The following is a 131832-nucleotide window of genomic DNA, read 5'->3' as shown; positions in this document are numbered from 1 at the left end:
AAAGGTTGTTAAGTATATCCATATAGGGTAAGAAATACCCTAAATAAAAGTCCCAAGAGTACTGCAAACAAGCTATTTGCTATTATTTGCGGACAAACCAAATTTAAGGAGGCAGCCTGGTCATAAGTAATCTTGTACTCCTAAAAGGTAGAGAATGTTCATATTTGCCTGCCTTATTGTAGATGTTTTTTTTGACTCCAAGGGTGGCTGAGCCTATGGCGTAGTCCAGGTTCTTTGTCAGGTTTTTATCCATTTTGAGTCTTGGATGTGACTGAGTGATTGTTGACAGATGGGCAGAACATTTGTCATGGGTGGTGTTGACAGATGGACAGACTATTTGTGATGATGTCACTACTTGTGGTGATGTCACTTGTGATGATGTGGTGTCAACTGTGATGATGCATGAAGTGAATGATATGAATTTATGATAATGAGGGCCTCCTGTGAGGTTCTCAGATTACAGATTACTAGAAATTAACTTTTTGATTGTGATCTCAACCCTTTGTTGATCTACTCAACAAGCTGCAGCCAAGGGATCTGATCAATCCCTATCTCAGCTTGTCATTCTTTTGCATCCTTTCATCCTTGCTTTTTCGACTGTTTGGATTGTTCCCTGCAAAAGGAAAGTTCTCTCTATATTGAAGAACACAAAACAACAATGGAGGTCACAGTTGAGGAAAACAATGAACTACAAACATTATAAGGGTACATTGTACTCTTGGATCTTTTTGTGGTGGCTGTGAGGCGTTGAGTGTGTGGCGGAAGCGACTTGGCTTTCAGCAGTAGGCGATTGAACTTTGGGGGAAACGGTGTCCTTACCAGGAGTGAGATCAACACTCTATGTGATATCACGAGGTAACCTGTTCCTAAAGAAGCACCAATGCCCGTACCGCTTGACAGTGATCTCCACCGAGCAAGTAGGTTGGAAATCGGCAAAAACAGTATCGTATAAAACGATCGCATCATCAGGATGCCCAAAAAATACTACGCGGTGGCGGCGGGACGTCGGACAGGAATCTTGGATTCTTGGGTAGAATGTCAAGCACAGGTGCGTGCTTCTGGTCCTCCGCGCCACGAATACTACTCACCACTTCCTCCCACGCGTTGATTCACACTACGTGTCGTCCTTTCTTGTCTATATCGAAAAGACTAACGGGTTCAGCGGGGCGAAGTTTAAAAGTTTTCACGACAAGCAGCAAGCGGAAGACTACTTGCGCGCACACGGCCAGACTTCGGCTTCGCCGCCGTCGAACGCCGACGTTCGTATTATAACAGCGTTTAGGTCGGGACCTCGCTCCCCGGTAGCATCGCCAGCAACAGTCAGTTGCGAAAAAGCCATTGAGCATATCCGCAGTGCGCATGCAGCGAGGCCAAATCCCGATGTTCGCATCGTCACCGCTTTCACTTCCCGTCCGTGTAAACGAGACTCTCCCGAGTTTGTTTCCGCAGCCCGTCCGCGAAAATACGCCAAGACGGGGTATTCAGTCGGGAGTGAGTTAGACAATTCCGAGAATGCAAAGGCGGAGACGCGGCATCGATCTTTGTGCCCTGTAGGGAGCAGGCGGCTCAAGATTCACATCAATTTTGACGGCGGCTCACGGGGCAATCCAGGGGTCGCCGGTGCCGGTGTTGCCGTCGTACTGACCGACCTAGATTGGCGGATAGGTGATGGTCTGTGCGAACGACTTAACGTGCACCTCAGATTTTTCGTAGGTACAGGTGCCACCAATAATGAGGCCGAGTACAGTGGCGCGTTGTGGGCTTTAACGGTGGCTCGGGAGGAAACACGTCGTTTCGAGTCATTTTACGATTGTGAAGCTCATGTACAGCTTGTTGTGCAAGGCGATTCCAAGTTGATCATTCAGCAACTAAAAGGGAATTACACCTGCAAAAGCCCCAAGCTGAAGCCATACTACGAGAAAGCAATTCAGCTTTTAGATGACTTCCAAAGCTTTGCACAATTTCGACTGTCACTGGAGCATGTCTACCGAGAAAGCAACAAACAGGCAGACGGTGCGTTTACTCGACTGACTTTTAGAGCTATGGTGATGCTTTTGCTTTCGCATCTCACTGTAATGGTGCACGTTTATGCTCTGTGTGTTTTGTTCCTTGCTAATGTAACTCAGGACTTGCAAACGAAGCAATGGATGCACAGCGAAGCTGGTTGACAACATCGCTGGATGGGCATGAAATGCAGCATGCTCTTAGCGATCGTTATCGTGTGTGCTCTCACTGAAAATAGACAGCAAGAGGCTCGTTCTTGGTTCTGCCGTTTTACTACGACAAGATGTAGCGTACAAAGCATTCGGTTACAGGCTTTTGGGATACATCATATGATAGGTGAGAAGACAAATGTCATGTATTCCGGCTGGCTAGATGCCAAAGTAAAGGATGGGGAAATTTGAGATGTATAGAGTATTTTACGTGTTGCATGGTGAAACAAATTATGAAGAACCGCTACGAGAAAGTCCATTGGGAGTCTTGCGATGACGTTCCTTGCACGGAAAGGTGAGGTCGATGTGTGAGAACGTATTCCGCGTTGCGCATAGGAACTTGGATCACAAAAGAAGAGGAGTTACGGGTAAACTTAGCGAAGGTGAAAGTGTCGTATATTGGGACAATAGACGGGAAATGTTGACCAAGCCGACAGTATTCGAGTATGAGATTTGGAATAGGTGTATACCCCGTAGCTGAAAACAGCAGGAATCCAGTGGGATTTTCATAGTCAGTACTCGCTTTCTAATCTTCTACGACGATTTGGAAAGGAAGAGCAAAAGATTTGCTGCTCCGCTGTCCTCGTCTAAAGAGATTTGCGTCGGATCGTCGTGATTTACGCCGGATCCGTAGCTACTTATGCTTTCCGTCGAGCCCTGATTGGAGGAGGAGTCTCTGCTTTGTTGGAGGTCGCCACCGACGGCCATGGACGTGCAGTGAATTTCACGCGGCACGGGTGGCTTGACGGATTTCGTGACTTGCTTAACCACTTTCAGCGCCGACTCAGTAGTGGCAGCGTTGACAATGATAGCCGGTGTTCTTTCGAGTCCGCGCAGAATTTCGGCTTGTACTTGTTCTCGGCTACCGCGGAGGGCCATGGACCGAATTTGTTCCACTTGTAGGGTGCGGGCGCTGACTCCGAGATCTTCTTCGACGGTATGAATCGCCAGTTCTTTGCGTTCCCTCCGGCTTTCGGCTGTTTTGGCCGCATCACACGGCTCGACGCGTTTCAGCCGCAAAACGGAGGAAATGTCGTCCGATCCATTTTCGGCCAAGTGTTGGTTGACCCAGAGCGCAGTCGTGGCCGATCCGGCAGTAGTAAAGGAGCGAACGTGTACAAAACCGTAGTAGTTTAATTGACGTCTAAAGGTCTTGAAGTTTCGCGTGTTGAAGTACTGGGGAAGAATTTGTTTGGCAAAGGAGTTGGTCGAGTGTAAAACGAGAAGCCCTTTGCGCCACTCGACGACACCCGAAGCTTGTTCTTGCTTGAGCATATCGTGCAGGCGGCGCACAAATTTATTGAGCCGACTACCTGTGGCAATCGTTGGTAATTTTCTGGTATTGGTGGTATCTAGAGTGATTGGTTAGGACGGTACCAAAATTCGACATATGGAAAGAAAGGAATGAAGTGAGCGCCAGGAAAACAGACAGTGACGCCTGCGAAAGAGATATTCCAAGCGCTGGCAGTCTCCGGTACGTCCCGCAAGCGCGCCAGGGTGTTTTCGATGGAAGGGTACATACCTTGATGGAGCAACTGACATTCTGATCCCAAACTCTCCTTGGTGATCCGCAAGGCTTCCTTGGCAATGTCCGGGATGTCATCAAGGTTGGGAATTTCGTTGTGTCTCAGAGTCAAGTCTCTCGGTGAGGTTTCGGGAGAAATGGCGTAAGGAGCCGCATCCGATGCTGGAATGGTGACCGATGCGACAGCTGTGGATGAGTGTGGACTCGGAACGGGGTTCGGATATCGTATGGTTGTGGGTCCACAACCGTCACTCTGATTCAGTTGCGGTACGTTCCAAGTCTGCAACGAAGAGACTTGTAGTGTTGAATACGCGTTCATGAGAGTGTGGTGGAAGAGTCGTTACGGTTGGTTGGGTTGGTAATGCGAAATGCCGTTGCACGAGCGTAGAGGTGAGTGACACAACTCCGTGGGAGGTGAGACCACGAAAAAGATACCTTCTCGAGGAGAAAAAAAGAGTCGTGGTCTTTGGATCAATGACGGATCGAAGCGGGAATAAACGAATACGGAAAGAAGGTATAGGATCAAGACGTTGGGAGTATAGATAGGTATTGTTGGACTAGAGGAATGAGCAGTGCTTTGGGCAACAGATGAGTGGGGGGAGAGCGAGGACACGAACCGTCGACTCGAAAGAGGAAGTTTTGTGCGCGAACGGGTGATCGGTGTTCCCCTTTGGGAGGCTGAGACTTTTGCGCCGATGTGGAACGATATCTTCTCCTTTTTCCGTCGGGGGGCGCAGCCTGCGCGCCGTGAGGAATACACGGAGTGAGAAACAAACACTCGAAACGGGAAGACTTTGTCGTCGGACTATAAACAGAGGTGTCAACGTTGCCGTCTGGATCTTTCCAACTTGACCGGTAAGTCGCGACCAGCCATCTGTTGAACCTCGAAGGATTTCGAATAGAAACGGGATAAGTCGACGTCAAGTCCGTGTCAAGGTGTCGGAAGGTATTTGTATCGAGAAGCCGAGCGGATGCTACCTGTCGGAAAGGACTCCCAATTCGTGTACGGTTGCTCTGTTCGAAACAACCGAGTAGGAACGCGTGGCCGTGGGATAGAACATATGCCTGACAACTGATGTTGAATCATTCCTCATATAAATGAACAGGTTGATTCCATTCGTTCATTTCTTTTCCTAAAATTTCCACGTCAGTCTTTGAACAATTGCTCCTATGTACGAGCTTGCATATGCGATTGGCATTCGCTTCGAACCATCCAACCATCTGCGCTTGGAAAATCGTCTGCTCGCTTCCGATACCGCCAAAATGGAATGTAGCTTTTGGAATTTATGTAGTAAATCAAATGGAAATCAGAAGCTTGGGATGATACCGGTTTGTCTGTCGCTCGCTCCTCTGGATGGCATTCCAGAACATCCCCTCTTGTTCACCGTCCCAGTCACACCTTGCTTTGTATAGAACACGCAAGTCACGTCAACATGGCCGAGTGAGGGGTAGTGAGAGATGGTAGGGCAAGGGTATACTTACTGACTGTGACAGTCAAGTCACTGTGAAGTCCCCGAGTCGGCAAAAAAGCAACGAAACTGATTCCACAGTCCGCTGATCGTAAGACTGCGGTCGGCAGTGCAAATCGTGTTGCACTTCGTTCGGTCGTGACGCCGACTGCGTTTCAGACCATTGCAATCTCGTTGGCGTAGTCACAGACATCTAGTGCGCTTCGTTGGTGTCACCGTAAGAATTACTTTTGCTCGTTTCACACGTCTGTTGTTTTTCTACTTCCATGACAACCGCATCGTCGTCCGTGCCGCACTTACTGAGCGGCATGGAAGCCACTCTCGGAACGAACATGCTGACCAAGATTCAAAGCAGTAAAATCTTGCTCGTGGGTGCCGGTGGGATTGGCTGCGAATTGCTCAAGAATCTCGCACTTACCGGCTTTCGACACGTCCAAGTCATTGATCTCGACACCATCGACGTGTCCAATCTCAATCGCCAGCTCTTGTTTCGATCCCAGCATGTGGGCATGCCCAAATGTACCGTGGCTTGTCAAGTTGCCACGCAAATGGTACAAGACCCTTCTCTGGTTTCGTATACAGCCCATCACGGGAACGTCTGTGACAACGACACATTCAACGTGCAGTTCGTCCAACAGTTTGATCTCACCTTGAACGCGCTGGACAACGTCGTCGCCCGGCGTAGGGTCAACCGACTTTGCTTGGCCGCCGGAGTACCATTGATTGAAGCGGGTACCACGGGATACCTTGGTCAAGTCAACGTCATTGACAAGGAAAGTGACGTTGCCTGTTACGAATGTCAGACTCAGGAAACACAAAAGGTGTACCCCATTTGTACCATCCGATCCACGCCGTCCATGCCAGTCCACACCATTGTTTGGGCGAAGGAGCTGTACAAACTATTGTTCGGCGACAAAGTGGAAGAATCAATGTTGTTTGAGGATACGACGGCACCGGATGCCGAGCCATCGACCTACATGTCGGCGGTGTTGAGTTTTCGTCGGGCGCGGGCTGCACGGGACAGCGACGTCGTGCGTACCGCGGCCGGGGAAGTTGTCACCAAACTGTTCGTGGACGAGATTCAGAAGCAACTCGACATGGGCCGATACAAGACGGCGCGCAAGACACCAGCCGTCTTGCCGACGAGTGTCATTGTGGACGCCACCACTACGGTACCACCGACGGCCAAGCCGTCCTACCGGACGACGGATCTGTGGACGCCGACTGAGTGCGTGGCCGAGTTCATCGCGTGCTTGGAGAATGCGGCCACCGCAGCCACCGTCTTACCGTCTTTCGACAAGGATGATACGCTAGCAATGAGGCTGGTGACAGCGTCTTCGAATTTGCGCAGTTTTGTCTTTGAGATTGAACCTTTACAAAGCTTTTACTCGGCCAAGGGGATTGCCGGCAACAGTACGTGCACGGCCATGCGAAACATAGGTATTTGATGTCTACGCCTGCTCACACACGCCAATTTCTTTTTCCGTTTTTTCCCTGGCGTGCGTTTACAGTCATTCCGGCGATTGCCACAACGAATGCGATTGCGGCCGGGTTGCAGATCCTACAGGCCTTTCAAGTCCTCCGCGCCCAACTCGAAACCGGCACCAAGTCGGCCGGCAAGCTGGGTGAGTACTGCTCCTACATTAACTGCCTGCGCAACTCGACGCGGAACGGTCTCTTCTTGACAGCGTCGAATTTGGAAAAGCCCAATCCACGGTGCTTTGTCTGTCGCAACGCTACCGTACCACTCGCGCTGAACGTGAACAACTGGACTTTGCAAGACTTACTCCAGAAGCTAATCAAGAAAGATTTGGGCTTTGAAGAGCCGACGATTACGCTGGATGGGGACATTGTTTGGGAAGAAGGGTCAGACGCGGACTCGGAGGCGTTTGCCGTGAATTTACCCAAATTACTGCCACAACTCCCTTGTGGTGGTATTCAGCACGGAACGGTTTTGCGCATTGAAGACTTTTCGCAAGATTTGACCGTGGACGTGGCGGTGACACACCAAACGGTATGGGAACGGGGCGACGAGGAGGATGACGACGATGATACGTACCAGTACGTGCTGAAGGGATCCAAGCCGACCGCTTCGGCGCTGCACGTTCCCTCCAACGGTGCGCTCAACAACGGGGTGGGTACGAAGGTGGAGGAAGCGGAGGATGACGATGATATTGTGGTGGTGATGGCAGCGGACGCGAAAGGCAAACGCAACCGGGAGACGAACGGGGACGGCCCCGTGAACAAACGGCAAAAGATGTCCATTCTTGAAGCCGACGTCATTGAGATTAGCTAGAGGGCACAGCCATTCCCTGTACGTATAACGTGTCGTACGTATAGATGGTTGAGGGTGTAAGGGTGTAGACCGAATTTCGTCTCCCAAAAAGCAATGGCATTCGGCAACCTTGTTTTGCAAAATCACTAGTTCCTAAAATAAGCTAACACGAATGTAGTCGTATTGTCCTCAGCAGCAAATGATAACGGATGGTGTTCTGATTATGATGATTAATCAATCAGGGATTTAAAGAATGTACGAATCCATTCTCGAACTCCCCAAACCTACTATTCTAGAGATACTTGTAGACGGGAGAAACAGACAAGGCCAAATCCCCCCGGCGCAGGGGAGAGGACGAAACTATCCTCTAGCAGAGTGCCAGGACGCCGTCTTTTACACCAAGAAACCGAGAGTGTCTCCATTCACCTTGGCCTTCTTGATGAGTTTGGTTCGTAGGTGGTAGGCGCCGGCCCATTCACAGAATTCGCCAATGTATTGACTGTGGAGGGAAATGGCCTTGCCGCGAATTTTGTTGAGTTTGTCCTGTCCCAACACGACTTTGGCGGCGTACACGGCGGGCGAGAAGACGCCGAACTTGGCTTGCGATCCCATGCGCATGTTGGAGACTCCGGCGGCCGCACGAGTCGTGCTGGACTGGGGAGCCACCGCGATGCTGGTTCGTCGGGAAAGCACAAAGGAAGAACCCCCGGTGGCTCCGCCCGCCACGCGAAACGCGGCAGCGGTAGCGATCAGAAGCGCGAACGTTACGAGAATGGATTGGAACGACTTCATTGTCGTAGTGGTGATTCCTTGTATGGAAAGAAGAGGATTGTATAGAAACAGGAATCGGTAGACAGTTCGTGTTGGTGTCTGGCGTTTGTGAGAGCTACGAATCGAGTCGATCGACACAAGGTACGCCACGCCGCGTTGCTTTACGGTGCATCAAGGCACGACTTGCCGTACGGTAGACCGTGCGCGGAACGCCGACGACAAACTCCAAACAACGCTAACCGCAAATTCTCGCTATTGCGTCGTCGTGGGACGAATGAATGACGTGGTTGGAGAAAACATACCGCACGCATAATTTGGAGTCCAGGCGCCGTTTATAGTTATTTGCAAATATTGGACTGGGGTGTCGACATTATCTCCGGGTTTTGATGCGATACCTATGGGCACACCTGTATTCATTCCATGACTGGCTCACTGTCATTCACCCACATTCACAATATCTGTGGTGGTTCTCGTGAGTATTCTTCTACGGCAACTCGCAAGCAGTTCCGACCTATCCCAAGTTATAGATAATTGTTACACAACAAGCAAACCACGGGATGCTTCTTCGCGTTGGACTATCGTTGGTAGTGCTGCTGGGTTCCACCCACGCGTTGGCGCCGTCGTCGTCGTTGTCACGATCGAAAACCGCGTTGGCGCTCGGGATTCCGAAATTTCTCTTGCCCGACGACTCTGAGCGGGACGGCACCGCGTCCGCTGATGCGGTGTCAAAGGCCGAAGACCGGTCGGAAAAGAAGATTGGTCTCGCCGGTATTTTGCAATTGATGACGGCGGGTGCGGGAGCTCCCTTTTTGGGGGACTTTGAAGGCGTCGACAAGGAAACGGGAAAGTTCATGTTCAGTCTGGAAGCCAACAATTTGGTGGACGAAGAGGGACAATCCAAGCAAACCAAAATGCCGTACTTTGAAAACGGATGGGTCGATCCGGAAGACGAGAAACGAGCCAAGGAAGCCTTTAAATTCCCCTGGCAAAAGTAGAAGAGGCTTGGCAAGCTTGCTAGCCCTGGGATGGAGCAGCAACCCTCTGTCAAGCCCACGGCGACCACAATCACGGTTGGGTACGTTCAACAACAACAACAACATAAACAAGACACGTCATCGGTGTCCCACAAACAAACGTACTAGAATCCAAAGGTATAAGAGGCAGTAAAAGCACCAATGTTCGTCATTTCCTACCACTCATTTAACAAGTAAAATCATCTACTACTTACATTTTATTGTTTAGGTTGCGAAATTACATAGTATAGAGCGATCGTTAGTTGGAAATCCGTAGGAGCGCCCAACCACGGGACCCTTTCTCCCTTTCCGCGGTTCGCCAATTCCCCGGACGGATCAAAACAACAACAAACACAGGATCACGAACGAACCGAGTAACAATAGAATTCTGGACAAGAATTCGGTGGCGTTGGGATCTTGTTCCGAAATGCTGTTCATGACGGCGGCACTGCCGTGTCCTTCTCTGCGATGGAGTGGGGGAATGCTCTGATCGGGCTGTGCCGCAGCAGTCGTTGGAAGAGATTGTCGAAAGGCGTGCTGGAGCGACAAGGCGAGTCCGTTGCTGAGAGAAGCCCGGTTGGTAGCAGGATTGAGAGGGGTCAACCATGCGGGGTTGCGGGGGAGGGATGCCGCGCCGACGTTAGATTCGGAAAGACTGCGATGGCGAACCGGGGAGTTGGCGGCTGGACGGGCTGGGACCACGTGATAGTCTTCGGCGGAGGGGATTTCACTGTCGCGACTGCGAAACCGCAACCGTTGCCGGAGTCCAGTGTTTGTGAAGGAGGAATCGGGTGCGGATGAGGCAGTCACGTTGACCACGGATGGTGGCAGTGGACTTGTAGGTCCATCGAGGTCCGCATGTTCCGTCACGGACGTTTCCCAGGAATTGGCTGCACGCACAATATCAGTGTGGTGCGCCGCCACGTGGGCCTGTTCTCCGTACGAGGCCTCTCGTTGATGATCGTACTCGACATCGTCGTCGTCAGTGTCGTCCAAGGAATCCGCCAAGCTCGATGTTCGTTTGTTGGGACTAGTGGGTTCGTTGCGCACGTAAATGGGAACAATGGTGGGAACGGAACAGGGCGCTTTGCACACCGGACACACACGTCGCGTTTCGTCGATGGGTCCGTACCGGACCATTCCCGTGAGTGCTTGTCGTTCTCCCGGAACCATTCCTGGCTCGAGCCATCGGTACAGACAACTCCAACAGTACAAATGTCCGCACTGTGTCACGACGGGTGCCGTGACGGCTTCTAAACAAATATTGCAACTGAATCGTGAATCGTGTTGTAAACCGCTCTGCGTCGACGCCGCGTCCGTCGCCATCGTCGAGGACGTTACGGCTTTTCCCGTCTCTGCAGATTGCGTTGTCGTGGCGTTCTCCGTGACGGCTCCGTGGGGAGTCACCGCTAGCGTGCTATTCATGAGTGTGGACAGTGAAAGGAATGATCGACAATTGGTAACAGGTAAGAGGGCACCGTGTGAGCGTCAACGAGAGGAAAGGGTGAATCGCAAGCGTCCTTGGTGGCCTCGGTAGGTTATATATTCTGGCAATACAGCGAATAGGCCTACAGTTGGTAGGTCGGAACAGAGGTGGGACCTACCGGTATTGTAGTGGTAAATACGTTTCGTGTCGTGTGTGTGTGTGCGTATATGTGCGTCTACGTGTACGTGGGTCCGGGTGCTGGCTTACGGAAGACGTGCGAACGGTACGTGCCGAACGGCTACCGGACCGGACTAGACCGTGTGTTTCCTGGCGCAGTCTTGTACTCTAGAGAGACCGGTCCTACCTACCTATTCCTCGTGTCGGTTTGGTGTTTCTCGCTCACCGTCCAGTGTTGTACGACAGACAATTCTCTCGAAATGAGACACTCCCATTTCAGCAAGCCAGTCCGACCGAGTATTCACATAAGCAGTATGTTGAGTGTCTTTTTGTTGACAATCCGCAGTGGGACCGTTTTACATTTCATTTTTATCCACGTAATATATGTATATACACGAAACGTATGGCTCATTTTAGGCAACATTCGGCAGCGGCATTGACCGATATTGGGCTAACCTGGCGTTTTCTCTCAACAAATAGTAACTAATGTAACTCCTATTAAAGTATGATTGTTACAGTCCTCTCTTCATTTTTCCATTGCATTTGTTTACTGACTTCAACTCATTTGATCACTCACGGTTCAATACTAGGTGCTTTCCTACACTTCTCATCACAACACACATTTTCTTCATTTTCACATCAATGTAAACAAATCTCCTACTTCATTTGCTTGTTCACTCGGGTTCGCATTCTCTTGTTTCTGTCCATGTACATTACAATATTCCTTTTCATGTTCAGTCTCTCTCTGTTGGGCCCTTTGACTGGAGCAGAGGTCTTGGCACTGGATGGCGTGGAGGTTGGAGGAACCACAGGCATTGCAGAGGTGGGTGAGCCAGTCATGGGTGGCACGGTAGGCATCACCGCTCCGGGAGAGGGTGCCACGGAGGGGATTGCGCTAGGTGGGGCAGTGGAGGGGATCTTTGATGGTGCGGTGCTCAAAGAGGGTGCTACGGAGGGGACTGCGGAGGGCACCACGGAGGGTGTCATGGAGGGATCCCAGGAAGGGACCACGGAGGGTGTCATGGAGGGATCCCAGGAAGGGACCACGGAGGGTGTCATGGAGGGATCCAAGGAAGGGACCATGGATGGTGTCATAGAGGGATCCAAGGAAGGGACCAGGGAGGGGACCGTGGAGGGTTCGGCGGAGGGAGGAGGAGGAGGGGACATGATTACAGTGACAGCCTGCAAAGAGCTCAAGTGAAATGGACCAGCCAAGTGCACATGACCTTTGCTGATGACTGTTTGATGATCCACATCGCCTCTGAATTTGACTAAGTTACCAGCCACAACAGGGACATTTTCGTTACCATATACAAATGTTGCAGACGGGTGTGTTGAGAAAAATAAAGGACACTTCATCCTTGACTTTGCCATGTAGAATGGGGGAACGGCAGATGTTTGCCCCAATGGAAGACAAAATTCCGTCATCAATGTCAACCTCAGCGCTGGGGTCGTGACTGTCGCTGTGGAGGTGACTTGAGCTAAGCAAGATTTTTGTGCGAATAGACATTGCGCCATCACCAGCAGAGTTGCAAGACTCCAACTTGGAGCCCTGTGTCTCCACGTTTCGCGGAAGTCTGGCGATGATTTCACGGCTTAGAAACGCTTTACCATGAAAGACGCCCCCACCGACGCCTGCACCATTTACATCCGCTTGGGATAGACGGGCGACTTCCAGTGGAGAGAGAAAGTTTTCGTGTACTTCGATAGAGTCCGAGATCGAGCAGATAGGTTCGGGCTGGACTCCTACCTCAGTAAAAGCAGCCGAAACGCCAAGGCTACCAAAAAGATCGACAAGGCACATGTTGAGTGCCACCACTAGGGTGCCCATTTGTAAACGCATGATGCTGTTCTTGGAGATTCTGAGCAAGGAAATCAGAGTGAGAATGGTAGAACAATCAGACATTCTATTTCCCATTGCTGATCGACACTTTGCAACATGAAGGATTTACGTACCTTGATCTGGGCCCTGATTGTGTGATAAGGAAGAAAATTGTAAAGATTGCGGAAAGCACAAGCTTTGGCGATATTCGTGGGAGGCGATCGTCCGTCGCTGCACCAAGAAACGAGAAGTCGGGTTCTCATTCCAAAAAGTTGCCTTATGTAATGATAATGAGCGATCCAAGTCTAGGTGATATGGAAGGTTTCCTACAATCATCCTTTATGGATACTTAGTAAATTGGAAACGGTTCTGTAACTGTAAATTGGCTATTCTCCGAACGAACTTACTGTTAGATAACAAAGCACACCACGAAAGGAAGTTGGCACGATTTCGTTTGCGAGCCGAGTTCCCGAGATCGTTTGAAAGTGAATTAAATGCGCGTCGCCAAAGTTGCCAGCCCGTAGACAGAGAGATTTTGTCGAGAGCACCGAATATTTTTCATACATGGTGCTGGCAATTATGAAAGAGCTTTGGCATCCAGCAGCGCGACCGGACTTTATGTGGCTCCCCGCGCGAAAAGAAAAAGCCTATTCTGCACGGGAAAGAACAAGAACGCAAGATAGCCGTGCGCACACCGGGTCTCGACGAGAGCTTCCGTCCGTGCGGCTCCAAGCGTAGACTACCTCTGTCCGCTGGACTCCTTACCGCATGTTCACAAGAGTTGCGGGAGTTCGATAAAGTTTGACGCAACACCGATACCGACAAGGACCCTCGAATGGACGGTTCTCTGCGATACGGGGTTACCGATTTACGCTCGCGTTCGGTGGCGAAGAAAGCGCAAATTGAGTACGTTGGGTGCCGATCCAATTATCCTCAATACTTCTTCCAGTGGCCTGCCCTCCACACTTGTGTTTTGCACTGCTACTAGTACGTCCCCGACTTGAACACCGGCCATGGCGCCGGTACCGTTCGGATCGGTCTCGGCAGCTACGACAATCATTGCGTCCTTCGTATCGTCCCCTTGGTCTTGTTCCAAAACTAGCCCGAGCGGTTTTTGCACGCTCACTAAAATCTGATGCTCATCTTGAAAGGAAAAGCCGGAACCAATCATGCGCAGAGCAGTGACGGTGGTTTGGTCCTCTAAATGGCGTGACTGTCGTGCAACGGGGCGGCGCCGAGAGATTGAAAACGCAGAGCAACCTATTGATATCAAGAGCAACCCCAAAATGATCCGCAGACGCTTACAGGTCATCCTTGTGTGACACTGCTTTGAAAACACGAAAGGCGATAAACTGCCCACGTTGCGTTAGTTCGTTGCGGGGGAAGCCCGGAAAGTTAGTGTGCCATTTTGCCCCATCGGCGTGTTCACAGTCGTACACTCCAGAAACAATTTGATTTTGTCCATAGTGACATTTAGTTGATAGTAAATCGCTCAGGAAGTGTCTGACTTGTCGAATAGGATTTTTGATAGGATTGTCGTCGAGACAATAGTCTATGAAAGCAATGTGCGACCATCGTGTTGGACAAGATACCAGCGGTAAGAGCCATGCGCCGTGAGCACTGCGCTGGTCGTCCACCCTTTACTTTCCTTTGCCGATTGTGCACCCTGATTGAACGCTGACAACCTTGACATCGAAAAAAATCAATTACCTGCTACTGACAGTGTGAGAAACAGATTGACTGTGAACAGAGTTTTTGTAATTCCGACCGATTTCAAAAAGGCAGCACCAAACGCCCGTCTTTCGACATTACTTCAGTTTCGTCGAACGACTTTGCGCGAGTATGAAGTCCTTTTTGTTGAAGCAGCAGTTTCCGGACCACGATAAGGCACTACGGCACGCGGAGGATTCCTTGGAAGCCTTCGAATCCAAGAGCAATCACGGCGTTCCGGACACTCTCGTTCGACAAGCTTGCGCTTGTCCCCATCTGCGGGAAGTGCTCCCTGATGCGCTACAGCTCGATTACGTGGAAACATCCACGGGCAATTTTGTACTGGCGAATCCGGTACACAGTTTGCATCTAACAGCGCATCTGGATGCCGCCTGGCTCAAGGCTCTGAAAGAGGAGCCCATCATGTACGGGGAAGAACAAGAACGGATGATGGCTGTGCGCACACCCGGACTCGCCGAGACCTTTCATCCGTGGCTCAAATCGCAGACACTGATTCCGTTTCAGCGGACCAGAGTGGAAAGCGAAACGGACTCGGTCAAAGCATCAGCATCAGTGGAACCCCCTCCTCACTCATCCAATAAGGACGACCTGGAAAAGGCAAAGGTTCCCATAGCAGCGGGAGTTCCTGTTCAGAAGTCTCTAGATGCACAGTCTACCGAAACGACCGCTACCCTTGCAGATGTCACTTCCTCCGGTGGCGATAGTATTTCCCGTACGATGCTCCCTCCAGACTCCCTTACAAAAGAACTCTTGAAGAAGAGTGCGAGTGGTGCAGTGGAAGCGAAGGAGCTGTCTTTGTCGAATCCTGAAACAAGTCTTTCCAACGAAAAAAGTAAACTCCCTTTGGCAAGCGCTCCCTTGGTCAGTGAGACAGCCCAAGTCGCTATTCCTGCGTCCATCCCCTCGTCCGCAGGCAAATTACAGCCGCCGGTAACCCAGGACTCAATCGCTTCGCCCTCGATGACACATACTTCAAATACCGCGACATCAATACCCAAGCCTATTTCGGTCAAGACGGATCAGGGTCTCCCCTCGTTAGCGTCGCCGGCTCAGGACGCCAATCATTTAAGCGATACTCGGTTTTGGTCCCTCCAAGCACAAGAGGATCAAATCCGCATTCTGCACCGCGCTCTGTTGTCGAAACGCACAGCCGCACTCGCCAAGAGCAAAACATCCGCTTCCATTTCCACTGCGGGCAGCCCGGCAACGAAAAAACGCAAGGCCGAAAGCAAAGCCGTCAGTATTTCGAGTCTATCCGCTTGGAAGCACTACGAAAACAACGTACCAACGGCGGTCCTGACGCCAGACGAGGAAGACGATTATCACGACCAGATGACGGCAGCTACTCGAAAGGTGGAGAAGTGGATGGAACACTACCGACTCGCTCGAGAAAGTTATTGGCAAATGCGAAAGCAGTCGGGTATGGGTATCGAAACGTCACAGACCAGGCCGTTTGGGGCAATGGATGATGATTCTGAAGCGGGAGTTGATACGGGAGGTCTCCTCTGTCGACAGTGCTTTTCGAACGAACCATCTTGGATGCCATCTCTTTCCGGAAAGCCCAAAATTCGGCAAATCTGTCGTGGTGACCAATTGATGCGCTGTTTGGAATGCACATTTGTCGGGTGTGGACCTTCTTCTACCGCACCCAGCTCAGAGCAGCATATTCTTCGGCATTTTTTACTTTCAAATCACAAGCTTGGTAAGTTGTGTACCACTGCTCTCCATGCAATTCCAGGTCTGCTTTTTCTGATTCCAATTTGTTGAAACCAGGAGTCACGTGTGGTCGGGAGGCCCGCGTTTACTGTTTGCAATGCGGAGACTTTGTATACCATGAGATTTTTGACCACGAAAGGGATCGTGTTGATCTGGCAACGAAATTGCCGTGGCAAGCGTGGAAGCCACATCCTGTCCAGCGGTCCTTCGACGCTCTCCAGTTTATGCGAATCCAGGACCAGGGTATTTTCTGGCGAGGAATGATTGCCGCCTTCCCACCTCTGGTCCCGATCGAACATGTTCGTGCCGCTCAATTTTGTCGTCTTCGGCAAGTGTTGTTTAGCGGCGAATGGGATCTGTTACCGCTGATGACGAGTAGCACAGCGAAGAGTTTTGCTCGCGCGCAATGGGAGAAGCGTACGTCTTTCCTCCTGACTTTTCCTTTGATGCAACGCTCCGTTGCTCACATTGTCCATTCCCTATGTATATAGCTATTTTCCAACGAGGGCGGATACTGGCTCCTGTTGGTATGTACAACCTTGGAAACACTTGCTATCAAAGTGCTGTGTTGCAATGCCTCGTGAATTGTGCACCAGTTCAAAAGTATTTCCTGGAACAAGTAGGCCACCATCATAGTTCGTGCCAAATGTACCGGAAGACGGCAGGACGATCTATGTCGTCAGCTTCTTCATCCAAGTCGAAGGCCCACAGCGTCTGTCTTGCGTGTGAAATTGATAAAATTTTGCTTGATTACGTTGGTAGTAGTATGGGGATTGATGTACGGCAAGCATTGTTAGACGTTTGCCTGCCGGAACGGCGAATCTTTTTGCAAGCGTCGACGAAGAAAGCGAGTTCTACTTTCAACACTCCCATAAAGCAAGGCGAGCCACTGGCCCCGACCGAGATGTTGGCAGCAACTTGGGTGTGTAAAGGGATGGAGCATTTGGCGGGGTACGAGCAACGTGATGCACATGAGTTTCTACACGGCTTTCTCGAAGCTCTCGGCAAGCACACGCAATTGTATCGAGAAAAGATGTACAAAATGATCAGCACAGTTCAGCCGTCTAACGCCCTCATGCCTTTGGAAAATCCTATTGAGCACGGTGCGTTGCCCTAAATTTCTTTTTGTGTTAGTCTTTCAATTCTGACTTATTTCGCTTCACAGACTTTGTGAAGAAGACCTTTGAAGGCAAACTTCGGTCTGTCCTCATATGTCAGGAATGTGGATCGAAGCGTACTCAGCTAGAGTCTTTTCTGAGCATTTCCTTGCCTCTGTCTTCTGAGGTTCAGAGGGTTACTACAGCTTTACCTGGCGATTCAGACCCGTACATTGCAAATGGTAAGCTTTCGGTGGAGCGTTGCCTACGGCATTTCACTCTTCCAGAGTTGCTATCAGCTCCGATTGATTGCCCATCATGTAAAAAGAAAACCCAGACGAAGAAGCAGCACGTTGTGTCGAAGCTACCCAACGTTCTCTGCCTACATTTAAAGAGATTCGATGCTGCGCAAAATAAAAAAATTGAAGACTTTGTCGCATTTCCGGCTCGAAACTTGAACATGGGTCCCTATCTTCCACATTGGTACGTTGCCTAGGAACTACTCCACTGCTTTAGAAATTCACTTACATCTGGACCGCGTACACAGGTGCGAGGTCACCAGTGCTCCCGAGATAGGCGGCAACTCTCTTCAAAGTGCACAGGTAATGTACAGTCTTTTCGCAACGGTCAATCATTTCGGGAATTTACAAAGCGGTCACTGTAAGTCAACAAGTATCGCAGGAACGGCATTCCCCGCTTGACCATGTTTCTCAACAGCTGTTACATTTACCTTCAAGATGTTGCTAATGTTAAGGTCAATGAAAAATGGTTTCATTGCAACGATGCTCACGTAGCACAAGCTGGCATCGGAATCGGTGAGAGAGAAGTGCTTCAAAGCAACGCATATTTGCTGTTCTATATTCGTTCGAAATAATATATCAACTCTTCGAATATCTATTCCAATGTTACAATCGCTCAAAATCCCACCTTGTATACGAAGGCTTCTGCTTGCAATCTGAGTCTTTCTTTTTCCCACCACATACTTGCTTTACAAGTACTTTCATTCGTCTCCAGCTACTGGCAGTATCTGATCTACACAGATCGATTGTCTCGTCCACAAACTGCTCTTTTGCTTTTTCGGACGTGCCCTCAAAGTACCGCCCCGACAAAAGCTCACCTCGTTGAACAACGCCGCACATTGTCGATCGTTCTGACAAACGGATTTCCATAGAGGAGCGCAAAACTGCTCCAAACAATTCAGGATTTCGTCCCGTTGCTGTAAAGAAAGCGCTATAGACTTCGGGGATAGATTCCACCGCCCATGGAGGTAGAGCTCCTTGCATGGCTCGAAAAAGCGCTGCCCCTATAATGACCGATCCATGCAAAGACGCGTCGCAGAATGGAAGGGAGGGAAAATCGAATGAAATATTCAGTCTCAGCTGTTCAGAAAGGGCTTGAAAGCCGAAGCCCGAAGACAAGAATGCGGACAAGAATTCCATAGCTGCGAGAGTATGCGGACCGTCCAGACTCAAGCATGGATCTTTCCCTCGGTCCTCCTGCGTCGTCGCCACTGTTTTAGAAAAGAGAAGACTAAGCAGCACCACGCACGTCTCGCTCAGAAGCGTTTCAACAAATGGCTCCACCGTGGAATGTTTACTCGACACTATTTTGCTCATGCAAAGCAGCCAAGCCTCCAGTAATGTGCAGCGTGGATCAACAAAATCACCACCCGTAATTTCAGGATCTCCACATTCAAGGAGAATTGAGTTTAGGACGACGTCCTTTTCAAGCCATAAAACCTGAGCACAAATGTGCGAATACGAATGGGATTCTCCAATAACGTCCCCAAGCACTTTTACAAAAAGACCTGCAGGTACCGTTTCTGGCGAAACTACTTCGTCATTGAAAAGGCTACTGGAGCACAGAGGCATCATAGTGCATTGCGTTGCGATGGCGTCACATTCAGCCGAAATAAGAATTTGTATCATATTGATCGAGCGCTCTGGTAAGTCAGGGTGGGCAGCTGCCTTAAGTAGAGAAAAGATAGCAGCACGATACCGGTTCCACTTCGGGAATGCACAAGCGTGAGGGTGAAATGGAATACAACGCAGCCCATATACACTGAGTACATACCTGGTATATCTCCGGTGACGGTGGATCAGGACCAATCATTCTATATCCTTTAACGCAAGCATCGGCCAGCATTTCCAAACACCGAGAATTCTTGGAGACGTCATCATCCGGCTCGAACAGGGACCTGATCAGAGTAGAAGAAAAGGCGGCAATATCGAGCGTAGCCTCACAAAGAAAATAAAACTTCGTCTCGCCTGAAGAAACATGACCGTTCATATTGACGATTGTTTCAATCGTTCTGTCGAAGATATCCAGGAGCATTGTTGATGCTCCACCCTGCCCTCTTGACAAAGTCTCAAGATGACATAAAACGCTAAGGAGAATTCTCCTCGATTTTGGAGCCACACCACGTCCATGATGCACTCCACGTTCTCTATTTGATTCAATCGATTTGAGGTGTTGGTACAAGTCACAAAGCTGAGAAAGGTAAGGGCGAGCGACGTCGATTACAACTTTGGAAAGTGCCTCGCTCTCGTCTACGAAGCGCATCAGGACCAGGCAACCAACATGGTCTTCGCCACCGGGACCCCTCATTGTCCCTCGAATGTCATACTGCGCATGATGCAGCTCAGAGGCCGACGCTAGTTCTGGGAGCTCTGCTACTGAGACGATAGAGCCCCGAATACAAACATCTAGCGTTTCACGGACAGCACCGAGAACCAGTCGATTGTCGCAATAATTTTGAACAAGTGATGAAAGCATTGGAGTCACGGAAGCCATGGCAATGCTCGCAGTACGACATATTGGCAACAGCTGCAGAATAGGCTTTTTATCTTCAAAAGCTTTCAAAAGTGCCCCCGTAACAGAGATGAGGAATTTCATTGCAAGTATACAAAGTTCACACGAAGAATTTGATGCGTTAGCTTTTGCAACATGATTGAGCGGCTTCGCCAAGGCTGAAAAGGCGTGAACTATTGCTTCTGACGGAAGTAGCCGCTGTGATAGAGCTGTATTTACAGCATCCACACAAGCGTGTAGCATTTTCGACAATATTTTGAGTGACGTCTCGAGTGGCCTATGAAGTGTGATGACTTCTGACGTCGACCCACCCTCTTCAGAGCATGCGATGGCCCGCACTACGTCACGGACGTCGTTTCGTTCTACTTCTATTTCTTCGTCGCTACTTGCAGCAAGATTGACGAAATAGGAGTCTGGATATCCACACCGTACGGCTAAATTCATGGAGCAGTGATAGAAGTGATCAACCATCAGTGATTCCAAAGAAGGATCCGTGAACTTTTCTTCTCGCACCAAATTCAACATGGTTGCATGTAAAGTGAACAGCGACTCGAATACGAGTCCTCGAACGGCCTTGTTATCACTTGCACATACATTTTGCACGACACCACTAATTTGTGCAAACAATTCTTGCGCATTAGGCTGCGCTGGGTGCCGCAGTAAATGTGGCAGACATGCGTTTGCACAAGTTGCTATGCATCCTATTGGTCCTTCTCCTTCAACTTGAATCCTTTCGTTCTTAGCTTGCGTCAATGCACGTTCCGCAGAGTCCCGCAAAACGTTCCACACTTGCATAGCTACCAAACAAGCGCTTTGTCCGCGTTGTTGCACTTCATTCTCCGCATGCACTACAGCTGTATCCGTGGTCCGGCTGTCGACTAGCTCCTTTTGTCTTTTCTTGGACCTACTGGATTGGCGTTTTCTGCCCGATTGGTTCGTTCTTTTTTCATCCGTCAGTCCCATGCTAGTCGCCAACACTTGGTCCACAGTCCACGATCCACTCTCAAAGATTGCAATGAGATACTCAAAGGCATCTTTGCCGTGTGGCCCATCCATTATGGCGTACTCCCGCACAAGCGGAACCGTCGCGGTTACTAAGTCATGATCGAGCGGAACAAATTTGGCCCAACGTTCCATGGTCCGTAGGGTCCAGTGGGAATGGATTACTTCGTGCCTTTTAAGACTCTCCCAGAGTGTCCGTAGACCAGTAATCAGTTCGTGAGTTGCTGCTTGAATGCAACGAGGATCCATTGACAGACGTCCCCGAGCTCCACCCGGGCTTCCCAACAAGGCGTCTGGAATGGCACCGAAAGCGATATTTAGTGTGACGCACATGACTTCGTGGTTCTGTGGTAGGGAGACGGAAGGAGCCGTGTTCCAAGCTGCACTCAGCGCCTGCTCAATAAGGGTAACAATTGGTGGCGACGACGGACCTTGCGGAGCATCAACGGAAGAAGGAGTATATCTTATTCGCAAGGCCACCACGGCCATTGAGTGCCCAATTGTTGAGAGCAAAGGCATCATTTGGTCGTTTGCCTGAGGGTCGCTAGCTATCAAAAATGCAATTGCTCCCAAAGTCAACAAAGTCAACTCAGCCTTAGTGCGTTCCTCGTCTTCCACAGAGGATACATTCGCTAGGTAGGGCGAAAGAACCATCGCAACAAACGGGTTCATTCTCTCCATGAGATTTTTGTATGCGGATAATAAATTGACCGCGTGATCCATGGATTCATAAAAATATAGAGCCTGAGATTCCTCAAGGTCGTGGTCAAGTTCGACATCCAGGTCAATCGCTTCAACGATCTTAATTCGGCGTAGACGATGCAGCAAGGTTTGGGCCGCAAATAATCGCTCCGTAGGGGTTGCGGCTAGACAAGGCCGCCCCGAACCATCCAATTGACATAGCAGTATCAGACAAGGCAGCCAAGATGAACCCATTCTCACAGTTGTCTCATCTTCTCGAGGTAGCGCAATCGTTTGCTGCTGATTGGTCGTTGACGTTGGTTGTTGTTTCATCGCTTGGTCTCGATGTCTTTGCTGAAGGGAATGAATCTTTCGTCGCACGTTCCGTGATTGAATGTGCTGCAAAAATTCGTGCGCCTGGCTTTGATCAGCATATTGTGTAACATCTTGCGGCAGGGGCAGTGAATAGAGCGTTGCGATCGCGATCTGTAGATCGGGGAGCAACCGGGCTGAGGCAAAGCCCATTTTGTTTCGAATCCTTGGATATTTCGAAGCAGGTAAGACGCGATTTAGAAGAGTGCTTCAAGCAACGCAATTCCTACGCAGATAGTGTCCAGAAGCGACGACTCTCTCCGCCGCAAAGAGAATAAGATTCGAGCAAGATAGAAATCCGTTGGTACCTGATTTCCATGGTCGACCGCCAACCATCAAGAAATCAGTAGCGCAAGTCGAGCCCCGTCCAGTCATGGTGGGCTACTGCTATGGACAGAGACTGGACATTGTGGACCATTCATTATAAGGCCCGGAAACAAGATTAGGTATATAGGGACAGCATCCGACGGATATGTCGCTCTTGTGTCGTTTTCTAGAATATGTTTTGTCGGGCAGTGAATGATATTCTCATATAGTATGTATCTCTCTCAGAAAGAAACCTTCCCTCCGTACCATCCATCTGTCCGATACGACGCAGAACAAAGGCAAGCCGAAACAAAAAGCCGCCATGAGCGAAAACTAGCAAACGACTTTCAACATCTGAATAGCCAACTACTCGTTCCACACAAGCACCTGCAACAGTATGACCAAGAGAAGCGAGAGTATAGAGAACTTGTTCCGGAAGCTGACTGTATCTAAGCAAGAGCCGTCGCCGTCGGAGTCCACGACAACACCACGTGAACATCCACCGTACCTCTTCCTCCTCCAACATTCGAATGCAGCTCATCTTCGACACGCCGCAGCTCAAGGCACGTTGGAAGATACACTGTATCACCGAGCTGGACTGCGAACACCAGCCGAAAATGCTACTCGTGATTGTCAGGCCGGGACGCTCTGGATGCGTCACGTCGGAACGACATTACAAAAAACTGTCCCGCGTCTTATATGGGTACAGACGACCAGTATCAGTGGTAGCCAAGACAAGAGAAACGAGCGTGCTTCTAGGATCACTCCAAATCAAACTACTGTCATTGATCTTTCGGTCGATCCATGGGGTTGGAACGATTCCGACGCTCTCAATTTAAATTGTTTAGAGACACTACTGCGTGTTTTGAAAGAAAAAGTAGCCGCGCAGAAAGACACAAACTCCTCTGTGTTAGGAACAATCGATGATTACAGCAATTATTGCGTTCCTATCATGTTCGATTCAATTTCTCCTCTTCTTGTACGGCACGGCTTTGATCGCATATTGAACTTTCTCACGTTGGTGTCGCGGATCCCAACCGTGTGCCCATTGGTGGTACCGATTCGGACGGATAGCTTGACATCAGCGCAACACTGTCGGTTGGAAGATGCCTCGCATGCAGTTTTGTGGCTGACTGGTGGTGAGGCTGTGCTTCTCCGTCAAGGGGTGCGGGAACGGGGGAACGTACTACGTGAGGCCTTGTCCTACCAAATTGTAACTGATCGCCGTAACGGCCTGCAAACCATCCGTGTTCTGGAGCACGAAGAAGCGAGCTTACCACGGACGGATGGTGACGATGACGTCGAAAATAATGTCAATGCGGGTCGTGGGCCAGTGAAGGGATCGTCGCGGTCAAGTGAGCGGCCAAAGATAAAGCTTCAATTGGAAGACGACGACGCAATTAGTGCGAAAGAAACGCCATCGATTACCAATACAACATCTCAACGAGCACGTGCCCCTCAAATTATCGTGCAAGACGATGACCCCGAATTTGACGATTACGACGAAGAAGATCCCGACGACGATTTAGACATATAGCATAAGCGTAGAGTTTGGATTTAAGAGCCTTCTTGGTCTAAGGAATCTTGTCGCCCGTGCGGGCCGGAGAGGTGAGTTATGTCAGGTTTACGGAGAAGAGATGCGTTCTATTTCGTAGCAATTGGCACATTTTACAACTCTAAGGACTCAGCGTATTTCGGGCCAAGAAACATTGTAAATCCGGGTTTTTGTTCCATACATCCGTTTTTTCGATCCGATTTCATTTTTCATATCAGGCTGTTGCATGCTAATGGTTCACAATTCACAGTCAGATGCATTCTCGCGTTGGCTAGTTCACACAGAACGGGACAGTTGTTGTCGGGGACAATGGAGAAATCTCAAGTTGGGAAAATCTCCTTTCGGTTGGCTTTAAGTCGCCAAGTTTCCTCTTCTTGTCAAGCTGGTCGAAAGCGGAAGACCCCCACGTCGGTCAACGAAACCAACGCCGAAGCGAAGACTCTCCAAGCCGCGCACGATACCAATTCTGTAGCGATTGTCGGCTGGATTTTTACACCCTTGAATTCCTCGCAAGAATACTTACTTTCTGTTTCGATGACCTTGGCTAAGAAAACGTGCGATGCGGCTCGATTTCAACAAACCGTGCGCTTGGATCGTTACGTTCAATTTTTCCTTGAGGCTCAACCTGCATCGGCGGAGCATCCTGACCCAATGAACGTGGTTCTGCTGGAAGTTCCAGATGATGCCCTCAGCATTGTTGACCCGGGGAGTCCATGCAACACATTTTTCGATTCTGCAATCGATGTTTGGACGTTGCAACAGACGCGGCGTTTGGAAGTTATGAATCGGCAAGAAAACGTAGCGTCGAGTCGCACTGATGCGTACACTATTCGAGCAAAGGTGCACGCAGTTTCACCCATCATTGCGATGGACACCTCGAATCCATTCGTTTTGATGGAACTTTTTGATTATCATGACGATGAAAGCATCCTCTCGTGTGTCGCTGTGATTCGACACGACGCCTTGCTTTGTGTCGAGGCATTATACCCAGGGGATGACTTAGTACTCCATAAAGTACTACGACAGCAGTGGCGCATTCCAGACATGCTTGAAGCCAAAGGCTATCGTTGGGGCCAGAAAATACGGGTTAACTCCTACGTTTATGTTGTTGATAAGGAGTGCCAAATTATATGGTGTCAATCCAATCCCGACCATGTACACATGAATCGGCTTCCGACAACCGAATTGAGAAATATTCAGGGATGTATTCAGTCCGTTCACTATACAAAAACTGGGAGCCAAATTCACATTCAATTTTTGACTCTCACAAATATCATGGATGTTGCCTCAAATCCCAGCACTTCAAAATGTTTAGTCTTGCTCTTGACGTACTTTCCAATGTCATCAGCGCTCCAGCTCAGTTTGCGCGAGGGAGCTAGTGTGGAAGTTTACAACGTGCATGCTATTGACAACGACCAAACATATGCGGCTTGTCTACGATCCAAAATATGTCTCCGGCGGCTGGCGATTGACGGGCCAGCGCCTGGAGCGAAAATTCCCCCCACAATGAAGAAAGAGAACTGTCGAGGCAAGGGTTTGCCTCTCCCTATTCCATACTCATTCTTGAAGATACGCCGATCATATCACGAGTGGGTACTACGAATACGCCTGGAAAATTGGCTCAGCCAAGCTCGTTGGCGTGTTCCAATTGGCTGCCGAATGCCTTTTCTGGACGAGCTCATTTCCTTCTGGTTTCCCGAGAGCTTCCCACAAAAAAGGCCCGCACGCAACCCATATGCTGAGTTCTTTGATCACGCTTTTTTGGAATATCCCTGTGAGAAAAGAACAAAACCACAGCCCATATACGGCTGTCACCTGTCTACAAACACAAAACCGTTTTCAATGCCTTCGTTTCTTGATTTGGCGGCGATACAAACACATGCTTTCAATGCTCTTTCTTCCAAGTTGGATCGCCTTTTTGAAATAGGGACAGACCTACAGGTAGGATGGCATGCTGCCTTTGTTCTTGAACCGTGGGATCTGTCCAGCAACTCGCAACCCTTTTCGAAAGGCGAACACGTGTACACATCAGGATTTGGCCATGGCAAACACCACAACAACTTCACCAGTCTCTCATTGACGACTGGTGGAGTAATTCTGCCAGTATCGGGCCTTTGCATAAACGCGGATGTCCGGACCCTTGCAGCAGCCACGGAATTTTTTATTGGTAGGCTTCGATCCATTGTGGTCTCTTGTCTCTGTGTTGGCTTTTCGTCAAATGATTCGCGTTCGGACCGCCACTGCCGTAAAGTACTACTTCCTCCGCCCGAGAGTGAGCAAAATAACGCGACCGGATGCTGTGCAATACTAGAAATCCAAGGTTTACTGTTGATTGCGTCCTTTTGCTTGGATTGCGACGAGATGCGTACGATCAATAGTGGCTGCTCCGTTTTCGATGCCAACGACGAACCTATAGGTACTGAGCATTCCGTTCGAGACTTACTTGACCCACTTTCTGCGAAAAGCCAGGTACCAGGATCCGCTGTTGGCCTTTTGGTACGCAAGTCGATGAAATTGGCTAAAATCCGGAATTGCGAGTTCAACGGATTGATGCTGACTTTATCGCAAGCACCACTAATCTCCTCAATCGACGAGTTTTCATGTATACAGTCAATCGAGATTAAGCCACCTGTGCGAGTTAATGAATCATGGCGAATACAAATACGTCGCTGGATCACCTCAGGGCTAGGCGCGACAGTTACCGAGGATCAGCTATCTCTTATTCTCGTGTGGTGGACACTTGCCAGCTCGGCGAGCACTTGTGCATTACTCTCGGGAGGGTGGGATGAATTTCAAGGTATTTCCGCTCCCTCGATCGCTTCCACTTGTGGTGTGCTTGTACGATTTCCGTCCGCATCGGCACAGCAAGATGCTAAACGAGGGTATGTTCGCTTACGTTGTGCAGTAGATGATCTATCCGCGTCTTTCTTTTTCCCTATTTCAAATGCTGCACCAACCGACGCAAACCTATCGGAGGATGCGTTTCATTTTTCTGGGGGAGAAAGGTTCTTGACCGGTATGTTGAATCGTCGAGTCACTCGAACACGATCTCATCTAGCCTCCTCCGAGGATGAAACACGGTTGTTGCCAATCTTGGGCGACCTGTTATTGCCACCCACCGCCAGTGAAATTCCCTCTTGTACCTTGGCCGACTTGCACTTGGCCATCTGTCGAGATCTTCGCCAGCCCGGAAGCGCACATCTCGCCCCGTCGTTGGTCCGTGAGATTCGCAATGCGACATTTCTAAGCGTCTCGTATTGTAGCGCCCAAGCCCAATGCTCCAAGTGTTTCCAGACACTAGTGAATCCTTCCGCCAATGGCGACGGACAGAAAGAGAAAAAAGGAGACGAAGGCAACGGCTTGGTGCGGACTCTGAGTAGGAATCTTGACCGCGAGGGCGTGATCGGCCCAAGCTACTGGGATCGGCCCCTACCGAACGAACCGATGGTTTGTCCTGCCATACCGCCGACAAGTCCGCCCATATCAGCGCCACGGCCTCAAGTTAACAGTCGTGAAGGAACTCATCTCCGTTGTCCTAATAATTGTAACGTGAACTACCACGGAAGCATCAAATGGGAGTGTAGTGGTGTACTGGACGATGGTACGGGTCAAGCGAAATTGTACGCCGAACGGGAGGCGGCGCTGTCGTTGCTCGGAATGAGCGCGATTGCTATGCAAGCTGTCGAGGCCGGAGCTTGGGTGTCGGACCGGGGCATCGTATTTGTCAAGACGGCGCCACCAGCCCCGCACATTCGGAGTGCCGTAGTCATGGCGCGGTCGTTGGCGCGGGAAGCCTTGCGGTTGCGTTCCGGAGGACGGCACCACCGGGTGGTTTTGCAGGAATCGGACGTGCTGCCGTATTTGACACCGAGCACACAGGCGGCGTACTGTTTGGAGCGACACGGTCGGAGCTCGGTGTTGCCCTTGCGGGAGGTATCGTATCTGGTCCGATGCAAACCGTTGTCGGATCACGTATCGCATTTGAATCATACAGAAGTCGATTTAGCCGTGCCTGGTCCCGACGGGTCTAGAGCCTCCCGACCGACCCCTTCGTACGCACTGCCTCCGCTTAAACTGACCTTGGTCGACACTGTGTGTCGTTCCCGCGTGGACGAAAGGCACCGGAACGACCGTGTGAATGAATCCGGGTAACGAGGGATTCGATGACGGAACTACGTTACTTTTGGTCAATAGTGTTGTCAATAGGTGTTGGTAGTTCAATTTTTGTTTGTTTGTTCTGTGGATGAGTGTTATGAATGGGCACTATCGGTACAGTGTGATACGGTAGGATGCTTACGCCCCTACATCAATTTGGGCGTGTCGGCACGCACACTGAGACCAATTCGGAAGCTTCTACTTGGGTTGCACAAACTCTTTGAGATATTTTGTGGGTCGGAAGCGCACGCGTTCTTTGGCGTCAACGTGGATGGCTGCTCCCGTGCGGGGATTGCGGCCGGTCCGTTCCTTGGTACGCACGGTGGTGAAGATACCAAACTTGGTTACCGATACGGACTTGCCCTCGGCCAATGTCTGCAACAAGAAGACCGGATAAGCGAAAGACAAAAGATATGTATGGGTTCGAATGAGTAGATTAGTGAGTGACACAAAGAGTCAACGAGTATGTACGTCTTCGTTCCTCCGTTTGACGTTGTCGCGGTGTTGGTCCGGCAATTCCATATCGTACCTCGTGAATGGTATCAAAGACGGTCTTGAAGATCCGTCGCGAATCGGCGATGGACAAATTGTGCGACGTCGCTATTTTCTGAATTAGCTCAGGTGTGTGGACCTTGGGCTTGACTTTGGTTTTGACGGGCTCCTCTTGGCCGCGCAGCGGGGTAGACCAAAAGGTCTTGGGGTTCGTTGGCGCGCAGTGAGACACCGCCGGCACTGTCGAACGCCGCGCCCCGTTGCGAGAGACGTGGGAGCGAACGGCGGAAGCAACAAACGACATTCTTGGGTAGCGTGGGGATATAGGTAGATGCGCAGTGGATAGAGGTTCCAAGGTATGGAGCACCAAGAAAGGTACACCAAGATTAAGGTAGCGTAGTTACGATGGATTGCGAATTCACTTTTCCAGTGCGACTTCTAACGGCTTTGCCAGCAGTATTCTTGCATCAAAGCAAACGTCCCTGGAACCGTAACTACCGGTTCCGGCCGGCGGCCCGGACCAGGACTTTGCAATAAACGCCTTTGGTCACGAAAGAATTTGTGCATAAATCAATACTCTGTCCGAACAATATTGATAGAGCCTAGTGTCCGTTCATAAAACGTATACGACACTATATTCTGTCTCTTTGCCATCTTTTCATTAACTGTAAATATAGAATAGACAAACACGCTGGCAAACACTCACATTTTCTCGGAAGCATTCGACTGTGAGTAGCGAATATACCACCACACCCTACCCCAGTCCCAAACATTCGCACCTCTCGCTTCCAAATGATGGCGGTCCGTGACGGTCGAAACCGCTCACTCCATGTTCAAATCAGTCGTGAACAAGGCAACCGATTGCAAACCTCCCTTGTTTCGCATCCTCGTTTGGGTGTGACGCCGCCACGAGACGAGAGACGACACGACTGCCATGAGCATCGTACTTTGAAATACGCGTCCTCGTCGTTGACACCTCTCTCCACAACATTTCTGATAATGCACCATGAGAAAATTTTTCACCTATTGGTGGTTCGGTGCTCTTGGCCTGAACTGTTTGCGTTCCGTCAGGGCTTCTCAAACAAACACTTACGACAAGCATTCAAACTCCCAGACCCGCAAAGATATCCACCCTACCAAAAACACAAGAATAGCACGGGATCCTCACGATGCCGATAGTACGACTGGACTATGGCCCGAGCATCCTAAGTCCAGTAAAGGACAGTATCAGCACGCGATTGGACCTGAAATGGTCTCTATCCAGCCTTCCCCACAGTGTTGGAGCTCGGCTTTGACCAGCACGGGCTCCTTGCCGACTCGTTCCTCGCGGAACGATATTGACGCCGAGATTTTCTGTGCCAATCTGCCGGAAACGCAACAAAAAAGACTAGCTCTGGAAATTACACGCTGTCATTTGCAAGACCTACAACAACCCTTGGAAGAGGATCCGGCAAATTCACAGTCGCATGTACAACTCCATTGTCAACCACTACAGACTGACGCTGCCAGTCGTACCGGCACCACTGCGCCGGAAGTCGCACTCTACGATTGTCTCGGTCACTTGACACCCTTGGCAGGGACGATATATACCCAGTTTTTTGCCTATGTCCAAGTCTGGTGCGTCCGCTTGACGCAACAAGCCCTGCTGCAGGCCCAACAGGAATCCTCTCGACAACTTTCTGCTCAGTACGAGGATATTGCCCACGCTTCGCTTCAACAACTTGACGCCCTTGTTGGCGTTTCGGCCCAACACGTACTCCAAATGCAACAACTCACCAATCTTCCCGACCAGGTCCAGAACCGTGTCACCCTTGCTTTGGAAACACATGTGTTGCCCACCCTGCAACAGGAAGTGTCCCGGCACTTGTCACACGAGCTGCGCGCGCAACTGCAACTCCACCTTGGTCCGATTCTGGAACGACATGTGGCCGAGCACACGGCCTTTCTAAAACGTGTTCTTGATAGGGCCGAGGTCCGGGATGCCGAACAAGAAGCAACCTTTCAATCCTGGACAACGTACCAAACGACCGTCTGGCAACAACAAGTCCGGGAAATGGAACGATATCGCACGGCTGTCGCCTTTCAACAGGAACAGATTGCTAACTTGGCCGATACGGTACAGGCTACTACGACACGTCTACAGCCTCTGGCAGGTCTAGATTCTTTGATTCAAACGGCAACTGCGGGATATACCTACGTGACCTTTCTGCTGCACGTACTGGGTACGCTCAACGTGCTTTGGCTGTTGACGTTGCCGCGACGGTGTCGAACGTTTCGATCCTACTTGGTGGCGATCGTCATGACCGAAGCTGCTTTGGAATTGCTGTTGACGGCGGCAGTGTCTACGCCGCAACCGTATTTGAACATTGACGATGGAGAACGAATTCGTTTGATTACAGAATTGCGCAAGTACGCGCTGTTTTTAGAATGTGTGGGATACGTGGCTGGAATAGTGTCGTCGCTTTTTCCTACCTATCGGAATGTACCAGCGGAAGAAGAATATCAGAACTGTCTTTCTTACCACAACCGACTTCGGTCAGCAAAAGAAGATAGTCGACCACGGCTAAGAGAAACTTCGCCGTTGCGTCAGTCATTCAGTTCTGCGGGTGGAGAGAGGGGTGTGAACTTTCCAACCAGCTCTGAAAACTATTCGCCAAGGTACGGCCCGCTTCCGCCTATTCGTTGCGAAACGCACACCAAGACTACCCGTGCGGAACATGAGGGAGACGTGAGGGATCCAGAGTACAGACAGATCTACAGGCCAACATTAGCGAGGGTGGGGTTTCATCAACCAACACAGAGATCGGTGGCTCCTTCGAACATCAGTTTATATCACGCGAAGAGGCCAACAACTGACACCGCGAGTTTCTATGACTTTGGTCCTGTTGTCAGCACCGACTCTCGACATTCGCTACACAAAGGAGGTTCCGCCGCGCTGGGTTGTCCAAACGAAGTTTGTGTTGCCCGTACGGCTCAGTCACTCCACACACGGCCTTTTGAAAACCCAGACATGGCTGCACGGGAATCGATTGACAGTGAGTCAGGAATTGCAGCCCAAGAAAGTGGCCTGTCAGCGCAGACCCTACAGATCGAGGGATCAGATTCACAACCATTGACGGAACAGTTTTGTATGGACAATGATGAGAATGGCTTGACGAATTTCTCGCCTTCTTTGGAGCAAGACCAAGCCTACCGGAGGATGGATTGTTTGCCATCGACGTACACGGCATCGAATGAAAGTCGGAAACGGAAGCGTCCGAAGGATCAAGCCAAAGAGTGGAGCACTTCGATCAAGAGGGCCCATACTCACTTGGCGTGACCAGAATCTGGTGTTTCCAAGTCTCGTTTTGTCAAAGGATAGATAGTATAGTATACGCTTCGGCCATGTCTTTGTATAGACTTATCTTTTTTTATGGGAATACGAAAGTTATTCGGTCTACAGATCGTAGGACTAATTTGTGGCACGCACGCTTTCGACATATTTGATAAAAAAGACATCTCGTTTTTTATATAATAAAGAGGACAGGCGAGAGTGCCATAACGGCCGTTCTGACCATAAAAGAATATGTCACGACAGTATCCGTAGGATCGTAGTGATGCGCAGTTGGGATCAGTTCGCGTACAGCACTTACGACCATCATTCCTGCAACGAAGGAAAACATGACACCATAAACGGAATGCGAGAAGTGATCAGCCAAACTGGCCCAACCCAGGAGGGCAGCAAAAGGTTCAGCCATTCCGGAAAGCAAGGCCCACGAGAAGGCCTTCCAGCGATGCCCCGTGGCGTGGTAGACTGGCATGGCGACACACAATCCTTCAGGGATGTTGTGGAGAGCAATGGCAATCGCCAGGACGGCCCCAACGCTTGGATCGCTCAATGTGGCAACAAACGTGGCGAGTCCCTCGGGAAAGTTGTGAATGCCAATGGCCAAGACCGTGTTGAGGCTAAATTTACAGAACGGGGAGCACATTAGTTGGGTTATCCGAGGTAGCCTTGTGCACACACGTATCGTCATGCTTGTCTTACCACCATAATCAAAACACCAGCGAAAAAGGAAAGGGTCGTGTACAGATAGGCTTTGGCGGTGGAGAATCGAGCTTCATTGAAATGAGCTTCGGCTTCACCGAAGATTTCGACGAGCGAAACATACATCATCACACCCGCCGCCAGCCCCAAAGCGGAAGCCTACGTACGGTGCGAAGCAAACTTGACCAAGGAAGGAAAGAAGACGAGGGATGCGCCCAGGCAAAGGTAAGGGCAAAGGTGACGCCCACATGGTCTTTGTCGTCGTCAACTTTTGTCATGATTTGATTTTCATTGATCGGATCTTGCTTTATAAGACCAAAGCACAGTTTGAAAAAGCTTCGCTCACCTTTAGGATATGCGATTGATAAGCGACTTCGCAATTTCTAAGGCGTATGGCAAGCTCGTGTTGCTTCTCGTATGAGAGACTAAGATTACCAGATTACCGATTGATGCTTTCCAGCGGACAAAGAGAGGACCCCTTCTGATGGGAGACAATGCGAGGACCGGGTTTCTACGAGGGTGTACGTGCTATAAGGAACTACCAACCTGTTTCCTCGAATCAGCCGACACGTGCTCAGCGCCAGTTCCAGAGAATGGTGGAGGGATTAGCCATACGGTTCGGATTGACGTGAATGAGTCGAGATTCGCTTTTTCACCCTGATCAATCTTTTGTCATAGTTTCGTATGAGGATGAATGACATATCTAGCATTTATGGGATGGTTTGAGGAGTCGAAAAGCCCGCCTCCCCAAGATCACAAGCTGGCCAGTCGTTTCGGAGCAGCTGCTGTGGTTAGCCAACGAAAACCCTGGGATTTTTCGACAAAAAAACCTGTGCAAAAATCGTTGCACTTACATTTAGTGTATCTGTACCGTCATTTGCTAATGGAGAGCAGTCCGAAACCAGGACAAAAGCTGGTACATGCAACCGTAGGAGACAACTAAGCCCTCGCTCAGCAATCCGAGAGTACAGCTCGGGCTGCTTGGGATATCGGTAGGCAACGAACGGTCCTGCCGCAAAGTGTACAGGAGGAGAGGCTCTATATTAAACAAATAGTACGCGAGAGAAAGATGTCGAGAAGCGACTACCATGGTCGCGTGGCGGCGCGTGCCACTTGACTGTGAATAGACCCGTTCAAAGCATCTACCTACTTGTTCCACTGTGCTGACTTTGGCAGAAATTGGGTTCACACCAAGTGGTTAAAATTTAATATCAATTTACTGTTAGTATGGATTTCAAACGTGGTTCAATTTGTATCGCCCCACGAATGTGTCACATGAGCTTGAGTGTAAATGTCGGACACATCACAGACTGCAACGTCAGTGGACAGGAGGGTTTCGCAAGAAGAGGGTTTTCCTTGAGGTTCTTTCTATTTGGGCTTTCTCATCCGTTCTGACTTTCGTTGTTATGAGGTGATTGCTAACCGGTGCCCTCGTCAGGATCTTATTATATTCCATGATCTCATTGAGTACCATGGTAAAGTCGCTCAAGAACAGCAACGCAACGACTAAACGCCTTAGCCGCAGTTTATTTCGACCTCCCTTGGCAGCTGCTTTGCTAGCCTTTTCTTCCCAGTCTTCGTCCGCGTTTTCCAGCACGACACATCGCTCCTCTAGCGTCAGAGCTTCGCCTTCTTCACTGGTCTTCCCGTCGTTCCTTTCCGGTTCCACTGGAGTCTCGTATCGGCACTCGGAAGCAACGCCCTCGCTGACTAACGGTCTTGGCTTGACCAGACAAGGATTGGCCTTTCGAGGAGGAGGCGGAGCAGCAGCTTCTTCGCTCGTGCGTTCAATGAGCACCACGGAAGTGGAACCTTCGATTGCCGCTTCGAAAAGTAGTGATACCATGACACCGGCAGCTAAACTGGAGGCGCTTCGGGCACGCATGAAAGATTTGGACCTCGATGTGTATCTGGTGCCTTCGGACGATCCGCATTTGTCAGGTAGGCTAAAGGCGTCGCGTTGTCGCGCTCATTTTCTTTTGCTGCTTGCCGCTTCTTATACTGTTTTGATCGTTTCTTTTTCGTAGAATACGTCCCCACGGCCTACGAACGTCGTGCCTTTTTGACAGGCTTCAAGGGTAGTGCTGGAACGGCCGTGATTACACAGGATGCTGCCTGTCTCTGGACCGATTCTCGCTACTGGAACGAAGCGGGTCTGCAATTGGACCCTGATTGCTGGACTTTGCAAAAGGCCGGACTTGCCGATACCCTCACCATTCCCAAATGGCTAGCCGCGGCAGCGGTGAAAAAGTACGGCCAGAGTGATCCTCAAACACCGCTCAAAGTCGGTATGGATCCATTCGTGCACGCGGCCTCGTTTGCCAAGGAGCTCGAAACGGCCTTTGCGGAAGCCGCCGCCGACGAACTGAATATTGCGGACGGGGAGGCAACGAAAATTGGAGTTCTGGATACTTCCAACGAAAATTTGGTTGATCCTATCTGGACGGACCGACCGGAAGTTCCAACTTCACCATTCCGCGTCCATCCGATGGAATACGCTGGCGTGAGCTTAGAGGACAAGATTACCGCAGTACGCAAGGAAATGAAGGAGAAAAAGGCTACCATGACGGTGCTTTGCACCCTAGATGATGTGGCCTACTTTCTAAATATGCGTGCCATGGGAGACATCGACACTTGTCCGGTTGGTATTGCCTATGTGACGGTGGAGGCTGATCAAATTTCCTTATACTGTGATCCCCGTAAAGTGGAATCCTCGGCCGTTCAATCTCATTTAAATGATGCTGGTGTCACAATCAAGCCTTACGATAGCGTTGTGGCAGAAGTGGATGCTCACTGCCAGACAGCGGGTAACAAGGTTTGGATTGATCTGTCTCGAGCCAACTACGCTCTAAGCGCCGTCATTCCAGAAAAGAGTTTGATCAATTCGCAAAACGCGGTGACTCCCATGAAGGCTTGCAAAAACGACGCCGAACTGGAAGGGATACGCAAGGCCCATATTGTGGACGGAGTAGCCATGGCCAAATTTATGGCTTGGCTGACGGAAGAGATTGTCGGCAAAGGTAGATCCGTCTCCGAAGTGGAGATCGACGAAGTGTTGACGTCCTGTCGCGCTGAACAGCCTGGGTTCAAAGAAGTTTCGTTCCCCACTATTGCCGGCGTTGGTCCTAACGGAGCGATTGTGCACTACCGAGCCAGCACCGACAGCGATCTGATGCGTCATCTCGACACTGTGAACCCCATTTTGATTGATTCAGGCGGTCAGTACGAATATGGCACCACAGATGTGACGCGTACATGGCACTTTGGCAAGCCTACGGACGAGTTTGTCGATTACTACACGCGCGTCCTGAAGGGAAATATTGGCGTTGACGTGATGCAGTTTCCAGAAAACACTCCTGGATTCGTTTTGGACGTGCTTGCGCGGCAGAATCTTTGGGCGATTGGAAAAGATTACGGCCACGGAACCGGCCATGGAGTCGGCGCTGCTTTGAACGTGCACGAAGGACCCATGGGAATTAGCCCTCGTTGGACCAACAAGGAAGTTTTGAAGAATGGCATGGTGCTTTCGAATGAACCAGGCTACTATGAGGACGGCAAGTTCGGGATTCGTATTGAAAACTTGATGGAGATTCAATACGTAAACCCGGGACACAACAATGCGGAGGAAGAAAGCAGTAGCGAGAAGAAGTTCTTTAAGTTTTCAAAACTTACCATGATTCCAATTCAGACGAATCTGATCAATGTGGACCTACTGTCAGCCGACGAAATGAATTGGCTGGATTCTTATCATGAAGAGGTGCTCGAAAAAGTTAGCCCACATTTGGACGAAGGCAGTCCGGCACTGCAGTGGCTCCAGCAGTCATGCAAGCCTATTGACCGTAAAGGCCGCTGAGATTTGATAAGCCTTTAGGGAATTAATAACTCGTATGTCTCACGGGCGTAGATTTATTTATAAACAGTCAATAATCTAATTGCGTTGCCCCATTGCTTCTGCCCAAACTATGGAAGCCTTGACGGGTCTACCGATCTCCTCTTTCAGAAGGCTTTTAACAATTTCGTCATGCTTTCCCTCGAAGAAAAAGCAACCATCGCAGCGACTCGCCCCGGGAGGGTGTCCATCGCTTCCGAACGTAAAAGCTTTCCGAGAGGCCTCAGTCGATACTGCCAAGGCACCAGCCAAAACTCCAAAACGATACCCTAGCGCAGCGAGCTGTGCTATCCGTAAAGCGTTGTAACATCGTCGACCGCCAAAAACTTCTGCTTCCTTCGCAACTTCGTGGGTATGCATGACTTCTAATGAGCCAAAGTTGTCCGTTAGCAGGATTGGCGATTCATCAAATCTATACAACGTGTTGGCATGTTCGTCTGAGGTCAACTCTAGAATCCCATCTTCAAGTTCTTGCAAAGAAGCGGCCTGCTTCGAGATGTAGTCCTGGTCCTTCCATCGTTTGCTGGGGTCCAACAGCATCTGCGTTTCCACCCACCAAATTATTCCGGGACTTTTCAGATTGGTCCCGTCACTACAAGAATCATCGAACTCCGCAGGATCTCTTACCAGACGTTTTCGTTTCGCTTCCAATAACTGTACAAGGCTGAGGTCACTTTTCAAACCGCCTTTCAACGCGAATTGAGGAACCCAAAATACATTGCCTCGAAAGCGACTATAAGCTTGCGCAGCTTGGTGTGCAAAAGTGATCGCATCGGGTGACAGGGTAAGCCCCCTTTCCAATTCCAATCCACTAATATACCAGCGTGTTGGAGCAGCATCAATTGCCATGTTAAGCAAAGTCTTTCGACTGATGTGATCTTCCTCCTGCTGTAGTATAACGGCGACGAGTGCATTGTCCAAACCGAAGGACATTTCTGAGTTGGGACCGAAGCGCTCGCGTATCAAAGACAGGGAATTCTCTGTTATACCTGCCACGTGAATTACAAGAACAATCGGTTGACCTTGCCATCGCTCCAAGTTTTCCACCACCGCTTCCAAAATATCTGCCAACGCATGTATTGCTTTCGCTTGTGCTGCCGTGACTTGTAGCGTCATGGTCAAAGTGACATCATTTTCTATACGAACGGATTTCCAGCCCGGCGCACTGGATAAAATTTTAACGCGCGCTTCGTCCCACCAGGACACCGTCAAGTCGCACACGGCCCTGGATGGATATTTTTTCGGCACTGAAGCGAGACAGTACTCGCTGCGAGGTAGCTGACTACGGTCGCTTTTGATATCTGCTTTCCAATCCAAAGGTCTCAGGCCAAGGGGGGACGCCAGACGATGGGACGATTGAGCCATTATTTGGGTGTAGAGAGGAATCGAGCCTTCTTTGGTCAAGATAAAGGTGGACACTTCTGACGATAAGTGTTGCGTTGCCAACTGCCCCACGCGGTAGTAGCGTTTCCATTCTTGAAAATGAAAGAAAGGTGCAGTTGATACTTTAGATTCCAGGTGTTCCGTTTCGTAAGGCTGTTTGAATAACTGGCCATTTATCCAGTACACTGTATCTGAACTTGACACCGCCGATTCTTGCAAACAAAGCTCTGACTGGTAAGTTCCTCTAACCCAGTACATACAATTGACATCTTTCATATTGGGCAAATCTAATGATTCTCTCTCTCCCGTAGAGCGCTGCAGTGGTCGCTGCCGATCAGCATAGACGTAGTCGTGGCTTTCAAACCAGCCCGCGCCTAGTTCCCCCAATACTTTACCTTGTGCTGCTGACTGGGCCTTGTAAATAACATGGCGAAACGAGGATGCGCTCCGAGCAAGATAGACACCATGAGTATAGACGGTATCTTTGGCCTGAGTATCTGTCCAAGCCTTGACTGCGTACTTGACACGAATATCGTAGTGTTGCAAAAGCGCCACAGAGTAGCAGCCTTCGGCCGATTCAAACTTGAACTTTTTCTTTTCCGATAAAATTTTTGCAAAACGTTGGTCCATACGGGAAAGATACTCACATTTTCGCCAGAGTGTGTTTACTCTTGGTGTGTTGCGATGAAAAGTGAATTGACCCCGTGCGTACAAGCGGTGTTGATCGCCAAAACCGTATGTGACTACATCAAATTCGGTCAGTTCATCAGGTGTAATCCATCTGGAAAGGTCCCCGAACAGCATGTCGAGATCGGAATAACCCCAGTGTGAATACGATTCTAAATACTCTTGAAAAATGTATCCCAATGCGGGTTTGAATTCGACGAGTGCGTATGGAAATTGTTCCAAGTGCTTGGCGAGTAGAAGGATCATATTGTCTCTCGAAAAGGCCAGGTCTGCATCGTCTATCTCATCCATAGTCTTGATCAGCAATCGCGCAAAGCTCTCCGTCGACTGCAAATCGATCCAAATAACGTTGGAAGGGCAGTCGGCTTTGCGAGCCCAGTTCGTTAAGACACCGTTGTGAATAAGAAGAAAATCAACGGTGTCCATGGAACCGGCGGCTCCCATACAAAAAAGTTCCAGGTATGGCGGTATCAGTTCCGGTCCAGCCGCGATGAAAGGCAGCACGATTGCGATTCTATGAGCGGCGAACGGCCCACGAAACGCTCTGGGTTTATCCGAATAAGACCAAGAAAGCGTCGTAGAAGAGGACGAGAGCAACGGAAGCGCCGGTGATACGTGAAGGTAAAGGTAAACAAACGCAGCAAGCAAGAGAAAGACAGCCAAGGCGGCCCAACGAGCCGCCTTGGGATGCATGGCAGGAATAAATGCCAACGGTGTGAATGTCTTTATAGGTGTCTCAAGGAATTCCTTCCCTCTATCTTATTCCCCCGAGACACAAGAAGTCAATCGCGTACAACTTGCCATGGTCGTGTTGGTCTTTTTCAAGTTTTTTTAGCGATATCGTTTACTCGCAGTCTATGGAATCACTGTTGAGGACTTTATCATGTCGTTTGTGCCTAATTAGACTTGCAGCTAATGCAAATGTCCTATTAATGTTGATTTAGCCGTTTTTTTGTCTTAGGATTCTGCATCTAATAATGAGACATCCAGATGACATACGGGTTCTGTCGGATATCAGACGTGAATAAGGAGCCACGGGATACTTTTTAAGAAGAGTAACACAATAGATCCGGAGTCAAGCACGCCAGAATTACCAGAAAGAGTAGCTGCCGCAACTGTCAAAATCATGCGCTTACTAATTTACTGTTAATAAATGCGACGACTTTTCATGTATTGGACAACGTGGCGTACTTGCAAGAAACCCGCAAAAATAAGGACCGCCATACGGAACATGGGCCAGTAGCGAATGGCTGTACTCAAGCTCAAGGACTTGCCGTGAAATCCGACTTCCATTTCACGGGCGTACCCGGCATTGGCCATGATATTTTTCAACTTTTCCTGGCTCCGTTTCAGGTCCACTGTGATTTTGCTCATGTGCACGTTCAACTGCTCCGCAATATCGGCGTATTGGAGGGGTATCACAGGTGGCTCCTCGCTCGCTTTGCTGGTTACATTGAGGGCGACTCTAACCGGAAGTTGCCGTGAGGCGGAATAGGACTGCACACAAACTTCCACTGGCCCGTCGACCTCGCCGGTGCGGAATTCCACGGAACCAGCGCGTTGATCGATCTGTTGACGAATTTTCCCCGAGCCCGTGGGGTTCGCTTTTCCCCTCCGATGGAATGTACTGCCTTCCTCCCGCTGGTACATGAGAATGTTTGTGTCGTGACCTTTTCGACCGTGACGCTGCCAACCACCGGCATATAAACGTTGCGGTAAGGTAGAGAAGAAAAAGCATAAGCACAATCATTCGCAATTAGTGTTACAGGACGTACCGCCTTTTTTAAAAGTTCCATTCTTCGCTTCTGGTAGTCATTAAATCGAGAATCGAGACCTTCCTCTGTCCTTGGTTCCGTTTCGGAAACGCTATTGACGGCATCGGTTTCCAATTTTAGTTCCTCCTCGTCTTCCACCATCAGGTCTACCAGCAAATAAATCAGTGAGGGCTGCCTTCAAGATCAAACGGAAAGTATGCAGTGAAGAAGCTGTAGGAGGGTCACTTACCAGGTACAAAATAGTCGACCCGCAGTGTGGTGTGACGCGGAGCATCAACCGACACGCACTTGGAGCCTCCGGATGAGAGCAACATGTACGGAACGCTACCGCTTCTTTGCGGAGCGCCTACCGCAAGGAGAAGGAACAGGAAGCCCTTACTCTTACCACCAACTTGCCAAGGCATAATTGGGGTGTAACGGGAGCTACCCTAGATGACTACAAGCAACCCGACTCTTCCCAAAAGGTATGGCGTGCGGTCCCATAATGGCAGATCAATTTTTCATCGGGAAGCGTGAACAGTCGAAGGGGGCATCCATCGTTGCTTACATTAGGGTAGGGTATCAACCATCTGTCTGTCTATCTGTCTGGACGACAGAGATTGATGTTTTTCAAGGTCACACAGTCACAATCGGACGAAACGTCGGGATTGGCACACGCGAAAATCTTTGGCGACTACATCCCTGTCACTACTTTCGTTGTCTTCATCGTTCCTTTCCAATGACGGAAAATGACGTTGGCAGCTGATCACGAGGCAGCCACAGATACTCCCTACTATTTGATACCACCGACGCCCGATCTGATTCCTGTCGCACGGGTGCGAGAAGCCATCGTTCTTCGCAACGAGTGGGATACTCACATTTTGGCCCAAGCGCCAACCTGTCAAGTGCGACTCCGCCTGACATCGCCGTACTGGACTTTCGAAGCCTTGAATGAACACGGTCACAGAAAGACGTGTGGAGGCGATGAGTTTTACGTCTGCTGTAAGTGGTTTAACGTTGTTTCGGTTCAGACTGTTTGTCGCATCGTTCCCTGTCAGAAAGCTTCGATTGATTCGCTCTGGATGCCGCCTCGCCAAAGTACAGTTGTATGCTCTTTCTCTTCGTCAAATCGTCCCTGACCGCATCAAAAATATTTCGTAATCTTTTCATCAGACCACACACATTCGCAGTCAATTGCGGGTAACCGCCCCATGGCGGTCGCCATCATTGCGGACCACGAGGACGGAACGTACACTTTGGATTTTTGCCAGTCGCCGTTAAATCCACTCTCGAATAAAAGGGGTCACCTTTCCGTCCACTTTCAGTACACCAGTGCGATTGGGTGTGCACCGCCGCCGAGCAAGGATCACTGGCAACACGGAGGGTACACGCATACGGTATACCTACACCGCAATCTGCCGCACGCACCTCCTATCCTTCGGCCGTTCCTTCCCCCAATACCGAGTCGGCTGTTGTCGACCTTTGATCGAGTTTTCGCCTTTGGGGATTCCATCCTCGAGCAGTTGGTGCAAGGCGGCTCGGAAGGCTGCCAATTAATCACCTATGGAACCAAAGTGGCAACGCCACTTCGGACCGAAACTCTTCCGCGCGTACTGGACCTTCTAGAAGCTTCGTTGGGACCCGCATTGGCGGCAGAGGAACCGAACCAGTCAACGGCACTAATTCTGAACAGTGCACTGTGGGAGATTCTCTCGGACCAGGGCGTCCCGGGTGCTGACTTTGCGGACCACTTGACTACTTGTCGAACATATGTCACCACCGTCCAGCGTCGGTACCCGCACGTTTCCGTGTTCTGGTTGTCCCCGTCAGCTGTACACATTCATCGGGTGTATCTGTTCAACGAACTCGCCCAAAAGGGCATACAGCACAAGATAGACCGCGTGCGGTACATGAGTGCCTCGCGAACGCGACGGCTATACGATTTGCAAAAGTCCACAATGGAGGAAGCACTAGCGATACACTTTTTGGATCTGTACGATGCCACATACTTGTCGGCGGATTGGACATTGCCCGGTGACGGACGCCACTTTCGCCCCGCACTGAATCGGCAACTAATGGAATGGTTTTACAATGGTGGCGATAAAAAAGAGACACCAACATGATCCTTATTACGATAGGCAGTTGTATTATTATGTTCCGAACCTGCTATCGCTTCAGCTACCTATAGCACCTCTAGCTGCCTTGCGATATTCCCCTCATAGTGGCTCTAATACTACCCCACCTTTTTCTTGAAAGCAAGGGACGGAGCAAGCCAAAGCAAGGGTCCCAGAAAAGTTATTGTCAAGGCAATCATCCGCGTCGATTCGTATTCCACCAACTCGTGTTCGAGCAAGGGTAGTTGGAACGTGTACAGCACGCCGTGAAAGACCCCAATCATGAGTAGCAGCGTCTACGGCAAGTACGTACATAGATCCAGATCCAAACGGCAGGAATGGAGAAGCGAGGAAGTGTGTGAGGCAAAAATTGAGAAGGCGCATCGACGAGCACACCGTGACCGACCGCCGACTGCTTCCGGTGCAGCCACAAACCTACCCGTTGTTGTTGTTCAGAAAAGTAGCACCAGGCGTGTGCGCAGATGAGCGTCGTTGTGAGTTTGTCCAATCCCAGAAATGTCGTGACGACTTGTGCGGCACCGTGCGAGGCGGGAAGCCGGACGATGCTTTGAATCGCGTCCAGTTTGGTCGGTTGCCGCAGCAACGGCCACAACCAATCGTACGCCTGTTTCGCGTGAAGGATGGTCAGTGTCGCGAAGGCGAGAGATTGCAGGGTTTTGTACCGAGGTCGGGATGCGTCGCGATGGATGAAGGGTATTTCTTGCGTGGATGCAGGCACGGCGAGCGCCAGAAGTACGAGACACATGAGCGAGTGGTGCCAGATTTGACCCGCAGCGATCCATTCGGCCCAGTACTGCAAGGCGATGACGGTGGGAAGCAGAGGCGACAACATGAGCAGTCCGTTGAGTTTTGCAAGTAGTGCTTCGTTGTTCCAACTCTGTAAGGTCACCCAGACCAGAAGCATGACAAGCTGAATGCCCAACAGATACTTGTAACGCAACAAGGCTTGGACGGTTTCGTCTCGGCAGGCCGCTTCTCCCAAATATTCGACGCATGCTTGGGCGGGTTTCGTGGATTCGGCGTCGACAAAATTGGTACTGCGAATCGAAACGGCTGCTCCTACTTGCAAGACGCGCGCGATACCAATGCACACGATGATGACGGACGAGAGCTGCGCTCGCGTCAAAATGTTGGCGGACAGAACTGGATTGTGCTTCAGATCAGTCGTCGCTTGGTCCTCCACGGTGGAGTGCTGCGCTTCTTTCTCGGCTTTCTTGGTCGACCCCTTTTTCTTGTGAGGCGCCATGGTTCGAAACTCCTGATGGTGTCGCTTTAACGAAGGACGGGAGGGACTGTGACAAAGAAAACGTATCTGCCGATCTATGTGTCGAAAACAGGAAACGAGGTTCTCGTTGTGTCTTTTTTTTCAAATTCGAGTGAAAAGCGTATGCTCGTAACGGCTCTCATAACGGTCCGGCCTGTCGATCATCCGAAACACCGTTCATCGAAAGGTGGCTATACTACAAACCGAGGAATGAACATTCTAGCGTAATTCGGCGTGTGTACTCACAGTCAAGGATTCAGGGGACGCCAAGACGAACAGTAAAAGTGAAGTGTGCTTCCTCAGATCACTCGGTCATGCCAACCCCAGCCGACACGTGACAAAACCCGCACACGCCAGACGGGGTAGAAAACGCACAGAGCGCAACGCTACGGTGAACGGGGCACCGTGTACGGTCGATCCCAATCCTTGCTTGGCACCATGGGGACCGGCAGAGTTTTGCAGTGCACAAAGTACCAAATCGGCATCTCCTTGCCCCGTTGTTGCCTTTGACGCTGTCTTTCGGTATCCGCAGTTGTAAGACTCTCCACCTTGTTCAGTGTATCTGTCAGGATTCGAACGCAACTGGAATAATGGAATGGGACGATGGCCATCAGTTGCAACCCATGCAGGACGATCAGCCGATGGCGTACAACGACGGAGGCGAAGCCTTACCGGAAGAGGAAGGAGATGAAGTTATGGACATTGACGAAATTCCCGTCACGCAAGAAGACGCCTGGGCAGTGATTAGGTACGTGCTGGGACCGAGACGATGATGGGAGGTCGACACATTCCATACGGAAAGCACGGTAGGATCCGGAGCAGCCTGCGTCCAAACGCCTTTCCTCGCGTGTCCAGAAAACGGATGATTCGTCGTTGCAACATGACACTAGTTTCTCACCCAAGCACTGCCCACAGTGCCTACTTTGAAGAAAAAGGCTTAGTCCGCCAGCAACTCGATTCTTTTGACGAGTTCATCCAAAATACCATGCAGGAACTCGTGGACGATTCCGGAGATATTCGCGTCTCGCCGGAAATTCAGCACATGGTGGGCTACGACGACGAAGCCTACGACAGAGAACAGGAAAAGGAAACAAAGTTTGTCTTTGAGATTCACTTTGGCCAAGTTTACCTTTCCAAACCCACCACGGTCGAGAAGGACGGAACCATCACCAACATGTTCCCACACGAAGCCCGACTCCGAAATATGACCTATTCCGCACCGCTTTACGTTGATGTGGACTTGAATCAGTATCAAGTGGGACGAGAGGTCAATGTTAACGACCCCTCGGAGGATTTGGGAGAACCTGTCGCCACCGAACACGCCAAGAAGGAATTTCTCGGTTACGTGCCTATCATGTTGCGTTCCCTCTTTTGTGTACTTTCGGACAAGGACGACGCCGATTTGAGTGACCTGGGGGAGTGTGTTTACGATCAGGGTGGTTATTTCGTCATTAATGGATCGGAAAAAGTCATTATTGCGCAAGAGCGATTGTCCAACAATCACGTTTACGCCTTTAAAAAGAAGCAGCCCAGTAAGTTTTCCTGGGTCATTGAAACCCGCAGTCAAGTGGAAAACTCCACTCGGCCTGTGTCAACCCTCTACATCCAAATGTACCACAAAGGTGGGCGCGGGGCCATTGAAGGCAATCAGATTCGTTCCACGTTGCCCTACATTCGCACCGATATCCCCGTCGTTATCATATTTCGAGCACTGGGATACGTAGCGGACCGGGACATTATCGAGCACGTCGTGTACGATCTGACGGATGGGGAAATGATGGACTTGTTCCGACCTTCGCTTGAAGAGGCTTTCGTCATTCAGCGACAGGATGTGGCGTTGGATTTTATCGGTCGGCGTGGATCGGCACGGGACGTGACCAAGGAAGACCGGATGCGGTACGCACAAGCCATTCTACAAAAGGAAGTTTTGCCGCACGTCGGAACAGAAGAGCACTGCGAAACCAAAAAAGGTTTCTTTATCGGTTACGCCGTACACAAGTTACTCATGTGTCGCTTGGGACGGGCCGAAGAAGACGACCGTGATCACTTTGGTAAAAAGCGCTTGGATTTGGCCGGACCCTTGTTGGGCGGGCTATTTCGCGTCTTGTTCCGGAAACTGACTAAGGATGTGCGCAAACATTTACAACGATGCTTGGATGAAGGCAAACACTTCAATATTGGAGCCGCTATCAAGAGCAACCATATCACCGACGGACTCAAATACTCGTTAGCAACGGGAAACTGGGGTGACAAGGGAATGGCTACCAAAGCGGGTGTCTCACAAGTGTTGAATCGTCTGACCTACGCTTCGTCGCTCTCCCACCTCCGTCGATGTAACACGCCCCTGGCCCGCACCGGAAAACAGGCCAAGCCGCGTCAGTTGCATAATACGCACTGGGGTATGGTATGCCCAGCCGAGACTCCCGAAGGGCAAGCCGTTGGTCTCGTCAAGAATCTGGCCCTCATGGCGTACATTACGACCGGTACCGCACAAGTTCCCGTCTTGGAGTTCCTGGAAGAGTTTAGCACCGAAAACTTGACGGACATTTTGCCCTCGGTAATTGCCGAACCGAATACTTGCAAAATTTTTGTTAACGGAAATTGGGTAGGTATTCATCGTGATCCGAAAGCACTCGAAGAGACATTCCGATCATTGCGTCGAATGGTGGACATTGATGCCGAGGTTTCGATTGTTCGAGACATTGCCGATAAAGAAGTTCGCATTTACACAGATGCCGGACGCATCTGCCGCCCATTGTTTGTCGTTCAGGAACAAAAACTGGCAATCAAGAAGCACCACATCATGCAGTTACAGGGCATGGATCCGAATGAAAAGAAGTTGACCTGGACGGATCTTCTCATGGAGGGTTTGGTCGAATATATTGATACAGAAGAGGAGGAGACCACCATGGTTGCCATGGAACCGAACGATTTGGATTCCGACGATTCGTATTCCTCAACGTATACACACTGCGAGATTCACCCGTCTATGATTCTTGGTGTATGTGCCTCGATCATCCCCTTTCCTGATCACAACCAATCTCCTCGTAACACTTATCAGAGTGCCATGGGAAAGCAAGCTATGGGTATTTATGCGTCAAACTACCAAGTACGCATGGACACGATGGCGCACGTATTGCATTACCCGCAGAAACCATTATGTACTACACGAGCGATGGAGTTTTTACATTTCCGAGAACTCCCAAGCGGTGTAAATTGCATTGTCGGCATTCTCGTTTATACTGGGTACAATCAGGAAGATTCCTTGATTTTGAATCAGTCAGCGATTGACCGTGGGCTCTTCCGGTCCTCCTATTATCGCTGTTACATTGACCAGGAGAAAGCCAGCACTGTCGGCACGATTGGATCCTTGACGTCGGAACTGTTCGAAAAACCTAGTATGGACAGTACGCGCGGAATGAAACACGGGGAGTACGGAAAACTCGACGATGATGGTCTGGTAGCTCCCGGTACTCGCGTGTCGGGAGACGATGTTTTGATTGGCAAGACGGCACCAATTGACGCTACGGCCGGTATGCCTTCACGTTACTCCAAACGCGATTGCAGCACGTCCATGAAGGCCAACGAGCATGGCATTGTTGACAACGTGCTGATCAGTACGACAAAAGAAGGATATCGGTTTACGAAGGTTCGCATTCGGAACGTCCGGACGCCGCAGATTGGTGACAAGTTTGCCTCACGTCACGGACAAAAGGGAACGATCGGAATGACTTACCGTCAAGAAGACATGCCTTTCACCGTAGAGGGCATCGTGCCGGACATTATTGTGAATCCCCACGCTATTCCTTCTCGAATGACTATCGCACAGTTAATTGAGTGTCTTTTAGGAAAGGTTGTTGTCTTTCAGGGATGCGAAGGAGATGCTACTCCTTTTACGGACGTGACCGTCGAAGATATCAGTACCCGCTTACACGCCATGGGATACCAAAGACACGGAAACGAAGCTTTATATCAGGGACATACAGGACGCCCATTGAATGCTCGTGTTTTTATCGGTCCAACCTTTTACCAGCGTTTGAAGCATTTGGTCGACGATAAGGTCCACTCTCGTGCTCGCGGTCCGGTTGCCATGCTTACGCGGCAACCGTTGGAAGGTCGATCTCGGGATGGTGGTTTGCGCATGGGAGAGATGGAACGCGATTGCCTGATTACGCATGGCTGTGCCAACTTTATGCGCGATCGCTTCTTTGTCAATTCGGACCAGTACCGTATCCACATTTGCGAACGTTGCGGTTTGACGGCACAGGCCAATCTCAAGAAGATGACGTACGAATGCCGCAGCCCGATGTGTGTGGGTCGTCCGACGCAAATTTGCCAGGTCGAGATCCCGTACGCGGCCAAGCTACTGCTACAGGAACTCAACTCCATGTGCATTCAAACCAGAATTTATACCAAGAACGTGACGACAAGGGATAATTCGTATTAAGTGAAAAAATCTGCTCACACCTTTCATACGAGCAAGCGTTAGTTGTTAACGTTGGTTCGATCCCAAACGACTAATGAAATTCACTGTCAGTCGTCCAACTGGAGCGTCCAATCGTGTGGCTTGTACCGTTGCAAGAACGCCTCGATCAACCGGAGTTCCTGTTCGACGGACGGTTCGGAAGAGCGGCGGCGCATGCGTATCGGAACTTGCTGCATCATGCCGGCAATCGTATCCACTCCCAAATCTTTCGGAAAGGATTGCGTTTCGATCATTAATGCGTACCCTTGATGGTGAGGTCCGTACTCTAGATAAAAATAGGCAAAATTCTGCGGGATTGTGCGCCGCAAACCCTTCTCCGCCGTCTTGAGGAGTTTTTGGTGCGTGCCCCAGTCCTGGGCTTGTTCCGTTAGTGCTGATTTGAAATAGAGTGGTGCGTCGAGTCCGACATTTCTAGGAACCACGATTGCCTCCAACTTGGTTTGCCAGAAGGACGTAGTGTGTTGGGGTAAGACGGTTTCGCAAAAGAGCACGTGTTCGCCTTCGGCGGCAAATGTCTGTCGGAGGCTGGTTTGGAAGCGGATGAGTTCGTCCCAGACGTCATTGTCACAGGTAGTGAGTGATTCGGCGTGTGGAATGGGGACCAAGTAAAAGTGTTTGCCCGGTGTGAGGGACAATGCTGGTGGTGCGGCGACCAGCGCTACAAAGTCGCCGAGGGCAATCAGGCGGTGGCGGGGAAAACGCGATGATTCCATCCACCACCAACACTTGGCGGTTATCTTGGACTGCTGATCGTGGACCGCCAATTGCCGCGTGTGCGATCGTTGCGAAGCCTTTTTGCTGTCGGCTCCGTGTGATTGGTTGAGGTAGGATAGCTGTCGTTGTTCTTCTTCGTCACTATCCGCATTGTGCTTGAGTTTGCGTTTTTTGCCGATACGCATAACGTTACGGGAAGCAATTTCGTTGGTGGATAAATTGCAGCCTCGTTCGGCCACCGCCAATTCTTCCACCGTCATATTGGCTTCATCGGACTTGGTGCCGACAGTGATACTCGCCCTGGTGGGAAGGAGAATGAGGGAATGGGAATCCTCGTGGGTATTCTGCGACGGCGATGATTTCTTTCCAGATTCCCACGTCGATTGTATCCGACCCCGGCGTTCCAAATCTGGTAGTCGCCGCTGCTGCTGCTGCTGCTGCTGCTGCTGTTGTAATTGTTGCGGTGCTTGCGTATCGGAGGATTGCGGTGGCGTTTCCCGTTCCCCCTTGTACTTCGTCGCGCCGGATTGAGTGTCGGTCAGGAACGTCCCGGAAGCCAGACTTTGTCGCAACAAGTCGGCTACGGATGTGTTCGTGTCGACGGCTTGGTCGGTCACCGCTACGCCCGTCGCAGCGTCACAACGATGCGCCGTCGAAACGTGCAATGCCGCCGATGGTGTTGCCGTCCAAGACGGCTGTGCCTCGGACGTTTTCTTCTTCTTCTTGCCCACTTTAATTCCGGACAGCATGGGAACACCTGTTTCTTCAAGAAAAACCCCTTTGGTGGGAGAAGGATGGGAAGAAGAGAGGGGCGAGTAGCAACAGTCGTTTACAATTAGGATGGTGGAATACGTATGGATTGTGACACTTGATAGTGAAATGGACTTGTGAAAAAAGTCAGATGGGGCAAATGGGGCGTGCAAATGGATCGTAGAGTATCACGTGAAACGTATCGCGGTTTGTCCGACCGCGGTATCAATCTCACAGTCAGTAAAAATACTGCCAACGGCCATTCGGAAATCGTTTGGAAACCCGGATTTGGTCAGAGTAGGTTGCGGTCTTCCGTACAAGCAGAGAAAAAGTGAACTACGAATTCTGTGCAATCTACCGAGATGTAACATATTAACCGTAACGAACGGTCTCCGTGACCGGCGCCCGCCCCACTTTGTGAAAGGCCTTGACTCTTGAGAGAGAGCACCCGCATCCGTCTCGCCCATTCACGGTCCGACAAGATCAAGGCAGTAGGATTAACGGCTAGAGATTGTTCAAAATCATCCCTTGTTCGTGCGGATTCTTCCGTCCATCCAAAACGGCAGGGGTTTCCTGGGATCACTCGGAGATGGGGAGCACGTCCGTGCAAACGGACATTCTGGACAGAAACTTGGAATCAGCATTCTGGTCAAAGATGGGGGACGCTGTGGGGGGCACGCAGGTTTTGCTAGATCCGAGGATGCTGGGAGTATATATAGAAATACAGGCTCGGACTACAAATGAGTTGCAGTTGATACAGAACAACATGCACGATGACGTTCAGGAAATGGTTGCAACCATTAAGGAGCTACACACAATTGTGGAAGGACAAAACGAAAAAATTAAGGAGTTAACAACAATGCTACGGATGGCTATGGGACGTACGGATACCAACACTAACATTGCAGAAGACAGCGCAAAGCAAGAAGGGCTAGCCATCAATGCCATTGACGTCGAAACAGGACCAGCTGCAGACCAGCAGGCATTCCCAACGTACTCTCTTCCAGAAAGGCTAAAAGACATGGACATCAAGGATTCATTCCAGCAATGGCATTTCCAGCAGTGGCATACACAAATACGCCGGGGTCGGACAAAACAGAGGGGCATTTTGAGCCAACTTCGCTTTGGGATCGAGTATTTCTCACTTTTTCTTCCAGAGCAAGTACCTCCATTACCTCCATCAATAGGGCACCCAATGGAACTTTCTGCAGAATCTTGGAGGCGACAAATCCGCTTTCTCGCAAACAAAGCGTTTGATGCCGTGACGGAATTTTCTTGGTCAAGGGTTTAAAGGTACCCAAATCCTTAACATCTTTCAAAAAAGCAATGTTTGCCATTGATGCCAGCGAGTGGCCAAAAGGGCCACAGGAACCATCTCCTTTCCCTATTTGCAGTAAGCAAGGAGGGAAAGTATCTCTACGCAATTACAATAGTCTCCACCAGTCGCAGGAAAAAGAAAAGTTAAAGTTCCAGATCCGACTCCGGAAGAAAGCCACTGCAAATAGAGAAAGCAAGGAAGAGTGAAATTGTATGGCGGAAATCCATATTTATAAATTTTTAAAAAGGTTGCAAAGTTGCATATTTTTCATGTCGGTGGTGGAGATAAACGTGTGCTAGTAGTTCGTTTTACTGTAAGTGCTTGCAAGGATGAAACAATGCAAGCCACATTCACAGTCAATCCAAAAATTAAAAGCTGGTGGGCAGAGGGATAAGAGAACCAAATCCTGTAGGAAACTACAAGCATCGTTGTTGAATCCGGCTGTGAACACTGTAGAATGCTTTCACCGTCAATGTAGAAAAGGCGTGTCGCGACAAGCCACCATCATGAACAGACATACTGTGCCATGCCCGTCAATAACTGCCATAATATTGCCATCGTCACTGTCAGCGACCTTGTTGCTAGGACCGTTCCAAATTCTTTAAACACTTTTGTGCTTGTCTACATTTTGCAATTACAGTTGGGTGCAACCTTTGCAAGCCGATTTGATGTTGCAAGTTTGTGAGTAAGAAGAACAACAGCTTGTTGATCGTCATGCTACACGATTTCGTTCAATATATCCATTCACTGTCAGCCAAGTCGTCGGCATCTGGACCAGTAGACAAGTAAAAAGAGAGACCAAACACTATCGATAACAATGAGGAGACCTTCGGGGACCTTATAAGTCAGTGTTGGGTCACTTCAACGACACCCCTTTAATGTATGTGTTGACGATCAAAAGATGGGACTGTTTTCGGTCGTAGACTGAGGAACTAATTGCAAGGCTCGAAATTTTTTTAAGACGCTTACGCGCTGGATCGAAGCTCTCGCCGCGGAACCGATGCTTCCTGAGAAGAGAAACGGGGGCGTCAGGGATGCATAGCCGGACAGCTCCTTGTTGTTCCTCTTTGGCCCACCGGTCGAATCCTTGACAGAAAAGCAAGGTAAACAATGAAATTGCTATCTCCGGTATCCAGAGCAATAGAGGCTGACTGTGATTTGCGGAGTTCGCCTCCTCTCTAAAAGATAGTTCGATTGGGAAGGTTGTCTCCAGGACGAATCAGGAAAAAAGAAGCGACCGTTTTCTTCACAGTCGATTTTGGGGGCGTGTCGCAGTAAGATCAACATGCCAGTGTTTTTTGGCCAATCACAACGCTCCACTGCAGTTTTGGGGCACTGTCAAGTGTCGGACAGTCGGCAAAAAGGGTATAATTCCAAGCGTGATAACCAGAAGCAGAAATTGAAATACCTGATTTGATACATCATTAGAAGCAATGGTTGGCAAAGATAAAGCCTCACGTACCAGTCATTGCCCCAAGGAGATGGAGAATTGTCTTTACTAGCCGAAAAGGAATGACGGATCGCGTTTCGAGAGGAAAAGACGTTGCTAGACCGTTCGCGATAACATATTCGGTGCCAACGTTTTCCCCACGGCATTTGCGATGTTCCCGCGGCGACCCCTGGTACATTCCTGCAGCCATGCGAGGATGACGTCGACTCTAGTTCTTGTGCTAGTTTCGGTATACCTCGTCACGGTGCAAGCCTTCTCCGGAAACCCGACTCCGTCCACGGTTCCGCCTCCAAGAGAGTGGCAGTTTCACGTGGCCCCCATGCAATGCTACACGCACGCTCCACTGCGACAGTTGTACCGTACTCTGTCCGCCAATGCGACGCTCTGGACGGAAATGGAAAAGGTGGAGGATTTGCTAGCAACGGGATCAAAGGGGCTCGAGCGACGCTTTGGCCGCTACTGGACCAACCGTAACACGCACGCATCATCGTCCCAACCGGAGAACCTTGTCTTACAAATAGGAGGCAACCAACCAGACAAGCTCCGAGAATGCTTGTTGCGTCTATCCGCACAGAGTCAGGACCAAGACGCCTTTCCCTTTACGCAAGTCAATCTCAACTGCGGCTGTCCCGGGATCGAAGCGGGAGGAGCAACCACGTACGGGGCCTCGCTCATGAAACAGCCCGATTACACGGGGACGCTCTTGCAGACGATGAGGGACGTCCTGCCCTCGACTACAAAAGTTTCACTTAAATGCCGCATCGGGGTTGTCGATACACCGGCCGACTTGTCTTTAAGGACTGAGGCCACACGTTCCGGTGGTGATGCGGTGCACGACACTACCACCGTGGCCTCATACCAAGCCTTGCATCGATACGTTAGTATCGCGCGCGACGCTGGTGTGTCCCACGTTATTCTGCACGCGCGAGTGGCCGTATTAACCGGTCTCAGTCCCAGCAAGAATCGCATCGTGCCATCGTTGGATTACCGCATGGTCGAGCGCATCGCCACCGACTTTCCCGATCTCCGTGTGACCTTGAACGGTGGTATCCGAAACCTTGGTGATCTCCAGCGTTTGCGGCGGTTCACTTCATCGCCAACGACTAAGACCACGTGCACGCCCCCCGTTCTCCCGGAGAACAGTCTCGTTGCGTCGCACATGGCCGGACGGTGGATGTTGCGACGTCCACTGGATCTGGCGGCTGTGCAAGACTATTTCGACGCGGAAGCGTCGGACGAAGGGGATGGAAAGCCCGGGAAGCATATTGGTGCGGTCGCGGCCCAGGCCTTGGAACGATATGTGGATTACGTCACGAAAGAAACACGCGATGCTTCGTCCGCACAGCCGTTAGCCGACCTTTGCCTGCCGCTCTATCTCGTCACCGAGCAATTGCGGGAAGAGTATGATGCACTCGTGTACGGAGAAACCGACGGCATGCCAAACCAATGGGACCCGCAGGCGTCGTCGCCAGCTGTGCCGTTCTGGTCGGAGGACGAAATGGTAACCATGTACAATGTCCTGGTTGGCGCGATGGACGAGATGAAAGCGCACACCGGAAAGAAACGCTCCCAACGATCGTCGTCGACCAGTTCAACTTTTGTGAATTTTAAAAGGCTGTCGTCGTCTTTCAAAGGACTAGTGGGCACCAAGGTTGTCAACAAATGGAAGCGCAACCGTGCCGAACTGTAATTGTTCGTCTAACTCTTACGCAAGAGAAGTACAGACAAACGATAGCGACGATGTTTATGTAAATCATAAAAAGTGTAGTAAGGATTCCTTTATAGTCGTGTATCGTGTGTACCGGTCGGTGAACAAGAGCTTCTGGCTTGCGTTTTGTCTCTATGGAATGTCCCTAGTGTTCCGAGGCTTCCTGTCGTTCCACGTTTTTCGTGGCGACCAGTATCGTGTGTTCCCAATTTTTGTGCAAACGTTACGGGAAACTTAGAGGAGGTGTTCCAAGATTCCCTTGCCGTCCACGAGTTCCTGCGCCATGAATCCAGCGGCAGCAAGCATGGCCAAGCGTCCGTTCTGGAGTTCCTTGGTCTGTAGAACCCTGAGTTCTTCCGCATCCGTTGGCTTGAGTCCGAGAGGATCAAAGCCAATGTCACCCGGGGTGTAGTCCTCGTTCAAGAGACCGGGCTTGTCGAAGGGTACGTCGGAAGGATCCCGCCAGCCGATGACGGCACGGGTCTGTTCCGCGGCCCCGATGAAAATGGTCAAGAGAACCCAGAACGGAGTCGGCACTTGGGCGAGATGAGAAATAGCAGGTCCTTTGATAGAAGCATCAAAGAGGAAGGAAGATCCTTCCACGGCTTCACCGACCAAGAAGCCAACGGTAGCGAGCATGGCCACCCGTCCGTGGGTGAGCTCGGCTTCGCGGTATCGCTTCAGGGTGGACTCGTCGGCCTTGGCGGCGAAACCGAGGGGATCAAAGATACCAACGGGAGCGAGCGCACCGGGGATCGTTTCGATCGAGAATACCTGCCGGGACAAAGCGGAACGAGTGTGGTTCGTGAGGAATGCAATCGCGGACGACACTAACTGTAACACACCGACACTGCGGTACCTGGAAAATGCCAAGGTTCGCGTAGACGTACCGGCTTTTTGGGCGCAGCCTTCTTGGCGGCACCGAATGCGTTAAAGGCGGACGCCGTAGTGGCGAGAAGAGCGATAGCGGCGATGCACTTCATGGTGTAATGATTGTGTTTGGTACTGGTGGTGGTACGTGGGTTGCAAGTGCGATCGCAAGTGTACTGTTTAGGATATTGTGTGAATTGTGCAGAGTTATCATTTTGGAGCGTAGTGTGTAGGGAGATGATTTCCACAACCAAGAATGAGTGTACGAGACAGTTCGTCAGCAGAACTCTGCGTACCCTCTGGATCCGTCAGAAGGCATTTGACTATGAATCAGTCTTTTTCGAAAGTACCCCAAAAGTGATGGCAAGGATCGGATACGGAGAGGTAGGGCCGTGTCGTGTCTGGTTCCTGTCCGTAACAGGATGGATGGGAATCGAAGACAACCGTGGGCGACGAGTACTATATACTATATACATACCGTGATACCTCTAGAGTATTCGCAGAGGAATCGACACCAGATGGGGTTACTCTGCTGGTCGGATTGAATCAGCCAGTATATAGGTAGTCGTTTACATGTATCTTTCTACTTGGTTCGGCCCGATCGAAGCTTGGAACTCATAGTCACTATCAATGCAAATTGGCGTTCCAAGTCATTGTCAGCCAGTCATCGGACTCTGTTGACAGTATACGCTGTTAGTCAGCACTAATTGTAAAATTAACGCTATGTTGTGTTGCCGTGGTGGTTTCGTCGCGTGGTTGTACTTCGTCAGTCCCTCTCTCTGTGTGGTCGTCGATCAGTCGGATTCTAGCGAAAGAATCTGTTTGGCGCGTACAAACACGTGTGGTAATAAATAGACATGGTCGAATAAGTGTACAGATTGTCTGATCAAACAACAATTCTATGACTCGCTCGTGTCACTACCTACCTACCATACTCTGGGTTCGGATCGAAATAGCCGTAAGGATTACAATGTCATGTGTCCTTGAAACCAATCCATGATCTTGACATTTCTGGGATGTTTTGATCGTAGCAGTGCATGATACAACCACGCCACGGGACCGCCACCTGACTGCTCCATTCCCTTCACTTTCTAATACCTCTCTCGTCAACAATATTGGTCTCCCCCACGATAATGTGATTCTCGCAATGCCCCCCGTGGACAACGACCGCCACAATAACAGCAACAACAACATCATCATCCACGATCGACACGACCATCGCGCAAGCAACAGCGTTGTCCTCGATATTCCGGAACGCGACACTGTCACGCGTCCAGTGATGTCAGAGGCGTCGGACATCAACCTTCTACACCGTTCGGTGGCGGATGCGGGGCGATGGGCGTTCGGGATGATTCTCGTGGAAGTGTGGGTGATGAGCCCGGACAAAACGGCGCTGTATCGATCGGATTCGGGTGTAAGTAAAGGGTAGCATCGCGTGTGCCTAAATTGGAGATTCTAGCATTTTCGAAACCTCACCATTACCGTTGCGTGGCTATCTTGCGTTTAACGGTATCTCCGTTTACAATCTAGTGGTGGATTGACCCGGTCTATCATCGAAATTGCAGTGCGGACTGTAAAATTTGTCGATTGACCGAACCCTCACGCACGGACTATTTGGCGCCACACCCACTCGCTCCCGGTGAAGGACTTCAGGGAGCACTCTGGTCGGAAACCGGTTATCACTTACGCGGCGGCAACGGAAATTCGAATTCGTCATCATTCCATAATCAGTTCTTGTCCCGTGATCATCACAACAAGAAAATGCTGGACGGAGTCTTTGGACCCACGTCTCCAATCAAACAGGTCGTGTGGCGGGAAGTACAGGCGTTGGCCGACGATCCCGATCAACCGTGGAATCCTCGATTGCAGCTGCTTGCCGAGGTGGGTCTCGGCTGGGCGGCAGCAGTGCCATTCCGTTACCACGGCCAGCAAGGCATTGTCGTTTATCTCGCCCGCCAAGGTGTCGACCAAGCTAAATTACAATCAGTCACGAACGAAACGTAACTGGTGGCAGCGTCGGACTTGATCGGAGCCGCTTTTTGTTTGCAGGGGCCTCGAGCAATTGTGGTGGAAGAACGGCGGCACGAACTTAGCGATGCATTGCGGCGAGTCAAGCGAAAAATTGTGCACGCTCGGCAGATGTCGGTCGATTTGGGTACGCTGGTGCAGGACGAGGCACAAAGGAAGCATATTGATGCTCAGCAAGCACTAGCCTGGCACGAAACAAAATTTGGAGAGATTTACCGCGCCTAGATAGCAAAACTTCTGTCTATAATGAAAAAGACCAAGGGTGCAGGAGTTCTTCCACCACCCCGATTTACCATTCGCCAGTCGTGCCACACATTTGTCGCTACGTTTGCAACGCTACTTGTGCTGACACGCCTGCAAGTATATTTCCTGAACAAATACGGCACAAATCAATCGTTTGAACTTGGGTGAGTCTCATTGACTGTGATGCATGAATAGATGCTAACTGACGTGCTGACTTGTTGTTTATGTTGTTGTTGTTGTCGTCGTCGTTCTTGTTCTTTCAAAGGCCATTCGGAGCCTTTGTAACTCTCCTTTATGGGCTGACAGCCGCTCCCGCATCGCAGCCTTGGAACGCTTTGCTCGGTCAGACACTTTCTATTTCTATTGCACTAGTGATATCCTATGCTGACAGCGTCGAAATTTGGATACGGCAATCGCTGGCAACGGCTATTGCAGTAGCTTCCATGGTCGGATTAGGCATTACGCATCCACCAGCAGGAGCAGCAGCTCTGATTTTCTCGTCGGGTAGCTTGGGATGGGGTAACGTGGCATTTACGCTGGTCGGTAACGCCATCGCAATTGGAATGGCTACATTCCTGAATAACGTCTCGAGCAAAAGACAGTATCCAACGTTTTGGGGGCTGCAGTATCGGGTCGTCCTTGAGAAAGGGTGTGTAGTTTCCCAATTCTCATTGAATGCTACGAAGCCGTTTCTTTCGTACTATGGCCGTACAACGCGAACAGCAGTATAGTGATAAACTGAGGTCATCATTCTTAGTCAATGTACGTTCTTATTGGTTTCGTGATAATAGACGGCTATCCGCGTTGGGGTCCGAGGTTTCGCCCGACTAATTTGTGTTCACAACGTTTTATATGAATCAAACAGTTCAATTTCGCGTAGCCAAACTAAACGAGTAATCGTCTTACACGTCATTGACTACATTTAAGTGAACAATTTTCAGACTAAAGTGTGGTGATCCGCAATGGTCGGGTGCTGGTAAGGAGATGTGAGTCCGGACAGTGTCAGCGTGCCACATTCTTCACCGATCAAGATACCTATCGTATTTTGTTCGCCAGCTTGCTGAAACTGATCTTCCCACCATCGATTGACTAATTTTCGATCATGTTGATTCATAGACTTGAGACTTACAGTAGCGCCACTATCTTGGAAGAGACCTTCCTTACAGTCGTCCACACTATCGGGGAGAAGGCTTCCTTCCGGACCTAGCTGGGCCGGTGGGAAGGGCTGCTCCGGACGAGCCCGCGGATTCGCTCGTAAGGCTGGCTGAAGATAAGCTTTTCGAAAGGGGTCATGGCGCCCCACAAACATTCCTTGATTCTCATCGTCTGTTTCATCTGTGGACGGACTTCCCCGCATGTTCGAAACAGATCTGTCTTGTCGCTGCCGTACAGCCTCTTCTTCTGCTTGAAGATTAATATCCATCACCGTTGCCACCTCCAATGGGAGCGTCGAGCTGGTGGGATCATAACGGGCACGTGTTGATCGTAAAAAAATATAGGTAAAAAACATCAGTGCAATGGTAGCATACGCTTCATGCCGAGCATCTTTGAGAATAAACTGTCCCGTAATAGTCATTTGCGCAATGATCAGTCCAAACACGAATCGCCGAAAGATTTTAGGCCAGAATTGACCTCCACTTTCAAACACGGCTTCGTACACGTACAAGTGGTGATGCGTCCACATAATACGCGAAAACAGACAAAAAATTGCGCAAGGCAAGAGCACAAGGGGGGCGACGACCGCAAAAACAACACTGATCACCACTACCAGCATATCCTGAGCAAGAATTTTGTGAAAAGGGAACCAACCTGGGTCGTCGATGGATCGTAGCGCGGCAATAACGGTTCGCTTTGTCCGCAAAGTAGCGTTAGGAAAGAGTATATATCGAAGCATGGCTTGAATTAGCGAGACACACCGAACGAGCTCTAAACCCAGAGCCAGGAACGTCTTGACCGTCACGAACGTGATGAAGAACGATGACATTCGCGGCAATGAATTTCCTAGCATTTCAAAGGCTGACTCAGGATTTTCAATAATAATTGCAACGGTATCGAAGATCGATCCAGCAATGGTCGTCACCAAAAAGACATTCAAAACTTGAAACAAAAAGTAGCGCGAGAAGGCTTGCATTTGTGCATCACTAAACGCAATTCTTCCTTCCGCTCTTCCGATCACCATGAATAGAGGCGGTAAGAGCTGCTGTAATCCCACGATACACAACGGTTGAACCAAAGTGATCGCTGCCGAAAAGAACGTCGACGCCTGATCCAACTGGGCCAGCCTTGGCGAATTAGAAATCAAAGCATTTTCACTGACCAACAAAGAGATAAGTGCAACCGGAATCGCATAGAACGAAATTAATAGCAGCACCAGAAACTCTCCCATATACGATCGAGTTCGCTGTGCCCCTTTCGACATATATATGTTGTACCACAAAATGTCTCTCGGTTCCGGGGCTGTCACGACATGCATCGCTCCGGGCTTGGATGAATGCATGGACTGAATGGCAATTGTTGCTGCTGTGTATGTTCGCATCACCACGAAAGCTTTGTCCGTCACTTCGTTAATGTGATCCTCAATGTGACCTTCACTCTGTACCTCGACGGCTGTACGAATCGGGCGACCCAAGAAAGAAACATCCCGATTGAGGCGTGCATACCGGCGAATGGCATGTCTCGCCCGTGCCAGCGGTTTGCCACGTTTACGATTCAATTTGGATTTATCTGCACAGGCGTCACTGACTCCTGCAGGATCGACAGGAGCTACTGCGCTGGGACTCCGCGACCGCAATTGTGCGCTCCCTGGGTGCGGAAACGTTGAAGTTTCCACCGATTCACCACCCGTACTCGGTTCTGAGTCGCCACGCCATTCATTTCCTTCCGGAATTGGTGGCGGATGTGCGGATCCTTTATCCAATCCCGGTGGCATGTATGTTTCGTTGCGTGAATCGGGACTGTCGAGACCGAGCGTTCGTCGCTGTTGGCGGTTCGGTCGGTCCGATACAAAGGGGGAAGCCAAGACATAGTCAATATCGCGAGAGCCTTCCCCCGACTCCATTCGATCCAACATTTTCATTATCCGACGTCTCCGGCGTTGCTCCTTTTCAATTTCTTCGTTCAGGGTTTCGAGTTGTGAGTAGTAGTCGGCCAGGCGTTCCTGTGTGCCGTCTTCGGCACTGCAATACCTCAAACGAAACGTTAGAATGGAGCGACGGAGATACGACTGTTCGTACAGTTTCTTTTTCTCCGTACGACACAGCACGAGCAACTCGGTTTCGATATTGGACAATAGCGTGGTCCGCGCTTGTACCATTTTTTCCAGTTGAATCAAATTTTGGCACAAAAAGACGGACTTGACGGCGTCCGGGTAGACGTGTCGGAAATAGGAAGTTATCTTGCTGGCGGATCGCAGATGGCGTGGAATGTTGGTGACCAAAACGGTTCGTAAATGCGGTTCACTCGATAAAAGATAACGGTGCCGAATCAGGGCAAAATGCTCGTATTCAATGAGTAGTTCACGAACCACAATTCCCGTCAACAAATAGGCGGCAAAGCAGTGGACCCAAAGTCTTGGAGAACCAGACTGTACGTTGGCCATGGTAAAGCGCAGAAAGTCTGTAAAAAAGAGGGACCCCACATACTCCTTCAAATCTTGGGCGTTGGCGTGCCCACCGCCGGTAAAGTTCAATGGTAAAAGGACAATGAAGGAAAAGACCGACATTTTGACAATGCAGCGCAAGGCCAAGCGGTGAAAACGCAAAAAGACGAGGGCATCGTAGCCGATGCGGTTGATGATTTCTTCGTCGGATAGGTAAAAGCAAACTTTGACCCAATGAAAGTACTGTGGCGTAAGGAAGCAAGGGAGTTAGAAGGATCAGCAACCATCCTCGTGAAAGAACGAGTGAATGAGTACAATGTCAAAAGTCCAACGACCAAAAGGGACAACCCTCTCTTCCAAGTGTACAAAAAATGGGTGGACACCAGTAGCAAAGACTGGGGATTAGTCTCCACAAAGCCGCGACACTCAGCAAGGTGACCAACATCTCCAACGAGTTACTCACCCCTTCCACCGGTAGCGGGGGCGGAACCAGTTTCGGCAAGCGATGCCTACGCGGAGATATAAACAAGGGCGAAGTCTTTTGATTATGGTAGAAGCAGGACAAGAAGATTAAAAAGACGAAGCTGAGTGATCCAAAAAGAAAGAAGAGCGTTGCGAAACTCATGGATGTTTCCTTGAAGGCCTTGACATTGGCCACATAGTTCGGCAAAAATCCCAGACGACGATGAGATTCGCTCTGAACAAGCTCGCCAGACGCCAACGGGTCCACAACAAGCGCTGCTCTGTAGTAAGAGTTGTGCACATAGTTATACGGTGCGTTGTCGCTTTCGTCAACGGGTCCCAACAGGGCGACAATAATCGGTTCCACTGTTTGTAAAAAGAGCGTTTTTCGGACTTGAGCCAATCGATGCATCCACAAAGGGACTTGCCATTCCATGGATTCGTCCATGACTCAGTCCGTAATGGAAGCGACGAATGGGTCGGTAGTGCCTTCCGCCAAAGTTCCCCTCCTCACCGGCGCTTTGTTCTTTCCGTAGTGCTGCTTGTTTGCTACGGCGACATCGTTTCTGTTTGTACCGGACAGGCCAATACGCAATTCCTTTCCTTTTTGTATAGGCCGGCGCGCACCAACCGTCCCCGGAAACTTTCATTCTTCCATTCCCGCGCAACCGGGAATTAAAAGAAACGGGAGTCCAGAAAAATCTTTCGTGACGTCATTGCGGATATATCCGACGGTTTCCTGTGGGTCTGTATCATCCTGCCATAATTCCTCATTTTCACGTTTTCCTCTCTTTTTTCACAAACGTTTTCGAGAGCGTTGGCGTTTTGTGCCCTAAGCGATTCAACATCCGCCGCCGGGCCAATGAGCCTACCACCATCCAAGGCCGTACCTCACACGAAATGTCGTCCGTTGACTAGCACAGGCGAGCTCACATTTAAAAGGGCTCGTCGGTCCTCGGAAGTGGACGAAACTCTGGCCGTTTGCCAGTGTTGGAGGATTCTTCGTTCGCTTCTCGTGGCGACTACCGATCGGCCTCGGCCTCGGCTTCCGGATTCGCTGCAACAAACAAAAATCAAGAATAATTTGGATGCGTTGCGCACAGTGCTCGACGAAAACGGCTTTCGCACGTCGACTGTCATGTCGCCTCGACCAGGTTTGTCGTTGTACAAGGATTCGTTCCGGCTCAAGTGCGAGAAGGGAAGCCAAGGCCCACCAAAGAATAGCATATACGACAACCAAAGAAATCTGGCGAGAGAATTCTTGATTGTAATGTTTGGCCTGTATCCACACCAGGAGACGCTGGAACGCCTCTACACTTCGTCGTTCAAGATGGTGTTCAGCCTCTTGCTCTTTTGCGACCGTCTACGGGAGGCCTGTCCTGACGCCCTACAGGACACCGAAGTGCAAAAACTCGTCGACCAAGCTGAAACAGAATGTCGATTGCTAGGAACGTCGTCTTTGGATTCAATATCCGAGCAAATATACGCAGCTAGTCGCAAGGTGCCGGAAAAGATTGCCGGGTTGATTCAAACTGCGGTACAAAGCGACCCCAGGCTTCGTGTTGAGCAGCTTCAACACGAGCACGAGAGGATTCTCTGTTGCTATTCCACCGTCTCCAACGTTCACATGCAGCTCTTTACACAATATTATGATCTCGTCATCAAAGACGTGTACTTCAAAGATTCGCACATAGAAAAGTATCAGCGAATCACTATATATTTGTACGAGCCGGACGTAGATTTGCTTGCGCCTCCCAAGTTTACCTTCTTACCGTCTTTGTACACGGCTTTGACTCGCGGGGCTGAGGCAGTTTCCGAGTTGATGGTCGACACTTTTTGGACTCAGCTTCTCCGACAAGGCTACTTTTGTGCGACCGAGATCCAGACATTGTTGGCACCCAGCCTGAACCATTACTTCCTGTCAGGCGTGACCCGGGACTCGACTGTTCCCATACAGCTCAACGCTCACTTTACCCCCACCTTTCCGCTCTGCTTTTATTTGCATGGCAAAGCTGGGGTGGGCAAATCGAGTCTGGCTCACGCCTTTGCCCCTGCACTTAATGCGACGGTGGAGCAGTATGCCGATCCCGAAATTGTGGTGCGCTTTGTAAAGCAAAATCTCAACAAGCCCATGGATACGTTGCGGTTAGAGCTCGAACTACGACCCAACAACAACGATCTTTCCGTCATGAGTATTATTCGAGGCCGACGCATGACCATGAGACAGAGCAAACCGGGCTTGGTAGTCGTAAATTTGGAAGAAATGTCTCGAGACGATGCGAATGCTGATCCCAATCAATTAGCCACCGCTCAGCTCATTAGTCAGCGGTTTTCCGGACGAACCGGTGACTGTCAGGGAGATGCCGGCATCCCACGTAACTCGTCAAGGCGTGGTATCAGTGAAGAAGCCACAATCATTCCGTTGTTCACATCGAACTATGTCTTGGGCGTGTCGTCCTATCAAGCATTGAGCAAACTGCACATGTTTCAAAATTTGGTCTGTGTCGAAATGATAGCGGTATCCGGTGAAGACCGAGTCCGCTTCGCCAATTCATATTTTCTGCAATGCCTGCAAGATCGTCTTCCACAGTTCATTCTGGGCAACTGCACTCTTTGTTTGGACATTCCTTTGGGAATTGGAGATACTCGACCTCTTGTGCGGCACTTGCGCATGCTTGCTTTCTATACATGTTCTACGCTCGCAATAACAAGCCAGCTATTGCATATACACGTGTCTATCGTCAAAAAGAGCGACAGCTATAAGATTTCGGCGAATGGCATCCAGTCAATGGAATTGAAAATCGGTAGTATGGGCAACATTATCCCATCCAAACAGCGAACCTTTGATCCGCGTACCATGCTAGCAATTGAAAAGCTTCGTTCACGGCAACTTGGCGCCGTCGGTGCAAGCGTTCCTCTCAATCTGGAAGAGCTCTCGATCATTTTCGACTTCTGGCTAGCCAAAACATTGGCACCTGCGGTCATCCTGTCGAAAGATCGGTCTCTAATTAAGAGCATTTTCGCTTCCACGAAAAAGATAGTGGATGTCCGTTGCATCGAACATGTCAACTCTAGTGAATACAAAATGATGAAGAGCCTGTACGATCCTAGCGATACGCCTAATCTGCGTGACGATATACTTCAGTTCGGACCTGAGTCGTTGGTATGTGTTGAACTGCATTGCGAAACAGTTGACGCTCAGTTGTGTATCCGAGAAATTATTGAGGACACGCCTTCCATGACGGCTTTCTCAACCGAAAAGTCGGCTTTGCACAAGTCTGGGCTTTTATTTCTTGTTTACATTCACGAAGAAATTACACCGGAACTAAGATCGCGGGCTTCTCTGATTGTCTAAAGAATGAGGGCTCTGTTCCGTGGTGCATGACAAATCGCACTGTTCCATACGATCGATTACGACGAGTCGCATGTGTACAAAATATGTTTCCCTTCGAGACTAAAATTCCAATTTTTATTTCTACAAAATTACCTATTCTAATGGAAATAACGTTTACAGAAAATCTACCGACCAATAAGGCTGTCCCAGAGCCCACCAGATCGCGAAGCGGCAGAGGGTTTCACAAGTGTATCGCTCTTGCTGTCTCCGGCAGTCCCGGCGACCGACTTATTGGTGGTTAAAAAGTCCTCTTTCAATGTCTCATTGAAACTTCCTATCCTTTCTTCGTCGAAATCGTCAAGAATTCCAAGGCTGTGGACTGCTAAGAAAGATTTCGTACCATCTTTTCCGGCCAATTCGTGTATCGAATCGGGTCCAGCTGGATGCTCGTCAGCAAACTCGGTCAGATCGTAAACGACGCCTGCAATGGCAACCCAGCAATCTTCGGGAGTACTATGTTGCTGGAGCTCAGCTAGCGAAACCGACCGAAGGTCCTTCGTTGCTGATGGTGCATCATCTTCTCTCTTGTAAATCTCGCTCATCAGGGAAGCACTTTTCTTGATCGGGACCGTTTGCCCCACAACGGTACCAAATACCGTGCATTCCAGTAAAGAATTCCCAGCTAGCCGATTGACTCCGTGGACGCCTCCTGTTACTTCTCCAGCCGCAAAAAGTCCTGGAATTTCTTCGCCATTTTCAGCCACTACCTTCCCGTTTGCGTTTATGGTAATGCCACCCATGCAATAATGCAAGACAGGCGTTACTTTTCCAGCGTAAAATACTTCATTTTGCAAGTCTTCCAAGGGTGTCCCACGGAATTCCTTCTTTCCAAACTCGTCTTCCCCTACGTCACCAGCAGAGCGATATTTTTGCAGGGTCTCAGACAACTTGTCGACTGGCACCTCCATCCATTCAGCGAGCTCCGACAACCCTTCCAGTCGTTTTAGCAATCCCTTGTGTGAGTACAAGTCGACATGTTTCATACCATCTTCAGCAGCCGATGAAGCCAATACCAACGAGAAAATTGGGATTGTCGCATTGACGTTCCACTGCCTAGTTCTCGAGTAGCCTTCATCGTGTGAAAGCATTCGATCCGTCACGTACGCACGTGTCCCGAGCTCGTCACAAAAGCGATTGCCATCGTCGTTGATCAGTAAACCTCCGACACCTCGCATAAGCTCAGCAGCAAGTATTTTGCTGGGATTGTCTGGGTCTAATGGGTCCACCCAACCTGTCGGATGTACCTGGACCTTGTCCATATCCACAATCCCAGCACCGAGAGCCGTTGCCAATGCCACACCATCTCCGGTAGAAAACGCGCCCGCCGTTGTAGGCAGCTTGAGGAGTTCCGGACGGTAGTGTTCCAAAAATGAGCCTTTCGATCGATCCGACGCAAATCCTCCCGTCGCCAGGACAACGTTGGCCGCATGAATTTTGTAAGGCTCGGTGGTGTTGTCCTTCTTAGAGCTCGCGTATTCAACTCCCACCACACGTCCACCTTCTGTCACGAGTCGCGTCACTTTGCTGTCGATCAGTATCGTGACTTCTCCGGTCTTTTCATATTGTTTGACGGCTTTCTGCATGCCAAAAATGACTTCCGCACCGACCATGCCACTCCTCGGCCTGTGCGTTCGTTTAGCAGAGTGTCCCCCCAACTGCGCAACAAGCGACAGGTCGACTCCAGTGCGTGACTGCAACCATTCCACAGCCGAGGCGCTCTTGGAGACGAGGACGTCGACTAAATCCAAGCGCGCCGAAGAACCAGCCGATCGAATGGTATCATTTCGAAAGACTTCAAGTGCATCTGCACCATTGTCGTCCCGATACGCATTGATCCCGGAGCTAGCCTTGTTGGAGTTGCCACCCAGCAAATGTTCCTTTTCAATCATTACCACACGTCCGCCGCGATCGAGAATATTCAGCGCTGCCGCCATGCCAGCGAGTCCGCTCCCAACAATAATCGCGTCGGGTTCTGAGTTGGCTGAGGCAACGGCGTGCCCATTTCCCAGAGCAGTCGATAGCTGGTAAAATCGAGGTACGTCCGTACCGTAATGTTTAGCGAGAATCAGCAAATCGAGATTCCGCGAAAGAGCCAAGTGGACGAGTTCTTCTTCGCGTTGCAGATCAATCATCTTTTGACGTCCGAGCTCGGCCACCACACCAACGGCCTGATCGACTAACTCCGACGAATCTAGCGACATGCTCGAAAAAAACCGAGGCGATGGTTCACTGGAAGAAGCAGCGGAACTCAAGGTCGCAGACAATGTATTTTCCGTGTTTTGCTGCTGTTGTTGTTGTTGTTGTTGTTGTTGTTGTTGTTGTTGCTGTTCAGTCCAGTACATGTGCGTCAGAGTTCGCACATCTTTGATGGACGTGGAAAACTTTGCAATAGTATTGACGAGGGCGACAACTTCGTTGCGCTCGAGGGACGGTGAGGAGGTCAACAAGATTTTCAGTGCCGCTCCGTATCCCATCATGGCCATTTTCCCGTGCAGTTTGCAGCGTTGACACTGGACGCAATCCAGAATGGCGCTAACGTTGTGAAAGACGCCTTTGAAATTCTCTTGCAGTATGTGGACGTCGGCAATGCTGGTTGTCGCCGCGTCGGCACTGCTGCCTTGGATTGTCGTCACCGACGGATCCGGCGATGCGGTAAAGAGGACGGACTCGTCAAATGCGGCAAAGACTCCGGAACATGATTTGAGAATGGATGTATCCAGTAGGCGTTTGAGCAGAACGGTGGCTGTTTCGTCTTCCACGACGTTGCCGGTCCGAATGTCGAGTTTGTACAATTCCGGTGCGTACTTGTGCAGGGCCCGCAACAAGACGAGGTAGGAGAAATGCAAATTTCGAATGTGGGAATCGTTGGTATCCTTGTGTACGTCGTTTTCGGAATAGAATTTTTGCATAAAGTAGGAAGGGTTGGCTTGCCAGGAATCTCGTCCTTTGCGTTTGGATGGTGCGTAGTAGTGTCTGGCAATGGAAACGGTGGTTGACGTGTGCAAACCGGATAAGAGTCGATAGAGGACACGTTCTTCGAGACACGTTTCGTCGGGTTGTCCATCCACGACGACGCAATTTTCGTCGTAAATGGCTTTCCAAATGTGTGTCCCGTTGTAGCCGGTGTTGTGTTCGGGATTCTTGACCAGGTTGATGGTGTTCGAGTCGGGACCTTGTCCGATGCGATCGCACAAATCCATCCAAAAGCCATCGTTGGCACAGTCTTCCTGTTGCTCCCGTGTGGGATCTTCCACAACGACCATATCTACGTGACTTTTCCAGGCAAAGGTGTTTTTCTGTTCCGTGGATTGGAAACCTTGTTTTTGAATCGTGGAGAGGACGTTGGATTCGAGCATGCCGTTGGTAGGATCGGTGGTAGTAGCAGTGGTATCCGTACGGGTGCTACTCGCCAGCGACCAGGGAATGTGTGCGGGATTGTCTGGACTATCGGGATCCGCGTCGTCGTCGTCCGGAGCCAGGTGACACAGAGGGGCTTCGTCTTCTTCGGGTTCTTGATAACCGAATGTTGTCAGGTCATCACCGAATCCCAGAGGCGAGGAGGGAATTCCGGCACATTTGAACTCCTCCGGTTCCGCGTGTTCGTCGTCACCCGCTGCGGCAGTCCAGGCACGGAGGGGGCAATTGTGATTAAGATCCACGACGTAATTCCGAAAGAAGTGTGTCTGTACGAGTTCGTGTAGAATGGTGTACAGTTGGGAATCGTTGGCGGCTTCCAAGTCTTCCACGTTGCAGAGAACGTCGTCGATGGGACCGCTGGTTCCAGGCGGAGGAGTGTGTGTGGCGTGTCGTGCCGCCGGAGTGTTGACGAATCGATACTCGTTCGTCGGAGCCTGGAGGATGGGCGACGACCCGTGTGTTTCTTCCACGGCGAGGACGACCGACGGGGAGATCCCCACGATGCCACACAGGCATACGACGGTGACTATCCGTCCGGGAAGGGTGTTTCGAGACCACGGGAACCAAGGCTCGGTCGTGGACTCGTGGCGTACACTACGACGCTCGGCACGAATCCGCCGCATCGTGTCTCCAAATGCCGTCGATGGTGGGATTGTGTCAAGCAAGTTTCCCAAACGGACGGCAACGGGATTGTGAGGAACGGTGCCAGTGTAGAATGGCGTCGAATGGAATGGCACGCCATAATACCGTATTAGAGAGGACTGTTGTGTGTGACCCAAACGGGGTCACGCACGGGGATCGACTCGATTCGATTCGTTTTGGTCCCGTGCGTGAGTGGACGGACGTACGGTAGGTAGGTGAAAAGAATGGAACGCAACACGAACAGTCACGGCAGGCTACTTACAGGTTTCTTACCAAACCTGTACCAGTCAGTATAGGTATTACGCCACACGGTTGAGGAACCCTCCGCGTTGTTCTGCCACGTGGAGGTTTCGTTCCAAGCCGTGCGATTCAAACTAGGGTAGGTGTATAGGTATATGGTCGGTTTTCCAATCCGTCTCGTGTCGACAGCCCATTGCTCCCTCTCGTAACACTATATTGATTGGTCTCGCTCCCTCACGAACGGTCTACACTGTCATTACCGTAACTATTCACCACGGATCCACAACCCGTACCTGTTGTTCCCCACCCATACTACACACACACGTCGAGTGTGTTACTGCGTGCACCAGAGACAATGGACGTTACGCAAAGTCAACTAGCCGACGAGGCCATCCAGCGTGCCAAGGCCATTGCGGCGCGCCTCACGGGACAACCCGTCCCCGTTACGCACGACGGCACCGCCGACGCCAATTCCACAACCTCATCCACGGGGAAACGCAAACGCTGGGGTCTCACACCCGACGATACCGACGACGATCCAAACAACAACAACAACAACAACAACAACAACAACAACAACAACAACAACAACAACAACAACAACAACAGTACTCAGAAACTATCCGCAGTGCAAGTGGAACTCGTCAGTAAACGATTCTGGATCGCCACGAGCGAAGCCAAACCGCCGTCACACTTTCTTTCCTATCTCACACCCCGCTTTGAGGACTGCGTCGAGTCCTTACGCAACAACAACATCAACAAAGCGTCAGCCTTGTCGATTGTCTTTCACGGACGAGGTTCGTCCAGTCAACCCCCGCCTCCGGGAATGCCGCAAGAGCCACTCCACGTGATTGTTCAAGGAACCGCAGCGCTCGTAGCGCAAGCCCAGGATAAGGTACACCAGCTATTGTTGGATGCCGAAGAAGCTCCCCTCGAAGGCGTCGTCACAGACGCCGACAACACGCAGGCATTGACCACTATTGCCGCCAATCGCGACAACGACACGCACTCACACGCTCTCTCGTCCTACCGACCCGCATCGGTCGCACAAATGATTGGACAGGCAAATCTACCACCCGAAACACACGGTGGACCCATGCTGGACGACGAAATATTGGTACCCACTGGCGTACGTATCCATTTTGTACCGTGATGCACTCGACTTTCTCACAACTCACAACTCCCGTTCCATTGTCACAGGTTGTGGGATTCATCATTGGCCGGGGTGGCGAAAACATTACCGCCATGCAAGCCCAAACAGGGGTCAAGGTGCAGATTCAAAAGGAACACGAACTCGTACCGGGACAGACTACCCGCACCATTCTACTCCAAGGCGCCACCCAGGAATCCATTGACGCTTGTAAACGCATCATTGAAGCCAAAGTACAGGAACGCGTACGTTCCTACAACGCCAACCAATCCTCGTTGCAAGGAGCCACCGGATTAGGAGGATCCGGTAAGGATCCCAAGGTCGAAATGGCCCTCGCGGCCGGACATCAACTCGTCGAAGTACAGGTTCCCGACGCGGACGTGGGCTTGATTATTGGCAAAATGGGCGCCACCATTAAGCACATTCAAGCCACCACCGGAGCCGCCGTGCAAGTCCCCCACGCCGTACCTGGAGAAGCTACGCGGCTCCTCCAGATTACTCACCCGTCGCGGGAAGGCGCGGAACAAGCCAAACGCATGGTCCAAGAACTACTCGACTCCAAAATTCATCACCAACAAAACGAAGCCCCCTCGCAAACATCCGTGGAAGTAAACGTACGTACACACAAAGCTATCCTGTGACGCATAGCCGTCTTTCTTTTGCTACTCGTGCCTTTGTTCCCTCACACTCATCGCCTGTGCGTTTCGATCGTATTGCCACAGATTCCGGATCGCGATGTCGGGTTGTGCATTGGTCGACAAGGTTGTGTCATTCGACACATGCAAAGTGTCACGAATACGCGTATCCAGATTCCGTCTCAGCCCATGCCGGGACACACGTATCGCGTCGCCACCGTCACGGGCACACCGGAAGGCTGTGCCGAAGCCAAGGCCATGATGGAACGCATCAGTCACGAGCAGTCCTCGGCCGGGGTCTTATCCGGCGCACCACCGAGTAACGGGTACGGATCTCAAAGTGCCTACTACGGCCAACAGCAGCAACAGCAGCAGTCACACGATGCTAACGGAGTGTATTCGGCCGAATGGGCAGCGTATCACGCCGCACAAGCGGCGGTGGCCGCGGCCGCCGCAGCCCAGCAACCAACGGTACAATCCGCTCCGGCGGCCGCAGTGTACTCTACTCCAGCCGCTGCGCCGACTACCACAACATCCGCTACCGCCTCACAGCCTGCGGCGGACGCGTACTACGAACAATACTTTCGATACGCGTACTACTACGGCGATGACGCGGCGCGTCAATATTATGGTGCGTGGTCTCCTCCACCAGGAACTCCCAATCCGTACGGCGTAAATCCCAACGGCATCACTGCGGCTCCGGCAGCGGCTCCCGTGGCCGCAAGCACCTCAACCACCCCCGCACCAACTCCGGCATCCACCGTGCCCGACGCCACGGATTCGGCAGTCCGGGACACTGGGAGGCGCAAGGTCTCCAACTTGCCAGCGTGGATGACGAACCAGAATTAGACCGTTACGATCGGTTGGCCACGGAAGCCGAATCCCTTTGAAATTGCTCGTCAATCGACAAGCGAACGTTACTGGAGCTTTTGTCATGCTTGTTCAAACTGCCATGTTTTTTTGGATTTGCTCGCCCGTTTCTCAACACGTTAAATTTTAGAAAATTCTCTCTTGCGTGATTTTGTGTTGATGCGCCTGACAATTGTATCGTTTCTTCTTCGTCAAATTTCGTTGTGCATTGTTCTCACCACTAAACATTGCCTCTGTATTCATGTTTGACTCGGGTCGCGCGCCTCGGCTGTTCCTGCTCGCCGCGGGACATCGAAAATGTGGACCGCCACATAGATTGGATAGTGGCATACCAAAACAAGCAACAATTTACCAGAGCGATATTACGAAGGAAAGCTAAACTGCGCACGTCTATGGCGAGTCGGAGAATGGGATTATACCAGTCTTGCACCGTTTGAAAGCCAGGTGGATCTGTTTTAGACTAGTGGGTCAAGCTCTTTTTACTCGGAGGTCAGCCGAGTCTTTCACAAAAGATATAAAGTTTCGACTTACTGTATACGCGTGCGGTTGTACGGAGACAGCAGGCACAATCGGATATTTTAGAGGATGACATCTGATATCATTGAAGGTCTGCGTGTCAAGGAAACATGGTGAGTCGATATTGAGGTCGGGAAAATAGTTCTTGGCGTTTGCCAGCTATATTTGGATTTTGTACCGCAGTAAAACCGAGTGGTGTTGCCGGGATTGCACTGTCCATAGGTAGGCTGCCAATTTCTCTGACGAACAGCGCGGGTCGAGTCAATATGGGAACATGTGATGCGATTGGACACATCATTAGATACAACTTAAGTAGTAGGTGTGTAGACAATGGTGATTTCACGGACCAAGAAGATGTGCTCACAGATGCGACAAAAGTTAGTTTTGACTATGATGTCAATGCTAACCCATGACGTCATCTGGAGGACCTACTTACACACGGGACTACTGAATCATCCATTTCGAGAAGAATTGTCAGATGGAACACTGGAAACCATTGATTACAGACTGCTTTGTTCCCATCCGAAATAGAGAATGAGTCGCCATCGTAACGAAATATGGAGAACCAAACGCTTGAGAAGGAGGCAGTCTCCACTCTTATCACCAAGTGCGCTACTGGGACTCAGTTTGCTGCTAACTCCATCCGTTGCCGAAGGATGGAAACACGCGCTCTTGTCTCCGGAGGCGAAGTCAAGTGTTTCCGCTGAGCCGTGGAACGTTTGGCGAGGAGGTTCTTTGGAGAGCGAAGGCAATGGGAGCGACGAGAATAGTGAGCCGGCTACAAGTGGTATGAAAATGGAGGCGAGCTGTGAACCACCTGGACCGTTGGCTCCGTCGCCTCCATTGGCCGCTTTGGGAACAAAGAGTTGTGCTACAACCAAAGCATCCAGGCAAACGTCAGAATTTTTAGAAGATCTCATACGCCGATCAGGCGTAGACGAAAGGACCGAATCTTGCAATCTACGACATTTGATCTCGAATCGAAAAATGACTTACCTGGAAAAACTTTACGCGGAAGATTCCGACAGCACCCAAACCCCCCACACGCCCAATAGAGCCATACTGCAGTATCTGGCACCCAAAATTCCAGCCATCAAGCATTCACCCGAAATTTCCTTACGGATTCAGTCGGCTCGATCGGACGTGGATGCTGGAGTCGCGGCGGCTTTGATCGGAACATTGGCGCATGCACAGGAATTGTACGAACGCCACCTTGGCAGTCGCCGAGTCGCCAGCGAGAAAGAGGAGCCATACGGACCTGCTGGGAGAAGTCCGAAGCGAGTAGATACGTTTCATGGCGAAAAATTAGAGCTAATCAAAGATCGTCGTTTCGAACAGCTCGTCGAATGCATTCTCTGTGGAGTCGACGTCAAGATGCGAATGGCAGAACACGCAAGATTGAACAATGATCGCAAAACTGGAATTCACGATATTGAAGAAGTTCTCGATCGCGCCGACTCGACTCCAGCCTACACAGAAGGACTAACAATTCGAGATTCATGTCGAGCGGCATGGGGACTTGCCGTTCTCGGAGTGCATTGTCTGGGTACTATTGGGGGCGAAAGGGTGTTGCACATTTTGACAGCGCTGTCCTTGCGGATACGAGAACTGCTACTGGCACGGCTACAACTTTTGCGACAAGATGACTTGTACTCGGATTTTGGACGCGAAATGTCGAATCTGTCGCTGAAAGAGCGGCTAATGCAACGATCAGAGGAGATCGCTGAGGATGCCGCTACTGTAATGTGGACGTTTGCCTGTGTCCGAGTTTGTACGGGACTACGAACCGTTCCACTGTTCGAAGCATGCTGCTTAGTTCTATGTCAAGACCCTTTTGCCTTGCGGCGGCGTGCACAAGACGTAGAACTGATGTCGGAAAAGAGCAACGTAGGAATTAACGATGTCGTGGAACTCTTGGAGAAGTCGGAGACGCATGGTACAGAGGACGAATCGGAATCAGAGTCTTCTCAAAGCGAGGCAAGGGGCACTCTAGTAAACTGGTTGTCTCCGAAAGAAGTCATTGACATTCTTTGGGCCCTGGCGCTGCATGATAGCAAAGAAAAGGATGAGGCTGCACTTTCGGTAACAGCTGCAGGCCTATGTGAAATTGCCTTCGACAAAATGGTACAGCTTCTCGAATCGGAGCTGCTTTCATTGCGAGTCTGCAGCTACGAGAAGCTTACGGTTGAAGTCGCGGACGCCTCCAGCATTCTTGCATCGGAATCTTCTGCCAGTTCGTTAGAGAGTATAACAATTACGAGCCCAGAGAAAACAGAATCTATCCGAGACGTCGATGTTATGGACGCTACCGCAATTCTCAGCTCTGTCGAACACCATGACGAAGAGGTCGCGAGAGGACTTTTAACCACAATAGAGACAGAGACTATGGCTGTCGAGTCACTGAATGGGCATGGTGGTACGGAAGAACTTCACGTCGTAAATGCGGCTACTCTTCTGGCAACGTCGCCTCGGTCGGAAAGAGAAGGCCTGGAAAACGCGTCCTCGGATGAGAGTCTACCACTACGGGCCTCATCACAATCGGACATACCATTCGATCAGGAGGAAAACCCTCAAAAGCCGAATGTGGGTTTACCCGATTTTGGAGACAGGGACACATCGTCGACTGACATCCTGCTAGCATCACACGAACATCCAAGCAGGCTCGCTAGACTCCAGACATTCACGCCTCACGACTTGTGCTCTTTAGCATGGGCGGCAACGGAGCTCCGCGATTCTTTGAGGCCCTACGTGACAAAGATGGTAATGGAAATCTTCATGAGTCTCGGATCCAATTCCGTGATGCAGTTGGATGGAAGCGACCTGACAAATTTGGTGTGGGCAGTAGCAAAAGGACACGTCTCAGATGAAGACGAGACTGTTCTGATAGAGTTTGCTGACCAAGTTGCGCAGCGATCCCTCAAGCTTATCCATGAAAGCGAGACTCAGACCGAAAACTGGGGTCACTATGGAGCTTCCGCTTTGATTCACTTCCATCCTCCAGAACTTAGTCGTTTGCTATGGTCTATAACGTCCATTTATGCATCCTCCCGTCATTGCGGAGATCGATTGGAAAGCTTCGAACGACTCGCCACCATCTCCCTCGTAGTAGCCAGTTCGCAGATTGAAGCATTCGGAACTGAGGACTTGGTACGTCAACAGGTATCTGATCAGGTCTACTGTTCAAAAAGGAGTGTGCTCTAACGATTTTTTCCAGGCTAGGATTGCTTGGTCATTTCTAGAGTTGAGCGATGTAAAGGTATCACTTGGCTGTCCTCGGATTGCTCATGCTCTCGGACTAATCTTGTCCACCGTTGAGGCATCACTCATTTTCTGGGAAAGCGGAACGACGACTTCACTTCGAAACCCTGAGTCTGAGAACGCAACCGTGAAGGAGTCTATTCGCTTCGCTTCTGTCTTTGGAAGAACGCGCTTTCATTTCCCGTTACTTGATCACAAAATGGACGAGGGCTTGGAAAATCATGTAGATTCAGCAACACATACACTTTCTGAAAAGTCTAAATTACCTCTTCTTCGTGAAATACCCACGGACCCTTCTACTTTGACGAAGCTCGCCTGTAGCTTCACCAAACTGTCGGTGGAACGACCAAGCGTCGATGCAATGGTGACATTGAATAGAGTTGCGCTACGACTCCTCTCATCAAGAGGAGGCAGGTTAATCAGAGATTGTCCGAGCGAGGATATTATTCGGTTATGCGAGGCAATTGCGATTTCCAAGGACTCCGCTAGCAATAGAGAAGTTGTGAGCTCATTTGTAAGGCGTCTGCTAAAGTTACTGAACGACGAAGGATTTGATGGCAAGAGCAGTTTGTTTTCGGATGGAAGACCTAGAGACGTTGCAAGACTAGTTTGGTCATTAGGTGAGCTTGGAGTCAAGCATGCACCCAATGCGGACGACCCTTCGACAGCTTACAGACGGCTACAGCTCACTGCAGACAGACCATTTGTCCTGGGCGATCGAGTACAGGAGCTTTTCAATTCCGATTTAGTGAAACTCGTAAGTTTATTTTCAGATGGCTTGTGTTCACAATCTCAGCTACCGCTTGACTCTAACAACTTTTTGCCATTGACTGCAGATCAACGGCCTATCGCTTCTAAACGTTGCTTCAACGAACACCGAATACTTCACTCGAGTTCTTTATCAGATGAGGGAAAGAATATCTTCCATTGACGACGTAGAAGATATCTGTATGCTCGCCGAATCCATTGGCTCGATTGAATCCTATCTACACACAATCCACGTCAGGGACGACGATGATAGTCCTTCCAAAATGACGCCGACAGGCTCTGATTACAAAAGGATCGATGGCTGCAACGACATGGTCAAGAACAATGCGGAAAGCGAAGATATTGTCGAGAAGGAGACCGCCAAAGATGTGACGTCCGCTGCAGCCCAAAACAAGGCTGTCGACGCATCAGGTGTGTCAGGTTTGCTCGAGGCATGCGACGACCTCTTCACTGCACTGGCAAACAAGTGCTCATTGCTTGCGGGTATCATGAAACCGAAAGAAGTTCGTAGGATATTAGTAGTATGCAGTATGACCCCGATACGCGCTGATGGCCTAATCGATATAATTGCTTCTGAAATTCAAAATCGAAAAGAAAAGCTACAATGTGCGCAGGAAATCCAGAACGGAAAAAATCTTCTCTCAGAAGCTGTCGCCAATGCGAAGTCAGCGCAAAGTTTATTGTGTGGCTCTAACAAAGAAGATAGTACGTTTAAGGCAATCCGCAAAGGGCTACGATCTTTTTTTCGCTCATCAGAAGACGCTGACGAAATACCAAACACGGAGACAATCGACATGGACGTTCTGGAAATCGACGAAACTGAAAAGCTTCAAATAGCGCTCGAGGCTGCTCTGAGATCCATCATTGACCTTGGGGATTACGCTGACCATGTTGAATCTTCGTGTTGTGTTACGATACTAGATATCCAGCACCAACTGGAGGAAGGAACGCTTTTCGACCTAGGTCGCTGCGAAGAACTAATCAACCTGTACCGACGGATCGACTTTCACGAAAGCATACGATTGAGTCGTTTCGACGACGACCGCCGCACGGAGATGGCGAAAGGAGTTTTGACGAGATTGCTTCCGTAGAGCATTATTGGAATGTAAGACATAAACAAGCCCATGTAAGCCAAATTCCTGCTGTTGCAGCTTATACTACTACGGCACACACTGCCACCTGCAATAGAATCCGTTTGCGCTTGGTTGGTCGAGATGGGACGTCGACTAACTTTCTGCCTGCCAAAAATTTACAACATAAGGCAGTACTTCCTTTTGTTTCGATTCCTACCCGAAGAGGGTGTTTTTACGGACGCCTTGCCTTCCTTCTATAATTTCAAAATACTGACCAAAGGATCGTGTTTGCTCCTTCGAACGGCAAGGTCGTCCGACGTATGGTCGGATCTTTTCCCGATAAGAAATGGAGCAAGTCCTCGTGAGTGCTTACGGGTTTATCGATACCGGGTCTTCTTCGATGCGGAAACAGTCGAAAGAAGACACAGCATGGAACAATCACCAAAGGCACTTGTCTCTGAATTGCTACGTCAACGATTGCGTCCGTAGCTTTGTCAGGATGCAGCGCTACAATAGCCGTACAGTTCGACAACAAATAGTGGTCTCCTTCACAAACTGGCAAGGATGCTTGTTCGTCGTGTCGAAACTCCACAGGTTTACCAAACCAGGCTCGATACGAGCTGTACTGGACCGGCTGACAATACATAGTTGAACCGTCATCTACTAACTCGAGGTTTGGTTGCAATGAGTGCATTCGTCGCTTGTGCATCGCTCGATTCCAAATTTTTCGATCTCTACCTGGAAGTTTTCCCACAGTCTCTCTAATAAAAAGTGCACGCGATGGATGAGGATCAGTACTTGGTCTGGAGGTGCAAGAAAGTGCGACAAAAACATTGAATGTACGACGCATACCTTGGATCGACGATTGTGGACTGTACACCAGCCAATCCAAGTGCCATGGAGACATGTCCGGATCCACCAGCGGCATCGACGACGCCAGTACCGCCATTGAGAGCATCAATAGCTTGCTGACGGAGAACTAGTAAATGAGGGAACTTGAGTTTGGTCATACTTCCGTCTAGGGTAGCCCATTCTGATGAATCTGGAAATGCATGCGTAATCGGATGCTTACGATCGAATATCTGCTGCATTGTCATATTAACGAGAAAGTTGGTCACGTACTCGCCCTGTCTCCGTTTCCCGAGTCCACCGGCGTGGCAATTCCTTCCACCCAGTTGAGGAGTGCTAAGGATAGTATCGGAGGAGGATAAAGCGGAATTTAGCCCCGTAATCTTTCCTTGTAATGGGTTGACGTCGAGATATTCTTGTTGCCAATTTTGACAGCGTTTCATATTCCAACATCGTGGTGTAGTCAATCGCAGAATCCTTGTAGCGTCTTTCAATGAATGCAGGTCGACGACCATCCGCGGTGCTTGCCATTGTGTGTCTACCTTCGTATCAGCAATTGACTTCCAAGTTCCTCCGCGAATTGTCATGAAATCTCCCAACTTGCAAAATCGGCGACAATGGGACCTGAGTTCTTTATTGTCCTTCATAAACTGCAATCGTACCAAAACGTGATCCATATTTTCATCGTCATTATAATCGCCACTATCCTGAATGGGACAAGCCAAGTGAAGCGAGGCAAATGAGGAACGGACCGACTTGCCAAATACGACGCCGCGTATCGCCGCCTCGTTATCAGAGCTAACAACTGTCTCATGGTCGTCGTCGACAGAAAACTCCGAGTCTTCTTTTATCGCCTCCATTCAAGCGAAGGGTTTAAGACGCAGGACAAGGTACAAACGTGCACCCGGCCAAAGTCTGGTAGGTCATGAGAGATATCAGACGAAGTTTTGCATCCAAGAGTCCGTCTGATAGGCAAAGGCCGTTTCGTTCGCGGCAGCCAATGAGCTCGGGGTGCGAGAAGAAAATGTGAGCACTTCAAAACTCCTATCCCGTGTCCCATGTGCTGATAGATCACCAATCATTTCGATGGAGTGATACCCACCACTTATTACTCTCAATTTTCACGGACATGGCATCTGGAGTCCTAACTATGAACCCTATTCTTGGGTCTAGAGCAGTTTCGCATTCATGTGTCAATATGACAAAAAAATGCTCTCTGCTTTGGTCACCCACACAAGATACATTGCAAAGTGAATACACCACCGCGTTCACAGCCCTTAGCCGAACGAATCTGTGGTTCATAGCAAGCGCTATGGTGAAATCCAAGATCCTCAAGCAGCTACGCAAGCAGCTGGACAAAGCAGAAAAGATAGAAAACCCGGTCCAGTACGTGGAAGAAACGAAGCGACCCAAATTTCAGCTGGACGAGCAAAGTCGAGAGCGGAATGGTTCGCCGGTGGCAACTCAGTCGCTGTCTTACGTCCCCTCAGAAGATCTCTCCGAGGAAGATTTGGATTCCTGCCTGAATTTGTTTCGAGCGAACATGGGCCAGATGTATCTCGACAGTTCGTGGGGTCTCGATATGACCAAAAAAGCGGCCGAATTTCAACATCGCAAAGCTAGGTTTGTGCTGATTCACCAGATTAATTCCAACGCGGAGGACAATCATGACATAGGCATTAGCGATAGGCCCGTGACGGCATCCACGCTTGCTGCATTTGTGCACTTTCGGTTCGAATACGATGACAATGACGATCCTTCCACGATCGTCTTGTACATTTACGAAATCCAAGTGGCCGAGGCGTACCGAAGAAAAGGTCTCGGACAAAAGCTCATGGCGCTCATGGAACAAATCGGCTGCGCAGTACAGATGAGCAAAATACTGCTGACGGTTTTTAAAAAGAATACGCAGGCCATGCAATTCTACACTGAAAAGCTTTGCTACGGCGTGGACGAAAGCAGTCCCAGCAAGTTTGGGAAATTTGCCGATTACGAGATTCTGAGCAAACCGCTATAGTCCCAGTTGTTGATGTTTTGCAGATGAGCTACGCGCGACACTATTGGTATCTCTAGAGCTGTGCTATCGTTCATTGGATTTCCATTCCTGGAACACTTCCCAGGAGAAGGGCCAAACGGTAATGCCATGTAAAATTAAACATCATACCTGTTAGCAAGCATCACGTCCAGTAGACAAATTGACACTTGCATTGTACCGAGGTTAATATTATAAAAGCCACCTATGGTTCTACGCCAGTCGGTCTCTTGCCACTTGTAGTGGACACAGATACTAGGACTCGAACGCTGCTTCGAATTTTCGCTCGTCAGTTGTACCATTCGTACTCTACCCAAAGACAATCTCGGTGCAACAGAGAAGGGTTGTCTCGTACACTATGTTTTATAGAGAATCTTATAGTCCCTATGTATCGGTATTCGCGGTAAAGCTTGTTTGCCAATCACCACCCCACAGTCACGGCGGCGAAGACAGGAATATGCCAAACGGATTTGACTTAATCCTTGCGGCTCTTGACGTCCTTCTCGTAGCCGTCAATGTTCTGATCCTTCCACGGGACCTTCTTGGGTCCTTCTTGCTTGCCACCGACATCCGCTTCGTATCCATCGATGTTCTGTCCTTTCCAGGGCGTGGCAGCGGGTTTGTCCCGGGGAGCGACGGTACGGGGAGACTTTTCACCGCTCCAACTGGTGGGGGTATCGTCGCCCTTGTTGTAGGGTGCGGATTCCTTGCGTCCGGGTTCGCCTTTCTTGAGACCCACATCGATTTCGTAGCCGTCCACGCTCTGATCCTTCCACGGGACCTTCTTGGGGCCTTCCTTGGGCCCACCGACGTCCGCTTCGTAGCCGTCAATGTTCTGGTCCTTCCAGGGGTTCGCCTTGGCGAAGAACGCGGTAGACTTGGTACCAGTCGACAGTGTAGGCATAAAAGACTGCGCTTGCACCAGCAGGAGGGCGGCAGCGATAACGGAAGAAGAAAGCTTCATGATGACTGTGGATTCCAGCAAGGGTAACGTTGGATAGATGGATAAATAGACAGGTGTGTACGTGTGAATGCGTACGCGTTATGTGTAGGAGTGGGTGTCAAGGTTTGCACACAAGAGTCGAAGCAGAGCAAGACGCGATGGGTGAATGGCAGAAGGCAGGGGAGAATGTGGTTAGCGGTAGTGATGTGGACCTTGCTGGCAACCACCAATCCGAAGCTCTTCGGAGAAACACTTACCGGTATCTGACAACCCCAACGAAACAACTTGAAGATAGGAAAGATGCGGAGAATACTTTGTACACTCCCGTCCTTTGACTGGCAGAGTGTTACAGTTCGTGCTTCCACGTTGGATCTTGCGCTTCGCATCGTCTCGACGTCACGCGCAGATGTCACGATGATGCGGATTTTCGTGAGCCGCCGAAACCGGTATCCATTTCTCGTGTGATCCTCGCAGGGCCGCGTGTCGGAACGCAACCGAATCCGAACCGCCGTTCGGTAGATCTTAAACGTAGTTCTACACTGTACGGTAACCGTTTGGCTGGTAGGCGTTTCGGAAACGTGTGGCGAGGTCTCGATGCTTGTAGACCATAAGTTAGCACGCTCTTTTTCCGTAGGAACAAAAAGGGGTATCGATTTTGCTAGCTGTTTATACCTGTTATTTCGAAAACGACACTCCATATATACAATTCGTAGATGAAAGTCGTGTTTCCATAAGGTGGCGTGTGAACTATTTTCTTGAGTCTGGCGAATGACCGAAGATATGAATTTCCTCCAATCGCATCTTTCGAATCGTCCCCGGATCGATCCAGTTTGCCTTGACAATGTTGCCAAAACTATCGGCTTCGATTTCATTCGTCAGGGCAATCCACATAAGGCCGTATCCTCACAGCGTTCGCCGACATTGCCCATACCATGATGCTCGCTGGCCTATCCCCACACACGTTCCGCCATATCTTTTCCCGCACCGCTCAAATCGCCGCGAATTACAACTCGAGGTAAGAACAGAGCTAAAAGACTTCCTCTGTTGCCGTTTACTCGCCTTCGTAAAGCTTCCACCGTTGATAACATGTCGGCTGAACAGAACGAGCCCGATTCGAAAAAGCCCAAGTGAGTATGTTTGACGTACATCTTGTATTGACTGTGAATCTGCTGCGCTCGTCCTGCGCATCCACAATGGCATCGTTGAAGGTGTCACGCACGTTATCCATCCAAAAGAAGATCAAGCGTGCGTTTTCTTCAATGGAGTCATTCCGGCGCTGACCTCTGTTGCACATTTTCTTCGAAACACTTAGAACCATGAACACGATTACGGAAGGAGTCCAATTCGATACCATCGCCCGCGAATGGCGCTGCAAGGTACGTCGGCGTATCAAGTTCTCGTTCTGGTGCAAGCATTTACCTGTGAAGAAAAGGTGACGACCTTGCTAACCAAATCGTTCCATTCTCGTTTCATTAAGTGGAGTGTTAGTGACGATAAAAAGTCGCTCCAGGAAGCGCAAAAGGCGTTGGAGTCCGTCTTGGCCGACGTCAAAAAAGTCGAAGGTGTCAAGGACGTGCAACGCGTGGTTTGTGGTGGATGTCTCGATTTCAAGGTCATGACGAGCTTGCCCGCCGACAAGTTTGGCGCCTGGGAAGAAGCCAAATTTGCCCCGGAAGAAGACTTTTTGGGAAAGCTCAAGGAAATCGACGGCATTTCAACGATTGAGACGCAGACCTTTACGCTCATGCCCATGTAGAAGAATCGGTCTTGGTTTTGGAACTCTAAATGTACGGTTCGGACACATATAGAAGAAAGATCAGAACTTATACTTTTGTTAGATTGTCGATCGACACGTGACTTTCGAACGTAATCTTCTCGTGCAAGTATTCAGACTGGTTGATCACCAGCGCCTCCCACTTGTTCGTTCCAGCTGGCTGGCGATAAATGCTGTAACAGCAATAGGACGAAGCGCCATGTACATTCCAATCGTTGCCAGTAAGCTCTTCGTAAAGGTGTGTTACGGGTCCCCCGTGAGAGACGAGTAAAATCGTTTGGCCCGCCACCGACAACTCTTCGACCGCTTTACGCATTCGTTCTCGCTGATCCGTCCGGGCTTCCATGTAGGGAGGATGAAAAGTATACGGAGTATCCAGGCGTGTTCGTGAAGCGTATTTGGTATCCATTTCGGGATCCATGTCGTTCTGGGTGGCGAGAGTCGTCTTCCAATCCAAAAGGGCTTGAACCGGTGCACGACTGGCTGGGTGGAGAGTCTCTGGAATCGGGCTCGATTGGCCTTTCGGTCGGAGTCCCCAAGTTCCGTCTGATTCTGGCAATGACCAAGAGCGATACCAGCTTTCGTTGATACTTTCGGAAAGACCGTATTCGATCCGCACGAGCGGAGAAGAAAGAACGGCTGGCGAGAGATTGGTCGAATCTTCCGACCTGCGTGTTGCTTCCCGAAACGCCCGCGCAGCAGCCACGGCCGTCTGTCGACATCGCAACAGTGGAGAAGAATAAACCTGCGTCAGAGCCGGCAACTCTAGCCGTTGCAGCTCGCTCGCTATCTGCTCGCCAAGCTTTGTTCCTTGCGTGTGACCGTGTGCCGATAACGGTGTATCCCAAGGACGAGCCGCCGTCCGTACCCAATTTTCCCCCGCATCGCGCATTATGTAGTCTGTACGCTCGCCATGGCGAGCTACGACAATAACGACATCGTGCGGATTCATAGCGCAGCCTGATTTAGATGGTTACTATTGCCAGGACTTGCCGCCTCGGTGCCCTACGGTTTTGTTGTGGTCTTTCTATTTGACTGACAGTGAAATGAACTGTGAAACTAACAGTACCATAACAGGAACTGTAACGCGAGACTGATGCCTACGGAATCATGTTCGGAATCAGGAATCTCAAATACAAAACCCATGTCTTGTAAACGAACTCCTAAAAGCTCAAGCGCCTTTCATGGATATGTGGATACGTCGAAAACAGGTTTCTTCGAGTTCCTTTATTGTTACGTCCATCACACGGTCGCTTTTTTCTTGCCAATCTTTCGTTTTCGTCTCTTTATGCGTTGACGGTGAATACTAGAAAGAGAGAGACGGTAGAAACTTACCCCCGCGGAACTCTGTTTATTCTCGAACGGATCTTTGGCGAGTTAGACTTTGGGTTCGCGGAAGGCGTGTCGATATGCAAGGCACGGGGGTCACGAATTACGACTCCAAGCCGTCGTACGGCTTTTCGGCGGCGACCACCGAATGGGACGACGCGCTCATGAAACGCGGTATTCGTACCCACGAACAAGCCATGATTGCCAAAGGTGCTTCGCCAGCAGAGGCTTCTAGGCTCACACAATTGAGAGAAGGCACAGACACAAACCGCGAAACAGAGTGGGATACCGGAAAGCAAAGTCCCGACGAAGGGGACGAGTCCGATGACGAAGATTTTCTGGACGACGACTTTTTGGTCCAATACCGGCAACAGCGTCTACATGAACTTCAATCCGAACAAAGTGCAAAGACGAAGAAAGGCACAAATTTTGGAGCAGTGATTCCGATTTCTCGTTCGGAATGGACGCGGGAAGTGAACGAAGCGTCACAGGAAAACGGAGGGATTTGGGTTATCGTTTGTTTAACAACGAGCGATACGGAACGTACGGGTGCTGTTGAACACGCCGTACGGGAGTTGGCGTTTGTTTGTACAAAGCTCAAGTTTGTGTCGATACCATCCCATCATGCCATTCCAAATTGGCCCGAATCCAACCTACCGAGCTTGTTTTTGTACCGCAACGGTACCATGCAGCATGAGCTACTAAGACTCCCGCAAAATACGAATAAAGACGATCTGGAAGAGCATTTGAAACAGCTAGGTGTTTTGGACGATACCTAGAAAGCTTGACGAACATAATGTGGTGCAGACTCACGAGAGCATTGATTGAAGCTATGTTCGCTCTGCAATGGATCTCCTTTGTGTAAATAGCTGCGTAGCAAACGTGATTGCTTCTGGGGACGCGCTTACAGTGAGCTGCATTACTTTAGGCCTTCTGAATGATACCGCTATTGCAGTTAACAGTTGGCGGTATGGCAGCATTACCGCGGAATTCAACCGTCAACGCAATGATTACCCTGGCATAGAAACGTGAATCCTGCCTCTTCAGTATAAAGGAACCGTCGGCATGGCCCGGATGGATTGCAAAGACGAGCGAGGGTAGACACTAACTTTTTTACATGGGAGTCGTGGTATACTCACGTTTGCGTAGGTACTAGAGAGTAAGCTAGCAGAGCAAGCGGTATTCTTCTCTTGTACGCAACAGAGTACCTGCTTACACCTCTAGCAATAGACGCCAGTGTCTGGCCGTCATCGGTCCACAATGGCCCATTCTCTACTTGAACATAAATGTAAAACAAAACTATTGGGTCCCTGTACTGAATCCTACCCATATCAATAGTACACGGTACTCGCGCACGAAAGAGCTTGCCGTCACTAACTTCGAAACCGCACAACAGTACGTATTCCACTCTTGTTGTGCATTGCTGCCCGTTGCCGGTCGTTGTCGACAACACCAATAGTGCCTTACCGACCTTTAGAGATATCGTTGTCGGCGTATATAGACAGATTAGAGCCATAGGGGACTACTTTTGGTGGCGTTATGGATGTCGAACAGCTGCACGTTGTCTTGCAGCAATCGTTTTCGGCCGATGCGTCGATTCGAAACCCTGCCGAACAAACCATTAAAAACCTCAAAAACTTGCCCGGTGCCGTCAATCTACTCTTGCAGGTCGCTACGGAAAAGCAGGTATGCTGAACACAGCTTAACGGAGCTCTGCGACGAGTGTAGCCCTCATCCGTCTCACGTAATCGTACATAATGTACGCGTTTCTTCCTCATTGGCCAGGTCCGTTTCGAAGTCCGACAAGCCGCTGCCATTCAACTCAAAAATATTTGCCGCGAAGGCTGGGCGGAACGTATTCATTACGCTCCGTATGCTGAAGAAGCCACGAAACCAGCTCTGCTCGCCGATGAAGACAAAGCAGTTGTGAGGGTCGGCCTGCTCAAGACGCTCCTCGACGAACCAGAAAAGAGTATCCGAGATTTGCTCGCGGAAACCTTACACACGGTGGTGATCCACGACTTTCCCGAAAAATGGCCTCAGCTCATTCCCACGCTCCTCGCGAGTATTCAAACGGGTGTCGGTGACATGGGAAAACACGGATTGCAGGTACACAATGCTCTCCTTGCACTCCGCAAAGTTTGCAAGCGATACGAATACAAAAGCAAGGAGCAACGCGGACCCCTCAACGAAATTGTCCAATCGAGTTTTCCGCTCTTGCTCCCGTTAGCGCAGCAGCTATCTGCCGAAAACGAAAACTCGCTGGAAGCCGCCATGATGCTCAAACAGATTCTCAAAATTTTTTGGTCCAGTACGCAGTTCTATTTGCCCGGTGGCGACGGATCGGAAACGTCCTCCATTGGGTTGGCACGACCGGAACAGCTGCAGCCTTGGTTTGATGTTGTGAGAAGCGCTTTACAAAAGCCCCTACCAGAAGCGTCGACGGGACTTGAACCACGTAACCAGCCAGTCGATGTCGATGCTCGCAACGCGTGGCCTTGGTGGAAGGTTAAAAAGTGGTCAGTGCAAATTATGAGCCGACTGTTTTCTCGCTACGGTATTCCAAGCTACGCGGACGATCAGGAAGCCAAGGATTTTGCCGTTTTCTTCAGTCAAAACGTGGCGCCGCAATTCTTGGGGCCTGTCTGCGAAACACTAAATCTAAGACCCTCGGGAAGTTTCTGTACCGACCGGGTAATCCACTTGTGTTTGACCTTTGTGGACTTGGCGGTCGAGCTAGCCAGTACCTACAAGTTGCTGAAGCCACATTTGGACTTTCTCTTGTATCAGGTGTGCTTTCCAACAATGTGTTTGACTCAAGAGGACATTGACTGTTTCGACAACGATCCGGTGGAATTTGTGCACAAGCAGAACAGTCCCTTGGCCGACTTTTACGACCCGCGCATGTCCGCGGTCACTCTCGTCACCGATCTAGTCAAACATCGTGGACAAGACGTAACTCAGAATTTGTTGGGACGTATGACGGCCATTTTGCACACTTACAGCCAAGCAGCCCCTGACCAAAAGAATCATGTGGAAAAGGACGGTGCCTTATTGGTGTTTGGCTCGTTGTCGAAGAATTTGTTGGCAAAAGAAAAGTATGCTGCCGAGCTTGAAGGCTTATTGGTATCCTCAGTTTTTCCGGATTTTGGGTCACCGGTCGCCTTCTTGCGATATCGTGCGTGCTGGATGGTACAGCAATATAGCACTGTCCAATGGTCCGACGATGGAGCTCATTTGCGAACTTTACTCGAAATGGTTCTAAACCGCTTGAGCGATCCCGCTCTCCCCGTACAGATTGAGGCCTCCAAGGCCCTGCGATTTTTGGTAGAAGCTGATGGCGCGGAAGAAACTCTTCTTCCCGTCCTACCTCAGCTATTGACAGAGTATTTTCGTATCATGAACGAAATTGGCAACGACGAAGTTGTGTCTGCCTTACAGGCTTTGCTCGATAAGTTTGGCCGTCACATTGAACCACACGCAGTCGCTCTTGTAACACAATTGACGAGTGCCTTTTCACAATATTGTACAGCCGGGGAAGACGACGATGATGACGACGCCGCCATGGCCGCAGCGCAGTGTCTTGAGTGCGTTGCGACGGTTCTAAAAGGCGTTTGTGGGAAAGCTTCCATGCTGAAAACTCTCGAACCACTACTGATGCCGCTGGTCTTGAAAATTCTAGGGAGCGACGGTGATTTTATTGAATATTTGGAATGTGGACTCGATATCTTGACTTTTTTAACTTTCTTTCAAGAACATATTTCGCCAGAAGTCTGGCAAGCCTTTCCTTTGATATATTTGGCTTTTGATCAATTCGCCTACGATTATCTGAACATGATGGTACCTTGCTTGCAGAGTTATATTGGCAAGTCAACCAATATTTTTTTAACCGGTACTGCCCAGCTCCCTGAAGGAGACATTCCGTATATTGATTTGATCATCAGCATAGCCGCCAAGACAGTCACGAACGACCGCGCTTCTGAATCAGAATGCCGGTACGCGCTTAGTCTGTTCATGACGATTCTTCACAATTGTCCTGGCAAGGTAGATGGATACATTCCATTTATGAACGAGATTGCGCTCGGCAAGCTCGGACAGCAAGTCAATACCGAGATTCCTTTGACTCGGTTTTCAATATTTCAGGTTCTCGGGTCTGCGCTCTACTACCAGCCTCAGCTTGAGTTGATGGAGCTCGAAAAGCGAAGCGTCACACAACAAGTTTTCACGCAATGGATAATTGATGCGGACAAAATGGAGCGATGGCTCCCAAGAAAGTTGACCGTGCTTGGTTTGTCTTCCATTTTGAGCCTGCCCACGTCGACCTTGCCTGCATCAATCATCAGCTTGCTACCGCAACTAATTCACATGGCGTGTAAATTGGCACTCGTCCTCAAAGCTGAGGCCGAGCAAACCGAGAAGGATGCCGACCAACTAATCGAGGAAGCACCTGAAAGGGATGATGGCGTTGGCGACGTTGATCTAGGATTCGACGAAAGCCAAGATGTGACAAACGAGGTAGACGAAGCTTACAGAAAAGCGCTGCAAGGAGTCTCAGGCTGGGACGATGACATGGCAAAATTCTTACTCGGTGGTTGGGAGGACGAAGGTGATGACATTGACGAAGACTACAGCTCGCCAATAGATAAAATTGACGAGCTCATTCTGCTGAATGACACCATCAAAATGGCTTTTCAAAGAGAACCTGAAGCCTATCAACAGATTCAGTCCGCCCTTCCGCCGGAACCTGTTGCGGTGGTTCAGAATTTATTTGCCAGCGCCGATATCGTACGAGCGCAAGCCACTCAGCAGGCTTCCCAGCAATCTTAACTACTGTAACCTCCCAAGACTCGGTCTCTACTAGGACGCAGACTGCCATAGAGAGTGTATCGGGTATTTCTTTGTAGTATTCGTAAGTGTCTGATCATAAAGATCACATGCCAATATGATGCCTATATCGTTTTATTGACAAGTTTGATGCACTATCCGTTGACGAATCCTTTTTGCCCGACTTATTTGACTCGCTTCAGCAAACGACCTTGATTTCTTTCCAATACTTCACCACGGCTAGCCATAATGGATAATGCCCGTGCGATCAAGATTGCATTGAATCCTTGACCAGATCCTTCTTCCACCAGCCTTTGCTTGTTGACCATGCTCCCAACGTTCAAACGGCTACGCAAAAAGGCCTCTGTCCGTTCCATTTCTTCACGGTTGGGGGCAGATACCGACGCATATGATGTTTCCCCTAAATTTTGGTCGACCGCATTTGCTGCCATCGTGCTTACTTTAAATAGACGCAACGCCTCCGTTACGTCTTCAGACCGCACTTGCGGGTCCAGTCGCATCTTCGCCAAGCTTTCAGACAAACGCACTAAAGCTTCCAGCTGCCGTACAGTGATTGGAATGGCCGATTGCGTATCCCCGTCTCTTCCATCCGATCTTCCGGACGAGGCAATCGCCCGGCGACGCACATCATCCCTAATCTTTACGTAGGAACTCGTCAAGACTTCACCCGCTTCTTCCGACAGACGCGGCGAGCAACGAGCCTTGCAGTATTGAATGTATTTCTTCATTGCTGGTACATCTAGCTCTCCTTCGCCGGTGGTAGCCACGCGCAGAACATTTTCGGCGATAGCTTCGGGGGTAGCGTTTGAGGAACTTTGACCAAGGAAAATTTTTGTGAGATGTGGAGGTGCAAAGGGCACTGGATGAGAGTTTTGTTTCAACGTACCTATTGACCGACTCTTCGTTAGGATCCGATATTCCGCTGGAACCAGCCATGTAGGACAAAGCACCACCGTCGTCGGCACCCCCGCCCCTGACATGCCCCAAACCACCGTCCGACCGATTGGATGCGCCTATATGGATCCCCATTACGTGCTGGCAAATCAGTCGATCACGTTCCTCTTCACGAATATCTCGTACCAGAAATATGACATCAAAACGACTCAAAATGGTTGTCATGAGGTCTATGTTTTCGGAGGCTGACTTGAAATCATCGTACCGACCAAAGACAGGATTGGCCGCAGCTAGTACGGAGGAGCGTGAATTTAAAACCGTCGTAATACCTGCCTTGGCTACGGAAATTGTTTGTTGTTCCATGGCTTCGTGGATAGCAACACGATCTGCTGGACGCATCTTGTCGAATTCGTCAATGCAAACGATACCACCGTCGGCCAGGACCATGGCACCACCTTCGAGATAAAACTCCCCCTTGGCGTCTCGTACCACGGAAGCAGTCAACCCGGCGGCCGAAGAGCCTTTTCCAGAGGTATAGATACCCACCGGTGCTACCTTGGAAATAAATTTGAGAAACTGCGATTTCGCCATCGAGGGATCGCCCAAGAGGAGGACGTTAATGTCACCGCGCAGGCGCACCCCGTCGGGCAATTTCTTTCGCGATCCACCCAGAAGCTGACAGCAGAGCGCTTTCTTGATATCGACCGTGTAAGAACCAGAAATGTTTGGTGCAATGGAACGCTGCAGAATTTCGTATACGTCGGGCCGACGCGACAAGGTCCGAAATGCCTCTTCTTCGGCTGGTGTGTAGGTGACGGCTTCTCCGTGCGCATCGTTATCCTTGGTCATCCCTAGGACACGCAAGTAGACGGACTTGTGGGTTCCGTCTTTCCCCGAGGTGAATAGAGTCGGTACGCAAAGCACCGATACTCTTGTTCCGGGTGCTGCCTGATCGACGTTGGAGCGTTCGACGGCCAGCAATACCGAGCGCGGCATTTCCCCAGTCGGCACCCGTTCCGGGGCTTCTTGTAGTTTGAGTGTTTGCTGATCGACAAAGATGGATTCGTCCGGAACGACCGAGTAGGGAAAGCGACCGCATTCGTGCGGACTGGGCCCTCGACACGTGGTGGGCAAAGTCAGCGATCCGAAGGGCCCTTCGGTAGCGTACACCGTTTGGGAATCGAGACAACGGGAACAGCGCACTTTCAACGTCGTGGCACGGTTCTTGACGGGAGACGTTGATATGACAATTCCGGGACACTTGAGTAAGCGATTCATGTGCTGGGATTGAATGGATCGCAAGGGTGTCGGTTGCAAGCTTCCCTGGAGCAGAATCTGTATACGCACACCAGCGAGCAGAGCTTCACTGACGGAATTCTCCGTGGGGTCCAACTCTTGCGTTTCCTGGGTCGCGTCGAGCATGTCTTCGTCGAGCTTGTCGAGATCGTCGGCACTGGCAGGATATTTGCGCTCGTAGAGAAGCGACTTGAGTGCATCCGACGCGGCGTTTTCCAATGCCGGGAGAATGTGGGCGGGCTGATTAAGGAGGTATCCCAACATGGAAGCATCGTACTCTCCAATGTGCGCCAGATCTACCTGCAGCTTTGCGTCGTTGGCGTTTTTGGCTGCCTCAAAGACAATGTCATTGGCGTTGTTGGTGCGAGCCGATTGCGTCAGTCGACGATGCATGCGCAATAGCTTTTCGCGGTAGACATAACGATGCGCTCCCAATCGGTAGTTTCCTGTACGCGATGGAGAACCGCAAGGAAGACAAGAATGCAAGGGTGAGGCCTCACGTCGTCCACACTCTGCATACAATACAGAACTGTCGGACCCCAATTGTTATTTCACAGTCATCGCCTCGGTACGTACGCAGAAACTCGCGGAAATGACGACGAACGGCCGACAAGTCGACGGCACTTTCGTCCTGTTCATCACTAACAGCTACTGCGGCAGTCCCGTCGGCGTCTTGTTCCGTAGTCACCTGCAACTGCTGGTGCGAGTAGTACAAGCGTGTTTCGTCAAAGTCCATGGTTAGTGATCGTCGGAAGGAAAGTTAGTGCTACGGGAGAGAGAGAGTCGGCAGGCGCATTTCTGAGGGACTCCATGGTGGGTCTCGATTGGACTGTTTCGACGGCACTGCTTCGTTTCTTGGGCGCGGGGACGGACGGCGCCCCTTAATTGGAGTGTCGTAAGCAGACAGACAAGGTCCCTGTTTGAAATCGGTTCGGCGCCAATTTTGGCCGATTATCCGGTTGGACGGGCAGCAGACAGACGAGCTCCGGAATCGTGGACGCTCAACATAAAATATGCGAGTACCTCTAAAATGCTTTATACCTACATACTACTACTGCTCTCCTCAGTCGATATTCTTTATAGAGAATTCATAGAAACTATCTACATGTGCAATTGGTTGCCTCTTCGCTTTCTACGACATACACCCGAACAAATATATCTATCCCTCGGGCCCTGTGCTTTTTTTCATGCACCAAGAGGACGATCGCCAACCTGCGCTATTCGCTTTTCTCTGTCTTGGTCTCGGAAGCCTTAGCTTCTTCCTGTGCTATTTTCTTCAGGATCAAATTGGTGTGATCCCCAGCATCAGCCGCAAACCTTCGGGCCGTATCGAAATTTCCGGCCGTAACATTGGCCATTGACACTCGATACGCTGTTTTGCTATTCACGCTACCAGGACTGGCAATCAGGTCCAAAACTACGTTCGTGGCCACGTCAACCTTACCCGCCAAACAGAGAACCTCCACATATTCCCGTACGATGTGATGCGTTGGCGACAAGCCCTGACTTTCCATGACTGTCAACAGCGAGTCGGCCTTCTCCAAAATTGAAGCAATCAATTTTGGTTCGTTCGTAGTAAGTGGAAGCTTTCGAAACAAGCTCTTGCCGAGCGCTTCAAAGGCAAAGCTGTAAGTGTCCGCGTCGGCCTCAAGATTGCTCCGAGGAATTTCTTCCAACAGCGCAAACGCTCGGTAAACGTTGCCGCGCTCTGCGCTGGCCGATATTAACGCATTGAGACCAGACAGAGTCGCACCGATCCCGTTCGTGCGTAGGGTCGTCCAACGTTGACAAGCCAAACCTAGCAACTTCTCCGATGGCCTACGACAGTAACAACACAGTTAGGGACACTAACTCTCGGTAACAAACAGCCGTGCAAACAATTCGCCGACATCGTCACACGGAAATTCCAAAGTATATTTGACGTACCGAAATTGAAAGGATAATCCCCTAATCAATGCCCGCGAAGGGATCATTCCTTTTTCTTCCATTTCCGCAAGCACCAAAAACGCGTCGTCGTACATGTTTGGATCGGTTGCAAAGGCAATTGCTGTATTCTCGTACAGACCTTCCGACGGCTTGCAAGAGATCAAGTCCAACAAATCCCATATCAGCAGAATGTTCTTGTGAGCGCCATTCTTTGTCGACGCAGCACTGATTAGTTCCATCGTGGCAATATCCAGATGATACTGTGGCAAACCGTTTTCCAGCGCAGTGGACTGCAGCTTGATGATTGATTGCAATGCCGCATGGGTGGCGCCTGCGTCAGTGTACGGAAACAAATTTTCAAGGACATTCAAGGCCACGGCTGGGGGCGGTATGCGTCCCATTGCCACGCTCCGTGCGAGCACGTCGGCGTATGGCAAATCCTGCTGTCGAAAGAATTTAGAAAAGCCCAATAAATGCTCAAAATACGATCCCTTCAAATCAAACTTATTGACGAGCATGTACTTGTAAATTTCAAGACACATGATGCCTGCGGGGACCGATCGCTGTTGTCCAAGGGCGGATAGGAATGTCGGCAAGCAAGTTCTCTGACATTTTTCGTCCATCTGTTTCAAATCCGCATATACGCGACGAGCGAGTTTTAAGATCGAACCAGCGTCATGAAATGTAGGGTTCATGTAGCGGAGGCAGGAACAAAGGCGCTCGTACTTACGTACAAAGTTGGTTTCTGATTTGGGCACAGCGTTTGTAGGGGCCGTAGACAAATTTCGATAGTGAGTTAAAACCCGGTAGGCATCGAATGGTCTTCGGCGAGTGCACAGAAGGTCAAAGAGTCGTCCCACTAGCTTTAGATTGAGCTGGTGATATTCTTTCTCTTGAGAATGGCGGGCTCTGAGGAAGACTTCTATTGCTTGCCCAACGCGCCTGGCATCAATGTGTCCACGTAGTTCCCTTTCTAGACGAGGAAGACTGGTCTTCGTCGAGGGTAATGATACAGTGGACCCTTTGGAAAGTGTCTCCGGATCGGTAGTTTCCAAAAGCTCAGCAGGAATTTCTTTCAGAGACGTGTCACCTAAACTAGCAAAATATTCGAGCCAAGGTCCCTTTTGAAGCTTCCGGGAGGAATCAGCGCTGATCGCTTCCTGATTTCGTAGTCTATTAAGTATAGGTCGTCGCATCTCATTTCCAGCCGATAGCAATGTTTGGGAAGCTACCAACGTATTGAATAGAGGAAGCACTGCCCGTTGTTGCCATTGCAGTGAAGGGGCCTCAACCAGCGGATGTGGTGGTAAAGGCCAGCATCCAGCTGTAGTCAACGCCACATTAGTACTGCTGTGCTGCATGTATGTTGATACAGAGGCCATCACCGGCCTCATAGCTCTCTGCGGTATTTGGCTGGAAGACTTCATGTCGGTGAGGCTGCTGTTTCCTGAATCGTCTCTTTCGAGAGGCAACGTTGAACAATTGTGCGACAGTCCAGCGGTATTCGTAGCCTCATGTCTTTTCAACCTTGATCCCGCGCTTACTCTGAGTGGACGAGTCAGTCTTAGCATGATGCAGTGTGTGAAGCCAAAGTAAACAATTAGTATTGGCAGCAAACACAACTTGCGCAACGCAGCTCTATGCTTTGAAACCTTTTGTGCATGGTCGGTCCCTCTCCAGATGGTTGATTGTCCGGTGTGTCGCTCTAACTACTAATTAGGTAGGCGAAATTGATGGTGCCAAAAGAAGCGATGAATCAAAGAATTAGCCAATAAGAGATCGTATCCTGGTTCTCGCAGTCTGTGAGACCTTTTCCTCCAATCTAGCATAGCACAGAGTACCGATACGATATTCGTTTTTGGTCTGCCCATAGTGCGTACTCTCAGTCACTCCAACAGAGACGCTCTTGACTGTGAAAAGAGCCCAGTCCTATAGTGACGGACCGACGATATCGGACTTGCTGTTGATGGAATATACCTTGACACGTAGTGTCCAAGGGGAACCGAATTAAAAATCAGCGCTCCTGTTGCCTCCCCCCCCCGTGTATTTCGTCACGATGTCGTCTTTTACATGCAAGACTGCCTACGCTACTGTGAGGTGGTGTATTCATTTGCCGCTACGAATTAAGGCCATTGCTGCTGGTTATGGAGCTGATCACAGTCGACAACGAACCTTGCGACGTTTGTCCAATTGTAGTCTTTCTCAGGCAGAGCCACGTCTTCGACCGCTCTCCACGTTTGGTATTGCTCGCTTTACTGATAATCGTCGAAAATCCTGCGTGCCGTTTTGCTCATCCTCGGACGGCAAGACCGACCACGAGAAGGAGAAGGGAATTGCACGTCCAATCAGCACACCACTGGATGTCCCTGTCGACTCTGCAGGTACATACGAATTGAAAATTCCCGGGGCCGAGACGGGAGGCCGCAAACTGGCCATTGTCTTCACGTGTACTGTTTGTAACACACGTAGTGCCAAGCAATTTAGCGAACAAGCGTATAATCGAGGCGTGGTCATTGTGCGCTGTCCGGGCTGTCAAAACTTGCACTTGATTGCTGACCGACTAGGCTACTTTGATGAAGGTGAATTCGATTTGAATAGCATTGCGGAAACGGCTGGTGAACAAATTAAGACTTTTACAGATGGAAACATATTGGAAATGAGTTTGGAAGATGTGATTGGAAAAGAGAAAATGGAACAAGTGCTGAAGAAATCTGCCGAGCAAAAAGATTCAACAACATTTACAGTTAGCTAGCCGTATTCGTCCGGCCTTGCAGGGAATGCGGGAGTGACGGCACGAGATAGTTCTGCTTTCGTTTGTATTAGCTTTACGGAAAGCAAATATGCATAAAATCTACACCGCAAACGCTTCAACTTGTTTTCCATCCGAGACGGCACTATCAATACTGGGGTCGATGGCAGTCAGAACTTTTCGCTCCGTGTTGGACGAGTTGAGCGCCTTGATGGCCAAAGCAGCGACATCCTCGCGATGAATCGTTCCAATCGCTCTTGTATCTTCGGTTAAAATAGCCTTGCCGGTCGCCGGCTCGCTCTTCAAACCTCCCGGACGAATGATCGTCCAATTCATGTTGGTGTAGTATTTGATCAAGACATTCTCAGCCTTTTCTTTAGCAGTCAGAACTTCTTTTAAAGCCTCAAAGACGTTTGGTGGAGCCGCTTCCTTACTACTTCCGCAACCTACGCTAGTAACGAGAATCACTCGAGTTACTCCCAAAATTCCAGCACTTTCGATGACATTGGAGTTTCCGTCGTAATCAACGCGCTTGCCTCCGTCGCTGGTGGCACCTCCGAGAGTCGTAATAGCGGCGTCGCATCCATCCATTGCATTCTCCACCGCCTTTTGCTCAAAGGCGTCTCCCCGAATTGCAGTAACACCTTCGATCGCGTTGAGCTCTTTCAGCGCGTCTTCGCTGCGGACCAAGGCGACTACTTCGCTTCCTTGTCCCAAAAGTTGATCAACAATACAGCGTCCGACACCGCGTGTTCCTCCGGCGACAAAAACCTTCTTGTAGGCGTCCAACGAAGTGCTGCTCACCGGGAATCGCGTTGTCCCAAAGGTTGGTGCTTTGGGAGCGACAAACGCGCTGGTAACGCCTACAAGCGCGAAAGAAAGTAGAAGGCTTTTTGTACTCAGCATTTTCTGGAATTTATCTTAGATTCGTCGTTCCAAAACACGGTCAAGGCAAGCAATACAGTGACCTGTATCAGATTGAAGTTTCAGAAGCAGCGTTGGTGTCGCTTACGTTGCCTGCGAGGATCTTCCCCATCAAACACTGTCCGATTAGATTGCGGAGAAAATCATGCGGTGCAGAAAGCGGGAGAGATGACTGACGTCTTCTACGTCTGTCGAACTACCCTGCACTGCGACCAATAACCCGGACATGGACAAAAAAGCCATGCCGACAACCGCCTTACCTTGAACGACTTACAGTTAACTCTTGAAAAAAATCTCATCAGAATCACGTAACCTAGACTTTGAGCAGCAGCTATGATAGTGTACGGCGCTACCTCTGCAACTATCTATTTGGAGCTCTTCCTTTTGCAGCAGAACTACTTATTCACTTGTCCATTCCAAATATTCGGATAAATTCCGCCCATGTTAAACTTCCGCTGTCGTTCAGGTCCAAGGACTTTAAAATGTCACGGATATCAGCTTCAGTATAGGTTGGATCAAACTGTTTGATCATTGTTCGCAATTCCCGGAGCTCAATTGCACCTGAGTCGTTGCGATCCATAGAGTTGAAGGCAGCACGAAGGTCGGCTTCCTTTTTAGGAAACGACTTTTTGATTTTGAAGCATAGCGCCTTCTGGAAATCGCGGCGCAGACAAATGTCTCGAACACTCTCTTTCAACGACGGGTGCAAGTCCAGGAGACCGTAGAAGTCACGAGCACGAAGGACATGCAACTTGCAAAGGTCACTCACGCATTGAGCCGAAACATTTCGTGGTCGTCCAAAGATCAGCGAATGTTCGCCGCACATCTCACCGGGCTGAAGCGAAAGGACGTTATGCCCTTGAACGGAAATGTTCACTTTGCCTTCCTCCAAGATATACATATCTTTCCCTTCTTCGCCTACTTGAAAAATAAAGTCCCCTTTATTCAATACCGTGTCCTTCATGCTTTTCTGTAGCTGTAGAATGGTCTTCGCTCGTTGGCGCTTCCGAGCTTTATCCTTTTCACGGAGACTCAGCTTGGCACCTTCTTCCGAGGCCAAGTACTTTTCAAAATATTCTCGACTAACCTCAATTGCGTGTACAGGTGTGACACAGCGGATGGACGCCGAACGAATCTTCTTCGGATGAAGCAAGGCGCCTTCGCCGAAAAAGTCTCCCGACTTGCGCAAATTTTTTGTAAAACCATCACGCGTGTAGACCTCAATGGTTCCGGAATTCAAAAAGTACATTACGTTGCCAACATCGCCTTCATGATACACAACGTGCCCCTTTGGAAAATAGCGGTTCTTCATGTTCTGCGCCAACAAGTCGGAAAATCCGGAAAGCGAGAGTTGTTGGTCATCGTCGGCAGCATCACCCTTTTGTTTCGTCAATCTCTGGAGATCCTTGGTAGTGACGTACCCACGATGCTGAGGATCCAAAAGGTGAAATGATCGTTCAATTAATGACGTCCGTTTCGCTACGTCTCCCGGGTCTAAAGAATCGTTGTCGCTGCTTAAGGAAACCATATCTGCAAAGACTTTTGCCTCAAGTTTGGTTTTGAACGCCTTATATGTGGATAAACGTTTGTCGGAGTCGGCTATTTTGTTTGTTCTCGCCGTCTCTCCTCGCACCCAAGGATTTTCCAGTAAATCGTGCGCAGTAAATCGCTTCTTCGGATCCCATTGCAGTAATTTATTGATTAAATCAATAGCGTCCTTAGACAAGTGTGCTGTCAAGGGTGATTTGTCCAGAGGAGGTTTCTTGCCTGCCAATATTTGGTGTTCAATTTCGGCATCGGTGGCATTTCCATACAAATCGAAGGGATGCACGCCTGTCAGCATAATATATAATATTACCCCAAGCGCCCACATATCGAAACTAGCTTCCAATCGTTGCATTTTACTTTTCTTGTCTAGAACCTCTGGAGGGGAGTAAGCGGGAGTATTTGCCGTGCCCATCTGTTGTGGCGCCGCGGACTTAAAGGGGCTCTCCTCAGCAAATACGTGAGCGCAGCCAAAGTCTACAACTTTGATTACCGCGTCCGAACAATTTTCCGAACTTAACATTAGATTTTCGGGCTTCATGTCTCCATGTATGACACCTATGCCATGTAGGAAGGCTAGTGAAGACGAAACTTCCCTAATAAGTCGAGCGGCATCGGCCTCGGAGTAGGCACCCTGAGCGCAAAGATGATCAAACATTTCCCCTCCACTGACCAAATCCAAAACCAGGTAGTAATAGTTGCCTTCATCGTAGTTTTCTCGCAATCCACAAATATTTGGATGCCCGCCGGCTTCACGGATGTGCAAAAGCGCGTCCATTTCGCGTTGGAAGCTCACATTATCAGTGAATCGCTTGGAAATCTTTTTGACTGCAACCTTCTGACCAGTTGTTCGATTGACTCCGAGGTAAACGGCACCAAATGTGCCCTGACCCAGAGGATTCTTCCACTGTACTTGATACTTCGATTCCAGCGAAACTTTTGCAGCTGTGCTGTCCATCAGTTCGATTGTATTGTGACGCCGAAGTCGGGAAACACTGCGAGGAATCAAAGCTTGGCTAGCGGTCCGAAAAGTTGGAAAGATCTGAGATGATCGTTCTTTTGGATCCCGGAATCGCTCCAGATGCAAAGCAGTCTTTCTTTGTTGTGACAGTGAGTGCGATTTGATGGATTTTCCGGAAATTTTTTCCTGCAACTCGCTTTTACGACTGGTCGCCTCTGATTTTTCTTGTAGCTGACGTCGTGTCTGATCGGCCGTAACCAGCGCGAATGCGGCCAGGACCAGTCGGTGCTGGGTAGGATGTCTACCCATGCCCTTGCACAAACGATGCTTGAGTTTGGAAGTAGACCACATTTCAGGCTTGCAGTATAAAAATAGAGGCCTCGTTCAACAGTGCTACCTATTCAAATGTCTAGGTGCAGCCAGTCGATGAAGTGTATACTCAGAGGCGGCAACATCAATAGCGAAGATCCACATCAAACAAGGAAGATTGATCGATGCGTTTGCTTCCATCGTTGATTACTGTTTGACTGTGAATTTGTTACTTCATATTTAGGTGATTAGAGATGAAGTTAATCTATAACCGTAAACCATCACAATGCCCCCCCCCCACAGAGCAATATGTAGCGAACTTCAAGAACAAAACAGCCCACCGCTCGAAAGAAGTCGAACAACGACTAACTCTTGAGCCAGCTTGGAAGGCAAACGTTTCGGAAGCGAAATATGCCATAAATATGTACCTATCTATCGACCAAGGAGAGATTGGCTCAGTGGGTAGCAAAACAACACAAAATGCATATGTTAGACGCATTGATTCTACTGTATATACGACGTTTTGATTGTCCAACGACAAATACCTGCACAACTAGCAGCAACGGGCCTGGTGTCACTAGCTACGTAGGCTAGCTAGTAGATCATTATCGACAAACAACAATAAAACTGCCTTTCACTGTGCAATTCGTATTTGTATTCACCGGCAGGTCATTATAAACTGCTAACTTTGGCAGACATCTGATGCTTCATTCGGCCTTTTCACTATCGAGAAATATGAGTCTTCGAGAAGATTCTTTGCGTATCCATGAGTGATTGCAGACTTCGCTGGTCAGCCTCGAGTTGAGTAAAGTATTCGTCACAATTTTTCGAGTCGAAAATTAGCAGCATGGGATCAATTTTTAGTAAAAGCAAACCCTCACATGCAGGCTCCTCGAATCAAGTGATTTTTGACGAGTACGTCAATACCGATCGCTTTCACGACCTTGCCGGGAAGGTAATTGCTATCACGGGAACTTCCGAGAATTCACTCGGCTATTTCATTAGCGAAATAGCAATTCGAAAGAACGCCAAGAAATTACTACTGCTAAATCGAAACTCTTCGTCGGCAGATAAAGGACGAAAAAAGCTGGAGCATTTGGCTAAGCAAGTTAATTCCCCAACAAATGTTCAATGGGTGGTGTGCAACCTCATGGACTTTGGCTCAGTCCGTAAAGCAGCAAAGGATATTACAGAGATTGCTACCCAAAATGACGGACTTGATGTTTTGGTCAACAATGCTGGCATAATGGCACACAATGATAGCCGAACTGCAGAAGGCTTTGACGTCCAAATGCACACAAATCACTTATCACACTTTCTTTTGACATCACTTTTGTATCCCTCACTAGAAACGGCTGCTTGCACACGTGGGGAAGCTAGAATTGTTTCGCATTCAAGTTCTGCACGATTCTTTCCAAGCAAGGATCTGGAAGAGAAATATTTCGTGAAGAGCGATGCTGGATCATTGGGCGGTGATAGCGTTTTGAAGGATATGTTCGGATTTGGCGGACCAGCTACGCGATATCATATGTCCAAGCTCAGCAATTCTTGTTTTGCCATTGCACTCCACCACAAGCTTCAAGCAAGACATAGTAAAGTCATGTCAATGGCTGCTGACCCTGGCGTGGCTTCCTCGGGGCTTGCCACATCCGCCAGCTCGGGAGACGGTGCACTACAGGGTTGGCTTGTAAATCTCCTGGGGAGCTCGGCACAGTCTCCTGCAGACGGTTGTCTTCCTGCTGCCATGTGTGCGTTCTCTCCACAAGCTCTGAGTGGCGATCTGTACAAGCCGAGATTTGGAACTAGTGGAGCACCCCTAAAGTCCATTGAGGAAGCATCCGACGTAGATCGGAAAGCCCATGAAAGATTGACGCTGACCAAAGCCAATCAGGAAAACGTATGGAAGTGGAGCGAAGACGCGCTAGGCATCAAGTTTGAAGTTTAAAGCAGAAAAGAAGGCATAATGCCTGTACGAGGGAATAAGGCGAAGCAAGTAAGCTTTTACTGCTCATTGGCTGTGCATAAGTACCTGATATGTACCTTTCCTTTGACTTTTGTATGTGGGCATCTTCCGAAAAAACACCATCAAAAAGAAATTCGAGTCCCAGCCAGCAGTAAATTCGTATAGCAATGTGTGAATAGCCAATTTCACACGGAATAAAGTTTGAGTTTCCACGACAGAAATACTTTTAATGTCCTTGAGCTTTTTGAGCTACGAAAATTCGGCTGTATTCTGTTTCTTACGCCTCCCGTGTTTGTTGGCTGTCAATGAGACAAAGACTTGAAACCAGGGCATCTACCATAGGCAAGACATTAGACTGATACAGGCTTGCACCTCCGGAAGAACACTTACTAAAGCCTGTTGGGCATCAACGAGGGATGTGCTGCTAAGTGAAGTATTGGAAAGTACCAGATAAGGATGAGATCCATGAGAGCAAAGTTTCCGATCAAACAAATGTAATTTGTCGATACTTGAATTCAACTTCATGGTCCTCAGCAGATCTTGATACGCCGGTGAAAGGTTGCTCGGAGGAAGCTCTGGGGTGGAATGCCTACAAGCATCAACACAAATAGCGCAACTGATATTCGAAGGTGAGGTCGCGACTTTGCAAGAGACGGCCATTTATCCGTGACGCCAAGACGTTTCCAAAAGTTAAATTGACAACAATCACCAACCGACCGTAACCGAAGTAGCAACTATACAGGGACAAAATGTAAAGAAAGTGCATGACAAGTGGAACAGATTTGATTTGTGGAATCATAAGATTCAAGATCCGAGCTTTCAACCTTGCGATGAGTGAGGCATGAACAAATTTGCTGTCATGCCTTCAGAATGCAAAGTACTTTTGATAAGTACGCTATTGAAAACTTCGAAATCGGCTAACTAATTCCTAAGCTACACATGTTGTTCGAAAAGTAATTGGCACTTTTTGGCAGCACTTACCTACCAGCTCAACAACTTCATCCAACCGACCTTTCTAGGTTTCCAGTCGACACTTGAAGCTGACGTCTCGTACCTGCTTGACTGTGAGCTTTTTGAGGTAATTCTCACAGCGCTCTGGGTTTCTCTACAAGTCTAACAGCTACACACAAAGTGAATCATAGTCAAGCACTTCGTACTATTTCGGTTTGCAAACTTTAATTCACAGTCAGGTGACTCTCTTCATTTACTGCTAGAGCTAGCTGTCTTGATCTCGATGCACGTGGTGTTGGGATTCTTTTGATGAGGCTGCTCCAACGAATAGCAAACGCAGCCGCCGCCAACGTAGTTTTGCTTGTTTGACTTACATTATTTATTTGAGGAAATTCCCTATTTGGGCCTCGTCCAGGCCGGAATTCCTCTATTCCGGCCAAATCCGAGATTTTCAACAGTAATATAAAAAATAATTTGTGCGTGCGAAGTATCTTTAATGCTAAGTAACAAAGCCAATTAATATGTGATCCTTTATACTCGTCTATGATCATCAGGAATACATTTCTCATGTGTTGGCTTCAATCAGGGTTGGTCGTAAAAATCAACACATGTTCGTCGCCTATTCGTCCAGTCAGTACTTGCCACAAGTGGATCACAATGGAGGCAACTATTAGCGCGCCTCTGCAGTACCGTGTTGTTTTGGCTCCGTTTGTATTTTTGTTCTGGGCAGAGGGAAGCCATATATCTAGGTGAACCAATTCCTTCCCCCTAGAGTAGCTGTAAAAAGACATCATTGCAACAACCAGCAAGAAACAACCAGCAAGAACAAGCAAGCATAGGAGATGTTAATATAATCTATGGGGACAATACATCAAGGTCTACATTGATGGACAAAAGCAAAGAATGATTTGATAACCGCAGTGACAGTGCAGAGAATATGAGATGTAAGTCAATGCACTAGCAACAACGAACTCCGCTCCCCTATGGAGCCGCCGTGACATCCAATGGCAATGTTGGACCACAGTCGACAGCAAGCGCCTTCGCAAACATCCAGGAATCTCTTCCTTGCACTCTTGGATCGCGCCAAGGAAGGGGCAAACACTTCAACAGCATCCAGCATAAATAAAAGGTATGTGCTGACTGGTTTGGTACATATCAATGTAACTGTAAATAAAATGTGATATCTCAGTGAAAACGTAATGTAGATTAAATCGCCTATTCAGGCCTCTTGATATATGTCCCCGTAGATTATATTGACATATCCTATTCTTGTTTGTTTCTTGCTGGTTGTTGCATTGATGTCTCTGTACAGTTCCTCTAGAGAGTAAGAAATTGATTCACCACAAAGTAAAGCTTCCTTCTTCCCGGGACGAAAGACACAAATGGTGCCAAAAGATTGGTGCTGAGGAGGCGCATTTAAAAGCTGCCTCCATTGTGATTTCACTTATGGCAAGTACTGACTGCATGCACCACTTGGCGACGAATATATTTTGACTTTTACCGCCAACTCTGATGCCAATAAATGAGAAATGTATTGCTCATGATAGTATACTGGCTGAGACCTTAATTGGTTTTGTTACTTAAATATACTGGTACTTAGCGCTCAAAAAATATTATTAATTGGATTGACTGTGAGCCGGATTCGGGGAATTGCGGCCTGACGAGGCCCGAATACGGAATTTCCTCTATCAATTTGATATTGGTTTTTGAATTTTCATTTACAGTTAAAAGTGAACGGTTCTAGCTTTCTGATTCTAATGATCGTCCGAAAAAGCCTTATAAGCCCGATGCTTTATCTCGCATGTGGTTCTTCCCGCGTCCATTGACGAATGACGAATCTTAATCTCACTTGAGATGATGGTACCAGTATTGTTGGACCGATTAGATTTGTGCCCGAATCTACCTCATTCATCTATATCTTCCTTGAACAATCTCTCAATATTTGCGTATCCTGGAGTTTCCTCGAGACGACGAGCGAAAAATGTTTGGAGGTATTCAGAAAAAGCACTATAAGATGGACGCTGATGGCAATCACAGCATCAGAATCCGTTGTTACAGTGCATCCTTCAAGTCTCAGATGAGCTGTCACCGAAAAAAAACTCTTGTTGCTGTCAGTATTGCTGCGCTTGTAATGGTCTTCATTCTAGCAATAGCAGTTCCTGTAGCCCACCGTAAAAGAGCATCGACACAGCAAACAAACACTTTTGCCATTTTCGGAGACACAACACCACTTGATGACGGACCCGCCGTCTCGCCTGCCAACATCTCTGTTCCCGTTGCTTCTCCTGGTGTTGCATCGGTTCCATCATCCCAGAAACCCAGCGTTGTTCCGACTGCTTCAGTTTCTGAAGGCGAAACGAACACCCCTGCTACATACGTCCCTGGGCATTTGACCAGATCTGAAAATGGTCTCCTGTTATCGGAAGGACTGAAGTCGCGTATTCTTGCCCAATCGGGACAGCGGGTTCCGTACGGAACTGGCGGCCAATCGAGCATCAACTTTCACGGTCTACCAGATTTCGGAGCAATCTACAAGGACGAGCGGCCGGGCAACGAAGGCGGTTGGATCTATGTGAGCAACTCGGAAGTCCGCCTTATCAAGAATAAGGGCGGCGTCGGTGCCTTGACTTTTGATAAGCACGGCAACGTCATGGACTACAAAATGGTATTGGAGGGCACCACTGCTAACTGTGCCGGTGGGAAGACCCCTTGGAATGCTTGGGTGTCCTGTGAAGAGCACCCAAGTGGCTTAAACTGGCAAGTCGATCCTACTGGGGTGCGGGAGGCCAGGCCTATCACGCTTGGAATGGATGGTGGTCTATTCGAGACGTTCGCATATGATGTTCGAGATCGCAACGAGCCACATTTCTTTGTCACGGAAGATCACTTTGAGGGTGCACTGCGTCGTTTCACTCCAGACAGTGCCAACTGGAGCGATCCGTGGAATATTTTGTACGGTCCTGGTGAAACAGAGTTTCTTACTCTGACTCCAGACTCCTCCGGTACGGCGGGGCAGTATGGGTGGACAAAGAACCATGAAACTGGCAAAGCCAACGCCGCCCTACACTTTCAGAACGCGGAAGGGATGGATGTGTATGAAAACGAGCTCTACTTTATTTCCAAGCGTTTCAAGTCGCTCTTCATGCTGGATCTTGACACGGGAACCTACACGAACCAAACGACGCGTCACGGATTGTTTGACGGCGGACCGGATCAGCTGCAGCGGATTGTAGGAGATGAAAATGAGTTGCTGTACTTCACGGAGGACGGCGGACGCGACGCTGGAATTCACGCCCGGAACGTCAAGGGCCAATACTTTACCATTTTGGAAAGTCCCGTGTACATAGACGAAACGAGCGGCCTTGATTTCTCCCCGGACGCGACACGCATGTACGTGGCGTACCAAAAGAGCGGCCTCTTGTTCGAGATTCGTCGCGAAGATGGGTTGCCGTTTCACGGGAAAACATTGAATGTCAAGTATCATGCGACGTCAAACTAATCGGCTAGTTGTTTCAATGGCAATGTTTGTGACCATGAGCAAGAGTCTACGACCAGAACAACATTCTGCCTAGCTTTTGGGAACGAGAGCTCAAAAGTCAAAACAATGCAAAGTCGTCGTAAGCAGATACGCTCTGATACTTTAGAAAAAGTAAGTAAGTAGAAATGTTAAGATAAAGCCTTTTTACATACGGAGAATTTCGTGAATCATACTTCGTGCTTGGTTACGATACATGCCTCCAAACAATACTTCGTGATCGAGAATATGATGGTTATATTTGCACACGGAGAAAGTCGCCACAACACACCCAAAATATGCCTCTTTCGTTCATGTAGATTGCTTCGGCTGTGCTTGTGTTCAAACTTCGTAGAGCCCTCAGACCTGAGACCCATGATTTATGCAATCAACCAACTGCGTCTCTGTGGTTGTTGCTGGTTTTCTGTAGAAAGCTGCGTGATTTAGAGTAATGCTGTGTACAACGTTGCAGCAATCGGTCGTAGGTCTGTGATCTTCCAATTTATATACGCATGATAATGTCCACGTCCAGTTTCACATACGGTTTCCGTCATGTGATATGAATTATGCATGTCAAAATTAATGAAGTCCCGATTGCCGCTACTTCAGTGGTTGCAGAGTCACACTCAACGTATCCAACTTGTCATTTCACTATTTTTACAGTTAATTAATGCCTGCCATTAGACAAATGATAATTTTCTATTTTAGCATATAAATCTAAGAACGCCTGACTGTGAAGCTCCTGAATTTTTCAACATAGTAGATAGAAGGGCAATGTGCCAGTCTAGGGCTATCCGCGAAAGTATCAATTTTTTAGGTGCCGTGACTGACTTTTCGTTTTTTCTATTTTACAGTTAGGGGATACAAAAGCTCTAACGACCAATTTTCGACTACACTTCACTACCTTTTGAGAAAAGTTCGAGCAAACAATGTATGTCAATCTTGTCCCCCCTCCCCCCAACACCACAAAACAGTAGCCGGAAGATCCAGGTTGTTGTATTGTTGAGACAAACATGCGGACAAATCCTCAAGGATGTGGCGATTCCGTCAAATATCGGCTTCGGAACCATAGGCATCTAATTTTCATTGTGTGCTTTGCGATTGTGCTCGCGATTGTTGTGCTGATTGGTATTGTCATCCCTCTATCCAAAAACCGTCAATCCGCTTTACAATTTCCTACTACAGATTCAATTGACACGAAAGAAGAGCGTCCATGGTCACAGCAATCGCTAGAATCTTCGTTCCCCCCAAACCCACTTCGCGACCCCACCCCGTCGCCTTTTTTCTTCAGCGAGAGTGTGCTGGATTCACCTTCGCAAGTGAGTGCTCCTTCGGAAGATTTTTCAATGTATGGCTCCCAACCTCTTTCTTCAGTTCAGCTGGCGGACCAAAGTTCAAACCCGATGAGTTTACCCACTGGATACAAGGCGGCTCCCTCAACAGGAAGTCCCACACCCAATCAAATATCGGAACTTCATCTCCAGCAGAGCACAACTATGTCATCTACACCTACTCCTTCCACGACTACCAACAAGCCAACAGGAAATCCAACGGAGCCACCGGCAAGAGAAACTACAGCAGCACCGTCCCAGAAACCCAGCGTTGTTCCGACTGCTTCAGTTTCTGAAGGCGAAACGAACACCCCTGCTACATACGTCCCTGGGCATTTGACCAGATCTGAAAATGGTCTCCTGTTATCGGAAGGACTGAAGTCGCGTATTCTTGCCCAATCGGGACAGCGGGTTCCGTACGGAACTGGCGGCCAATCGAGCATCAACTTTCACGGTCTACCAGATTTCGGAGCAATCTACAAGGACGAGCGGCCGGGCAACGAAGGCGGTTGGATCTATGTGAGCAACTCGGAAGTCCGCCTTATCAAGAATAAGGGCGGCGTCGGTGCCTTGACTTTTGATAAGCACGGCAACGTCATGGACTACAAAATGGTATTGGAGGGCACCACTGCTAACTGTGCCGGTGGGAAGACCCCTTGGAATGCTTGGGTGTCCTGTGAAGAGCACCCAAGTGGCTTAAACTGGCAAGTCGATCCTACTGGGGTGCGGGAGGCCAGGCCTATCACGCTTGGAATGGATGGTGGTCTATTCGAGACGTTCGCATATGATGTTCGAGATCGCAACGAGCCACATTTCTTTGTCACGGAAGATCACTTTGAGGGTGCACTGCGTCGTTTCACTCCAGACAGTGCCAACTGGAGCGATCCGTGGAATATTTTGTACGGTCCTGGTGAAACAGAGTTTCTTACTCTGACTCCAGACTCCTCCGGTACGGCGGGGCAGTATGGGTGGACAAAGAACCATGAAACTGGCAAAGCCAACGCCGCCCTACACTTTCAGAACGCGGAAGGGATGGATGTGTATGAAAACGAGCTCTACTTTATTTCCAAGCGTTTCAAGTCGCTCTTCATGCTGGATCTTGACACGGGAACCTACACGAACCAAACGACGCGTCACGGATTGTTTGACGGCGGACCGGATCAGCTGCAGCGGATTGTAGGAGATGAAAATGAGTTGCTGTACTTCACGGAGGACGGCGGACGCGACGCTGGAATTCACGCCCGGAACGTCAAGGGCCAATACTTTACCATTTTGGAAAGTCCCGTGTACATAGACGAAACGAGCGGCCTTGATTTCTCCCCGGACGCGACACGCATGTACGTGGCGTACCAAAAGAGCGGCCTCTTGTTCGAGATTCGTCGCGAAGATGGGTTGCCGTTTCACGGGAAAACATTGAATGTCAAGTATCATGCGACGTCAAACTAATCGGCTAGTTGTTTCAATGGCAATGTTTGTGACCATGAGCAAGAGTCTACGACCAGAACAACATTCTGCCTAGCTTTTGGGAACGAGAGCTCAAAAGTCAAAACAATGCAAAGTCGTCGTAAGCAGATACGCTCTGATACTTTAGAAAAAGTAAGTAAGTAGAAATGTTAAGATAAAGCCTTTTTACATACGGAGAATTTCGAGAATCATACTTCGTGCTTGGTTACGATACATGCCTCCAAACAATACTTCGTGATTGAGAATATGATAGAGGTTATAAACTGTTCTTCGCTTCTCGTGGCCGACTGGCAGTGGCCATTCATCGTTGTAGCCCGTGTGAAAGTCGGCGTTGAAACCACCAAAGACGTACGTCATGGCAATGTCCACTTCTCGGTCCCCGTAGTAGGTTGCTGGATCAAAAATCACCGGCACTACACGCCCATCGTCCCTGCAAAAGCTCTTGTTGCCGCCCCACAGATCCCCGTGTACCAAACTCGGTATTGGTTGGTGTGACAAAAGATCTCGAGTTTTGTGGCGCAGCTTTTCGATGTCACTCGCGCTAAAGCCTCCATTGTCTGTAAGCTTGAGCATGTGTCCAAGACGATGGGAATCCCAAAAATCTGCCCAATCCTTCATCCAGGGCACATTTGGTTGACGCGTCGCTCCAATAGTGTTATCGACGTGAAATCCAAATCCTTGATCTTTAGTGGTCCGATGCATACGTGCCAGTTGCTGACCGAGTTCATACTGCGAGCCACTACCGCCAAAGTCAAGATACTCGAACACAACAAACGCCTTGTTTTGCGCCTTGTAGGATCCCAACGCGATCGGTTTGGGGACTCGAATGGTTTTGGTATCCGACATTTCTTTCACACCTAAGTACTCGGCTTTGAGCATGTCGTATCCATCCGATGCCGCTTTGACGAAATATTTGGTGTTGGTTTCTGGATCAACAACTGCTGTGGTAGTGGCACCGCCACCTCCGGACGAACCGCCACCCGTAGTGGATTCCAAAGTGACGGGTTTGCCGAGAGCGTCAGATACAGCCTGAGAGACGGTGTCCATGTACGTCTCCTTTTTGTTGGTTTGTTTGGACATTGGGAGCATAGAACAATGGCGAAAATGGCTTTGTAGGAAAAGTGTGTCGTGCGATCCTGGGTGCTGCAGTGACGGTTGCCAAGGACGATGCGAGGTGGAGAGAGAAGTAAAGGCGCAGGCCGAACGTGCTCTCAAGGAAAGATTGCAAATTGTCGTCAAAAGGAACCACCGTGGGTACGAATGGAACATGACCGTAGTAGGCTACACAAAAAGAGCGAACGTTTCTACACGGTACCAAGTTATTTTTGTGGAACGGATTCGATGAATTCGATGAATTCAGTTCGCTAGACGTATTGCTGCAGTTCTCAATAAGCTTTGTCGACTCGACACAGCATGGGATATATAGCATATTGCTTTTTACCAACAGTTAACTGTAGAGGTGACTGTGATCACTCTATTAGCTAGAAAGCACGAAAGAAGGGTTGTCTTGGATTTCGATCGTCGAACGGAACAAATACGATCCTGGGTCTGTAATTCTTCCGATGTCGTTTACCGGACGACGGACTGTAGACCGGGCAACAGTTTCGTGTGCTTACAGTTTGATTTCGTTTCCGCGCGAAAGCCCTCCGGCGTCCTCATTGGCGAATGGGAGCATTGCCGGTGTCTAAATCAATCGTCGCGGGTTTCGGTTGGCAGCAGCCCTCGCGTTCTCTCTCGGACGGAGTCCATCTCCACGACATCCCGGCTCCCCCCGCTCCAGCGGTCTACCAGCACGCCGGTAGTCCAGCCAAAGCGTATCGCACCTTGTGGTCGCTTTTTGGTTCCACACACACTGTCAAACATTCCGTCCTTGTCACTATCATCCTCCTCTTCTTTTTTACTCGTCAGGAAAAGCATACAACGACACAAATAGTGTGTGCAACGAGAAAGGAACTGTACCGCTGACGGGATTCCCGCCAACGAAATCCGCGCCCATTTTCGCAATCGTGTCTGGGAACCCGTTCCGTACAATCTCCGTAGAAAGACTACCGAGCGCCACGAACGGAGCGTTGGACGCGGCGTCGTGACGTTTCGTCGTTCCGGCAATTGCAGGCAATTGCAGGCAATTAGCATTCCCTACACAGTCGTACTCGCAGTCACAGTCCCAATCACATACAATTGTCAGCGTTGCACCTACACAGTTCGACACGAACCAAGAGCTCCGTCAATTCACGCAATGGACGCCATGAGTGTATCCGCCGTGGCGTCTCTCGAAACCGTAGCGACGGTAGCAGCAGCCGCCGCGCAGTCTCATCGCACCGCCATTTCGACGCCGGCGTCTTTCGTGACCTCTGCTTCCGAGCCCATTCCCGGAACGATTCTGCGCACGCGGAGCCTCGACGAAGCGGCGCCGCGTTCCTCACTGTCAACGATCCGTGCCGCAGACTTGGCAAAGACAAACACAAATACAAAAACACACACGCACCAAACAGACGTTCCGCCAGGCAATACCGCGAGTGCTCTTTCCCACCATCCGGCGACTCTGTCACCAAATCCTGCGTTCGCGAGAAGAACCCGGTCTCTGAGCGTCACGGACGATTCGGAACCATCCTTCGAGGACGAGCATCGAACAACATCCCACCTTGCTTGGGAAATGTCCGATCTCCCCCCACCCTGCACGACTCGTAAGGCATCTCGCCGCGTCACCGATCCCACCCTTTCCAGAACACCTTTACGCCCCCCGCATGCGCGGCTCCGGTATCACGTCCAAAAAGATGGCGATCGGAAAGCTCACTCCCGCTTCGGCGAGGCGGCATCGCAAGTCTCCCATGCGTAGAGTGCCCCCCTTGACACCGCATCGGGCGTCCACCGCGTCGGGGGTTCTCACGGCACCGTGCTCATCGGGGGATTGCATGGAAGAAGACGACTGCGACGATGACAACAATAACAACAGCAACACTAGCATCTATCGACGCCCTCTACAGAACATTGGGACGGTCAAAAAGATGCCGAAACTCTCCCTAGGAACGGTCGCTACTTCCGCTAGTAGTACCGCTTTTTTGGAGACGACACACGACACCGCCGATAGTGACGAAACCAACGAAACCTCTACTCCTTTCAGGTTTACATCCTTCCCGGCCTCGTTGCCTCGAATTCCTTACCATCCGTCCACTTTAGATACACACGATGCCCTTCTTTGTCCCGCAACAACCGTCAAGAAACGCATGACCTTTGACGAAGACGACAAGACGAACAATACCAGCGTGAGCTCGATACACGATGATGAAGACTTTGAAACCTTCTCCGCGGCCGCCGCGTCCCCAACGGGTACACCCGTCGCGCGGACTCGACTCAACTTTGCCTCCGTACTGAGCCCGTTCGACGCATCGACACGTGCCGCATCCATTCCTCTCCAAGGTACGTTGGGAATGTCTCCTCTTTTGTCCTTTTTTGCTTACGGTTTTGTTTCTATCAATTATTCTCACCTTATGTTTGTCATTTAACGCGCAATTTCGGCGTCGAACAGAGTCAGATAGAACGCGCTCGCTGGACTCTGGCGACCGATTGCCCCCCTCTCGACATTCAAACTTTTTGAGCTTTGCCGACCACGATCATATCAAGCCAAAAACACCGCGCGAGGTACAGTTGCTCTTTCACTTGGATGCGGCACCTTGCTCTCCGATTCCCGGAATTCCCGAAGAAGAGGGCGATCTGAGCAGTTCCGACCGCAGCGACGGCAACGACAACCGAGAAGTCTTGACGAGTACGAGTCGGCTATCGCAGAGTTCCACAGCCACCACCGAAAGTGGTAGTCGACAACGCAGACCTATGCCCGATATGTCGGCGTTCGATAGCGAAGCACTGTTCTCGCGCGATCGCTCCAGTCTTGGAGTGGCAGCATCTTCATCAACGCCACCGGCTTCACCCAAGCTATTGTGTCCACCTACCCCCGTAAGGACTCCAGCTTGGGCGCACGCCGACACCGCACATGCATCACTCGGAGGTGGCTTCGCCGCCGGAGGCCAGTCCAAGTTAAGTCGATGCAACTCGCTGACTGTTACGAAGGTCCTGGCAACGTGTCCTCTGCAAGTGTTGGAAGGCCGCTCATCGCTAGAGAATTCTTTGCTCGAGGAGGAAGGTGGTCGCAACGAATCCAACATGAGTTCAGCCTTTGGGTCTCTGCATCACTTGGACGGCTCCGACCACGACACAACGATCGACGCAGATATGGAAGACGCCGGATCGGCCGCATCAGGCGAGCCGTCGCCATTTAAGCAAAGGCAATCCCTCGGAGAAGTCGGGGCAGTCGTGTCCATGACAAGCAGCTTTGAAGTTTTGTCTACTTTGGGCAGTGGAACATTTGCGGACGTTTACAAGGTACGTTCCAAAACAGACGGAAGCCTGTACGCCATAAAACGAAATCGGCGCCAGTTCCGAGGAAAACGCGATCGCGATCAAGCCCTTGCCGAGGTTCGCTATATGCAACGATTGCAGAGCATAGTCGCTACTGCTCCGAGTGTGTCAACCCAAAATTCGAGCTATTGTCTGCACGTGCTTTTCTTCTACCAAGCATGGCAAGAGGATGGTCATTTCTTTTGTCAGACCGAACTATGTTGCCGTGATACCTGTCGAGATTTGATTGATTCCGTCAAGACGAAGTGGAACGAGGCCAAGCTTCGGTATCCCAGTGTTGCCAAGCTAGAGCATTCAGGTCGCTTAGTACCGGAGTCCAGTGTATGGAAAGTATGTCACGACGCCTGCGCCGGACTGTCTCATATTCACAGTCACGGATTGGTCCATCTAGATATCAAACCGTCCAACATCTTCTTCGTCGAGCATCCGCGATACGGGCCAATGTGTAAGATTGGGGATTTCGGCATGACATGCGAAATCGGATCTTCGGAAGACGGCCAAGAAGGCGATCAACTCTACATGTCACTAGAATCACTGACAAACAGCGCCAGGCATCCCAGTGCGGACATTTTTAGTCTGGGACTGACTCTTTATGAGCTTGCATCACACTCAACTTTTGAGGTTCCGGTAGAGGGTGCACGGTGGCACGAACTCCGCAGCGGTCGTCAGGTGCCAAATCTTCCAGAAAGTCGAAGCGCAGATCTTGTTAAGCTGATTGGGTTAATGCTCAGTGCAGATGTCGCTCGGCGTCCGACCGCGGACTTGGTTTTAGGAAATGATCAAGTACTACTGTTTGGAAATAATCGCGAATCATTTCTTATTGAATACCTGCGAGACGCATCAGCTGCCGAGCGAGCCGAAGTGCGAGGCAGCTTTATAGATCGTGAGGATCAAACTCCTCGGATCGCCTCGCGGAGTCGAGTCTGTAGTCCTCCGGTCGGTATGATGCCGCCTATGGCTCCCATGTTGTACTCTCCGTAGGCCGTTTTATCTCGGTGCTAAAATTTCAATAAGATCACGACCATTGCATTGACAGTGAATGTGCTATATTTTTTTCGAAATTTGTGTGTGTCGTTAGGACCGGCAAGATTGCGTCCAGACTCGAGCCGAATTTGAAGGGCTACCTACCCTACTATCCTCTCAGAGTATTAGAAAAACCCTACGGCAAGCATATCGGGGTTCATTATCCCTTTATCTTGGGTTTATGCTTATAAGTCTTTGTTTTACATCTTTTTATCGTATCTACAATCCTTTGATCCCACAGACACGTTTTAGCCCGTTACCGTTGCAGTTTTCTAGTTTATCAGACCCATCGTTCTACGCTGAGGTAACGGGATCAAAGGTAGGGTGATTTGTTGTGTTTTGAGTGTTTGAGTGATCGCCAAGTCTGATAGTGCCTGGGGAGGTAAAGCTAAAATACCTGGCTCTTCATGTCGTTGTTGAGTCGCCGATGCCTGCAGAGGCCTGGAATATACTGCCAGTTTCTCGTAATGGTCCATGTGGTAGACATGTTGATCGGTAACTGGGTTTCGTATCCGTCTAACGGTCTGAAACGAGGCAAAATCTCCATGGTGGGACGCTTCCATGGATCTCTTCATCTACCGAAGAAGGTGCATCGCACAAGAATTTATTGTTTGCTAAAAGCTCGGATCCAAGCTTTATCCATGTGTGGATAATAAGTAGTTTGTTTGCATGGAACATTTACTTATACAGCAACAATTATCGGACTTGTACCAAATGGCAATCGTGGATCCTCCACTCTGAGAGATGTCAGCCAAATATCTCGTATTATGAGTTGCGACATGAAAGTGGTATTCGTCGCGTTCTATTGAAATGGTTCTCAAACGGTATTCAATATCGATATCACTTATATGGTATTTATGTGGTGTTCACATGTGATGTTATCAGTGATCAATAATTCTCGTGTTCACGTGGTGAAGAAAGAACATGGAATGTTGTCGAACCAGCTTACGAAGTTTTTATGAAATTTAAGGCAGGTGAAGAAGACGAGAGTTGACCATGGCGGCTGCTTTAGCTCAAGTTCGAAATGCTTTACAAGCGATTGGCATTGTTGATGTCGAACAACGCGATGCTATCACGGATTCGATTACGTCTATGGATGTTTTCGAGATCGCAACGGATGATTTCATCAAGGACATGTGTAAGAACATCCGTCGTCCAGGGGGTACACTTCCGAATCCTAACGCAGAACAACCTGGAGCCCCGGCAATGATTCCTCGCAATGGTGTAGCAATTTCACCTACTGCGGAGGAGCGTCTTGTGTTGTTGGCATACTATGTTCGTCACCTCAAGCGCACTTCTCGGCCTTATCCGGCTCAGTTCAATGCGGCGCGTATTTTCTCGATGATCAAGATCAAGAAGCGTGAGAAGGAAGACAAAGAGTTAGCGAAAGACCTTGTTGCTCCTGGACAAATTGAAGACCTGAAGAAGATCCGTGATGCCTTTGAGAATATTGCGGAATATTTGCTTCAAATTCGAGGAACAACGGGAGTTCCATTGGCTTATGTCATTCGTGAAGATGAAGAAGTTCCTGAAGGTCCGGATAACAACTATCAAGATGCGTTTGAAGAAATGATAGCGCGATGTCCGCATGAAGGAGAATCCTATGCAGCAGATAATGCTCAAGTGTGGTCTATTATTCGCGTTTGTACTCATGGTGGTCCTACTTGGAGCTGGGTGTCGGCTTATGCTCGAGCTCGTAATGGTCGTGCGGCTTGGTTTGCACTTTGCTCGCATTATTTGGGACCGACTAATCAGTCGAAGATTATGACACGTGCTGAAGGTGATCTTGAGTCAAAGTTTTACAACGGAGAGCGTCGTAACTTTACTTTCGAACGTTTTGCTGAGATTCATCAGCAAGCTCATACAGATCTAGAAGAGTTTGGAGAGCCATTGACAGAGGCTGCAAAAGTTCGGAAATTTTTGAAACGGATTCAGGCATCGTTTCTCAATTCTGCAATTGCCACTGTTCGTGCTAACCCATCTTTGAAAAATGATTTTGAAGCCACAGTGAATTTCCTCAGTGAGTTTATTGAAGAGCAGAATCAAGCTCAACTTCGGAATATTTCGTCAGGTCGATCTGGTCGCGGTCGAGGACGAGGTAGAGGATCAGGTCGTGGTAATAAAGGTCGCGGTGGACGCGGTGATAAAGGTGTTTTCAACAAAGGTTCTACCAAGGGCATGGTGGATAAGTATTATACCTTTGATGAATACAAGAGTATGAATGCTGAACAGAAGCGTCACTTGCATACATTACGTCAAGAAGCTGGTGGTAAACGCAATGCTTCTACTGTTGATTCTCAAGAAAAGGAGGATGACAAGAAATCGAAAACGAGTCGTGATGATACGAGCTCGCTTACTTCGAAGCCGTCGGCAGGTCGCAATATGTCGCAGAGAAGTTCGAATATGTCAGTGGTATCAACACGTTCTATCTCTATACAGTCACTTGAGAGTGCATTTATATCACACGCGGAGTTAGATTCTCACGCAGATACTTGTTGTGTTGGAATGAACGCTTATATATTTCACGAAACCTCTCGAACGGTTGATGTTTCTGCATTTTTATCTACATTGGGACAAGCCCGGTCTGTACCAATTGTCTCTGCTGCTCTTGCATATGATCATCCTTACACATATGAGACTTTTATTTTAATTATTCATCAGGCCTTGCACTTTCCTACCATGGAACATAATTTGTTAAATCCGAATCAGCTCCGGTTAAACGATGTGCAGGTCTATGATTGTCCAAGATTTTTACTTGAAAATCCCACGGATTTATCACATTCGATTTATTTTCCGAACGAGAATCTTAAATTGCATCTGCAATTAGATGGTGTGATTTCGTATTTGCCAGTGCGAAAGCCGTCTCCGGAGGAGTTTCGAAATTTTCACAAATTGACTCTTACGTATGACAATCCCATTTGGGATCCATATTCGACGGATTTTACTCGTCAGGAGGAGAAGTATACCGATAGCAAAGGTATTTTGGTAACAAGACATTCCGGTCATGCAAACATACAAATGATTTCGTCACACGAAAGTACAGTATCAGTTGTGTTGTCTAGTATTTCAGTGTCACTCGATGAACAGCATTTTGTCGAAGCACTTGAGAAGACATGTCTGGTGAGTGTTGCTCAGTCGTCGAATTACAGGTACAGAGTTACTCCGGAAGAGTTAGCCAGACGTTGGAATATCGGTTTATCTGCAGCTAAACGAACTTTATTGGCTACGACTCAAAGAGGAGTCAAGGATATTGCCAGTCGGACTCTAACACAGAGAGTCAAGCCAACTACCAGTCAGCTCAGGTACCGACATCTCCGTACAAGTGTGTATACGGATACAATGTTTTCTTGTGTAATGTCTTTGAGCGGAAACACCTGTGCCCAGATTTACGTCAACAATCTTGATTGGACACGTGCTTATGCTATGAAGTCAAAAGGTAATGCCCATGAGACATTGGATTTGTTGTTTCACCGAGAAGGTGTTCCAGCCGAAATTATTTCGGATGGCGCGAAAGAATTGGTGCAGGGTGAATTCAGACGGAAGGTTCGTGCGGCAGGATCTCATGCTCGACAGATTGAACCTTACTCACCGTGGTTAAATCGAGCCGAGACTGCAATCAGAGCATTGAAACGCATGACTAACATGGCTATGAAGAAGTCATCTGCACCGTTATATTTATGGGATTTTTGCCTGGAGTTGCAAAGTATGATTTGATCGTCAATTGCCCATAACATTTATGCATTGAACGACGATGTACCGAACACGGCAGTGTCAGGTGATACGACGGATATCAGTCACTTATGTGAATTCGCTTGGTATGATTGGATATGGTATTTGGACCCAGTCGACTTTCCGGTAGACAAACGGAATCTAGGTCGCTGGCTTGGTCCTGCGCATGACATTGGTGATTTTATGTGTGCGCGTATACTTGTTCGAAATGGTCAAGTGGTATCTCGAACTTCTTACTCGCCACTTTCTACAGCTGATCTTAATTCCAGGGAGGTGCAATTAGACAAGTCCTCATTTGATGCAACTTTGAGCTATAACAACTGTGATGATGCCATTGCCCCTGTGTTTCCTGAAGAGGTTAATGTATTTTGCACTTATTCAGATGATTCGACAGGGAACGAGCCGTCAATGCCACAAGCAGACGAGTTAGATCACGAAGCTTTTGATGAATACCTTGATGCTCAAGTTGTGTTACCATACAAGGACATTGCTACCACTGGAACAGTCATTGCGCGTAAAAAGGATCGCGATGGTAACTTGGTAGGGAAATCACATCCCAATCCTGTTTTGGATACAAGAGTTATGGAAGTCCAGTTCCCAGACGGTAATGTGCAGGAATTTGCTGCTAACGTTATTGCGGAACACTTATATTCGCAGGTGGATGATGAAGGACGCCGGTTTCGAATAGTAGATGAGATCATTGATCACAAGATGGATGGATCGGCAGTTGCACCTGACGATATGTATTATACGGACAAGCATGGTGTGAAACGCATAAGACGAACCACTAAAGGCTGGGTGTTGTTATTGCAATGGAAGGACGGATCTACAACTTGGTTTCCTCTTAAAGATCTGAAGGAATCGAATCCAATTGAAGTTGCCGAATATGCCGTTGCTAACAAACTGCTTCATGAGCCAGCTTTTGCTTGGTGGGCACCAGACGTATTGCAGAAACGTGATCGTATTATTTCCGCGGTAAAGACGAGATACCTTAAACGGACTCACAAGTTTGGTATTTGTATGCCAAAATCGGTCAAGCAAGCTCTCGAGATTGACCGAGATACTAACACTTCACTGTGGTTGGATGCGATCAAGAAGGAAATGACAAATGTTATGCCAGCATTTAGAATCCTCGAGCAGGATGCTCCTAAACCAGTTGCTCATACATGGATACCTTGTCACATGATATTTGATATCAAAATGGATTTTACTCGCAAAGCCAGATTCGTCGCCGGGGGACATCTTACAGATCCGCCGAGTTCGATTACATATGCCAGTGTTGTTTCGCGCGATAGTGTTCGAATTGCTTTACTCATCGCATCTTTGAATTCATTGGATATACTTGGTGCCGATGCGCAGAATGCATATCTGAATGCTCCAGTTCGCGAAAAGGTATATACAACATGTGGTCCAGAATTCGGAAAATCAATGGAAGGTCGTTATGCACTTATTGTTCGTGCGTTATATGGTCTAAAGTCGAGTGGGGCAGCATGGCGTGCTCACTTAGCTGCGACAATGGAGGAGTTGCATTTTATCTCTTGTCTTGCAGATCCAGATGTTTGGCTTAGACCAGCTCAGAAATACGATGGTACAAATTACTATGAGTATGTGCTTATTTATACCGATGATTTCCTATGTATCAGTACAGATCCGAAGAAGATCTTGGATTCGATCGGTATGCATTTTAAACTCAAGCCTGAATCAATTAAGACGCCTGAGGTATATTTGGGAGCAAATCTTGGACGTTTTACGCTACCCGATAATCCATCAAAACAGCGATGGTCGATGAGTTCCACGAATTATGTGAAACAAGCAGTTGCAAATGTTGAAAAGGATTTGGATGAAGTTGGAAAACGGTTATCTACAAAGATTTCGTCACCTATGTCGTCAAATTATCGACCGGAGCTCGATGTTTCCCCTGTGTTGGATGCGGAACGTGCTAACTATTTCCAGTCACTGATAGGAGTGTTGAGATGGGCAGTTGAAATTGGTCGCATTGATATAATGTGTGAGGTGTCTATGCTCTCATCTTTTCTCGCGATGCCGCGTGAAGGACATCTAGCTGCAGTTTTTCATATTTTCGGATATTTGAAGTCACACCACAAGTCTCGATTGGTATTTGATGATTCTTATCCGGTGATTGACAACAGCTTTAATGATGATGCGGATTGGACAGATTTTTACGGTGATGTTAAAGAGCCTATCCCACCAAATGCTCCAGAACCACGTGGTAAGGTGGTGGAGATTATAGCTTTTGTTGACGCTGACCATGCGGGAGACCGTGTTACTCGTGGTTCTCGAACAGGTGTTTTGATTTATATCAATCGTTCTCCGATTATGTGGTTCTCGAAGCGTCAGAATTCAGTTGAAACGTCTACTTTTGGTAGTGAGTTTGTTGCATTAAAGATTGCTACTGAGATGATACAAGGTCTACGATACAAGTTACGTATGATGGGTATTCCTATTGATGGTCCGGCTAAAGTTCTTTGTGACAATATGTCGGTTGTATACAATACTACGGCACCAGAATCAGTGTTGAAGAAGAAAAGTAACGCGATAGCGTATCATTTCGTACGAGAGAATGTTGCCATGAAAGTGATCAAGATTGCATATGAACCATCAGAATCAAATCTAGCGGATATACTTACGAAGATTCAAACAGGTCCAGTGAGACAAGCTATCATACGAAGTATTTTATGGTGATTCAAGTCACAAGAAGGGTTTGCCGACTTTCCCGTTCTCAACAGGTTCAATGCTGGGACAAATTGCATTTGCATTATATTTGTCATTGCATGCAGTGTCGAAGTTTTATTTTTATTTGGTTCCCTATTTTTCCCATTGTGGTTTTGAGGGGACACATTTCGCCAAGGTTATGTTCATGGTCTCAATGTGAGGGGACTAGAAAAACCCTACGGCAAGCATATCGGGGTTCATTATCCCTTTATCTTGGGTTTATGCTTATAAGTCTTTGTTTTACATCTTTTTATCGTATCTACAATCCTTTGATCCCACAGACACGTTTTAGCCCGTTACCGTTGCAGTTTTCTAGTATATAGGGGGACAGAAGTGCTGTACATAGAAGTGCGTTCGCCTAAAATCGCAACTTCCAGCTGTATGTGTCACAGTCAAAAAGAATTCATACACTCACTCAATGTTCGCTGTCGAAGTCTGTCCGTGTGAAATAGACGTGGTGTTACCTGTTACACTCACTTCTCATTGTGTTTATCCGTATTCGCTGCGCCGAATTTTATTTGCGTTTTATCGCATCCTTTTCGAAGTGCAACAAAGGCCTCTCTTTGTGTAAGTCTTTGCGCCTTACACTATGTCTGGCTTGCCAACTGGTAGGCCATCGCTGTTGATTCTTTACAAGCAACTTCTTCGTTCATGCGAGACGTATCCTTCTAAAAATCGTATGGGTATTTACCAAGCGATTCGGGAAGAATGGAAAGAAAACAAGGACTTGACCCACAAAGACAAGCTAGATAAGCAAATCGCGATTGCGTACAAAGGCCTTTCGCAACTGCGTCAGTTCGATGAGATGGCCATGAGTGGCGGTAGACCAGCGTCTTCGAATTGGAGTGTAACAATGGAGCAAAACCCAATGCCAAAACCCGATGATTACGATTCTCGAAAAACGAGAAGGACCTGATTGTAGTTATTCTAGTATAGCGCGTCGTTACATAGAGGCTGTTGTTCCAATTGTTCTTCAGCGTGTTTTGACATTGGGAAACAGCTTCCAAATGATGTGGAAAATGTCGCTACGATGTGTACTCTGGAGCCGAGGAAAAACCCAAAGCGGTTATTCACTTAGATTGAGTTGATTATATTGCGTAGCGCTCATTTGACATCATATGTAAAGCCACGAAAATTGTTCTGCCCTTCGCCATTCTCTTTCCGCGGGCCGTATTTGAAGACTCTCCTGCGTTTCACTCGAGAAACCAGTCCATCCTTCCAGTCTCTCAATTAAGAAGAAAACAATGTCTTCACCTGATCGGCGGAGTGGCTCAAAAAAGAAATATCGTCGTAGCCGCCTTTGCCGCTTGAAATCATTGATTCGTATAGCGTTGTGTACACTTCGGCAACGCTACTGGCAATTTTGGACCGAGTTGTCTTGCGCAATACTGGATCTTTTATGGTTGTTTCTAGAGACGGGAGAGGGGGAGAAAAAAGGGAAGCGTAAAACTCACGCATTCCAGCTTCTGCCTCCTCTTGTGAAAGTCCGGGATATGTAGCCATGAGCCTCCCCGTCCCTTCCACTTCTCTCCACTCACTTGAGGCCTCCCACAACGACGATAGTCCACATAGTTTCAAAACGCTGCTTGTTTCGATGTCGACCAGCTTCTCAATCAAACTGCGCTCAATGGCATCGACGCGTTCGTCTAGTCTTTCAGCTGCTACGGTTTCCATCCCAGCTGATTTGGCAATGGAAATGGCCAGTTTAAGCGACATCGCATCATCCAATATTGTACATGAGATCAAAGCAGCTTCAACCAATGTCTCTGTAGCCCAATCAATTGATAGAATTTTTCGCGTGTCGGCCGGGCAAGACACCTCGACAGAGAACCCTGGAGAGTGCTGACGAAGCTCGGCAATGGACGATAGCATGGAGCGAGTAAGCGACGCTTCGGATTCACCAGTAATACTAGATAGTTGACTCAGCATTGCACCATATACACGAAGTGTTGCCCCGTAAGCAGAAGCAGATTCAACGAAACAATCCAAGATACAAGCGATGATAGGATTCTTTTCGTCATGTACGGTGCCCTTCGATGTATCCAGCCCAATCTTAAGCATTCCTTTTTCCAAAGCGGAAATATAAAATAGCAAGAGGCCGCAAATTTCATAGAGATGGCTCAAGCGTGTACGAACCATAGCCCCCTCCTCTTCGAACTCGTCGCCGTACAGGCCGTCTTCAGCTTCATTTTCCTGTTCATCGGCGCGACGTGCGAGCGTGGCAATCACTTGCAAGATTCGAGATTTCAGAGGACGTGCCAATCCGCTCATACTAATTGCTAGCATATCTTTCGCCGTAATTGGTTGCTCTACCGAGAACATGTCTGTGTCTTGATTGCTTTCTTCTTTGAGCGCAATACTGGTGCCTTCAATATCCTCTTCAAATACAAGAAGACTGCAAGTGATGTCGGCTTCCACGGAAAACGCCTTGAAGGAGAATGCTAGCATATCACCCACATATGCAACGACATCATGTGCTTTCATTTCGATTGGGGGTAGACCTGCATAGCCGCTGGTCAAGGCAAGCAGGAATCGTCTGGTTTCTTCTCCACGACGGCTTGACGCCACCAACTCCAAGACATGCGAATAGAAAGCTGGTACGTGTCGAAGGGTGTGGAGACTTTGCTTGACAAATGGATGCTGTAGAGCTTCATCCATAACGTCTTGGTCAACGCTTGAAAACGAAGTAGACGTTTGCGAGGTAGAGCTGGAAGAGAAAACTTGTAGATACCGTTGCAGCCAATGGTAGAGGCGTTCGTAGGCACGCTCTTGCTTTTGGGCCAAGCTTTCCATCATTCGTAGAGCAGATGAGGCTCCTAGTCCTCCTTTATTGGAGTGCTGATCTTCCCTAGCGGTATCGTCCGACACTAGCGCATCGGCACCGCTCGCACCAAAAGTTCGGGTCAGAGCCTGACGAATCTTCCTCACTCTCTCCAAAGCATTTAGAAAAGCCATACCGTTCACGGGTGCAAATTCCGTAGTTCCCTCTCCAATGTCTTCGAAAGCATAGTGGTCCAAAAGGCGACTATCCTCCTGGGAAAGATTAAACTTTTCCAAAAAGGAGTGGACCGCTTCGAGTCGCTTCCGAGAAAAGTCGCGGTGCGAAAAGGCGTCGGACAAAACGGACGCAAGCTTTTGCTCTTGTTCCAAAGCCTGTGCATCCGCTTTACCGTAGACATCCAATGACACAGTGTTAGAATCTACGCCATCGGCACCTTGGGAATGGTGAGACGGCTTTTGCAACATGGTGTTTTCCGTTTCACTAGTGATAACGTTCATGTGAATAGATTCTCGCACTTTGTGAGCAATTGTCGCCGTCTCTGATACGCCTTGACGAAGCTCTTGAATCGTTAGTACTAGCGACTTGAGTTCACGTTGCAAGGACAAGGCTTGCTGAAGGGCATCCTGTTCAATGGCGACCCGTACGGTCCTCGAGTCAACCGAATACTCGTGCTGTTTGGTGTCCAAGTGGCAGAGAGCTTCTAGCGCAGCCTTCATTGCCGGAGTGTCCGTCCGTACCTGAAGTGCTCGTGAGACTTTGTCCGACAAAATAGAGTGGCTTTGCCCCAACGCCAACTGATCGCTGGACATGTTTGCATCTCCTGCCGTCCCGGAATCAGACATCGTTGTCGATTATTGGTGCTGCCTAGTAGACAACCGTGTAGGTAATAGATAGGCAACAGCAAACGACTCTCTGCATGTACACGGACTTAACCTTTGGCTTGTCAATTTCTCATTCGGGATCTTTGGTCTATCGCTGTCGTGTCTTTTGAAATAGGCAGGGAAAGAGTCGCGCGGCGAAACCACCGACTACCATCCCAACAACGCATGAAACCAGCTTCCGCTCGCTATTCGAGAGAGCTATCTCTGTAAGCTAGAAAGGTCATTTACCGTTACATCACGGGCAAAAATTTCAGCCTTGCAGATATGGGTACAACCACAGCTATCAGACTTAGTCCTATGTACTTCTTGCGTCACAATTGTAGACCGCTGTGCCGTCCCTTTTTTCGGGCCTTCGTTCTGAGATCGTTTGTTGATTTGGTTGGCTTCCATTGATTGACATTCTTCGTACTTTGCTTGGATATGCAGATCATCCTGCATTGTCTGTAAGCCACAGTTATTACATCACGGTAAAGCTGCTTCATATTAACCGCATTTGTATACAGTCACCGCACTGGACACAGGAGCCTTCACAGGCATACAGAGTACTCGACGACACATGAGTGCCGAGTGCGACGACGGGCAATCGCGGAGTGTCACCCAAAAGATCCTATGGGGTCAAGTGCGAGCGTCCCCGTTGGGATCTTGCCTGACTTCTAAGAATGCCGCGAGTTGGCATGGATGGCGTCGAGAGCACTTGGACCCAATCCAGTTTCCGATGGAAGGGTTTGACCACGTTCATGGACAAGACGTGATCGACGCAGTCGATCAGCACCCTTTAGGTTCCGCAGGCCGAAAGCTTTTGGAAGACGACGACCACGGCAAGGGAGGCAAGCAGCACATCCAACAACCTCAAGTTCACGACTATGGATCTACCAAGACACCCGATGACGCCCCAGTTGGAAGTCTTCGGGATAAATGGAGATTGCTTCCGTACTTTCTAAGACTACGATCGCTTCTCCGCCAGCACATTGACTCCTTCGACCATTTTGTCGATGTCGAAATGCAGCAAATTGTCCAAAGTCCTTCGGCGTGCGAGATTCGTTCCGAACACGATCCAAAATTTTATTTGCGTTATGAGGCTTGCTGGGTCGGAGAACCCTCTGTGGAGGAAGATTCTTATTCGGTGAAATCCGCCACGCCCTTCCAATGCCGACTTCGCGACTGTACTTACTCGGCACCTATCTACGTCAACGTTCGCTACACCCGGGGACGGCAGATTGTCGTCAAAAGAAAGGTCATGATTGGGCGAATGCCAATCATGTTGCGCTCCAAGAAATGTCTTCTCCGGGACAGGTCGGAAGACGATCTGGCGGGTATGAAGGAATGCCCTTACGATCCTGGCGGCTACTTCGTTATTAAGGGCGTGGAGAAGGTAATACTTATTCAGGAGCAATTGTCCAAGAATCGAGTCATCTTAGAAGAAGACAATAAAGGTATCATGGCGTCGATCACGTCCTCCACCCATGAAAGGAAATCGAAGGCCTATATTCTGATTAAGAACGGCCGCGTGTATCTTAAAAACAATACTCTCGGCGACGATATTCCAGTTGCTGTTGTACTGAAGGCAATGGGCATAGAGTCTGATTTGGAGCTTGTGCAGCTTGTTGGTAGCGAGTCACCGATCATCAACGCACTGGCCCTTTCGCTGGAAGAGCCTAGCCGTCTCGGTATACACACACAAGCTCAGGCACTACGTTTCATTGGTGCCAAAATTCGTGGCCGATCGGGGCCCAGTGGGCCAAGCAGTAGCTATAGAAAGAATGTGTCTCCCGAAGACGAGGCGAGAGAGGTGCTGGCGAACGTTGTACTGAGCCACGTTCCCGTTACACATTTTGATTTTCGTGAGAAGGCTCTCTATATTGGCCATATTGTTCGGCGAGTATTGTTGGTACATCTTGGCAAGATGCCGTTGGATGACAAGGATTACTACGGAAACAAACGCCTCGAACTAGCTGGAAATCTATTGAGCTTACTTTTTGAGGATTTGTTCAAGATTTTCAACAAAGATTTGAAGCGACAGGCCGATCTCGTCCTGTCAAAGCCAAATCGCACACAAGCCTTTGATGTTGTCAAAACGATTCGCCCTGATACAATAACAAACGGAATGATCAACGCTATTGCAACAGGAAATTGGGTGTTAAAGCGATTTCGTATGGACCGAGCCGGGGTCACGCAAGTTCTGTCTCGTCTTTCGTATATGTCTGCCCTTGGCATGATGACCCGAATCAACAGCCAATTTGAGAAAACTCGGAAAGTGAGCGGCCCGAGATCATTGCAGCCTTCGCAATGGGGTATGTTGTGTCCCGCAGATACTCCCGAAGGTGAAGCCTGCGGTTTGGTGAAAAATTTGGCGTTGCTTGGACACATTACAACCGATGAAGCTGACACAAGACCTATTGAACGGATTTGCAGAGACCTTGGAGTTGAAGACGTCAAGCGGATGACGGGCCACGAAATTAATTCGCACCAAGCCTTTCTAGTGTTTTTGAACGGACTGATACTAGGGGTGCACACTCGGCCGAGAGAACTTGTTCGGAACCTCCGAAAGATGCGACGTAGAGGGCTGGCGGGAGAGTTTGTCTCCGTCTATCTCCACGACGAACAGTGCGCGGTTCACATCGCCACTGATGGTGGTAGAGTTTGCCGGCCACTTTTGATCGTGGACGAAGAAACTGGCCTACCCAAACTACAACAAATTCATATGGAATCGTTGGCATTGGGTACGATGGACATCACCGACTTGATGCGGCAAGGAATCGTTGAATATGTAGACTGCAACGAAGAAAATAACACGCTGATCGCGGTCACAGAACGTGATTTGGAAGTCGCTATCTTGCACGGGTTGGAAACGCGTAAAATGCGTTATACACATTTGGAGGTAGATCCATTCACCATTTTGGGTGTCGTTGGGGGGATCATTCCGGTATGTATGATTGATACGGTCGAATGATGATGGATCGCACCATCCAAACGAATGTCTCACCCGAAGGATTCTTCGCTTCAGTTTCCGCACCACAACCAGTCTCCGCGAAACACCTATACTGTTGCTATGGCAAAACAGGCTATGGGTTCTGTGTCAATGAACCAATACGAACGAATGGACGGTCTTATCTATACCCTAATTTATCCACAAAAACCAATGGTGAAAAGTAGAACCCTGGATTTGGTAAATTTCGACAATATACCAGGTGGTCATAACGCGTGCATTGCCGTGATGAGTTACAGTGGCTATGATATTGAAGATGCAATCATTCTGAACAAGGCAGCAGTTGATCGAGGGTTTGGGCGTTGTATGGTTCTTCGAAAACACCAAACAAGTGTTCGGCGCTACGCCAATGGAACTATGGACCGGACTTGTGCTCCTCCTGATCCAGGTAGTTTTCCGGATGGCGAAGACGATAAGCGTTTCGCTCGATACATGGCAATTGACAAAGATGGAATTTGCCGAGTCGGGGAAAAGATTGAAAATGGCTCAGTAATGGTTAACAAGGAATCCCCTGCAGACACCACTAGCAATATGGCTGGCGTCGATTTCGGATTTAACAGCGGCATGTCGATGGCCCACTTGAATTACAAACCCTCTGGAGTATCTTATCGCGGAAGTGCGTCTACCTATGTCGATAAAGTGCTGATAACATCAAACGAAAACGAGCAATTTCTGATCAAAGTTATGCTTCGTCAAGTTCGCCGGCCAGAAATCGGGGATAAATTTGCTTCACGGCATGGGCAAAAAGGAGTCTGTGGTTTAATTGTACCGGAAGAAGACCTTCCTTTCAACGAATTTGGGCACGTCCCCGATCTAATAATGAACCCACATGGCTTTCCTTCTCGGATGACTGTCGGGAAGCTTTTAGAGCTTTTGGTAGGAAAGGCAGGCCTGTACGAAGGTCGTCAAGGATATTCCTCGGCTTTCGGAGAGGAATTTGGTTCTGCTGACACTGCACAATCTGCGTCGGAGGCTTTGCTGAGAAATGGTCTCAACTATACCGGTAAAGATATTCTCTATAGTGGCACTAACGGCGAGCCATTGGATGCATACATTTTCTCCGGCCCCGTGTTTTATCAAAAGCTCAAGCACATGGTTTTGGACAAGGCACATGCGCGGGCCCGGGGTCCTCGCGCCGTGCTAACACGTCAGCCGACAGAAGGTAGATCTCGTGATGGTGGGTTGCGTTTGGGTGAAATGGAACGCGATTGTTTAATTGCGTATGGAGTATCAAACTTGATCATGGAGCGCCTTATGCATTCTTCGGATGCCTTCAGTGCCAACGTTTGCCTCACTTGTGGGCTACTACAATACGAAGGTTGGTGTCAATACTGCCGGTCCGGCGAAAAAGTGGCTGATATCCGTTTACCCTATGCTTGTAAGCTTCTATTCCAGGAGCTCCAATCGATGAATGTCTTACCTCGTCTCCGACTGCAAGATAAATGAATACGCTGCCAATTGCCGTCGGGGAAGGTAGTGTTTACTGTTAATTGTGTTGGTGTTGACCGTGATAAATAATAGGTGGGCACAATCGGACAGTAACCCCTTATTCAAAATTCACTGTCACGTCATCTGTTTCCTGTCTGTTATGCCAGCAAATCGGTTTTTCAAAAAAAGGAATATCCTAGACGACAAATAATTTATGTTTCTTATAAATTTTTTTTGTGACTGTGAAACAAATTGAGAATCTTGGACCGCGCGTCATCCGTCTTCACAGTCAATGCCATCCGAGCACCAAGAAGGACAAAACAGCAGCGACAGACACATTGCGGTCAACTGCCTCTCACAGTCAAAAAGACCGGATTTCCATCGACCACTTACTATAAAAGACTCGCTATTACAGAGACCTTGCGTTCGTAATCATGCCTCTACTCATACCCGGAAACTTCAGTATTGGGACTTCGTCGTCAGCGGAACCGTCGTCGACGATGGGCATGTCGTTAGGTAGGAATGGGTGAATCGTTGTGACTGGTCTTTCAAGTACGTCTTTTCCTCAACCGCCCCTTTAATCCTCTTTGCCATCTGTCGTGGAATCCAGACGATATGATCGCACAGCGTCGGAAGACAGAGAAGAAGACGATGGTGCTTCCAAAGAAGACCGTGTCAAACGTCGATCGCTCTATCGCTACCAGTCGAGCAAAGCGAAACGCCGCTATGGCGGCTAGGCGCGGTATTGTGCAAAATACCAAGCCAACAGCTATGCAAGTCGAAGTCGAAGTAAAGAATCAGACAGCAAAATCGGGTGCCGCTAAGCAGCTCCTGGAGACGAAGGATAATCGCAGGAGAAAAATTACGGTAACTATGTCCGGCAAAGAACGTGCTGACCAGCGTCGTCAAAACCGGCAAGCGGCTTTGGCAGTAGCAACAGTCACGAAAGATTCCAAGGGTGGTACCAAGGCGGTGCGTCAGAACCTCCCCCGCCCACCTTCTAAAAAAGCTGTCACCGCAGCTGTTTCTGCGATGGAAGATACCGGCTTTCGGATCCCGGTATGTCTGTTCCGTCCCACCTAACCATGCGTTCGCCAAACTTCGGACATTAGAAGGCGGTTTTCCCTTCTCACCCCTTCTTTGTTCTTTTCTCCCTTTCCCTTCAGGACGGCATGCAGATGGTAATCTCATTTGCACCAGCTACAGGCTCCATGAATACCAACGAAAGTAAGGGATCGCGGAACCAGAACTTAAATAAAAAATCTCCTGCACCCCATCAACACGAGAATGGGCAAAGCGCGCGAAAGAACAAACTCAATCGACGGGGTCGAAGCCGGAAGCACATCGGAAAGGGCGAACAAGGCTAAGAGAACATGTACATGCTTATTAACAAAACTGCGACAAGGGTGTCAAATGGGTTGATAACAAAAGGAAAGTAGTTCTGTATTCTCAACATGAACAGTAAAGAAACAATTCAGCTTAATTATTTCGGGTTGCGAGACGACCACTTATGTTGACAGTAAAGTAATCGAAATAAACTAGCTGGGACCCTCATCTCCGTTGTGGCTTTGTAAGTAATTCCTCTGGGATCCCTATCCTATTGTATGTAATGATGCAAGTAAATAATTAGGGATACCCCGGATTTCTTTACTGTGAGTTGCGTTACTCTTAGTTCATTTCGACATGAAACAGAGGTTCTTTCCATGAGAGATTCTTTCCCGCTACATCCTAAGGGCAGGAAGATCCCAGAGAAGTAGGGGTATACCTAGCTTTATACAATTAATCCAAAAACTATTTCTAAGTAATTGCTCCGGGATCTTCAAGTTGGTTTGTCTTTTGCGTAGGTAACTGCTCCGGGATCTTCAAGTTGGTTTGTCTTTTGCGTAAGTAACTGCTCCGGGATCTTCAAGTTGGTTTGTCTTTTGCGTAGGTAACTGCTCCGGGATCTTCAACATAGTTTGTCTCATGATTAAGTAATTGCTCTGGGATCTTCATCATGGTTTGTCTCTTGTCTAAGTAATTCTATTGGATTGGTGATAAATCACCTAAGGAAAAGGAGATCCCTGTGTACTAAACTTATACATGAATGCATATTTTATCTTTACACAGGGATTCATTTTTTACTTAACGCATCCCACTGGGATCCAAAAAACTCCCACTGAGATTCAAAAACGGTGAAAGTTACTCCACAGGGATAACTAACTTGCTGACGTCTGGCGAACAACTTTCACAGTCGGTCGTTCTTCCGTAAGTCGCGTCTGCGTTTTGTGTTGCTTACGTACAACTGTGAACAGTCAGTATAGGCCAAAATGGACTTGCCCTTTATACAGCTTCTAGCTAGTAGAGAATTTTTCTTTCTTCAAATTTTACAACAGAAAACACTCATGGCACCCTGTTTGCATCTACAATGTAGGAAGCGAACAGCATTGACCGCGGATGTTTTTTTGCGGATAGGGTAGGCTAACACCAGATGAGACTGGTGATCATGTAGTGTGGTGATTTGGAGTGTAATTCGGAGCGTTTTACGAAATCTGGTGCTTATTTCGCGACGGACCCGCCCGCTCTTGCGTTGCTCCCCGGAATGGGGAAGACAATGTCAAACTGTTCTACAAGGTTAGGGTTAGGGTTAGGGTTAGGGTTAGGGTTAGGGTTAGGGTTAGGGTTAGGGTTAGGGTTAGGGTTAGGGTTAGGGTTAGGGTTAGGGTTAGGGTTAGGGTTAGGGTTAGGGTTAGGGTTAGGGTTAGGGTTAGGGTTAGGGTTAGGGTTAGGGTTAGGGTTAGGGTTAGGGTTAGGGTTAGGGTTAGGGTTAGGGTTAGGGTTAGGGTTAGGGTTAGGGTTAGGGTTAGGGTTAGGGTTAGGGTTAGGGTTAGGGTTAGGGTTAGGGTTAGGGTTAGGGGTTAGGGTTAGGGTTAGGGTTAGG

General features: G+C 49.3%; 50 protein-coding genes across 50 annotated transcripts; 28 read left to right on the top strand and 22 right to left on the bottom strand.

Annotated features, from left to right (window-relative positions):
* Window positions 1-478: 478 nt before the first annotated feature.
* Window positions 479-2337, top strand: PHATRDRAFT_44751 (predicted protein; the record flags this gene model as incomplete). The annotated part of the gene is made up of 4 exons (XM_002178900.1): window positions 479-1048; window positions 1149-2013; window positions 2127-2219; window positions 2243-2337. Exons 1-4 carry the CDS (start codon window positions 971-973, stop codon window positions 2335-2337), a joined length of 1131 nt encoding a protein of 376 aa, XP_002178936.1. The 5' UTR covers window positions 479-970.
* Window positions 2338-2437: 100 nt separating this feature from the next.
* On the bottom strand, window positions 2438-4674 carry PHATRDRAFT_44750 (predicted protein). Its single transcript, XM_002178673.1, has 3 exons — window positions 4424-4674; window positions 3736-4399; window positions 2438-3565 (listed from the first exon to the last, which is right to left on the bottom strand). Exons 2-3 carry the CDS (start codon window positions 4055-4057, stop codon window positions 2748-2750), a joined length of 1140 nt encoding a protein of 379 aa, XP_002178709.1. The 5' UTR covers window positions 4058-4399; window positions 4424-4674; the 3' UTR covers window positions 2438-2747.
* A 623-nt stretch (window positions 4675-5297) lies between these two features.
* Window positions 5298-7503, top strand: SAE2 (sumo-activating enzyme 2; the record flags this gene model as incomplete). The annotated part of the gene is made up of 2 exons (XM_002178899.1): window positions 5298-6620; window positions 6719-7503. The coding sequence occupies exons 1-2, from the start codon at window positions 5474-5476 to the stop codon at window positions 7501-7503; spliced, it is 1932 nt and encodes a 643-aa protein (XP_002178935.1). The 5' UTR covers window positions 5298-5473.
* A 172-nt stretch (window positions 7504-7675) lies between these two features.
* On the bottom strand, window positions 7676-8344 carry PHATRDRAFT_44748 (predicted protein). Its single transcript, XM_002178672.1, has one exon. The coding sequence runs from the start codon at window positions 8272-8274 to the stop codon at window positions 7876-7878; it is 399 nt and encodes a 132-aa protein (XP_002178708.1). The 5' UTR covers window positions 8275-8344; the 3' UTR covers window positions 7676-7875.
* Window positions 8345-8810: 466 nt separating this feature from the next.
* PHATRDRAFT_34247 (predicted protein) lies at window positions 8811-9248 on the top strand (the record flags this gene model as incomplete). Its single annotated transcript, XM_002178898.1, has 1 exon — window positions 8811-9248. The coding sequence occupies one exon, from the start codon at window positions 8811-8813 to the stop codon at window positions 9246-9248; it is 438 nt and encodes a 145-aa protein (XP_002178934.1).
* A 354-nt stretch (window positions 9249-9602) lies between these two features.
* PHATRDRAFT_44747 (predicted protein) lies at window positions 9603-10859 on the bottom strand (the record flags this gene model as incomplete). The annotated part of the gene is made up of 1 exon (XM_002178671.1): window positions 9603-10859. The coding sequence occupies exon 1, from the start codon at window positions 10689-10691 to the stop codon at window positions 9603-9605; it is 1089 nt and encodes a 362-aa protein (XP_002178707.1). The 5' UTR covers window positions 10692-10859.
* A 716-nt stretch (window positions 10860-11575) lies between these two features.
* Window positions 11576-12070, top strand: PHATRDRAFT_34245 (predicted protein; the record flags this gene model as incomplete). Its single annotated transcript, XM_002178897.1, has 1 exon — window positions 11576-12070. One exon carries the CDS (start codon window positions 11576-11578, stop codon window positions 12068-12070), a length of 495 nt encoding a protein of 164 aa, XP_002178933.1.
* A 1489-nt stretch (window positions 12071-13559) lies between these two features.
* Window positions 13560-14156, bottom strand: PHATRDRAFT_34244 (predicted protein; the record flags this gene model as incomplete). The annotated part of the gene is made up of 2 exons (XM_002178670.1): window positions 13560-13951; window positions 14129-14156. The coding sequence occupies 2 exons, from the start codon at window positions 14154-14156 to the stop codon at window positions 13560-13562; spliced, it is 420 nt and encodes a 139-aa protein (XP_002178706.1).
* Window positions 14157-14496: 340 nt separating this feature from the next.
* On the top strand, window positions 14497-18138 carry PHATRDRAFT_44745 (predicted protein). The gene is made up of 6 exons (XM_002178896.1): window positions 14497-16124; window positions 16196-16555; window positions 16630-17241; window positions 17304-17718; window positions 17783-17895; window positions 17973-18138. Exons 1-6 carry the CDS (start codon window positions 14534-14536, stop codon window positions 18107-18109), a joined length of 3228 nt encoding a protein of 1075 aa, XP_002178932.1. The 5' UTR covers window positions 14497-14533; the 3' UTR covers window positions 18110-18138.
* A 2-nt stretch (window positions 18139-18140) lies between these two features.
* PHATRDRAFT_44744 (predicted protein) lies at window positions 18141-22354 on the bottom strand (the record flags this gene model as incomplete). Its single annotated transcript, XM_002178669.1, has 2 exons — window positions 19309-22354; window positions 18141-19241 (listed from the first exon to the last, which is right to left on the bottom strand). Exons 1-2 carry the CDS (start codon window positions 22252-22254, stop codon window positions 18141-18143), a joined length of 4047 nt encoding a protein of 1348 aa, XP_002178705.1. The 5' UTR covers window positions 22255-22354.
* Window positions 22355-22804: 450 nt separating this feature from the next.
* Window positions 22805-23944, top strand: PHATRDRAFT_34241 (predicted protein; the record flags this gene model as incomplete). Its single annotated transcript, XM_002178895.1, has 1 exon — window positions 22805-23944. The coding sequence occupies one exon, from the start codon at window positions 22805-22807 to the stop codon at window positions 23942-23944; it is 1140 nt and encodes a 379-aa protein (XP_002178931.1).
* A 327-nt stretch (window positions 23945-24271) lies between these two features.
* Window positions 24272-28552, top strand: PHATRDRAFT_44743 (predicted protein; the record flags this gene model as incomplete). Its single annotated transcript, XM_002178894.1, has 2 exons — window positions 24272-28054; window positions 28238-28552. 2 exons carry the CDS (start codon window positions 24272-24274, stop codon window positions 28550-28552), a joined length of 4098 nt encoding a protein of 1365 aa, XP_002178930.1.
* A 1063-nt stretch (window positions 28553-29615) lies between these two features.
* PHATRDRAFT_44742 (predicted protein) lies at window positions 29616-31928 on the top strand (the record flags this gene model as incomplete). The annotated part of the gene is made up of 1 exon (XM_002178893.1): window positions 29616-31928. One exon carries the CDS (start codon window positions 29616-29618, stop codon window positions 31926-31928), a length of 2313 nt encoding a protein of 770 aa, XP_002178929.1.
* Window positions 31929-31991: 63 nt separating this feature from the next.
* Window positions 31992-32932, bottom strand: PHATRDRAFT_26405 (predicted protein). Its single transcript, XM_002178668.1, has 2 exons — window positions 32637-32932; window positions 31992-32553 (listed from the first exon to the last, which is right to left on the bottom strand). Exons 1-2 carry the CDS (start codon window positions 32763-32765, stop codon window positions 32116-32118), a joined length of 567 nt encoding a protein of 188 aa, XP_002178704.1. The 5' UTR covers window positions 32766-32932; the 3' UTR covers window positions 31992-32115.
* Window positions 32933-34519: 1587 nt separating this feature from the next.
* On the top strand, window positions 34520-36489 carry PHATRDRAFT_11174 (predicted protein; the record flags this gene model as incomplete). Its single annotated transcript, XM_002178892.1, has 2 exons — window positions 34520-34577; window positions 34664-36489. 2 exons carry the CDS (start codon window positions 34520-34522, stop codon window positions 36487-36489), a joined length of 1884 nt encoding a protein of 627 aa, XP_002178928.1.
* Window positions 36490-36519: 30 nt separating this feature from the next.
* On the bottom strand, window positions 36520-39357 carry PHATRDRAFT_44739 (predicted protein). The gene has a single exon (XM_002178667.1). The coding sequence runs from the start codon at window positions 39286-39288 to the stop codon at window positions 36565-36567; it is 2724 nt and encodes a 907-aa protein (XP_002178703.1). The 5' UTR covers window positions 39289-39357; the 3' UTR covers window positions 36520-36564.
* A 384-nt stretch (window positions 39358-39741) lies between these two features.
* PHATRDRAFT_44738 (predicted protein) lies at window positions 39742-40821 on the bottom strand (the record flags this gene model as incomplete). The annotated part of the gene is made up of 3 exons (XM_002178666.1): window positions 40600-40821; window positions 40371-40516; window positions 39742-40281 (listed from the first exon to the last, which is right to left on the bottom strand). The coding sequence occupies exons 1-3, from the start codon at window positions 40772-40774 to the stop codon at window positions 39742-39744; spliced, it is 861 nt and encodes a 286-aa protein (XP_002178702.1). The 5' UTR covers window positions 40775-40821.
* Window positions 40822-41076: 255 nt separating this feature from the next.
* Window positions 41077-42602, top strand: PHATRDRAFT_44737 (predicted protein; the record flags this gene model as incomplete). Its single annotated transcript, XM_002178891.1, has 3 exons — window positions 41077-41351; window positions 41523-42300; window positions 42572-42602. Exons 1-3 carry the CDS (start codon window positions 41099-41101, stop codon window positions 42600-42602), a joined length of 1062 nt encoding a protein of 353 aa, XP_002178927.1. The 5' UTR covers window positions 41077-41098.
* A 141-nt stretch (window positions 42603-42743) lies between these two features.
* PHATRDRAFT_34233 (predicted protein) lies at window positions 42744-43730 on the bottom strand (the record flags this gene model as incomplete). The annotated part of the gene is made up of 1 exon (XM_002178665.1): window positions 42744-43730. One exon carries the CDS (start codon window positions 43728-43730, stop codon window positions 42744-42746), a length of 987 nt encoding a protein of 328 aa, XP_002178701.1.
* Window positions 43731-44389: 659 nt separating this feature from the next.
* On the top strand, window positions 44390-48195 carry PHATRDRAFT_11441 (predicted protein; the record flags this gene model as incomplete). Its single annotated transcript, XM_002178890.1, has 2 exons — window positions 44390-44496; window positions 44664-48195. 2 exons carry the CDS (start codon window positions 44390-44392, stop codon window positions 48193-48195), a joined length of 3639 nt encoding a protein of 1212 aa, XP_002178926.1.
* Window positions 48196-48321: 126 nt separating this feature from the next.
* On the bottom strand, window positions 48322-49798 carry PHATRDRAFT_44735 (predicted protein; the record flags this gene model as incomplete). Its single annotated transcript, XM_002178664.1, has 1 exon — window positions 48322-49798. A coding segment is annotated over exon 1 (1374 nt), but the record flags the coding sequence as incomplete, so codon positions are not given.
* A 666-nt stretch (window positions 49799-50464) lies between these two features.
* PHATRDRAFT_34230 (predicted protein) lies at window positions 50465-50989 on the top strand (the record flags this gene model as incomplete). The annotated part of the gene is made up of 1 exon (XM_002178889.1): window positions 50465-50989. One exon carries the CDS (start codon window positions 50465-50467, stop codon window positions 50987-50989), a length of 525 nt encoding a protein of 174 aa, XP_002178925.1.
* Window positions 50990-52662: 1673 nt separating this feature from the next.
* On the top strand, window positions 52663-54156 carry PHATRDRAFT_34229 (predicted protein; the record flags this gene model as incomplete). The annotated part of the gene is made up of 1 exon (XM_002178888.1): window positions 52663-54156. One exon carries the CDS (start codon window positions 52663-52665, stop codon window positions 54154-54156), a length of 1494 nt encoding a protein of 497 aa, XP_002178924.1.
* A 70-nt stretch (window positions 54157-54226) lies between these two features.
* On the bottom strand, window positions 54227-55157 carry Lhcx3 (protein fucoxanthin chlorophyll a/c protein; the record flags this gene model as incomplete). The annotated part of the gene is made up of 2 exons (XM_002178663.1): window positions 54227-54948; window positions 55065-55157. The coding sequence occupies 2 exons, from the start codon at window positions 55155-55157 to the stop codon at window positions 54409-54411; spliced, it is 633 nt and encodes a 210-aa protein (XP_002178699.1). The 3' UTR covers window positions 54227-54408.
* A 907-nt stretch (window positions 55158-56064) lies between these two features.
* PHATRDRAFT_44732 (predicted protein) lies at window positions 56065-57297 on the top strand (the record flags this gene model as incomplete). Its single annotated transcript, XM_002178887.1, has 3 exons — window positions 56065-56458; window positions 56575-57004; window positions 57059-57297. Exons 1-3 carry the CDS (start codon window positions 56192-56194, stop codon window positions 57295-57297), a joined length of 936 nt encoding a protein of 311 aa, XP_002178923.1. The 5' UTR covers window positions 56065-56191.
* A 1918-nt stretch (window positions 57298-59215) lies between these two features.
* PHATRDRAFT_1473 (predicted protein) lies at window positions 59216-61168 on the bottom strand (the record flags this gene model as incomplete). The annotated part of the gene is made up of 2 exons (XM_002178662.1): window positions 59216-59874; window positions 60400-61168. Coding segments are annotated over 2 exons (1428 nt in total), but the record flags the coding sequence as incomplete, so codon positions are not given.
* A 1069-nt stretch (window positions 61169-62237) lies between these two features.
* Window positions 62238-64730, top strand: PHATRDRAFT_34225 (predicted protein; the record flags this gene model as incomplete). Its single annotated transcript, XM_002178886.1, has 1 exon — window positions 62238-64730. The coding sequence occupies one exon, from the start codon at window positions 62238-62240 to the stop codon at window positions 64728-64730; it is 2493 nt and encodes an 830-aa protein (XP_002178922.1).
* A 164-nt stretch (window positions 64731-64894) lies between these two features.
* On the bottom strand, window positions 64895-66901 carry PHATRDRAFT_51720 (fumarate reductase flavoprotein; the record flags this gene model as incomplete). Its single annotated transcript, XM_002178661.1, has 1 exon — window positions 64895-66901. One exon carries the CDS (start codon window positions 66899-66901, stop codon window positions 64895-64897), a length of 2007 nt encoding a protein of 668 aa, XP_002178697.1.
* A 2464-nt stretch (window positions 66902-69365) lies between these two features.
* Window positions 69366-71702, top strand: PHATRDRAFT_44729 (predicted protein; the record flags this gene model as incomplete). Its single annotated transcript, XM_002178885.1, has 3 exons — window positions 69366-70197; window positions 70269-70832; window positions 70941-71702. Exons 1-3 carry the CDS (start codon window positions 69424-69426, stop codon window positions 71700-71702), a joined length of 2100 nt encoding a protein of 699 aa, XP_002178921.1. The 5' UTR covers window positions 69366-69423.
* A 415-nt stretch (window positions 71703-72117) lies between these two features.
* PHATRDRAFT_44728 (predicted protein) lies at window positions 72118-77356 on the top strand (the record flags this gene model as incomplete). Its single annotated transcript, XM_002178884.1, has 5 exons — window positions 72118-72352; window positions 72556-72616; window positions 72771-75386; window positions 75454-76254; window positions 76334-77356. Exons 1-5 carry the CDS (start codon window positions 72309-72311, stop codon window positions 77354-77356), a joined length of 4545 nt encoding a protein of 1514 aa, XP_002178920.1. The 5' UTR covers window positions 72118-72308.
* A 244-nt stretch (window positions 77357-77600) lies between these two features.
* Window positions 77601-79167, bottom strand: PHATRDRAFT_44727 (predicted protein; the record flags this gene model as incomplete). Its single annotated transcript, XM_002178660.1, has 2 exons — window positions 78191-79167; window positions 77601-78141 (listed from the first exon to the last, which is right to left on the bottom strand). The coding sequence occupies exons 1-2, from the start codon at window positions 79045-79047 to the stop codon at window positions 77601-77603; spliced, it is 1398 nt and encodes a 465-aa protein (XP_002178696.1). The 5' UTR covers window positions 79048-79167.
* A 482-nt stretch (window positions 79168-79649) lies between these two features.
* Window positions 79650-80204, top strand: PHATRDRAFT_11358 (predicted protein; the record flags this gene model as incomplete). Its single annotated transcript, XM_002178883.1, has 1 exon — window positions 79650-80204. A coding segment is annotated over one exon (555 nt), but the record flags the coding sequence as incomplete, so codon positions are not given.
* Window positions 80205-80384: 180 nt separating this feature from the next.
* On the bottom strand, window positions 80385-81486 carry PHATRDRAFT_44725 (predicted protein). The gene is made up of 2 exons (XM_002178659.1): window positions 81420-81486; window positions 80385-81188 (listed from the first exon to the last, which is right to left on the bottom strand). The coding sequence occupies exon 2, from the start codon at window positions 81181-81183 to the stop codon at window positions 80695-80697; it is 489 nt and encodes a 162-aa protein (XP_002178695.1). The 5' UTR covers window positions 81184-81188; window positions 81420-81486; the 3' UTR covers window positions 80385-80694.
* A 608-nt stretch (window positions 81487-82094) lies between these two features.
* Window positions 82095-82989, top strand: PHATRDRAFT_44724 (predicted protein; the record flags this gene model as incomplete). The annotated part of the gene is made up of 3 exons (XM_002178882.1): window positions 82095-82177; window positions 82475-82538; window positions 82640-82989. The coding sequence occupies 3 exons, from the start codon at window positions 82095-82097 to the stop codon at window positions 82916-82918; spliced, it is 426 nt and encodes a 141-aa protein (XP_002178918.1). The 3' UTR covers window positions 82919-82989.
* A 60-nt stretch (window positions 82990-83049) lies between these two features.
* Window positions 83050-83888, bottom strand: PHATRDRAFT_34217 (predicted protein; the record flags this gene model as incomplete). The annotated part of the gene is made up of 2 exons (XM_002178658.1): window positions 83050-83109; window positions 83142-83888. 2 exons carry the CDS (start codon window positions 83886-83888, stop codon window positions 83050-83052), a joined length of 807 nt encoding a protein of 268 aa, XP_002178694.1.
* Window positions 83889-84345: 457 nt separating this feature from the next.
* On the top strand, window positions 84346-85044 carry PHATRDRAFT_34216 (predicted protein; the record flags this gene model as incomplete). Its single annotated transcript, XM_002178881.1, has 1 exon — window positions 84346-85044. The coding sequence occupies one exon, from the start codon at window positions 84346-84348 to the stop codon at window positions 85042-85044; it is 699 nt and encodes a 232-aa protein (XP_002178917.1).
* A 760-nt stretch (window positions 85045-85804) lies between these two features.
* Window positions 85805-89062, top strand: PHATRDRAFT_26387 (predicted protein; the record flags this gene model as incomplete). Its single annotated transcript, XM_002178880.1, has 2 exons — window positions 85805-85951; window positions 86051-89062. Coding segments are annotated over 2 exons (3159 nt in total), but the record flags the coding sequence as incomplete, so codon positions are not given.
* A 212-nt stretch (window positions 89063-89274) lies between these two features.
* Window positions 89275-91606, bottom strand: MCM5 (predicted protein; the record flags this gene model as incomplete). The annotated part of the gene is made up of 3 exons (XM_002178657.1): window positions 89275-89853; window positions 90089-91365; window positions 91459-91606. Coding segments are annotated over 3 exons (2004 nt in total), but the record flags the coding sequence as incomplete, so codon positions are not given.
* Window positions 91607-92414: 808 nt separating this feature from the next.
* On the bottom strand, window positions 92415-94874 carry PHATRDRAFT_44722 (predicted protein). The gene is made up of 2 exons (XM_002178656.1): window positions 93227-94874; window positions 92415-93118 (listed from the first exon to the last, which is right to left on the bottom strand). Exons 1-2 carry the CDS (start codon window positions 94795-94797, stop codon window positions 92518-92520), a joined length of 2172 nt encoding a protein of 723 aa, XP_002178692.1. The 5' UTR covers window positions 94798-94874; the 3' UTR covers window positions 92415-92517.
* Window positions 94875-95228: 354 nt separating this feature from the next.
* PHATRDRAFT_26382 (predicted protein) lies at window positions 95229-97010 on the bottom strand. The gene has a single exon (XM_002178655.1). It carries the CDS (start codon window positions 96879-96881, stop codon window positions 96078-96080), a length of 804 nt encoding a protein of 267 aa, XP_002178691.1. The 5' UTR covers window positions 96882-97010; the 3' UTR covers window positions 95229-96077.
* A 1510-nt stretch (window positions 97011-98520) lies between these two features.
* Window positions 98521-99345, bottom strand: PHATRDRAFT_4563 (predicted protein; the record flags this gene model as incomplete). The annotated part of the gene is made up of 1 exon (XM_002178654.1): window positions 98521-99345. A coding segment is annotated over one exon (825 nt), but the record flags the coding sequence as incomplete, so codon positions are not given.
* A 774-nt stretch (window positions 99346-100119) lies between these two features.
* PHATRDRAFT_44719 (predicted protein) lies at window positions 100120-101659 on the top strand (the record flags this gene model as incomplete). Its single annotated transcript, XM_002178879.1, has 1 exon — window positions 100120-101659. The coding sequence occupies exon 1, from the start codon at window positions 100562-100564 to the stop codon at window positions 101657-101659; it is 1098 nt and encodes a 365-aa protein (XP_002178915.1). The 5' UTR covers window positions 100120-100561.
* Window positions 101660-104759: 3100 nt separating this feature from the next.
* On the top strand, window positions 104760-106127 carry PHATRDRAFT_34209 (predicted protein; the record flags this gene model as incomplete). The annotated part of the gene is made up of 1 exon (XM_002178878.1): window positions 104760-106127. One exon carries the CDS (start codon window positions 104760-104762, stop codon window positions 106125-106127), a length of 1368 nt encoding a protein of 455 aa, XP_002178914.1.
* Window positions 106128-107155: 1028 nt separating this feature from the next.
* On the top strand, window positions 107156-108919 carry PHATRDRAFT_34208 (predicted protein; the record flags this gene model as incomplete). The annotated part of the gene is made up of 1 exon (XM_002178877.1): window positions 107156-108919. One exon carries the CDS (start codon window positions 107156-107158, stop codon window positions 108917-108919), a length of 1764 nt encoding a protein of 587 aa, XP_002178913.1.
* A 147-nt stretch (window positions 108920-109066) lies between these two features.
* Window positions 109067-109849, bottom strand: PHATRDRAFT_26375 (predicted protein). The gene has a single exon (XM_002178653.1). It carries the CDS (start codon window positions 109814-109816, stop codon window positions 109103-109105), a length of 714 nt encoding a protein of 237 aa, XP_002178689.1. The 5' UTR covers window positions 109817-109849; the 3' UTR covers window positions 109067-109102.
* Window positions 109850-110602: 753 nt separating this feature from the next.
* MYT1 (predicted protein) lies at window positions 110603-114331 on the top strand (the record flags this gene model as incomplete). The annotated part of the gene is made up of 4 exons (XM_002178876.1): window positions 110603-110869; window positions 111123-111621; window positions 111662-112354; window positions 112464-114331. 4 exons carry the CDS (start codon window positions 110603-110605, stop codon window positions 114329-114331), a joined length of 3327 nt encoding a protein of 1108 aa, XP_002178912.1.
* A 7093-nt stretch (window positions 114332-121424) lies between these two features.
* PHATRDRAFT_34205 (predicted protein) lies at window positions 121425-121751 on the top strand (the record flags this gene model as incomplete). Its single annotated transcript, XM_002178875.1, has 1 exon — window positions 121425-121751. One exon carries the CDS (start codon window positions 121425-121427, stop codon window positions 121749-121751), a length of 327 nt encoding a protein of 108 aa, XP_002178911.1.
* A 314-nt stretch (window positions 121752-122065) lies between these two features.
* Window positions 122066-124426, bottom strand: PHATRDRAFT_44715 (predicted protein; the record flags this gene model as incomplete). The annotated part of the gene is made up of 1 exon (XM_002178652.1): window positions 122066-124426. The coding sequence occupies one exon, from the start codon at window positions 124424-124426 to the stop codon at window positions 122066-122068; it is 2361 nt and encodes a 786-aa protein (XP_002178688.1).
* A 787-nt stretch (window positions 124427-125213) lies between these two features.
* Window positions 125214-129143, top strand: RNAP-II_2 (predicted protein; the record flags this gene model as incomplete). The annotated part of the gene is made up of 2 exons (XM_002178874.1): window positions 125214-127421; window positions 127503-129143. 2 exons carry the CDS (start codon window positions 125214-125216, stop codon window positions 128928-128930), a joined length of 3636 nt encoding a protein of 1211 aa, XP_002178910.1. The 3' UTR covers window positions 128931-129143.
* A 131-nt stretch (window positions 129144-129274) lies between these two features.
* PHATRDRAFT_44712 (predicted protein) lies at window positions 129275-130471 on the top strand. Its single transcript, XM_002178873.1, has 3 exons — window positions 129275-129428; window positions 129466-129971; window positions 130079-130471. The coding sequence occupies exons 1-3, from the start codon at window positions 129347-129349 to the stop codon at window positions 130277-130279; spliced, it is 789 nt and encodes a 262-aa protein (XP_002178909.1). The 5' UTR covers window positions 129275-129346; the 3' UTR covers window positions 130280-130471.
* The last annotated feature ends 1361 nt before the right edge of the window (window positions 130472-131832 follow it).

The sequence above is a fragment of the Phaeodactylum tricornutum genome, chromosome 5 (assembly GCF_000150955.2).
Source record: "Phaeodactylum tricornutum CCAP 1055/1 chromosome 5, whole genome shotgun sequence".
Classification (NCBI taxonomy): Eukaryota; Bacillariophyta; class Bacillariophyceae; order Surirellales; family Neidiaceae; genus Phaeodactylum; species Phaeodactylum tricornutum.
Note: the sequence above shows the minus strand (reverse complement) of the source record. Positions and strands in the feature narration are given on the sequence as shown.

What these genes read in the sequence shown, in the direction of transcription:
- PHATRDRAFT_44725 (XM_002178659.1), bottom strand. Translation starts at nt 81,183, where the DNA reads ATGAAGCTTTCTTCTTCCGTTATCGCTGCCGCCCTCCTGCTGGTGCAA.
- PHATRDRAFT_44750 (XM_002178673.1), bottom strand. Translation starts at nt 4,057, where the DNA reads ATGAACGCGTATTCAACACTACAAGTCTCTTCGTTGCAGACTTGGAAC. An exon ending in ATGTCAGTTGCTCCATCAAG is followed by an intron (nt 3,566 to 3,735) that starts GTATGTACCCTT and finishes CAATCACTCTAG; the next exon opens with ATACCACCAATACCAGAAAA.
- PHATRDRAFT_26375 (XM_002178653.1), bottom strand. Translation starts at nt 109,816, where the DNA reads ATGCTCAAAGCCGAGTACTTAGGTGTGAAAGAAATGTCGGATACCAAA.
- PHATRDRAFT_44748 (XM_002178672.1), bottom strand. Translation starts at nt 8,274, where the DNA reads ATGAAGTCGTTCCAATCCATTCTCGTAACGTTCGCGCTTCTGATCGCT.
- PHATRDRAFT_44739 (XM_002178667.1), bottom strand. Translation starts at nt 39,288, where the DNA reads ATGCATCCCAAGGCGGCTCGTTGGGCCGCCTTGGCTGTCTTTCTCTTG.
- PHATRDRAFT_26382 (XM_002178655.1), bottom strand. Translation starts at nt 96,881, where the DNA reads ATGCTGAGTACAAAAAGCCTTCTACTTTCTTTCGCGCTTGTAGGCGTT.
- PHATRDRAFT_44745 (XM_002178896.1), top strand. Translation starts at nt 14,534, where the DNA reads ATGAAGTCCTTTTTGTTGAAGCAGCAGTTTCCGGACCACGATAAGGCA. An exon ending in ACTTTCAAATCACAAGCTTG is followed by an intron (nt 16,125 to 16,195) that starts GTAAGTTGTGTA and finishes TGTTGAAACCAG; the next exon opens with GAGTCACGTGTGGTCGGGAG. An exon ending in TCGCGCGCAATGGGAGAAGC is followed by an intron (nt 16,556 to 16,629) that starts GTACGTCTTTCC and finishes CTATGTATATAG; the next exon opens with CTATTTTCCAACGAGGGCGG.
- PHATRDRAFT_44722 (XM_002178656.1), bottom strand. Translation starts at nt 94,797, where the DNA reads ATGCTAAGACTGACTCGTCCACTCAGAGTAAGCGCGGGATCAAGGTTG. An exon ending in GGATTATCCTTTCAATTTCG is followed by an intron (nt 93,119 to 93,226) that starts GTACGTCAAATA and finishes TTACTGTCGTAG; the next exon opens with GCCATCGGAGAAGTTGCTAG.
- PHATRDRAFT_26405 (XM_002178668.1), bottom strand. Translation starts at nt 32,765, where the DNA reads ATGATGTATGTTTCGCTCGTCGAAATCTTCGGTGAAGCCGAAGCTCAT. An exon ending in CTGGTGTTTTGATTATGGTG is followed by an intron (nt 32,554 to 32,636) that starts GTAAGACAAGCA and finishes TGTAAATTTAGC; the next exon opens with CTCAACACGGTCTTGGCCAT.
- PHATRDRAFT_44712 (XM_002178873.1), top strand. Translation starts at nt 129,347, where the DNA reads ATGCCTCTACTCATACCCGGAAACTTCAGTATTGGGACTTCGTCGTCA. An exon ending in GACGATGGGCATGTCGTTAG is followed by an intron (nt 129,429 to 129,465) that starts GTAGGAATGGGT and finishes TGGTCTTTCAAG; the next exon opens with TACGTCTTTTCCTCAACCGC. An exon ending in ATACCGGCTTTCGGATCCCG is followed by an intron (nt 129,972 to 130,078) that starts GTATGTCTGTTC and finishes CTTTCCCTTCAG; the next exon opens with GACGGCATGCAGATGGTAAT.